This window comes from Lygodium microphyllum, chromosome 30 (assembly GCF_053477565.2).
Source record: "Lygodium microphyllum isolate KBCC chromosome 30, Lygodium_microphyllum_v1.1.10, whole genome shotgun sequence".
Taxonomy (NCBI): domain Eukaryota; kingdom Viridiplantae; phylum Streptophyta; class Polypodiopsida; order Schizaeales; family Lygodiaceae; genus Lygodium; species Lygodium microphyllum.
Genome location: NC_141164.1, coordinates 31,810,204 through 31,954,382, shown reverse-complemented (window position 1 = coordinate 31,954,382; position 144,179 = coordinate 31,810,204). Strand labels below are relative to the sequence as shown.

At 40.2% G+C, this 144,179-nt stretch overlaps 1 protein-coding gene across 2 annotated transcripts; it reads right to left on the bottom strand.

The window, feature by feature from the left end:
- Positions 1–36,537: 36,537 nt before the first annotated feature.
- Positions 36,538–110,083, bottom strand: LOC148009684 (uncharacterized). 2 transcript variants are annotated; one of them, XM_087672980.1, is made up of 9 exons: positions 109,827–110,083; positions 109,098–109,180; positions 101,939–102,085; positions 46,978–47,076; positions 46,794–46,892; positions 37,977–38,075; positions 37,794–37,892; positions 37,453–37,702; positions 36,538–37,353 (listed from the first exon to the last, which is right to left on the bottom strand). In XM_087672980.1, the coding sequence occupies exons 1-8, from the start codon at positions 109,969–109,971 to the stop codon at positions 37,586–37,588; spliced, it is 888 nt and encodes a 295-aa protein (XP_087529106.1). In that variant the 5' UTR covers positions 109,972–110,083; the 3' UTR covers positions 36,538–37,353; positions 37,453–37,585. The 2 variants fall into 2 exon arrangements, with proteins under 2 accessions (XP_087529106.1, XP_087529107.1); XM_087672981.1 differs by lacking the exon at positions 101,939–102,085 and having other exon boundaries at positions 109,827–110,074.
- Positions 110,084–144,179: the final 34,096 nt, after the last annotated feature.

Here is a 144,179-nt window from a genome sequence, read left to right as displayed (position 1 = left end):
CCCCATGTAACAAACCCATCTTAACATCCATTTGGTACAAGTTTAGATCCATCTACACAAGCAAGGCCAATACGAAGTGAGGGATTGTCATCTTAACCACAAGAGAGAATATCTCGTCAAAGTCAACTCCTTTTCATGTTTAAAACCCTTGGTAACCAAATGTACCTTGTATGCTAGCTTAAGGCAACTAGGGTGCTCTTCAACTTGTACACCCACTTACATGGCAATGCATGTTTACCATTTGAAAATGAGACAAAATCTTTTTTTTTTAAAATTAGTGAGACAAACTCAAATTGTATGGCTCTCTCCCAAGAGTAACCCCTCACAAATCACATTGTGGGGGAACAAACTTAAGCTACTACACCAAACAAACATAATACAAGAGGAAGCTTACTCAAGAACATAAGAAGAGACATGGAGACCAAAACATTGTCTTGCTAGTTTTTCTTCATTCTTCCTCTCATAATATAATGTACACAAAGTATAGATAAAATACAACATAAAGGAAAGTGGCCTAGTAACTCAAATAGTTTATAACTGACTATATTAATCGATTGGCGCTATAACTATGCTAGCTAGGGGTAGGTGCAACAAACCAAATATAATAAGTGATAAGTCAATGATCATGTGAGGATAATAATAACCATTGACATGCTAAGTGTAGACGTGCAAACCTATCTAACCAGGTAGTCCATCTCATCAATGTCTGCATGTGTTGAGCTAACCATCTCAACATAACCTCTGTGCATAGCCTCCTCATAAGTGAGGGGCTTACTAATAGAATTTGTCATCGTAACATAATGCATAGAGGAATCAAAATAATTAAGAGGCTGTGAGGCTCTAATAGAGCATCTCAAAGCTAGCTATGGGGCCTGTATTATCTGTCTACTCCATCGAACATCATGATCTTGTATAATGGGTGGTTCTTGGGTCACTATATCATTGGTAGAGGATCACTCAATGGACCTCAACCACCTACTTGTCTCATATACAGCTTATTCTCATGAAACACAACATCATGGCTATGAATCGCCTTCCGAGCTTGCGGATCCCAAAGGTTATAGCTAAACTAACATGCATCTCCATATTCTTAAAAGATGTGTTTCATAGACTTTGGATTCAACTTGTTGCATTTATCTTTGGGAATATCCTAGAAAACCTTACGTCCAAAGACTTGCAAGTGGCTCTAAGACTTGGTTGCTCTTTCTCGGTTTATGTATATATATTAAATTGCATTGATCGTCATGAAAGTGAATGAAAGCTAGTGCATATGCCCTTGCCGAGCTAAGGGTCTTTCTTCATGATGGAAAATCTTACAACTTACATGTGCATTACACCCAGCTCTCAAAATAATATCACAAATAGTTGTATGACTATGGACATTGATAGAAAATTATTCTATTAACGCCACTTGATTTGCACTTCTCTTTACTTTTTCTACATTTGCACATCTTTGTTTATTTTCTTTGTTGTTCTAATGCCTTCTATCTTACAATTAACATAATTGAAAATCACATCATTACTACGAATAATCTTTCTACCCTTTATATCCCAAAGATGATAACCCATCTCACCACTTTGTCCAATATCTAAAAAAGATACACTTAGTGGATTTTGGTTCTAACTTGTTGTACTTTTTCTTTGGCACATCCACATAAGCTTTACAATCAAACACTCTTAAGTGATTATAAAAGGGCTTCAAATCCCCATGTAAGAATGCAGTCTTGACATCCATCTGATACATGTCCAAGTCAAGCTGCGCGCGCAACTAAGGCTAAAACCAAGTGTAGGGTGGTCATCTTGACCATAGGAGAAAAGACTTCATCAAAGTCAACTCCACGCTCTTGCTTAAAACCCTTAGCAACAAGTCTTGCCTTATAAGCCGGCTTGGGGTTCCCAGGTGTACTTTTCAGCTTGTACACCCATTTGCATGGCAAAGCCTTCTTGCCGTTAGGCAATGTAACCAAATCCCAAGTCATATTCTTATGCAAGGAGTCCATCTCAGACTGCATAGCTCTCTCCCAGGAGTGACTGTCACCCCTGCGCATAGCTTCATTATATGTGAGAGGCTCTCTCGTGCATCTGTAAGCAATACATAATGCATTGAGGGCTCAAATCGATCAGGTGGACGTCTAGCTCTAATAGACCAATGCAGGCTTTGCTGCATGTCTACCATCCTGTCCAACACCTTCGCCATGTGTACCAATTGTTGCTGCAAGTTGTCCAACTACATGTGCAGGAGTACGTGGCTCCTCCTGGAATATAACGTTGCATATCACTACCACCTTCTTAAGCTGCCTATGCATCTTGTCTTCATGGAAGACTACATCATGGCTATGGATGACTTTCCATGTCTACGGATCCTAGAGGCGGTAACCCATCTCGCCTGCATTTGCATAGCTAAGAAAAATGCATTTGACACTCTTAGGATCCAACTTACTATGCTTGTCCTTGGGCACATGGCAGAATGCCTCACATCCAAGGATACGTAGATGAGCATAAGACGGAGGTTTCCCTGTCCATACCTCCTCTACAACTAGGAAATCCAAAGCACTGGAAGGTGATCTATTTATGACAGGCACAGTTGTACGGACTGCCTCAGTCCAAAATCTCTGTGGTAGACATGCATGGCTAAGCATATTGTGTATATGCTCCTAGATGGTTCTATTCATCTGCTCAACCAAACCATTCTGGGGCAGGGTATAGGGGGCGGTCAACTAACGCTTAATACCCCTCTCGTCACGTAGTTGCTCAAAGGCACGTGATACATATTCTCCCCCATTGTCAGTCCTAAGGCATTTCAGCCTATGCCTAGTCCGGTTCTCAACCAATGCAAGTCATCTTTGAAACACAACCAAGACATCTGACTTAAACTTAATGGGATAAACCTAGACTTTACACAAAAAATCGTCAATAAACATCACAAAATAGTTTGCACCACCTATAGATTGATAGGGCATGGGCCCATAGACATCCAAATGTACCAATGCTAGGGGCTCACTCATGCGTGTCCTACCAGACTTCTTATGTGTATTCCTAGTTTGTCTGCCATAAAGACAATGCTCATATGAATCAAAACATGCATAGTCAAGGGGCGGTAAGTACTGCAAACTAGAAAGCATTTTCATTCCCTTCAAAGACATATGGCCCAAACACGCATGCCAAAGAGATACATGTGGGATGGAATTGACTGACAAAACATGGTCAATAGAGGACCCATCAACTATAAGAGGATAGAGGCTACCAGCCTTTGCACCTATAGCAAGCACAAGTATGCCACAGGGTGATCTTCCAAGTAGAATCCCCAAATGAAACATGAAATCTAGCATCATCAAGCTACCTTGTAGACATAAGACTACATGTAAGCACAGGTACAAGACATACATCCTGTAGTAACAGAAAAGTACTGCCAGTAGAGAACTGCAGCCGTACATCCCCAATGCCAACAATAACAAGTGACCTATTATCACCCAAGCAAACTAAACCAGAGATAATGTGGTAGGAATGGAACCACTCATGGTAGGGTGTAACATGAAATGAAGCACCAGAATCCAAAAGCCAACACTCTACATACATAGAGTGAACCCCAGTCAACGACGTAGCATCACAAGAACTAGCTGCAAGTATGTACTCCCCATCCAAGTCATCAGTCTGTATGACATTTATCTCCTCGATTTTCACACTGGATTTTGTAGGCATAATGTTGCGATCAGAGGACTTTTCCTGTACTTTGTCTTTTCCCTTCTCTTTGCGCTTCTCATTGCGCAAGTCATGACACTATAGGCATATATGACTTTCTTGCCAAAATGATGACATGTCACATTAGCATTTCTTCCACGAGACTTGCTGCACGACTTAGACCTAGACTTTTGTGAGTCTTTGCCACGGCCATTCCCACGGTCATTCTTTCCATTACCATCTCTGCCTCTAACAATCAAAGCATGTGACACATGAGAGGCATCCAAGTTCTTACAGTTAATCTCTTCTTGAAGAGCACTCTCTACATTAGGCAAGTTCAAAATAGTAGCAGGAGCACATAAGGTAGTGTGGAATACATCCCATAACTCACTCAGATTTCAGCCAATACATCTGACTTGCTTGACTTTTCTTTCCATAGAGGTTCTTAATTTTATCCCAAAGTTGCCAAGCACTCTGTGCTTCCTCAACCACATTGTAATGTATCTATTTAGTGAGAGACAAGATGAGGGTGGACTTGCATAACTCATCAAGCTCATCCCATTCGTCATCAGTCATAGTTTCAGGCTACTCACCATGCATCCTTAGTGGCTTTATCTAAGATTTATGCACCAATACCAGTCAAATTTGGCTCTTCCAGTAGGCATAATTCATACCATCAAGCTTAGTGATGGTGAAGATATCACTCTCAGTGGAAGAAGATGCCATACTGCAGTCCAAAATGGTGCAGACAGTTCAAAACTGCTTGTTGTTTTCTGTTGTAACAGCCAAAATACCACCAAAACTAAGGCAAAATGACCACAGATTGATAGCTAATGATGATGCCCACCAAGTATCATCAAAAGTACATAAATTTAGGACGATTCAACATGAAAAATTCATGTCAATCCAAGCATAATTGCTTGCTGTAATAAATTACAGCGAGGTACAATGAGAGTAAACTATAGGCAAAATGAATGCACTAAGTCAACCACTGACTATCAAAGCATAACCGGTATCAAGTGGGCATACATAAGCAAGTGACAGTCATACAAACATCGAGCAAACACCTAGGTATGCCAAATGAATCCGTTAGTAAGCCGGTACACCCTCTATGCAACAGGGCAAAGTGCACACAACATTCTCAAGAGCTGACACAAAGAGGTGTATGCTCAGGGAGTGCAAAGCTGAAATCAGCCCAAGTACATCTGTGACGACCATGGCATATCAACCATGTAACATCCAAGTTAAGATCCTAGTCTCAAGTATCCAAATGATCAAATAGCATGAATCGCGTGCTTAATGTTTATCAAGCATCCAAAGACGTTCCCAATGGCACAAAGTCTGTAAGTATCAAGCAAAGAAGCTCAACAATGGCATATGAGAACACTAGTGCCAAGATCAAGCATCAATAAGACCTGATGAGCATATAGGCCATGTAGCATCCATACATAGCATCCATAGAGATCAAGTACATCCAAATTGTAACTCTGACAAGTCAAGAAATAGCCAAAGTACGCTTTGGGCAATCAAATGTCAAGCCAAGGCAAGGCTCAATAGCATCCAACTCTAAACAACGTAATGGACATGTAGTGGTGGCATAGGCCAAGCATGTCAAGACCAATTAGACATAAGCAAAGTACATGCCATAAGTACATCAAAGATGGAGATCCAAATGCTATGCAAAGTGAGCTCAAGCTCAACCAATGATCCAAAGTGATATCAAGCTCAAAGTCGATACCCGATGATCAATATATCAAAGTATATCTCCAAAGCATGTCCCGATTCCAAGAGGCTAGGAAAACATGAAGTAACAGACTTCAGCCCACAGTTGTATAGCAGTGATTTACAATTCAAAATTGAGATTTTTCAGTCCAAAGGCATGGCAAAATGCTAGCATTACATCCACCAACTAGTAGGCATCAATGGCCTAGTATACGGGCATCAAGTGAAGTGTAAATGAGCTCCCAATCTTCATGAAGAGATCTGTGATAGACATAAACAATAGGTCTGTTGTATACACAGTCAAACTGGAGCTGAATATCAGTGCCCCAAAGCCTTTACAAGGCTCAAAGCATGTCAAGTATCAATGCAAGCAGTGCCACAATGCCCAAGAGACCAAGCTTGATTATCAGCAAGAGTAGGGGAGCTGTCCAGGGGCAGTAGGAAACATGCGCAAATCACATTGATTTGCTGATGGGTTCTATTGCTCCTGTTGTTAATCCCAAGTCAAGAAGGCCGAAGAATGAATGAAAAAGTAGGAAGAGGATGGAAAAAGAGCAAATGCACGTAGGCGGCCTCTAAAGCTAAGCTGGGGCCAAAGGTATAATTTTAAATGAAATGCACCTTAAAAAACTCCAAAAGCTCGTGTAAAAGAGTGCCAGGCTCCTTCCTGTGCCAATTGTAAAGTATTAAACGGGTGTAGGCTAGAGGCATAAGGCTAGAAGGGGGAAATAGACAAAGGACCTTGCCACAATGGCCGGTCATGTAAAAGAAAGGGATGGGTGCCCATGGGAATTTAGGGTTTTGTATATAAAGTTCAAAAAGTGAATGGAAGCTTATTCTTTGGTGCATGGCTAACAAGAGCTGTTCTCTTCTTCTCCTCTCCTTGCTTGTGTGTGCTCATGGGAATTTAGGGTTTTGTATATAAAGTTCAAAAAGTGAATGGAAGCTCATTCTTTGGTGCATGGCTAACAAGAGCTCTTCTCTTCTTCTCTTCTTCTCCTCTCCTTGCTTGTGTGTGCTCTTGAGAGAGGGAGTGTGAGAGGGTAAGTGTGTGGGAGTGAGGGATCAAGAGGGTGAAGCTCTTCACCATCTCCTTTTCTCTTCTTCTCCTCTCCTCTTCTCTTCTCTTCTCTTCTCTTGTGCGCGCGGCTATAGTGGATGGAGCTTGGAGATGGAGGAGGCTTGAGAATGCTTGAGCTAGTATCTAGAATCGTGGAGCTCCATCTCCTTTTCTCTTCTTCTCCTCTCCTCTCCTCTCCTCTCCTCTCCTCTCCTCTTCTCTTCTCTTCTCTTCTCTTCTCTTGCGCGCGCGGCTATAGTGGATGGAGCTTGGAGATGGAGGAGGCTTGAGAATGCTTGAGCTAGTATCTAGAATCGTGGAGCTACCGGTGTGTGTGAGAGAGAAAGCAACTTATATCGACATCAAGGTAAGCTCACTACACTCGTAGAATTGATGGCATGTCAGCTAGGTGAGAGATAGCCATTAGAGCTCGCTTGGAATGTTTGAAACAATAAGCAGTCAGTGGGTCTTGGCGGTTGAGCAAAAGCTCCTACATATTGGTTCCATTGCCAGAACCAATGGATTCAAGCTTGAGTGCTTGCGCGTCTCATATCGAGCATCGAAGTAAGGGATTCATCCCCAAAATAGAGCTTGAGATAGATAGGAATGTCGGGTGTGTTGATCTTCAAAACAAGTAAGTATTTTGGGTTAGTTAGTTTGTTTAATGATTGGAAGACATGGAGAAATCATTTCAGTTTGTTGCTTTTGATTCTTGTTGCATTTAGTGTAGGATAGGATTAGGAAATCAAATCGGAAAAGGGTAGGGTTTACTGTTGCAAAACATGGCAAAACAAGGCATAAATCATGCACAAAATGGAAAAAAGCTTGCTTGGGATGCTTAATGTCGGCAAGTGAGTGATTGGGAGCATCAAAACCTTACCTGGGAGGGGGTTTAAGAGCCAAGAGGCCAAGGGAGAGCTCATTTGCAACCATTGTAGTGAGAGAGAGAGAGAGAGAGAGAGAGAGAGAGAGAGAGAGAGAGAGAGAGAGAGAGAGAGAGAGAGAGAGAGAGAGAGATTCAATCTCGTCATCGAAGAGCCTACCGCTCACCTTAGGTATACCAATCACTTCCCTTAGTACCTTAGTTAGGATCTGGAAGTTCGTGCTTGAAGTGATTGCCTAAATCACAAGATTTGATCAACATCGTTGTCGCGCGGCATTCATCACGCCGCGTTCGGCCTGTCCGAGCAGCCGTTTTTGGGCCGAGTCCTAGGCTCGGCCCTTGGCTCTTGCCAATCGACCGGCTTGACCCAGAAACCCTAATCGGCCCTCGGCCCATAGTCAACTCGGCCGTCCGAGTGACGACACTCGGCCCCATTTACCAGTTCGGCCCTCGGCCCAAGACTCGACTCGGCCCTTACCCAAGACTTGATTCGGCCCATTCGAGTGACTGCACTTGGCCCTTGGCCCGCGAAAAGTTGTGTCCTCGGACCAGTGTGATTTGGCCTGTCCGAGTCACCCACTAGGCCCCTGCAATTCGGACCAGTTGGGCCGAGTATGTATTTGCCTCAACTTTTTAGAAATTTGACCTGACCTGACTAGAGCTCAGCAATACAAACTGTCGCAAGCCCTCCTGATGCTCAAAACTTGATTCTAGTGCACAGAATAGACAAAATCATAAGGAGCAGTCGCTTAACAGTTTGAGTAGGCTGTCATGAGACCTAGAACCTAGAGACCTAGAGGCAACCCGCTGAGCCATAAAACCCTGATTGGATCCAAAAATGGGCAAGGCAACATAACTGAAAAGCCCTAAATCTCGTCAAGACGTCCAGAGAATTGATCGACAAAGCCTATCAGGCCCAAAACGAAGCAAGGGTGCGTAAGATGCTTAGAGACTGTTTACCGCACTCACCTTGAATTTCCGCACTTAAAGTGCACTTAAGGAAAACTGAAAGCCTGATTGAGCACAAGTGCACTGGAAAGAACACACGCATTGAGTGAAGATGAATTGAGGACTGTATTTAATAAGTCAACTCACTCAGATAAGCCACTCAAGGAACCCACCAATAGGAGAGAACCCACAGACGGAGACACACGAAGTAGAACCAACCAAGCGGCGCCAATAAAGTGGATCTAACAAACCTACTCAACCTGATCGATAGCTTGGTGGAGCACGAGATTTCGACTATGGCAGAAGAAAGCTCAGACCGTAGGTCTAACGAGAAACTCGACTTAGGCGTCTTCCTAGAGGCTATTCAATAGCTAGTCAGCAGCTACGATGCACACGCCCGGTATGAGCACTGCGGTCGGATAGCAGATGCTATCATCGCAGACTTAAAAGAAGAGAGAAAGCTAGCCCACAAAGCATTGCAAAGCATAGTCGAATACAATAGAGACCAGCAGGCCAAGAGCCAGAGGTAAAGCATGGAGTTGCATGAGGTGCAGCTAAACCTAGCCGGTAGAAAGCAAATGGATCACGAGAGAGCCCTAGAAGGAGACCTAACACTGAGTGAGCTTCTCATGAAGTGGCTACTAGACAACATCGTAGCAGAGCAAAGTGCCACAACATTGGCGACACATCATTGCTGGCAGGATTAGGAGCAACCCAAGGCTTTAAGAGCCAATCCAAAATCCCAATAGTCGCAAAGCAGCTCGACAAGTACCAACCCCACGATGATCCATACGGCTTTGTTAGAGCAATTCGAGCAAGTCTGCGAAGCCAACGGCCTCAGCAAATTGACTCAATGCTCTCAAGCGTTTGGGCTCTGCTTAGGTGACAAGGGCAGGACTTTGTATACAAGCTTAGATGCCGCAGAGCGAGAAAATTTCAATGGCCTCAAGAATCTATTCATTAAGAGATTTGCTGAGCCTGGATACTCCGACAATCTGCTAGTACGACTGATGAATGTCAAGCAGAAAGAGAAGGAGGACATTCACGATTACGTAACCCACGTGAGGAGTCTCTTCAAGAGAATCCCTACAGGCAAACGATCGACTGAAAGAGCAGTTTCAACTATGTTCATCAGTGGAATTCGAAACGAAGAATTGTATAAGGCTTTGGTAGCCAACTCGAGCTTGTAGCGAATGGAGTCATCTGAATGCTTTAATGATAAGATGCATTGTAGGCAAATTCAATCAAGGGTAAGTATTGTATCCATTGCTTAGGTTTCCTATAGCAATAAGCTCTAAGTATGTCTTCAATGACTTGATTCACCCACTCAGTTTGACCATCAGTTTGGGGATGATAGGCTATGTTGAGACAAAGTTGGATACCAATGGCTTCAAACAAGCTCTTCCAGAAGTGAGAAGTGAAAAGAGAATCACGATCGCTAATAATGATCATTTAGGCAATCCATGCAACCTAAAGATCTCCTTCCAAAGATCCTTGTGATATATGAAGCATTGTAGTAGGTGTTGACTAGCATAAGATAAGAAACCTCAATCAACATATCCATAATCACTAGGATCAATTTACAACCTCCATGGATGGAGGGTAATCCAACTACAAAATCCACATTGATAATTTCTATTTCATTTGTGGGATATCATGGCTGGAGCTTTCCTAGCATCTTAACATGTTCATCTTTTATCCACTAGCAACTCGAACATTCAATGGCATATTTAAGTACATTTTCTTTGAGCTTTTCCTAGTGATAGATTTTTCTTATAGCATTGAGAGTCCTTGCATAGCCCGAGTACTGAAAATGGGGAATCATGGGCCTCTTAAAGTATCTTCCTCTTGATTTCTTGACTCAATGGTATGCATAGTCTTGTCTTAAAGTAGAAAAACCCTTCTTTTATAGAGAAGTTTAGATGTTTGATCTTGAGTTTAGGATTTATCTCCTTGGATAGAATCTCAAAATTTTATCATATGTTGATACTTTAGATCCTTAGTTGCTTCTTCTTTGGCCATTTCTGTTATCGAATTATTGGGCATTGACACCATAGTTGCTAGATATATTGATTTAAAGGGTTCCTCTAAGATGAGGGTAGTGAGAAATGTTTTGCAGCTCAGGGCATCCATAATGGTATTCTCATTACCCATTGATCTCAAAGTCATACTCCTACAAGACTTCTATCCATTCTTGTTGTCTTGTGTTTATATATGGTTGAGTGAAGATCCATTTGAGATTCTTGTGGTTAGTGACTAAAGTGAATTTGTTGCCCAATAAATAGCGTCTCCATAGTTTGAGAGCATGAATCACAACAAGTAGGTCCAAATTGGAGCCCCAATAGGAACATCAAAAAAATGGGGAAACTACTGTAAGAACATCTATCTTGTAACACCAACAAGCATGTTTTTCATACTTCAATCAACCACAAGAAGAAAAAGAACACCATAAATAACAAATCTTCAAACATAATTATAGAATGAATCTCCCATGGATTTATCACAACAAATCTTCAGTATATTCTTCAAAAAAACACAAAGTAGTGCTCAACTTTGAATGGAATTCATCACATAGTATTCATATTTTATCATCTTCATAGTCTTCATAGTCTTTCTCTCAATCTCTCTCATGTAGATACGATGTTTTTTAATAGAAATTGGCTATGTCTCATACAATATCTCTCTCATGAATTCTCTTTCTCAATAATATACGAGAATAACAACGAATAACTCTCAATCATCCTCTATTGGTTGTGGATACACCTCCCAAGAGATATGTTTGATATGAAGAGTCACCAGAGCCACTACAATGTCCTTTTAAGGCTCACTATTGTCACTGTCACTTCAGTTTTCACTTCAAGTCTTCAATTTCTACTTTCTTTGCTTCTTCAAGCTATTGAGAGCTTCCATTCTTATCTTTTCAAGATGGGAAAACATCCCCAAGCTAAACTTCCATCAAATAGAATACTCACAAAAGCATATAGAAGACAACAAAAGATCCATAGAAGCTTGACAAAAAGTTATCATGAAGTACAAAAAACCATTCAGCTCAAATTATAACCAATTCAATCCATTAAAAACCATCCAACACACTCTCAATCATTCCTCAAACCACTCATTTACAATCATAGCCTCTCAAACAGAAAGAAAACATATGAAAACAGAGGCAAAAATAGACCTATCAAAACCAAATAGACACACAATAGAACCTAACTAAATATCATAACTCAATCAAAAACCATCATAAGCCTCTAAAAAATATTCAACCTAACCCAAAACACTTTAAAACACTTCCAAAGCATCCAAAAACCAATCAATCATACCTCAAATAAATCAAAAATCACCCAAGCTCCCACAAAAAATAGCTTAAAACTCTATCATTTTAGCCCTCAACATAATATCCCCACACTTTGCTAAGGGAGGCATCCTTGTGACCTTGGAAAAGAGAGAATAAAAGCTCTAAAATAACCATCTTCAATCACGAGCTCTAGCTCAAACAAATCCATGTCCCGAACCAATCACATGCATTTGCAAAACAATTTTGATGAAAGGAAAACATTGTTATCTATCAACTCATCCTAAAAAAATAAAATCCATAACAAATTGGTAAAGGATATAAGATGTTTATTCTTCTTCCTTCCATCCAAGAAGAACCATTTATCAAGTACTAGCATCTTAATCAACTTCAACTTCGTCTTTAACTCCTCAGGGGGGCAAGGATAATTCACAAAGCATTGAACTCACATTCACAAGACAAGGTAGTCTAAATGGCAAATGCCCCCAAAAATGGAGAGCAAAAAGAAGAAGATTCTTTAATAATGATGATACATCACAAAAATAATATGCAAGTTTTTTCGGATGAAGATACTTCTTCTTGAATCGCATACTAAGCTTGAGGCGTTCTAGGGCTTTACTCTCATCCACAAAATGTAGATGTACATTTTGAAGAAATTGCAAACATTGCATTCTTTCTAGCAAGATGATAAACCTAGTCTTTGAGTATATTATAGAGATTGCTAATGCATGAAAGCTAAATATCGATAAAAGTGTGGTGCAAGTTGCACAAAAGTATCCTTTGAATGAGCTTGCACTCAAGCAAATTGAATATAAAAACTTGAACAAGTCAAAGGAGTCTCCCAAGTTCTTGGAATGAGAGTCCAATTAAACATTGGTCCTATCAAGGAATCATGCAATGTCCACTATTGTCGACAAAGTATATAATGGTCAAAACCAAGAGTATCCATAAAAAATTGAGGTGGAAAGTTATTAATATAATTAGTTGAGGGAGGAATGGAAATAAGAGTAGAACATTGGAGAGGTCGAAATGACAAGTCATAAAAGGAAGGTAGGTGAAGGGATAAGAATGCTAGAAATGGAGGGAAGGATAACAAAAATGATCGAAGTAAATCTGAAGAAAAAGTTGATAGAATAGGTGGAATAATAGGGAAAGGACTTGTAGGAGTAGGAGAAGTTGTGGGATCAGTAAAATGAAAGGCCATGTGATAAAAACACGAATATAAGGAGATAGGGCAAGGTGAAAGATAAGATGGCAATAGAATCATGATTAGTAGTAAGAAGGGAAATGTTAGAAGGAAGGTGATAGACAATGAGAGAATGAGAAATGAGTTCCTTACGATCATGTGGATAAATAGAGCAACAAAATTTAAAAATATGGAAAAACTCCTCTATGAATTAGGGATTATTAGTAATATATTTCAACACTTTGGCACGTAACTATTGAATATCAAACTTATAGAAAGTACTATGTCAATGGCATGGGTCCATGGCAGTATCATCCAAACGAGGATGCCAAGCATGGCCTCAACATTATAATGTGCATGGATGATAATTTTGTAAGCCATCTACGAGATCCAACTCCACAGAATGCACATACAAAACAGCTTGTAAAATCACATCCCCTACATAAAGGTTTACATCTTCGTCATCTAGAATCCATAAGTCCCCTTTTGAATGTACATAAAAGAGAGCAATCTTGCTACATGATCAAGCATGTCATCCACTACTCTATCAAAGATTGACTTTAGCAAATCACTTGACCAAGGGATATGCCACCCATCGTCTAAAGGCTCTAGATCCACATTACTCAAATAGATGCACAAGGAAAATTGTTGTTGATGGTACTTGAGCCAAGAAGGGGGCAGAGGGAAGACAATATCAATATAATGAGTGAAATCCTCTTGAACACAATTCATAGGTGTTGTAGGCACTTGACGTTAGTAGAGAAGGTGTCACACAACTTTGCTTACTACTGTAAATGTTTTAGCTCCTCCTTAGAAGGCACAACAAAAGAAATAATAGGAGCATGTAGGGGAACATAGAGGGTAGCTATTTTAGACTACAACTAATCAATAGTCTACTTTCAGGACTCCACAGTCTTGTGGGAATGTTTCAATTGACCCTCATGTACACCAAGCTTTGTGACTAAAGTAAGCATGTCTGCCAAAGCATCATCCTTTTCTTTAGTAATCGACACCTTACCTTCTAAGGTTGCAACTTTAGCTTCAAGCTCTTTAATAGTAGCTTTATGAGAATCCATCAGAGTAGTAGCTTCCTGAATTTGTTTACATATGTCACTCTAAGTATATCTTTTTGAAGCCAAATCTTGTAATGTCTTGCTCAATTGATTGGTCAAGGAATCTATGTTTTCTTGTAGAGTGGTACAGACACCTATATATATAGACTAGAGATAAAAAGTAATTCTTGTTTCCATTGTAGCTTGGATGTTAGACATTAGTTGTGAGAGCATAGGTCCACCTATCATTGTCTATAGTAGGGGAGATGGAATTTGGGAATCTAGTTGGCCTTCCCTTTGTGCTACAAATAAGTTTGTGTAGGAAAGGAATGAGGGAAGGGAACTACCAGACATAGTAGGTACAAGAATCTATGCTACAAGGGAAGGTACAAAAGCAGGACATGAAGGACCCTATGTAGGGGAGCTCTTTTTACAAACAAACTTGGTAGGAGGCTCATCATTGGAATATGAGATGTTTTTCATTAGAAGAGGAGAGGGAATTGAAGGGGGAGATTGCTGGGGAAGAGGGGTAGGATCAAGCACAAGAACACCACCTAAAGGAGGCACAAGTGTAATCACTTTCTGCAAGAAAGTCCCACACGAGATAGTGCTAAGTTGACCCTTCTATGAACACATTGGAAGTGCTATTCCATTTTGGTTAATATGAATGAGGCCCAATTAAGCTTAGCTCCCCAGAGGATCTTAACAGAAATAGTAAATAGCTCTTTAGACAAGCACTTGAGCATAGGCTTGCCAAACACAAATCAACCCTATAAGAATTGGCATAACTACTTCCATAGGGAAGAGGAAATGTGTGCCACTAATACCTCTAAATTGGTGATGACTTGTTTGGTGCCAATTGAGAAGAGTTCTCCTTTTGAAGGAGGGCAAGGATCACCTCACTTAATAATAGATGGTTACCACTAGGCACAAGGGAAGCAGCAAGGGTCAAGAATAAGGCCTCACTGATGTTGGTAGTGGATAAACAAAACTTGCAACCATATACCAAGCTTATATGTTTCTTGTAGGACTCCAAGAAGGAATAGCAAAGCTTGGCATCAATTAGAGGGAATTTTAAGGAAACAAAGGAATGAAGGCTAGCTCAACAAATACAATCAGCATCCAATAGGAGGGAGTAAATCGTGAACTAGTATAGTGGGACATGTTGAACCACTAATAGGGAGGTGCCATTCAGACTACACATGCAAAATCACACACACATAACCAAGAAAAAGAGATAGGAAATTCTTGCAAAAACAAAGACACATAACACTATTGAGGAAAAAAATTAGGGAAAAATACCAATACAGACAAGACTAAACTAGACATCCCCCAAGCAAACCACAACCTACATAAAAATTTTGACATAACCTACACACTCATGCCATCAAAAGCTTTGTGATATGCAAACATGCATGCACCTTGGTCCCCGTAGTCAAACACTCAAATCAAATATAGGCAAAATCACATCATATGCCTAACTCTAACTAGAGAGACAAATCAAAACAAACTCATAACAAAACCATCGACTGAATACCAGAATGGACAGCCCAACTGATAAGACCAATGTTGATTGAGAATACCATCCTTGTAAGTGCAAAGTGTCAATCTTAAGGTGCAATACAGTGGATGAGTGAAAACTACATGAATTCCTTTTGCATGTGAAAGTTAGTTTGCAGTTCATTATTAATTTACATGTTAATGCATAATGAGTCTGATTTTGCATCCCATCTTCACTCACACTAGACTGGACTTGGGGTCTCTACAAATGCAATTTCCTTTTCACATTTAGATTATCTATGGCATAGAGTGCATGCATGCATGATGGTCGAAGTTGATTTTAATTTAAGCTTAGAGTGCATGTGCTTGTGTAACAATGAGGGTTCCTTTTACTATTAGCAGTTGGTTCATTTTAATTACAACTTACAGAGTGCACTCTGTTAATTCCGTGGATGCAACAATCGAATTAATTTTATTTACAATTTAATTATGTGTTAGAATGCACATTAATGAAGGAAAAGAAATAAACCTAGCAGTGTGTGGGACATCCGCAAGGTCTGTTGGCAAAATGGTGACAGGGACACAACTCTACAACTCCCATGATGGCCAAAAATCAATGAAAGAAACAAACAGATAGGTGACTAGAAGCTATTCAACCTTCTATAAAATAATTAAATTTTTAAAAAACTCTTCTAAATCAGAATGGACAAAACAAAAAGTGATATAGACTCACATATGTATGAATTTATATAAGCGAGTTTTGATTTTGCTTTGTATTTTTGGTGAATTTTTTTGAGTTTGTTTTTATTTGTATGGGCTTTGTTAGTGTATTTGTGTGCTTTCTTTCATGTCTTAAATGGAAAAATAAAAAATATTTTGTTGTATTTTCTATTGGAATATTTTTCAAAAAAGATCAATTTTGAATTATTTTATTGTACTTTTTGAGCTTTTTATTTGGTTTTTTAGGGATTTCTCAAACTTTTATGTAAATTTTAGTTTTTAAATTTGGAGAAAAATGGACCGATGAGTAGTCTATTTTTTGGATTTTTTTCATGATTTTTTGGAATGGTTTTCTAAAGGTGTTTTACATTTCTAAATATTTTTATGTGTTTGAGGGTTTTTTTCCTTTTTATTTTGGTTCAAAACAAACGTGTTTTGGAAATTGGTGATTGTCGAGAAAAAAGGTGGGTACCTAGATGACTAGTTGTGAACAACACCTTCGACTCCATGGCACGATGGATGACAAGATGAAAAAGGGAGGGGAGGGGAGGGAGGGCAAGATAGGGGGGCAGAAGGAAAGAGGGAGAGGCGGATGAGTGGAGAAGGAAGGGGAAGAAGGGTGGCGAGTTGGGTGGCAAAGGAACCACGAGAGGAGGCAACGAAAGGGACGTGAACTGGACACAGTGATAGCACCAGTGGGCATGGCGGGCGAGCAGAGCAGTAGCTTCAAACACTTGGGGTGGCCTGTGGTGGTGCGCAGTTCCCCAATGATAGTAACATAGGGCTCAATAGTAGTGGTGGTTACGGAGACAAGAGGAGGGAGGGGGAGGAGAGAAAAATAAATTAATGTTGTTGTTTTTCTCATTTGTAAAAAAATTTAAAAAGAGAAAGAAAAAATAGGAAGAGAAGAAGATGGCGGAAAGGGGAGAGAGAAAATAATTAATAAATAAATAAGTGGCTGGGCATCCCCCCGCATCTCATACATGCACGTTGGGCAAGATTTAAAAATTTGCATTGAAGGAGCCAAAATGGAGCACAGGAACATGGACAAGTAGATGCAACATGTTGTAGACACGATAGCACATGACACGAGGTGAAAAATGGATGTGCACACATGCACAAGGAAATGTTGAAACACACAAAAGTAAAAAATAATAATTTTAAAAAATACATATATTAAATTAAGATATAGAAAAAAGAAAAAGTGGCAGGGCAATAATGGGAATAGGCTCAATGACTCAAACGAGATATTTGGTATCAAAAAGGGATGTTCACATGAAAAAAGATCAAAAAAGGTATCCAACAATGCATTCCCACTTATGATTTTACCGAATCAAGTGAAGACAACCTAAAAGGCCTATACACTAATAGACACTGGCCCTTGACATCCCCACACTTAAGACGTAACATACACACATGTACACGAGTAGGATTAGAAACACTTGGCCCGTTTAGCAGGTGATCGATGTAGACAATCGTTGTGGTGCAAGGTGTTGTAGTCGACTGGAGGACGAGAGGAGGAGGAGATAGTGGAGAAGAGGAGAAGAAGAAGGAAATATAGGATGAGATGGTAAGAAGTGAGCAATAGAGAGGGAGAGAGGTAAAGATAGGATAAGGAGAGAGAGAGAGAGAGAGAGAGAGAGAGAGAGAGAGAGAGAGAGAGAGAGAGAGAGAGAGAGAGAGAGAGAGAGAGAGAGAGAGAGAGAGAGAGAGAAAGAGAAAGAGGGATAGAGAGCGAGAGAGAGATGGATAGAAAGCGAGAAGAAAGATAGGAAGTGAGAGAGAGTTAAAAATAGAGAGAGAAAAAGAGAGGAATAGAGAGAGAAGGAAGATAGAGACTAAGAGAGATTAGAGATAAATACTATTGACGTTGGAAGCTCAAGATGACAGCATGAGGATGTCTTGTACCTAACTACTCCATCAAACCAAGTGGCATCTGGCCCACGATTTGCAAAGGATGCTTGGGTGTGCTGTGATTATGAGTGCTTTTTTGTTTCTTTCTTTTCTTTTCTTTTTCTCTTTTTTTTTTTGGTTTTTGTGGAAATATAATATGAATACAACCATTGCAATACGTTGAGGCTATCAGCCTTTCCTTTGGATTAAGAAATGTTGATATTCAAGGTTGTGAAGATGGATACTACACCCATGCTTGTGTTACTAGCCTCGTTGCGAGGGGGACAGTTGTTGAGATGAGGAGATACACATGAGATTTTCTAAGACCTCTTTATCATGCAATATCGGTACAATTGAGGTTTTAACTGCCATGAGCGAGGTGTAAAGTTTGACCTAGAAGGAGAGAGTGGCCAATGATTGTGCTTTGGGCCATGCAGCATAGGCGATCGACAAGGGTGATTTTCGCTTCCGGCAGTGAGGCTTCCGTACGAAGACCTGTATTGTCGTCCTACATCCACTTGACACTTCGTGAGAGTATATGCAAGTCACATGCATCATTTATAATGAATAGATGCAACACAAAAAGATATTACTTTATCTAAATCCTATGGTGTTGACTACGATGCATATAACTGACACTTGTTAAAGACGTGACATGTATTGGTACTAGGAAGGGAAGTTTGTACAATTGGGAAGCTTGCCCCTTTAACCATTTAATGACAAAAAGCTGCGGCAAGAGAGCATTTGGTAAGCATTCTATACAAAACAAGGGCTATTCTATTTGTATGAAGCAGGGTGAGTCTGGGTGATGAGGAGACGGGGGCGTTGCTGGTGAGGGGCTCCTATCAGGTCGGACAGGGGAGATATCGGCTAGGACCCCAATGTTTTGTAGTCCCTGGCTGCTGCCGTTTCAAGAATTCTTTTAAATAATTCATCAAATTCCCTCTTATTTTGAGCTTCCTTCTCTCTTCCTTTGAGCACCTAGTGCCCAAATGTCTGGTGAGGGCCTGTGCGGTTGGGGTTGCCACCCCTCGGGCATTCCCTTGAGCCTTCATCCTCTTGACCTGGGGAGTTTTTGGCCTGCATCCTGGGTGGTGTCGCTTGAGGCCTCGTTTTGGTGCATACCTCTTAAGGGTAGGCACATAGCGCTGTGGTGGAGGAGCTTGAGGCATGTGCTCCCTCCGACGATGGAGAGCTTCCTTGCAAGCCAGTTGCACTGTGTGCTCCATGACGGCTATTGTGGGGAACCTGCAAAAAGTGAACCAAGGGTTAGGCTCTGAGGCAGGATAGAATTATTCGCATGAAAGGGATTAAACAGTGGATTATCAAGTATATATGACGAGGAAGAAGGGGTGAGGTAAGGTATGCAGTAGTCGTTGTAGAGGGACGGCCCTCGTGATTATGTTAGTTGTGCCTTGACTGCGGGGCGTCTTCCAGCCAATAGCAAATCTTTTCTCACTCCTAGTTGCACAGACTAGTTGTGATGGAATGGGGCAGGGCTTGTCCTCTTGAAAGGATGGATTGGAAACAGGAAAAGCCTATAGAATGGGACGGTGCCCTATGTATACCCTCAGAGATGTTGGTTAGGGCTTCCCATGGCAGCCATGAGGACTACATGCCCTCCACTTGGAGGTGAGAGCGGTCCCACAACTTCTAGACGTGTGGTGAGAGGAGAACCCCAGGGGCTCAGCTTGTCAAACCCAAACTTTTCTCCCTGCACTTTACTATCATTGCTTGTGTGTGTTGGTACTATCTACGCACAGTCTTGAAACTCATTGTTTATTTACATACACGTTTATGAATCCATGTCACTTTGTGAGGATAAAAACCAATTGTAGAACTCATGATTGTACTGGAGTGTGGCACACGTATCCAGTACTCATGGCAGCCTACCTAATAACAACAAGTATTTTGCAACTTCGAGTAGCATGGTACCTTGTCCAAGTCTACTTGCAACATGTAGCTCCTCCTCATTGAGAACCTTATCAGCCAGAGAGTTCTCTTGGCTAGTTCTAGCTAAGTCCATATCTTGAATAGCAGTCAGCACTCGGAATGAAGTTGGCGCCACATAGGTTGGGTCTCTTTGAGACCGCCATTTGGCCGATCGCTCCTCTGAGACCTTGGCTCCTAGTTTGGCCATCGTAACACGGTTTTCAAACCAACATTCTTCAAATTTCCTTCGGCCCTTTGATTGTTGCTTAAGTTGCTCTATCTCTAAGAGATTTGGTTGGCAAAGCACTTCATTGAATGTCACACTTATGCGTAGTTCATCAGCCTCCTCATCAAAGATGAGTTGCATGTGTTCATGTAGGAGCTTGTCATAGTTCTCATTAAGATATTATTACTCTTCCCAGGATAGAGGAAATGGCAAGTATTCCTCAAGCTGCTCCTTAGGGAATGTACCCATGTCTACCAAGATGTAGACACGTGCGAATAGTTTGAGTTTAGCATCCAACTCAGTTAAGTATTATGTGGCACTTCTATGTTCTATGAAGACTTGCTTGGTAGCCATCTCCTGCAAGGTTCTAGGAGTTTCTCTAGGCGTAAGCATAGCTGGGAGGTTGGGTCTAGGTGAGCAAGTTCGGTCAATGCTAGGATTTCTTATGTTCTCGGGGTTTTCATGTTTCTCCTGAGGCTTTGTTGCTATTGTGTCATGGTTTCCCTTGGATGTGACTGGTGTAGTTCTGTCAACCTGTTGTGACAGTGTTGTATCTACTCTTGACTGGTCAATGTAATTTATGTTGTCAATGGACTGAGTGTTGCAAGCAACCGTTGATGGTAATGGCTACTTTGACTTATTAGAATACATGGATGTGTCTGAGGTCTCACCATTGTTAAGAGAGATGGCCATGGGTTCCTTAGTGAGTGGACTCGATGCTTTATTCCCAAGCCCTTTCGTGCTCTTGGTCTCCATCTTCTTGGTGTCCCTAACCACTTGTAACTTCTTTTTTTTGCCCCCTTTTTCTTGGTTAATGAAGGTGTATCCCTTAAAGACTTAGGACCTTGAACTAGGTCAGCCATTGATATGCTTGGTTGGGCCTCAGCTTTCTCTTTCTCTGGTGTGTCCTCATGGGACGTGGCTGCAACTTGCTGGACAACCTTGCTAGGTTGATTGGTCAAATGTGCCATCTCCTTGGCCACATTTTTGAGAGGTTTCTTCTCAATCCTAGGCTTTAGATGCTTTGACAATGCTAGAGGTGTCAAGTATGTTGATTGCGACACCTCTTCCATGGGTGAATTGCTAAGGACATGTTCTGCAAGAGACATCGCCACGACCAAAGGCTGTGACTGCTATGATTCCTGATTGGAAGTAGTACCGGCTAGTTCAGTGGACTTGCCACTATTGGTAGACTATGGTGTCAAGTCCCCAAGCAGATCAAACGTGGCCATGTCTTTTGTTGCCTTCTGCGCATTCACTTGTGCAGATCAAGCATCAATTGAGCTAGTCATAATGGATTGCACATGCATATCCTTAGGCTAAGAGTTAAGAGTGGTGTTATGTCCCACCTCTTGGATATGGGGAAGCTTAGATGGTGATAGAGATTGGGATTGAGCGTGCACTTGACGACTGCTGATGTGCTTCCTTTGCCCGGTTAGGGAAAGAGGGTGTAGGAGACTTGGGACTCCTAGGGGGACTTGGCACTGGCTAGAAGATTTGCTCATGGATGTTAGATGATTCTGTCATTTGCTTTGTTGACCAATCAACCTCACCATAAGCAATGTTGTGCTTATGATGCTCGCTATCCTCTTGGGAAATCAAAGGCTCCTTGGACACTAGTGACTTTCATGTATCCTCAACGATTACATCTGATATTCGCTTGTTAAGCACACTAGTTTGGGGGTCTATCCTTCGAGCAGTCTCGTTTGGTTTCTTGACTTCAATCGTCAAGGGCTCTGTCACTCCAATGTCTTTGACTCGCTGAACTTGTTCTTTTGTTTAGATTTCCTCCTCTGCTTCTTTGCTCCAGATACGTCCTGTTCTTTAGATGTGACAGAGATGATTTAGCAGGGGTTTTGGTACCCAAATCCATCGGTTACCTGCGTAATACCCTTGAGCATGTAGCAATGCTTTGGATATCCATCTCGGCGTTGTGTTGGCTCTCCATCGATACCTTCGTCTGTTCCACATACGCTTGTATCAACTCTTTCAACAAGTCCTTGCTCTCATTACTAGGCTTGCTTGGTATGGCAGAATGTTCCTTGTCTTTCCCTCGAGGTTTGATGAGGTCACCCTTATTAAAGGTTGTGATTATCCTCACACCCGGTAGTGTCAAGTATATCCTTTGTGCTACATAGTCGGCCTCACACTTTGTCGCCCTTTTGTATGGTCATCCTAGGACGGTTTCATTTCCACAATTAGCACTATTTGGAGGAACATGGAATAGGATAGGCAAGATTTGAGTCTCAATAGTTACAAGGATTTCGCACTTCCCTATAAGTGCTTGTGGGTATGTGTCGTAAGGATTAAGAGTTGCATCAGTTGGTGTGAGCTCTGGTTGGCCTAGTAGGGTCCATGCTTCATAGGTCAAGATATTAAAATCAACTCCTTCATCGATGAGAGCATCGACACTATGCTCTCTTTTTACAGTGAGTTTTGTCAAGATTGTGGGAGAGAAGGAAGGAGTCTCGCTTGAAGCTTTCTTGCTTGCACAATGGGGGAAGACACACAAGGGTGGAGGCTGAAAACAGTTTTCCTCTTCTTAGTTGTGTAAGCCAAAAGAACTCAAGTACAAAGAAATAGAAGAACCCTATGTATGGGTCTCAAACCAAACTCAACTAACTAAGGTGGCATACTAACTGAGCCACGAACTAGAGTAGATAAGGATAGCTATCATGTAGCTATTATTCATCGGCGGTGTACCAACCGCGTCTGCAACTGACAAGTCGGTGACATAAGTACTCAACGGTCACCCTGGCGTATCACGAGTGGAGCTCGATATCTCAACACTCCCCCTCGAGCTCAATCCCAATTCCTGCACACCAAGCAGGTCTCTGAACTTGCGCAGCTTCTCTGCGCCCAATGCCTTCGTGAATATGTCAGCTACCTGATCCTCTGTGCTGACATAAACTAGATCAATAAGACCTAGTAAAACCCTCTCTCGCACATAGTGATAATGCACCTCAATGTGCTTTGTTCTAGCATGATAGACTGGGTTATTTGCCAAATGTATACTACTCATGTTGTCACAATAAATGACAACTGGCCCATCTGTAGACTGATGCATATCATAAAGTAGCTTATGCAACCAAGCTACCTCACATGCAGCCATTGCTGCACCCCTGTACTCCGCCTCTGTGCTCGACAAGGCAACTGTAGGCTGTTTCTTGCTGCTCCAAGTGACTGCAGCACTCCCAAAAGAGAATACATATCCACTGGTAGATCGTCTATCAGAAATACTACCAGCCCAATCAGCATCAGTGTATCCATGCAACTGTATCTGAACCCCAGTCTCATAAAATAGTCCATACTGCAATGTGGACTTCACATACCTAAGTATGCGTCTAGCCGCATCCAAATGTGGTTTCCTTGGAGCCTGCATAAACTGACTTACCAATCCAACAGTATAGCTCAAATCTGGCCTGGTAATAGTCATATAAATCAAACTTCCTACTATGCGTCTGTACATAGTAGGGTCTTCTAGAAGCTCACCTGCATCTGTGCTCAACTTCACATTCTGCTCCAGAGGAACTGAAATAGGCTTACAGCCTGTCATCCCATATTTGGACACCATGTCCAATCCATACTGCCTCTGCAAGAGCTGTATCCCACTTGGTGATCTAATCACCTCAATGCCCAAGAAATAACGCAGCTCTCCCAAATCCTTCATCTCAAACTTCTGCTTCAATAGCATTTTCACATGAAGGATATCTTCATCACTGTCACCTGTCATAATCAAATCATCAACATAAATGACAAGTAGCATAATACCTTTCTCTGTTTTTCTCACATAAAGTGAGAAATCTGCCTTGGAAATCTGAAAGCCAATAGTGACAAGATACTGTCCTATCTTGTCAGACCATGCTCTAGGTGCTTGCTTCAAGCCATACAAGGCTTTCTTCAACCTACAAACAAACTCAAGATGAACAGCATGCACATAACCTGGTGGCTGCTCCATATAGACCTCTTCTTGCAAATCACCATGCAAGAAGGCATTCTTTACATCCATCTGATGTAAAGACCATCCCTTTGATGCAGCCATAGCAATGACTGCTCTTACTGTTGCCATCCTTGCAACTGGACTGAATGTTTCTTCATAGTCAATCCCATATGTTTGTGCATACCCCTTGACTACTAATCTTGCCTTGTATCTGTTCAGAGAACCATCTGCATTGTGCTTCACCTTATAAACCCACTTACAGCCAATTGCATTCTTACCTTTAGGCAAAGGTACTAACTCCCATGTAGCATTTGCTTCCAAGGTATCCATTTCTTCATCCATGGCTTTCTCCCATTTTTCTTTTCCCATGGCTTGCTCAAAAGATGTGGGTTCTGGTTCCTGTATCACTTTGACCATATATGCATAGTGAATGGCTGTAAATCCATCATATTTCAGCCTATCCACAGGATACCTAGCTCTCGTAGACCTGCGCAAAGTAGGTTCACTCCCAGGTGCTCTCAAAACATCCCTGGTCTTCCTTACTCCAGGTGTAACAATAGAAGGGATACCCAACTCATCATCAATGCTCTGTTCTGAGCCACTGGATTCACCATCCACATAAGAGTGACCTGCATTCACATCAAACATGGGCTGATCAACCTTCTCTTTTCCTTTTCGTGATACCTGCATACCACTATCTGCATTGCTTTGAGAAGATTCTCCTGATCTCAATCTGCCTGTCCATGGCGAACAATGTGAACCATTGCTAGAGGACGCTCCAGGTCCACTAATATTTTGTGACTGCTGCTGTGAATTCTGTGCAGCATTACCATTTTGTGCATCTACATCATCAATCACATTTACTGGTTTATACCAGCTACTCATCTCATCAAAAACAACATCTCTGCTCACTGTAAACTTACGAGTAGAAGGGTTATAGCATCTATACCCTTTTTGCTGCAGAGAGTAACCAATAAAGATGCACTTCTCAGCTTTTGGATCCAACTTGGATCTCAGCTCATCTGGCACATGTACATAGGCAATGCAACCAAAAATTTTCAAATGAGAAATATCTGGTTTCCTACCAGTATACCTCTCCTCTGGAGTCATTCCATGTATTGCTGCAGTGGGAGTCCTGTTCATTATGTAGACTGCTGTAGCAACTGCTTCAGCCCAATAAAAATCTGGCAAGTCTTTTTCATTGAGCATGGCACGAGATACCTCTCCAATATGCCTGTTTTTCCTTTCTGCAATTCCATTTTGTTGTGGGGTATAACTGCATGAATATTGCTGCTTTATGCCATGCTCCTGCAAGAACTTTGCAAACTCATTTGAGAGGTACTCTCCCCCTCCATCTGACCTTAGGTATTTTATTTGCAGACCTGTTTCTTTTTCAGCCATAGCTTTAAGGGTTTTGAAATGCCCAAAAACTTCACTTTTCTTTTTCATAAAATACACCCAAACTTTTCTGCTATAGTCATCAATAAAACTGACAAAATAATGACAGCCTCCAAGAGATGCAGCTTTAGTTGTCCACACATCAGAGTGAATTAATTTCAATGGCTTCTCACTCTCTTGAACATGTCTAGGAAATGGTTTCCTTGCCTGTTTTCCAAACTGACAGGCTTCACATACCTTATGCATTTCTGCAACCTTGAATTTTGGCAATCGTGCAACAATATTTTGGGCCTGCATTGATTTAAGTTGCTGTACATTAACATGACCAATGCGTTTATGCCAGATATCAATATCTGCAACTACACCGGTCCCATGTGCAAACATTGCTGCACTCAATTCAGACATGTCTGCATCCAATGTAAACATTCTACCCTTCTTCTTTCCTTTTGCTATCAAGCGACCTTTATTTTTCGTATCCTCAACAAAGCATCCATGAGGATTAAATCTGACCTGCAAGCCCTGCTCAACCATTTGACCAACAGAAACCAGATTCTTGGTGATATTCGGAACATGAAATACATCGGAGAGGTATTTCTTTTTCCCATCCTGCATAGACAAAGGTATTTTTCCAATCTGCACAATAGGATGTGCAGTATCATCACCAGTCTCCACAAATCCTGGTTTTTCCATTTTTCTTGCATCCTCCATCCATTCTGCATGACCTGTCATGTGGTTTGATGCACCTGAGTCAACATACCATACATCGTTGCTTTCTTCTGCACTTGTCATAGAATTGTTCATGTGCTGCACCATGAACAAATGCTCATTTCTGTCATCACCCTGTCTACTAGAAGATGCATAATTCCCTTGTTGCAGTTTTCCATTCATGATGTCATTCTGCTTTTTATAGCAGTCTTTAGCCATATGACCCATTTTACCACAGTAGTAGCATTCAACATTACTGTTTGCATTTTGGCCTCTTTGCCATCCACCACGACCTCTTTGGCTCCCCCTGCCTCTAGAGTTACCACGTCCTCCTCCATAGGACTGGTTTTCTTGAGTTTGCTGCATATTCTGATTTCTGCCACGGCCTCCAAATCGGCCTCCTCTACCTCTGCCTCTACCTCTTCCAGCATTTGAGTAGAAGACAGCTTCTTATGAAGTTCCTCCTGAAGAAGATGCACCACCATTTCTCTGTTCCTCAGAAATTAGAAGAGCAATCAACTCCTCAAAATCAGGAAATCTTTCACGAACTGAAATGGATGTCCGAAACTGTGCATAATCCTTTCCTAGACCATTCAAGGTCACGGAAACTAAATCATCATCTTCCACTGGCGACCCAATGGAAGCAAGTGCATCTGCAATCTTCTTCACCTTCATGTGGTAGTCGTTGATGCTCATACTTTCTCTTTGCACATTATGCAACTCTTGCTTGAGCTGCATTTTCCTGGCTTGCGTATTTGTGCTATACATTTTTGACAAAGTATCCCATGCCTCCTTTGGCGTACTTGCATCCTGAATATGCACAATCATAGAGTCTGAAATACTGATAGACAGCCAATACATAACTTTCATGGCTCTCTCATGCCATGTTTTAAATGCCTGCATTTGTTGTTGATTGGGAACATCAGGAAGAACTGGTTCTTCTTCATTTCCTGCAACAAATTCCCAATATCCTTTTCCCATAAGGAAATTCGTCATTCTAAACTTCCATGCCTGGAAGTTATTCTTGTCAAGCTTTTCAGTGACAATCTGTGAAAGAGAATCAGACGCCATTACAGAATACTGCAAGAAATTCTGTCACTGCAAAAAACACAGCTTCACCCTCACAAGGGCAAATCTGCAAAACTGGCGAAAGTGGTATTTGACCACACAGTCACTTCCTAGTGACGATTTTGCATAAACAGGAACCAAGGATGATTCTGAAACTCCCAATGTCTCTGCGCACAAGCATACGATGCAATTTCTACATTAACTTTTCACCGACCTGTAGAACAGTGGTCGCACAGCATAAAACTGAGCCTTTTCTTGAGTGCGCGCAGAAAACTTCCGTCTGCAAAACAGGCCCCGAAATGGCCTCAAATCAAAAAAACAAGGTCGCCGAGGGCTAAAGCCCTCGCCCGCAGCATATACTGCCCTCTTGCTTCACCGCGAAGGGCGTCTCAACCTGAGACAATGCACTTCTGCAATTTCCGGCTGTGCTACCTGCAGAGATCTGCTCCCAAAACAGAAAATGAAAGCAACACTGCTCCTCTTACCAGACCACCGCGAGCTTGGCTTGCTTTCTTGAGCTCCTTACCACGAACAAGGCTCTGATACCATGTCAAGATTGTGGGAGAGAAGGAAGGAGTCTCGCTTGAAGCTTTCTTGCTTGCACAATGGGGGAAGACACACAAGGGTGGAGGCTGAAAACAGTTTTCCTCTTCTTAGTTGTGTAAGCCAAAAGAACTCAAGTACAAAGAAATAGAAGAACCCTATGTATGGGTCTCAAACCAAACTCAACTAACTAAGGTGGCATACTAACTGAGCCACGAACTAGAGTAGATAAGGATAGCTATCATGTAGCTATTATTCATCGGCGGTGTACCAACCGCGTCTGCAACTGACAAGTCGGTGACATAAGTACTCAACGGTCACCCTGGCGTATCACGAGTGGAGCTCGATATCTCAACAAGTTTGACCCTAATATAAGCAAGTGGTACTATATCTTCATCTTCCGGGCCTTGGCTTATAAATTTAAGCCTTCTGATACATGCCTTTCAGTCCCCGACTGCACAACCTGATGTGGATTCTCCGTTGATGTCTTGGGTCATCTATGCAATGCCGTTCAAGGTGCATCTATCGTCAGGACGGTCATGTCTAGTCACCCTCCCAGTTGTAGCTTGACGTTGTTCTATTCTGCTTTGACTAGATGCAATCTAAATGCAACATAGGCATGCTTTTGTGGTGTGGCCTTTTTGCCCTTGTTGGCTAGATTGGCCCATTGAGGTTCTAGGGTCTCTGTTTGTCTTTGTTCAGGTATGGGCTCTTGGTTGTTGTTTTTCAAGTAAGAGTCTATGCTCATGCAGAGCCATTACTACACTAGGATCTAATCTAGAGGATATGTCATGGCGCACGTTTACTCTCTAGCCTATTTGGGGGAGGTGCGGAGGGGCCCCCCTCTACAAGGGTGCAAAGTTGGTCCAAATGGTGAATTTGGTTGGGTCGAATGTCAACTTGTCCGAGTGGGGTTGGGCTGAGTCGGCATGGCCGAGGGCCGAATATCAAGTTGTTCTGAATGGTCGATTCGGATGAGCTGAGCAGTGGGCGTCCAAGTGGTAGTGGACCGAGTGCTTGAATACACGAGGGTCAAGGGCCAATTCTGGGACTCCATCCAGAATCGCCGTCACTCAGATGGGGGCCAATCACGGCATGATTTTGGTCAACGCAACAATAAATTGTTCAAATCACATGATTTAGGTCATTGTATATCGCACATACCTCCAGATCAAAGCTATGGATAGAGGGGAAGAGTTCTATATATCTGGAATAGCAAATATACTCCAAAATGCAAATCGGCAAACAAATCAAACCCTCATGCCTTGTTATGATAGCAGAAACCCTATTGCTTATTTTCCTTTGTTTTTGTGTGTTTTTTCCTACCTTAATACATCCAAATCACAAAGCAAATGCCTGCACTACTCCAACTTACATTTCCAAATCCAAAAACCAAAAACTTACTTGCTAAGGAAATTGAATACCTCTTCAACTCCCTTGCTTCCTACCTATCTACCTCAAGTACCTGTTCGAGAAAAACCCTACTTCAATGCTCGATTCGAAGTACGCAAGCGCTCAAGGCTTGAATCTGTTGGTCCCGGCAACATAACCAAAATGTAGCGGCTATCAACCGCCAAGACCGATGGACCGTTTATTGTTTCAAGCATTCCAAGCCGAGCACTAACGGCTACCTCTCACATAGCCGACGCGCCATCCATCTCTACGGGTGTAGTGAATTTACCTCCATGCCTGATTGAGTTACCTCCTCTCCCAAGCACTCTAGTAGCTCCACGATCCAAGTGCAAGCTTCAAGCGAGCTCCATCCTCAAGCTCCAAGCTCCATTGCCGCAAGCAAGAGAAAAGAAGAGAAGAGAAGAGAAAAAGAGAGGAGAAGACGGAGAGCTAATCCACCCTGGTCCCTCACCCTCACACACTCACTCCCTCACACTCTTACACTCCCTCTCTCAAGCACAAGCTCAAGCAAGCAATAACAAGAAGAAGAAGAAGAGGAGGAGGAGAAAAGCCACTTTTGGTCATACACAAGAATGAGCTTCTCATTCACTTTTCAACTTTATATACAAAACCCTAAATTCCTTTTTGGGCGGTCATCCCCTTATCCCCCTTTTTTACATGGCCAGTTGTGGCCTAGGCCCTTTTTCCCATTGTCCTCCTATCTTCCTAGCTTCCTTCCTACCACCCATCTACCTTTACAAATCGCACGAGTGAGAGTGGCACTCTTAAAATAAATCATGGTGCACCTTGCACTTTTTTACAAAAAGTATAGACTCGTACTTTTTCTCGTGCGCCTTTTTTCTTGATTTTGGACTTTTCTGCACTTCTTGTGTTTCCAAATTCTTCTTGGCCGTCTTCGTCTTCTGTTTCACTTTTATCTTGGCCTTGTCTTCTGCTTTAGATGTTTCAGATTTTCCACCTTGTTCATTTGAGGGTTAATAGTTAGTGCACTGTGGTGTACATGAGCATGGCATACTAGTGCACTAGGTTAGTACATAGTGTATGTAGGTGTAGTGCACAAGGGTTAGTGCACAAGAGCGTTAAACTAGGGTGGAAACTTGAGGCTAGTGTATTGTGGAGTGCACTAGGATGCATCGTGCAATGCAAAGGACTAGTACAAGATGGTGCACACTAGATTGGATAGTGTACTATGGTGTGCATGTGTGCTAGGATGTATGTGTGTACATATACACTAGTGTAGTGCATTGTGCATGGGGATTAGTGTGTAGGGATGTGACAGTTACACACTGCAGCAAAAGATAAACTACAGTGTGTGCAATGGTGTAGTGTACAATGAGAGGCTAGTGAAAGATGGTGTACATGTGTACTATACACTCTTTGCATGTATGTACACATATACAAGTGCATTGTACAGTGTGCACTATACACTATGCACATGGTAGCGATCAAAAGGAGCTAATAATTAAAAGCACCACAATCAAACCAGAGAATATTTGACTCATTGATTATGGCCAAAGCAACCGAATGAATTAACTAGCCACCCTCCACCTTTTTGAATCTCCCCTCTCTTCTCCCTTGAGAACATGGTGGAAAACATAAGAGCTAGGGTGTCAAGTGGCCCCCTCCCTCTCTCTCTCTCTCTCTCTCTCTCTCTCTCTCTCTCTCTCTCTCTCTCTCTCTCTCTCTCTCTCTCTCTCTCTCTCTCTCTCTCTCTCTCTCTCTCTCTCTCTCTCTCTCTCTCTCTCTCTCTCAATGCATCACTCCACCTTCGATCAATAATGACATGCAATCAAACTTAATGCTCAAGAGAGGTATGCAATCGTGACAATTGTAGCTTCTCTCTAACTTATCACTCACCATGGCTCCTCCTCTCTTAGCATCTCTCTCTCTTGTGCAATAGCTCCATCTCTTCCTTGTGGCTTTATGAACTTCCCTCCCTTGTAATGTCTCAGTGGACAATGGTGATTAAAGAGAAGGCTAGTGGAGAGAAGGTGGTGGTAGAAGAAGGGGGTATTGTTGGAGATGAGAAAGAGAACTATGTTTTGGTTACAAGGGATGGATGACATTGTACAACCCACTAAGGTGGTGCTTTGCTAAAAATTATGTCCAACCCTGTGATCACAATTGGAATGTGACATAGGAGACCTAAAGGTGTCACTCTCCTTTGATCACCGAAATGTAAAATAACACTTGTAATCTCCTTTTTACCACCTAACCCAATTTTAAGGATTGTTTCTTTCGTCATTAATTTCACTGCTACTCCATCATCTAGCTAAACCCCAAATATCATATAATTCATCACTTCCATGCCTACAAATGAGCCCTTGGATCCAAGAATAAATCAAAAATCATTATAGGTTGGACACCTTTAATCATATTATCATCCTTTATATTTGGCAAGACAATCGTAGCTATACTCCTTTTCACCCTTCATCGTACTAGTCTACAATATAACTCTCTTACAAGTAGGTGTGATTTCTAGCAATCATTGCAAGTTAGTATACAATTGTAAACTTTTCAATTTGTCCCATCTATTAAAAGATTTCTCTTCATCCTTGTCATGATCTTTAGCTACTTGATGATCCTAAGGAAATGGAGCTACTCTCTCCTTAATCTTTAGAAAATTTAAAGGAATCAACAAAGTAGGGTGATCTTCTTAATTAGGTGACAAATGTCTCACTTATTTCTATACATGATGACCTTTTGAATGGTTCGGTAAGGGACTCTCCTGCTTTGAAGTCTCAATCTTGTCATTGTTAGGTTCATGCAGCCCCAGACCATATTCCTTCTCTAAAATAGTTGTTGGATTTGATTGGGAACGTGTGATTATAGCAATCATTACATCCGAGTTAAAGGTGACATGTTTTTCCTTGGTTGGTCTTATTTTCAAGTCCTTTACAATTTCTACTAAGTTTACAACCAAATTAGTAATGCCTTTACCCTTATCTTGGCTTTGTGAAGATGTATCTTCCCCTGAACAATCCTTTTCATAATGGCCTTCATGACCACACTTGGCACACAAAGGAACATAATCCTTTCCCTTCTACTCATTTGGGAAAAATCTAGTCACATGTCTAGGTTGCTTATATCTCTAACATACTACACTCGTTCATGCATTATGATTCCCTCTAAAATTAAGGTTTTTATATGGTGAGGGCCTCCTCTCATTTCCAAAATATCTTCCTTGTCCTTGATTCCTTGGCATTGAAGGTGTACCCTAACATACCTCTCAGTATAAATGGCCTATTATTAGGAGGTCCTATCGAATAAGTCACATTTTGATTGTCCATATAGTTATAATTTGTTTGCATTTGGACTGCTTGCTATCATAGACGAGTTTTCTTAACCCAACAATGATCTTTCACATGATTGTTTCTCAAACAATACCCACAAAAAAACTCCTCAATTAATCAAGAACCACTCTACTATGTGTGGGGCGTTTTGTTGCTAAAGGCCCATGGAAACATGACATTTCTTGCACCTTAGTGGTGTGGAATTCCTTTGACTAGATATTGACTTTGGTCCCATTGCACAAATAGGTTGGCTGACATTACAAACTCACTTCACATTGGTGTTTACCTTAGCTAAAATCTCTTTTTTCTTGTCTATCAAAGATTTGGCTATCAACTTAGCCACCTTAAACTCATCTACACTCTGTCCTATAGATGTAGTGATTGTTGATGATGAGGAATATATTGGGGTTACCAAATACAGATTTAATCTTGAGTATTTCATTGATGATGGTGCCACATTGGCACTTATCATATACGCAGCCTAAGGAGCCACTAGAGTTCCTACATATGGCATGCTAGCTACCATTGATAATAACATACTTGAGGGAACTAGTCCAGGATTAGTGTATAACCCCTTCCTCCTCAACTCCCCTAATTGAACGTCCTCCCAATATCATGCTCCTATCTTTGTGTCTACTAAATTTGCTAGCCACTTAAGACCTACATATCCCTCACAGTTCCTATAATCCCTCAATTAATTTCCGTTTTTGCATGTCTTCAAAAGGAAAATTTTGTCCCATCTTTCTACTTAGTGTCTCCATCTTTTCAATGTAATGTTCACAATTTCTCTTAGGTTTTGTGCTAGATAGTCAAACTCTAAACATAAACAATCCTTAAACACTTGTTGCCTAACCTTATTTAAGAATGCCTCTCTTAACACTAGATAAGTAGCCCCAGTGGCAATGGGAAGGCTCCCATACTACAAGGCTTATTCGTCCTTAAGAGTTATTGGAAATATGTGAAGTTTTTTATCATCATCAAAAAAATCTCATTTGCTATGCATGTCACTTCAAACCATTGGACATGCATATATTGGTCATCAGTGACCAAAATATTATGTGAAATCTGTAAGTCACACAAGTGCTCTCACAACCATATATAACACTCTTAGTTCTTCCTCTAAATCTTTGAAGATTGGAACCTACTCTTTTGGATCAACAAATAGTCTACTAAGAGCCCAATATTTTGTCTATATTGTTACCCTCTATTCCATGATTAGTGGAGGTTTTCTCTATCTAATATCCTATCATTTCAATGGAATCGTTATTAGAATCATCTTCAATATTTTGACCCTTTTCTTTTGTATCCTCTTCTTTTCTCTCACTTGTAGTTGACCCCTTATTCGAGCTACCCTTATTGGTACCACTCGTTCCCTCGAAGCTCCTTGCTTGCCTCTCCCAATCATAATCTAACTCAGTTCTAACAGAAGATGTCTCTCCAATCACTTTTTCATTTTCTAATGATAAATCCAACCCACCTTTCAAGGTATTTTGTAACTCAACATTTAATTTTTCTAACTCCTCCACTATCCTTTCAGTTCTCTTTTCCAATCTTCTTCTTACTCTCTCTCGTCCATGCAAGTTTCTAGCTTTTGCTCATTCATTTTCGTACTTGGCTTCTTCCTCTAGCTTGCGCATCCTTCATCAACCTTATTGTAGGAGCCCTTGTTTGTGTAGACTCAACTTCAGAAGAATGTTAGGTAGTTTCTTATCTTTAGTCCCCATAAGGTACATCATCATCCAATTTTTCTACTTAACCTAATACTTTAGCCACTTCCCTCACTTCCTTTGTGTCAAATATTAATTTCACACCTTAAGATACTCCCCCCCACAAGGACATGTGGGCCCAATCTATTCTCCTAAAGGACATGTATATGATTATCTATAAACCCAATCATAGTAGTCATTTACACTAACTATGTTGAGTTGAATTCCATCAACTAGTTTGAAGTGCAATGCTAGCCAAAATTCATTTTGCTTCATCTTAGAACATCCAATTCCAAGTGCACAGTTGTTCAACATTGACCCACAATTGGGTCCAAAGTATTTATGCCCGTCCACCAATTCAATGTCTCTAGCCTTAGTTACAAAATCCGCTAAATATCTTGGGGCAATTCAAGGAAAAAGCCAACACAATTGTTTAACTTTGTATGTATTATATTTCTAAATTCTCTCACCAAATCTTAAAGTACCTAAAGTCGTATGGGTAGGTCAAGTAGGTGTAGGATTCTAACCCTAAGCTCTTTAGCTTCTTCCCATGTCTCAGCAAGCAACAACTCTTCACATGTTACTCCTGCCATTCCTATGGTAGTTTAATATGTGTTCCTTTTCAAGGGTGTTATACTTTGGAAGTTTTTTAGTTTAGATAATCCAAAGATCTCATATATCTTTCCTTCATTTCTATTCCTTCTAATTGCTTCACCATTAACATTTTAATTTTAATTATATTTAAATTACTACAATAGCCTATACCACCCTCCCTTCTCCTTAATTAACATGCTTGCCTCTCCCAACAATGCACCAAAGATTATGGCCCCCTAAGAGATCCCCAAATAATTGGACAAAATGGCTATATGTAAAGCCATTGTGCTAATTAAGAATCAAAGATGCACTAAAAGAGTTTGTTTGGTCTCTAATTGATCATGAAAATGATAGCCTAATTACACATATGTAGTTTCAACACAAACTTAACTCAACATATCCATTTTAATTACTCAAAACTCTCTAGTTTCACATCTTAACTCTTCCATTTTGAACTAAAACCACCCATATTTTAAGTCTAATATTTTCAATATTTAATTCAGAGATAGTACTTAGCATAAAATATCTAATTTATTCTTAACATTTATTAATATCTTGATATAATCTCTAATATTCCCTAATTATCATTTCTACCCTCAATGTCATTTTATCAACAAAGTACTCTTTAAAAAACTCCATTTACTATGAAATTTTACCAATGTATTTTGATAAGAAAATAAACTAAAGCCTCTTTTTATACTTCTCATAAATTATTTCCCTATCTTGACTTTTTTTTATTTTTTCTAAAAAAATAGAAATATTCATAATAATTACTTAAACACATAAAACTACAAACCCTCTTAATCAAATATTCCTAATAGTGAATACAACTCACATACAAATTTTCACTATTAAAATTTTATTCATAGTATTTACTAATTATGCACTAAAAAAGCTTAAAATTTATCGTTTTAACCTTTTAATTTATTTATCTCTGTAATCAAAACTCCATAGTGATTAAAAATCACAAACAAGTCCCCCTAACCATGTTTTAGCTATGTTTTAACACATAATCATTAATATTTTCTAAATCTTTTGAAGTATCCTTAATTATAGTCAAAACTACTATTTTAAATACTAAAATGGCCATATTTTTCAACATATAATCATCTACGTTTATGATTTCATTTCTAGATTGATTTTGATGTATTTCAACTGTGTTTTAACTTACTTTTCATCATTTTGATTCATACAATACAACTATTAAGCTCAATTCTATTGATTTAATACCCAAAAATCAAAAGATCAATCTTTCTAACATCAACTACCATTTAAACTTAAGATTTCACTTTCATTTTAACTAAAAGAGAAAGAAAGTGAATCGTACGTCATATTTTATAATGTTGGTGTGGGTGCTTCTCTTGTTCTATGAGAATAAAAAACCTCAGTCCATTATGTTGTAATAACTTGTTTTAATTACGTTTGGATTAAAAACAACAATATCTATTGTAAGTGGAGTTATAGAGCTGCCCAATGGATTCCCCATACCAATAGGAGAAGATTGATTGCATTTCTCACTCCATACATACTACATGTTCATGTTCCATGGCGAAAACCTACCATTTTTGCAACAAAGAAAAAAAAAAGACTACCTCCAAAACCTTTTTATTCAAATGAGAGAGAAATAGACTCTAAGTAACCAAAAACAAAGTTCTAAGTAAATAACTAGTTAATTATTTATCCAATATTTTAATCTAATTAAAGACTAATTTATCAATGATTGATTAATCATAAGTAAACACTCACTTGGCAAAACTTAAGCATCTTAGTTGAATAATTAACTTGGCAAATTAAGTAATGATCATTTGAAAAGACTTAAGCATCTTAGATACAACTTGAAGATACAACTCACTTGAAAAGACTTAAGATACAACTTGAAACTTAAGCATCTTAGAAGTAATGACCACCAATACGTGCACTTGCACTTGTGTTATGTGCATAGTGTTTGAATGGCAATTGAAGGAGCACTTTCAGCTTGGCATAGCTAGTGGCTACTCCAAAGTCCACCATTTTCGACACCTTTTTTTTAATCCCAACTGTCCATCTAATAATTAGCTTTGCATCATTTCTTTCTTTATCCCAATTGTCCAGCTAATTGTCCATCTAATAATCAGCTTCACATCCACCTTATGGCATACTGCTCTTTGATTTGACTGACCATTGTAATTGAGTTCACATCCAACTACGGCATACTGTTTTTATCTCAAGATTCACTTCTTAAAGCCACTACCTTCATCAAATTTTTGCATTATTTTTTGGCTTGTTATCAAGTTTCTTCAAGGTGATTGCAAGTGGACAGCTCAAGTTGTCCATGACATGGACCACAAAATGGTAGCAATTGGGCTCTGTTCATTGAACAAAGTAGGGATAGCTATATTTTCCACAAATTTGTTCCTAGTGCATGTGGTTATTTAAGACTCCAAATACAGTTGCTCAACTTGTAAGAGTATAAAGCCCAAAAACTCCAATTCTGAGTCCAGACTCTCCACACCTAAGGTGGAAAATTTTGATATTTGAAGCTTTTATACAATGCGGATTTATCAAACAAATCAGTACGGTAGACCATAGCTCCACCTGGCCTATCTGTATTAACATGGTCTGAATAAACAAATACAAACACACCGAATTAATACTTGGAAGGATTGATATCAGAAACTTTCAAAATGTATATTCATCAAACACATGAATAATGTATACCTTTGCTTCTGCCTGCACCTTGCCAATCACATCAAGCTCTCTGTACTAACATGGGCTGAACAAACAAGTGCAAACACTCCAAATAGATATTTTGAAGGGTTTGTACTGAGAAACATCAATAAGAACACCCCCTTCATATCATGCCAGTCTTTACTTTGACTTTTGGATAGGCTTTTAAAGCTTTGGCAACCTCAACCGAGTTGAACGGTCCACCTAATGCAAAGCAAAGATCAAGAGGTGTCCATCCATCCTGCCAACAATTAAAAGAATCCAACTCAATCATTTGGCCCTCTGCCTACCCCAAAAGAGGAAAGGGAAGATAGAACTTTCAGACATGTCACCTTGTTTTTCAAATTCTTATCAGCACCCCTCACAAGTAAAAGTCTCACTATGTCAGCCCTTCCAGTCAGAACAGCAAGGTGCAATGGTGTCCACCCATACTGTAACATCACTATTGTTTTGTTAGCTAAAAGAAAAACATCTGCTCAGATAGAAAGGATTGAAAAGAATGTTAAATGTCTCACCTTGTCAGAAGAGTTCACTTCAACTCCACACTCAATGAACCACCTAACGATGTTCATGGATCCAGTTTGAACACCATAGTGCAGCAAAGTAGCACCTCCCTGCCAATGAAGAAGCCATGCAACATCCAGCAATCAACACTTCTTAATGTTCCAATCATATTATATCAACTGTAAGCATTCATAAAAGCTAAAACAGAAGTTTGGAGTGAATTTTAAATTGCAAGTTCATTATCACACAAGATACTGCCAGCTTGAGATTGAGCATCGCCTGACTATTCTTATCAATCTCAATAGTGCATTATAAAATAAAACCGCCAAAAACAGTCAAGGAACTGCTTTCTCTGTAAACAGATTAAAGAGCACGCTAAGGTGCTGCATGCTAGTATTGTGCTTTAACAGGGCACAAATTAATCTACTATATTGCTGCTTGTGAAGGGTGGATGCGCCTCAATGATAGCGGTCCTTCAAACACACCCACACAATCATTGGTCAAATGCAAGGTGCCAAAAGCACACCAGCAGGCAATGAACAATATCTACAAACCATGAATAGATCAACAGAATCATCAGTGCAAAGCAGTACGGCAGAAAATGGACACATTGTGAACTTTAGTTTGAACATCTAGTACCATGTAGGGAGTGTAATACTTCGCAGAAGGATGAAAGAGACAATGCATATAAATTGTACACACAAAAACACTTGTGGTAACAGGAATCTCTACCAGAATCCAAAAAGACAAGGTGGAGAGTAGCAGCATATACACTCTACAAGCCTCCCTCTCTTCACACCAAGAATCTACCAGTAAAACATTATGAATGTGGCCACACCCCCCCTTTTTAGATAAAGGGGAAGATGACCTACAAGAAGTAGGATGGCCTATGACACAAAAACCATGATTGAATCTCTACCAGAATCAAAAAGGACAAGGTGGAGAGTAGCAGCATACACACTCTACAAGCCCCCCTCCCTCCACACCAAGAATCTACCAGCACAACATTATGAATGTGGCTACATCCCCCCTTTTTAGATAAAGGACAAGATGACCTACAAGAAGTACGATGGCCTACAACACGGAAACTATGATAGAATAAGCCATACATTAGCTTTGGGCTCCTGTCATGAGGACATGTATTTTTGAAACCTCACTTTAACATATGGATTAATTTTTAATCACATGATGTTGTACATGTGAGGTGCAACTGGGGTTAGAGTAAATTTATGAGCCCGGGACCCAAGAAAATCACGAGATGTCAAAGGCAAAAGTTGCTGTAAGTTATGTTGCGTGGGTACTTGGTGGTATCTGGTGTCAATTGTTGGCCTAGGTCATTCATTTGGCCATAAGTGTTAGTTTGGTGAAACTAGAGATGTGGCGTTTAATGGTACCTAACGCCGATCTAATGGTCAAAGATGGCACAAAGAGACTCTGAAGTGAAAGATGCCTAGCCAATTTAATTATTGGCCAATCAGATTTTTTTTGGGCACTGAAATAGTTATTAGATTAATTTTTAGTAATTAAACGCTGAAAATTAATATTTAATGATGGATAATGTTGAAAAAACCGTTTGGGAAGACTGCCACTTAGCAAAGTTGCCCATAGAGGCTGGTAAAAGGCTGAAGAAGAGGAAAAACAAGAGGATCTTTTGCTGTAGCAAATGTGGGAGAGCTGTGAGCACCCATGGCCAGCCTACTTTCAGCCATTGCAACCAGCCACGAGTGAGTTTTGAGGAGGCGATTGTAGATTCAGACCCTCCACAGCTGGGCGATTGCATCCAAGTATAAGCTAACAACTGATTTGGATGTCTCAGCTATAAGCAACAGCATTTATGTTGAGTGCGCGGCTAGCGGAAGTGTGAAGTTTTGCAGCAGGGGAAGTGTGCAGGCGAGTGAGAGTGAGAGTGACAAAGAGAGTACGAGCTGATTTGGGTGTATCAACAATGTGTTGATACACAAAAAATAAAACGTATTTATACTTAGGGCCCTAAGGGTGCATTCACATGTACAACATAATAATACACGTATACAATACACGGAGGTGAATAAAGGACCTTTACATCTCAACAACCTCCCACTTAAAGGTCTGAAGTGAACCTTTAACCAACTCCCACTAGTCGTATGCAATGCTCATGCTAAGCCTTGCTTAAACTTTTAGTGAGAACATCTGTAGGGTTGTCCTATGTTTTGATCTTGCTCAATGTGATTAGACCATCTTCCAAAATCTATCTGATAAAGTGATACCGCACATCTATATGCTTTGTGTGTGAATGATACATGGCATTCTTAGCTAGATACACAGCACTCTGGCTATCACATCCCAACATAGGAGTACTCATAGACATGTTGAGATCCTCTGCAAGTCTGCTCAACCATATAGCTTCCTTAGAAGCTTCATAGTTGATATGTACTCAGCTTCAATAGTACCCAGTGCTACAATGTTCTCCAACCTGGAGCACCAAGAGACGGCCCCGCCAACAACTATAAAGACATGCCCACTAGTGGACCTGCGAGTGTCCAAGTCACCTGCCATGTCTGCATCACAACCACCCTGCAGACTAAGTGCAACTTGCCCATAGCAAATACACTTTCTTTGTGTACCCTTTAGATATCTAAGAATACGCTTGACAACCTCCCAATGTAGTTTGCCAGGATTTGACATAAACCTGCTAACAACTCCCACTGCATGAGCAATGTCTAGACGAGTAGTGACCATAGCATACATAAGAGAGCCACAAGCTAATGCATAAGAAACTCCCTTCATAGCATTGGCTTTCATGTCATCTTTTAGGCTGTTAGCTTTACTAAGCTTAAGATATGAAGGTAAGGGCATGCCAAGAGGCTTAGCTTCAGCTATGTTAAATCTGTCCAATACCTTTTCAATGTACTTCTCTTGAGATAAAAACAGTAATTTCTGTGTTCCATCCCTGCGAATCCTCATGCCCAATATAAGCTCTGCATTCCCCGAATCTTTCATGGAGAAAGCTGATTTCAGATGATCTTTGACAACATCCAAGCTAGTCTTTATTTTCCCAGCTAGTAACATATCATCCACATACAAAACAAGTATGATGGGATTGCCATCTGTATCCTTTTTCATGTACAAACAATGATCTGCATAGCTACGTGTAAACCCATGAGAGAACATAAAAGTGTCAAACTTTTTGTACCACTGTCGTGGTGCTTGCTTCAGCCCATACAAGCTGCGTTTTAGTTTACACACCAACTACTCTTTTCTAGGAACTACAAAGCTCTCAGGCTATTTCATGTAGATTTTCTCATCAATGTCACCATGCAAAAAAGTTGTTTTCACATCCATTTGGTACATCTCTAAATCCAATACAACAATGAGAGCAAAAAGCACACACAGAGGGGTCATCTTCACAATAGGTGAGAAGACCTCTTGGAAGTCAATCCCTTCCTTCTGTATATACCCTTTGGCAACCAGTCTTGCCTTGTACTTAGGTTTCCCATCAATTGTCTTTACTTTGTAAACCCATTTGTTTGGAAGAGGCTTTCTTCCTTTGGGCAACGACATAACTAGCTGATCATCAGTTTCAATCTGTGATACAACATCATGAGGCTCATCATTTGAAGTAATAGATGGCTGCAAATTCTGAAATTTGACCTTTTTCATATCTTCATCAAAGGCTACAACATTATGGCTGCAAACAATTTTCTTGGACTTTGGTAACCACACTCTATAGCCAAATTCACCCTCATCACCATAGCCCATGAAAATACCTTTGGTGGATTTCAGGTCAAGTTTACTCCTCAGCTTATCTCTAACATGCACAAAAGCATCACAACCGAATATCCGTAAATGGTCATATGAGGCCAATTTGCCAAATCAAACCTCCTCAAGGATGACATTATTCAAGGACCTGTTTGGAGAGCAGTGGCAAATGTGAACCGCAGTTTTAAGTGCCTCTCCCCAAAATTCATGAGGGAGATTAGCAATGGACAGTATGTACCACACTCTCTCACATAAAGTCCTATTGTATCTTTTAGTCACACCATTTGAAGAAGGGTTGTAAGGAGCTATAAGCTTCCTCTTGATTCCATGCAAGTCACAAAAATACTTAAAACTCAAAAGATGTGAACTCATACCCATTATCAATTCTCAAGCATTTTAGCTTTCTACCTACCTCAGTGGTCACAAATGCATGAAAAGTTTTAAAAATAGTAAACACTTCACTTTTCTTTTTCAACAGATAAACCCAAATCTTCCTTGAACAATCATCAATAAAATAGACAAAATATGCAGCACCACCCAACGATTTCACAAGCATACTACATACATCAGAATACACTAAGTCCAAGACATTGGACTTACAGGAGAGACCAGAGTAAAATGAATTTTTCATTTGCTTTCCAAACTGACAGTCATTACAAAAATCAAGATTCCATCAACCCTCTTCAAAGAGGTAAGGATGTCAAGACCTTTCTAGCTTATATGGCCTAATCTCTTGTGCCACAACTCCAAACAACAGCCAATTTCAGCAACTGCAAGAAACTTGCCATTTAAAGCTTTACAGTGTAGACAATACAAAGTGCCCTTCTTGGTTCCTTTTGCAATCAGCATGGAACCCTTTTTCAATTTCCACAAACCACCACCAAACAGTGTAGTGTAAACATGCAAGTCAAGTTGTCCAATAGATAGTAAACTCTTCTTCATGCCAAGCACATATCTGACATCTTTTGACACAATCTCTTGCCCATTATCCAAAGTCAAGTGTACAGTCCCTATCCCATCAATGCTGCAAGCATGGTTATTTCCAAGATATATGTTTCCATACCTGCCTGCATTGAGCATAGCAAAACACTCCAAGCAAGGAGTTACATGGAAAGAGGCACCAGAGTCTACAATCCAAGTCTGAGTGACACCATCATCAACTGACAAAAGTGCATCAATTACATCAGCCTTGGTAATTTGCATATCGTGCATGTGACATACAAGGGCATCATAATAGTACATCAGACTCTGCATCTGAGAGCTCCTCTATGACTACATTGGAGGCCACATTGGCCTTTTCCTTGCCTTTGGCTGCCTTAGTTGCATCTGTCTTATTCTCTTTCTTCTTTTTGTCTCCTGCATTCTTCTTTCTCTCTTGTTCCTTCTTGTAGTACCTCCAATCAAGCTTCTTGTGGCCCTTCCAACCACATTGATAGCAAGTAACACCACTCTTTTCCTTACCTTTGCTCTTGCTTCTGCTTCTTTATCCAGCATTTGCATTTTTCTTTTCAACTCTATCTCTAACTACGTATATATAAGCCAATCTGACCTAGTTGAGCAAAATTTCATCAATAGATGAAAAGCCCCAATTTTTCTTGTCAAGAAATTTTACTCAAATTAGCAAAATTCCAACAAATTCGACAAAATCCCCAATTTAACTGACATCAACATGTACAATGTCTCAAATTTCTGACACAAATGTCATTGTCAAGCTTAAACAACATCAAATCTAGGAAAATCCTCAAATTTCCGGGAGCATTTTGCACAGATTTGTGTTCTATGCTTACATTCACGAACACCTAGAATAGCAGAAAATAAGAAAGATTGAAAATTTCCTGATTTATAAAAAGGGGGAACGGGGGGGAGGGGAAAACCTTCCCGTCTGACGGACGTAAGTCTGTGCAGCCCCGCGTGATGCATGGCTAGAAACGGTCGCCCATTGGTCCCACTAGACCCCGCCTCGCGACGCGTGACGCCTATTAGTCTTCCGCTCGGCTACTCGCTAGCACCGCTAGTCTTCTGCACGACTTGTGCTGTAAAGATCGTTTTTCTTCAAGTCGACATGTGTTGGTCGCTTGCACACAACTTGTTCTGTCTCTCGCGTATCAAGTGTTGTTTGTAGACTACTGTCAATCCTACGACTTGACACTCTTGGAAAACGCAAACGTTGTAACCAACGCTCTGATACCAATTGTTGAGTGTGTGGCTAGCGGAAGCGTGAAGATTTGCAGCAAGAAAAGTATGCACCTAAGTGAGAGTGAGAGTGACAGAGAGAGTACGAGCTAATTTCGGTGTACCAACAATGTGTTGGTACACAAAGAATAAAATGTATTTATATTTAGGGTCCGTAAGGGTGCATTCACATGTACAACATAATAATACACGTGTACAATACACAGTGGTGAATAAAGAATCTTTACATCTCAACAATTTAATGTTGTCGTGGCACGACAACAACTGCAATTGACTGATTTTCAATCATTCTTCGTAACAAAACTCTGAATTTTCTCTCTCTACAACTTTCTCTCTCATCTCCCAACCATTTCACAGCCTTGCTCCGAAGATCTTAGCATTTGGATCCTTTGAGGCTAAGAAATTGCAATTTTTTCTACTGTAAACCCTAATTTCTGCTGTAAATTAGGGTTTAACAACAACCTCAGGAAGCGTACCAAAAATTAGAAGCTCCAACACTTGGATTTTTCAGGGCTAAACGTGAATTTCAGCTAAATTCCGGTGGAGGACTAGCCAACCATTGAATTTGGGGCATTTCCATCGTCTATGAAGGAGGTGAAGGCCAATTAAGTTCTCGAATCAAGGGGCAAATCAGATTGAAGACTTACTGGTCACTTTGAATAGCAAGGGGAGTTTGGATTATGAAGGGAATTGGGAGAATCCCATTGTAAATCTACTTCTTTTTCAATAAAGCTAAAGAAATACCAAAAGGGGTGCCAATTTTGGGGCCAATCAGGTGTGCATTGTCCAAGATTAGTAGGTAAATTTGTATTTTCAGATTTGCATTTATTGTTTGGATTTACCACCCATCCATGGAAGGAAGGCTGGTTTCAGCTCCTATGAGTCTATTAAATGGCAAAGTCTAACATGAGGATCTTAATGGAAAGAAAAACAACCTTGACCAAGTAGTACAAGCAGAAGGGAAACAAAACAAAGCATGAGTTCAAATCCTGAAGTTATGGTACATTGCTCATTAATGTGCATGTATGTGTGCTTGCATGAGAGAGAGACGCACACAAAGTCATATTAACATCTACTAAAGGCCAAATGACCTATGACCAAAATGGTGATTACAATTAATCCAAGATAAATAGACTCATATATGTGCATAGGAGCTCTTGGCTCTACTATTATCTTAAAATATTGCATAAACTTTGGAGGGATCTCAATACATTGCTCATTAATGTGCATGTATCATCTTTATCTTCTGGTGGTACCTGAAGCCGGCAGGCTGTGGACCAGCAGGCCATAGGCAGCACAATCTACATCTCTCTGTGAATCTATCCAAGGTAACTGCCCATGGCAGATCCAGAGGTCTAGCAGAGGTGTGCTCTAAAATATCCAATGTGGATGCAGCTCTGAAAAAGTCTATAAAAATGAACTCCCCTTCATCCGCAAGGTGCCTAGCTCAAGACTGCAAGAAGTGCTCTCGACATTGACATAGCTCCAAAACAAGAGTCCAAAGGCAACACTAATTTGGAAAGTCCATCACCCTAGATAGGGGTTCAAATCTCTCTCATAAAAAGTGATGGAAGCCCCAGTCAATCTCGTAGTACACTGGGTATCTATAGGTGCTCCTCGATCTCTGGCTCAAGCTGACAAATTTAACCCCCATAGGCGAGGGGATTTGCTCCAAAGCAATAAGTCGTACACAGTTGACCAGTCGAACATTGTACTAAATGAGAGAAATGAGTCCATGTACTTTGGGTGAATCACAAATAGAACATTGTACTACATGAGAGAAATGAGTCCATGTGCCATCAGGGGACAGATGGAGAAAATGCTCTCAATAGAAAGCCAAGGATCTACCAGGGAACGAGGGATCTCTCTGGACAAAACCATCAGGGGACAGATGGAGAAGATGCTCTCAATAGGAAGTAAGCACCAGTCAACAAGAAAAGACAAATTCACGAGTTACTGCAAAAGGCACTCTAAGACCTAGTTCCTCAGTTTTCTGCTTCTTGGTAACAAATCCAAAAAACAAAAGGTCTTCAAAACATCAGTGGAAAATAGAGTTCTCAAGAAGAGAGACAAATGCAACTTGCATCATTGACATATCAAGACAGACATAGTGAATCCTCTGTATTTGGAAAGGCATCTCAAGAGTACATATCATCATATCACACAGATCCTAGTAGCCAATATAAATTAGACTCATAAGTATTCAGCTCTGCCCTTGGAAATCTTTGCCGAAACTCACCTATTCTAAGAATATTTGCACCTCCTGTTTTACTGGTCCACATTCACATTAAGCCGTATCCTTCTTCTGGTCAATACTGATCTTGGGGGAAATCCTTGTTCCTACTTTTTCTCTGCCACCTTCGACTAGAACTCTTTCCTTTTTTGGGATAGATAACTTCCTTACCCTCTCCAGCCCTTGTTACGTAAGCAGCTCTTAAGCTTCTCAACACTACACCTAAATTATATACAAGCCCATCATGCAATTATTTTCAATATGCATGTTTTCTTTGACAGCTCATGGCACTTGTCCAAGCCTTGTTTTTCTAGTGTTCTCATTCATTCACTTGAGCACACCATCAACTTCGATCAAGTAATCCTCATTGCCTCACACTGCTCTTCACCATATTTACCCTGTTAAGTTTAGCTCATGTTTCCATCACTAATCCTCTGGTGTCCCTTTCACCATTATTTCAGTGGTGATTTCCTTCTGCTTTGTGAGACACTTTCATTGGCTCAATCTCTCTATTCAATATTCTATCGTATTGGAGGAAAAGAAGCTTACACATCAATCAACAACATCTATGACATTTGTAAGGTTTATTACAATCTTTTCAACTGAGAATCAGAATCCTCCATAAGTGACACGTCTCAAAAGGTATAAGGAGGTCATTACTTACCTTGTCACAAACAAACACATCAGCTTTTGCTTGAAGCAACTGGTTTACTGACATCTCCTTCTTGGCCATCACGGCCCTTTGAAGTGCACTATATCCATCCTACAATAGGGAATTTGATCAAGTAAGATTCATCACCTTCATAAGCAAGGGAAAACTTGGCACAAACACTTCCTGAGATGACGACCTTATCAAGTGTGTTCACATCAGCACCTGACTTAATAAGCCGCTCCACTATAAACGAGTCACCTGAAGTTGCTGCTGTATGCAGCAGTGGCCATTTTTCCTGCCCCAGTCCGAAAAACATTAACACATGCAAAGAAAATTATTAGTAGCTCACCTCCCATCCACCTCTCAAAAGCCCAATTAAGAGTAACTAGATGAACATGAACTGATGTTAGGCCTTAACATATCACCATAAAGTTCCAAAGTCTAAATGAAATCATCCATCAGTTACTTGATCTACACATGCACGCACACAGAGTTCTCAAATGGAGACCAAAGTAAGAATTCATGAAGTACAATTATATTAATGCACTTGATGACTTTGGTTGCTCAACAACCCTCTTCTTCAAAGTTAAAAGCACTTGCATGCAGCCTTCAAAGCATCATGATGCTCCTGTGTCTTAAAATTTCTACCATTCTGTTCATGTTACCTATTTGCTACAAATCTCGAATTCTTACCACCATCACTAGACTTGAATGGTTACTTGTCATTCTCTAGTTTGCAAATATTGTAGCCAACAACTTTGTCGTGTAACAATTATCAACCACAATAGCATTCCTAATTATTACAGCCCACAATAGTACTTTCCTATTGCCTCCTCCATGGGAACCTCTCTATAAGAACTAATAAGTAGCAAAGCCTCCCAAACTTGTGAGAAAAGCACCAGCTATGGAGAAGAGAGAAATGAGAGAGTGAGCAATAGACAATATGAGCTGGAAATGATAGTGTACTTGCTGAACTGAAAGTGATAGAATGAAAGTACAACCTAAAGGTCTAAGGTAGACCCTAAGCCCTAACTCAACCGAAGTCAACTAACTCTAGCACCAACTCTAAATGTGGTGACACAACTCAATAACTCAGTCGTATTCACACTGAAAATAAACTGACTAGAACATTGGGCACTGCCCATAGAATTGGCAAATTCTAACACCTCCCTATAGTGCCAATGTGATGGATCATGGAAGTACAGGAAGATCAATCACCAAGGATAGCAAATTTAAGACCTTTTGAAAAGCCTCAAACTTCTCATGAGGTAGTGCTTTGGTGAAAAATGTTAGCAACATTTTAATGTGTAGAAACATACATCAAACTGATCTCTCCTACATAGCATCTCTCTCTAACATAATGGTAATGTACCTCGATGTGTTTCGTGTGAGCATTAAGCACAAGATTCCGTACCACTGCAATAGCACTCTTACTATCAAAAAGAATGGGTGTAGGACCCTCCAATGAAATCTATAGATCAATTAACAATCTACGCAACCATACACATTCCATTGTTGCTGTGAAGGCTGCCCTATACTTAGCCTCACAAGACAAGGTAGTCATTGTAGGTTGTTTCTTACTTGGCCACGAAATGCATGAGCATCCCAGAAAGAAACAATGCCCACTAGTAGACTACCTAGTGTTTGAATCACCAGCCCAATCTAAATCATTGTAAGCCTATAAGTGCAAGTCTCCCCCCTTAGAAAATAATAAAGCATTTGACTAGGTACCTTGCAAATATCAAAAGATCCGCTTAACAGCTTACCAATGTACTATCTGTGTGCTATGCATAAACCTACTCACCTAGGATACTGCAAACTATATTTCAAGTTGTGTATTGCAAAGGTAAATAAGACAGCGTTGGCTGTAAATTGCAACATCAAACATCCCTTCACCATCATGCATGAACAGTTTTAGCTTGAGCTCCATAGGAGTGCATATAGGTTTGCAACCATTGACTAGGATGCCCTTAAGGCCAAGCCGGCTTAGTATTAGAAACTTCTCACCGAGTTCTCTACCACAAGGACTCCTAAATTCTTTGATGCCCAAGTCTCATTGTTTCTCAAGAACCGAGAAAATACTTCCATTTTGCACAATATGTGATCTCACAACCTACCATGCCCACCTTCTATAAACTTGAGTGTTAGCTACTGCATTACGCTCGGTTGTTCGATCAGTTTCATAGCCCTTCATCTTTAGAGGGGACCCTCACTACCACTTCTCAGAAAGGGCAACAAGGAAAAGGTAAATAAAACCAAAATCAAAATTCAAATCAAACTAAAAATCAAAAACAAAATCAAAACCAAGCTAGCGAGTCACAAGGAACCTCCCAGTCATCTCTTAAACCCAAGTGGCAAAATATACCTGAAAAGAATATGCATTGTCAATATTCTCAAAAGGCTGGCCATTTTGACGATGAGTGTCAATAAAAGACAAGAGGCACACAACCAAAATCAAAGAATCAAACCCTCGCCCCTCAGTCGAGCAATCCCCAACAAGGGAGGTAGGGTGGTGGCAACCAAAATCAAGGATAGTGGCATGGTCAAACCCACACTACCACTAGTTAGCCATCACAATCAACTTCGCTCTCAACACCATAGGGCTTGTCTAACTAGTTTGCTAAGGCTTATCTCATCTCTTTACAAACATCCAAGGATTCAAGTCTCATTCATATCTGCAAGCTATCTCCTGATGAGGTGACTCCAAAGGCCCACTCTTCATTATTTGAGCACTTCTTTTCTTGTTCAAATTGTGGACACTGGAGCTACATTATTAGGTTAGGATTCAACAATGTGCGCGCACTCATAGTGAACCAATGAACAACAAGAGAGAAAAGTGCTGGAAGGTCACATCCACTATGTGAGAATGAATGAAAGTACAATCCCTAAGGTACTAAGTACCACACCCACTGATGAGTATTCACACAATGAAAACACCCTTCTCCAACTAGAAGGGTAAAAGTGCCCATGAGATAAGGGAGCGTTCACACGAGAACATAGGAGGAACACGATAAGTGTAACAAACCCCCCTCGAGTGAATGATGTGAATGTAAACAAGGAATAGGCGGATCAATCGCCAAACGGTATCAAGACAAGAGCCTTGCAAAAGGCTTCGAATTTCTCTCTAGAGAAAGCTTTCGTAAACACATCTGCCAAGTTGTCTTGCGTAGGGATATAAACCAAGTTAATCTCCCTTGCATGGAGCCTCTCTCTAACATAATGATAATGCACCTCAACGAGTTTAGTACGAGCATGAAAAACTAGATTCCTCACAATTGCCATGGCACTCCGACTATCAATGTAGATAGGAGTGGGTGACTGTTGTCCCACACTAAGATCAACCAAAAGGCATATGAGCCATACATATTCCAATGTAGCTGTAAATGTTGCCTTCTATTCAACTTCATAGCTAGATATAGCCGCTATAGACTGCTTCTTACTCAGCCAAGAAATGCATGAATTACCAAGCATGAAACAATTGCCACTGGTGAACACCCTCGTGTCAAAACAACCAGCCCAATCACTGTCTATAAATGCATGCAAGCAAAGAGTAGCGCCTATATGATAGAAAAGGCCCAATGTTCGAGTGCCTTTGAGGTAACAAGAGACACATTTAACTGCTTGCCAATGTGTAGTACCAGGTCTGGGCATAAAGTGTGCCAACTAAGAGACCCCAAACTAAATATCCGGCCGTGTATTACACAAATACAATAAACAGCCAATAGCCTATTGATAAAGAGAAGCATCAAACGGTTCTCCCACATCCCTAAGTGTAACCTTGTGGCATGTCTCAATGAAAGTAGAGATAGGCTTGCATTCTTGCATCTAAAAACGCTCAAGAAGCTAGCCTAGCTAAGGAAGCATGTTGCCTCTAGCAAGAGAGTGAGGTCACAACAAAATGACGAGGGATATCGGTATCTAGCACAAGAAAAACTATCGTCTCCAAGTAGAAGGCTGTGTTTTCAGCAAAACACTGATGTGGAAAGGCCGCCTAGAAGTCTAGGTGGTCTTCTATGCAATAGATCAGCTCTATGTCTCACTTAGGCGATGATACCATGTGAGAGTCCGCAACGGAAAGGAAATACGAACACGGAGATAAAGGAGACAGAGAGAGACTATGAGAAATAAAGAAAGAAATCTGTACTAAACAAGGAACAAATGCTGAATATAGAAGAAAGACTAATCAATCCCTGCACAGTCCACAACATCAGTGAGGGCACGAGATTAGGCTCATGATGATGGCAACACTAGAGATGGAGGAAGATGATGAAGCTTGAAGTGTGCACCTGCCAATGAAAAATGAAGATGATCTGCCAAATACACCTAAATCTGGCCAACCTGCTATTTGGGCCCTAAAAATGGGCTGACCAGCATTTAATGCTAGAAAAATGTTAGATGTGCATGGAGAAATATTGGTAAATTTGAACAATGTCCGGCAAGTGAAGGCAGACTAAAGAATGAAAAAACTCCCCGAAAAATGCATACAAAAAGTTTACTTGAGGAGAAAATGCATAGAAAGGCGGTGAAATGGCTACTCTAGAATGAGCTACCTCCTTTGTCAAAACAAGTGACAAATATGTTAGAGCTCCTAAAGTCCTCGTCTAACTCAAACGTAGGCTCACAAGCAGGAGATACATTCTTGGTAGCTAATGCCCACTTGGAACCATTTAACCTATTGGATGTGTTGTAGATCAATCAGTAGTACTTGGATTTGCACTCCACACTCAGCCGTGCCTAGGAGCTAGAACCAACCCAAGACTAGAATCCTAATGATCCAGAAATCTAGAATCCGAGAGGTTAAAGCGACTTAAGCTACAGCTATAGCCGACTCAAAAATCTTGGATGTGCTCAAACAAGAGCGAGAATTTGAAGCTCAATTGCAAAAAGTCACGAGAGTCTCAAGGCATGACAATGATGACTGCTAACAAATAATGCTCCCAATCAGATTTTCTACGAGAGGCATATGCACACAGCATATCCTCCATGATTTGATTCGTCCATTTGATCTATCCATCGATTTCAGGATGTTTTGAGAATGACACCGACAATCGAGTTTCCAGTTTTTGAAAAACCATTTGCCAAAAATGACTAGTGACCTTAGGATCCCGATCACAGACCATTTCATTGGACAAATCATAAAGTTGATAAAGATGTTCAACAAAGAGACCAGCCAACTCATGCTTTTCACAATTATCTTTGTAGGAATGAATCGAGCCATTGTCATCAATCAGTCGACCACAACCCAAATTGCGTCATGACCTCAATTCATACAAGGCAATCCTACTATTAAATCCATAGAAATGCCACTCCACTTTCCATTAAGAATTTGTAAAGGATGCAACATCCCTACCTATCTGTGCCATATGCACATAGCATATCCTCCATGATTTGATTCATCCATTCGTTCTGCCCATCGGTTTCAAGATGTTCTGAGGACGACATGGACAATCGAGTTTCCAGTTTTTGGAAACCGTTTGCCACAAATGGCTAGTGACCTTAGGACCCTAGCCACTAACTATTTCATCGGGCAAATCGTAAAGCCAATAAAGTTGTTCAACAAATTGTATCATGACCTCGATTCATACAGGCCAATCCTACTACAAAATCCATAGAAATGCTACTCCACTTTCTATCAAGAATTTGTAAAGAAAGTGGATACTCCCATACATAAGACTCAACCAGAGTCTTAATATTCAGCCAATAAAAGTAGCATGTAACTAAGGGTAAAGTCCGATGTATGCCAAGGTACCCAACGCTCAGCGCATCATGACACTCATATAAAATTTTCTTGCAAATATCCTGATCATCAAGCACACACATTTTGCCTTGTGTAAAAAGTAATCCATTATGAATGGAATACTTTTCCGCTATCTTTCTCTCGTAGCCAACTATCCAGCATCCGAACCACCAAAGCTTCATAGGATACCAAGTCCCTTTTGAACTAGTCAGATTGTTTTGACAACGCCCTTTGAGAGAAAGATAAAAATCAATTGAGATTTCAAAGAAGGATAAGAAATTAACATTAGGAATTTGACTAAAGCATTAGCTCTTAGAAGAGCAAAACACGCAACAAAATAATGAAAGACACAAGATCGATAAAAGAGGCAATGCACAACATGTAACCGGGAATAGAAATCCACTATGACAAGAGTACAATGGTTGAGCACTAGCTCATACACTCCACAAGCTCCCTCTCTCCACACCAAGAATCTACAAGTACCTGAATAGATAATGGACTATGGCCACACTCCCTCCTTTTTTAGATAAAAATAAAGGACTTTTCCTACCACAAGATAGATTGGCCAATTACCAAATAAAGAATAAAGAGAGTGCCCATAAATTAGGCCGTAGGCGCTCGTAAACTTGTGATATGACCATTTCTAACACCCTCTATGAGAGCACAGATGAACAAGCAATGAACAAGAACATCCAAGATGCACCATGGATACTCCAATAACGTGCACTCTGCTAAGTACACCTCAATAAGAAAGCACCTTGAAGAATAAGTCCAAATGCCATAAGCCCTTTATAAAAGTAAAATAGTCGAGCTAGCCACCTTTCACCTCCTATAGCCAACAAGCTCCATGGATAGCTTGCCGTAACACCAAGATTCCTCCACTAGAGCATCAACATGCCCTTTGGGTTCCCTCATGCAAGACCACACAAACACATCATGTTACTTGTCCCAACATGAACTTGGTGCTAGATATACCAGTCCAAGGTTTGGATCACCAAAATATGTGAACTCGATGACATACATCAAATCCACCAATAACGAAAGAGCATCAGCATGCCCTCTCTCCACCCACTTACTTACCTCTTCTAGCTAGGAGCATGTGAAGGTGGGCAGTATCACTGGAGATGAGAGGCACTATCCATCCGAGCCATTGATATGCCTCGAGTGAACCAAGATGATGTAGACATGTATGCGGTCTCATGCCTCACCAAGCACAACCAAGGTATCCACCACACAAAGCGGTAACATGTCTTTCGTATCTTCCTTCGCTTCAAATGTAACACTATACCACACGTTTTCTTCTCTGCGACTTCATGTACATAACCGCCACTTTCCCACATCATGACGAAAGAAAAGATTCCTCCTAAGATTGAAGCAATCCAACACCTTCTTGGAAAAACGCTGGTAAGCATAGAACACTCAATCAAAGCTCCATAAGATATCTTAAGAATGATGAATCTCACGATCACAAGGAAACCAATAGGATCGTACAGAAGTGAAATAAGAACAGAAAGCACTTGGACAATTACCTCGGTTGGGAGAGAGTAGCTAAAGGAGTATGAATGCTTGCAAAGAACTTAGAGCTTTGAACAAGTCATCAAAACAAAACACAAAAGTTGTCAATGCATGTGAACACCCACAACAAGATATTCATCACCTAAATAGGACAAGAAAAACCTTTCCAAATTTTGCAATCAATACATAAACATAATCCATGATGACAATCAAAGAGTTTCATTATGCAGGTCAGAGATGTCAACGCCGCATTAGCAGCAACAAGCCGCCACATCAAATAGTTCAACACACAGGTTAGTAGTTCAAGAGACGTCATATATTGCACCTCGGCAACACATCAATGCACACACAATTGACACCAACACGAGTCTGCAAATGCAAGGTCAATGCTGTGAGTTTGCATGCAGGTACAGATAGGTCAACGCATCAAACGTAACGTCAACATAGGTGAGCATGGTCCTATGCGTCCAAGTCAACAACAACACACACATAGACCACATGAACCAGGCGCAAAGATCACAGAAGTAGTCACTCAATCACCAGCAATAAGTGGAAACTTAATCAATGGGCATAATACCAAACGCAAATCAAGATAATATATCACTTATCCAAAAAAACAATCAGTATGAACAATCTCATTCAATCAATCAAGCATCCGTCATACAACTTAAAAATTTGATACCATGTTAGGATAGCAAAACATGCAGCTAAATAGTGAAAAGATATAAGATCGATGAAAGAGACATTGCAAGATGTAACCAGGAGTAGAAATCCACTATGATAAGAGTACAACAATTGAGCATCAACTCACATATTCCACGAGCTCGCTCTCTCCACACCAAGAATCTGTAAGTACTTAAATGGATAATGGACTGTGGCTACACTCCCTCCTTTTGTAGACAAAAATTACTTGCCTTGTGGTCGGTCCGCGGAATAGGCCAATCAAGCACTACTCGAACCTTTTCCGGATCAATCCAAATGTCATCAATTGAGATAACATGACTGAGATATAACAACTCCATGCAAAAGAATTCACACTTGGATAGTTAAGCAAACAATTGCTCTCATCTTAAAAGAACGTAAGACGATGCACAAATGTTTTACATGCTTCTCCAATGACTTATTATAAATAAGAACAGCCTCAAGGAAAATAACTATCCACTTTCCAAGATACAAACAAAACAAGTTATTCATCATCTGCTAGAAAGTTACAAGAGTGTTGGTCAATCCAAAAGATAGGACCAAAAATTGATAATGTCCACATTGCATGCAAAACACAATTTTCTAGATATCCTTTGATGCTATCTATATTTGATGGTAGCCAAACCTAATATCACGCACCATAAAGCTAATCTATGAGGTCATCCATCCTAGGTAACAGATACTTATTCTTGATAGGCACCTTATTGAGACTTTTGCAATCAATATAAAAGTGCATTGTGTCATCCTTCTTTTCAACGAGAAGAACAAGCACGTCCCATGGGAATTTACTGTACTTAATAAAATCCTTAGCTAAATAGTCTTAAAGTTGCCTAGCTATCTCGTCTTCCTCCTTCGGGGTAAACCTATAAGGTTGCCGAGATACGTGATGCCTACCAGACAACGTCTCAATCCTATGGTCTAAGGTTCCACAAGACAATGGAAGTCCATTAGATAGCTCAAATGAAAAGACATCAACATACTCACGTAATATCAGATCCAAATACTCATTTACATTTGAATTCATATTTAGATTATTATTTTTAAAAAAAGAATTACATTGCGAATCAAATGATTGAGCTTTTTCAACAAAATAAATATAGATAGTAACACTTGAATTAGAGAAACATTTACTAAATTCCATTGTTGAAATGATCTATACATTATTCTCTATGATCTCGAAGGGTAAACAACTCTCAATTACATGGAAATGACCATCAAGCTCAAAAGAAAGTACATAATTTTTATAGTCGATCTATAAGGAGAAATATTTGTTGGGTGTAAAGGCCCTTCGCTACACTTCCCGTGTATATATTTTACTTGTACATGTGACCGCACTCTTCCGGGTGTAAATGTACCGTACCCTAAAACATAAATATATTCTTTCATTCTTTGTGTGTGCCACACTGGTACACACCCAACTCAAGTCTCTACTCTCTCTGCACTCTCTACTGCTGAACACACTCCATTCTCGCTGCGCACACCACTTGGGCATTTTCGCTTTCCTTCAAACTGGTATCAGAGCTTCGGCTAAGGTGTGCACGCTTCCCGGAGCCTGTGCGAGACATCGCCAGCGCTTTGCTCATGAGAAATCAGCAAGTCATCATCTTTGCTGGTCAGGCGAGAGCACGCGCGAAATAGGCGACAGTGCTGTAGGCTCGTTTTTGCTCAGTCTGTAACTAGATAGGTCAGGCGCAGCCATTCCAGGTCAGCACAGGTCAGGTCGTCATCTTTCCAGGTCACGTTCCGTTAAGGACAGTCAGGCGACAGTGTTCAGGTCACGTTTTACACAGGCGACAGCTGGACAGACAGTCACCGGGTCAGAAACAGGTCAGCGTGGACAAGCGACAGCCAAATCTGCTCAGCGACAATCAGGCGACAGCTGACGTGGTCAGCGTGGACAGGCGGCAGTTCGTTTCTGATCAGCGTGATCAGTCGACAAGTCACGATAGTCATTTTTGCAATTTTTTGTGACTTGTCACATTAAAACAGGCCCCAGTTCGCACGCGCAAGCACAGTTCTCAGATTTGTGCAGATTTGAGCTAGAAAATTTGGGGCTTTTCCAGATTTAGTGCTGTTCATGCATAATACAGACATCTCCGTCAAAATTGCAGACATTGTGTGCGTATAAATTGGGGATTTCGCCAAATTTGGTGAAATTTTGCTTGTTTGAGTAAAATTTCTCAACATTGGACCCATAAAATTTGGGCTTTTTGCTGTATTGGTGAAATTTTCCTCAGCTAAGTCAGATTGGTTGACATTCGTGCACACTTGGACCCGGAAAATTTGGGGCTTTTGCAAAATTTTGAAATTTTGCTGAATTTGCCCGTTTTATGCTCTCAGGAACAGGTATTAATGCAATTGGGGAAGATTTATTGCAGAAAATTTGGGCCTTTTCACATTAGTGATATATTTTGAGCCGATTTGTGCTTTGACAGTGGAATTACAGCAAATTCACTGCTAAGTGGGAGAAATTTGGACTTGGGATGTATCAAATGTTATGAAAAGGCAGCTTCTCTTGGTACATGTATTGCTGAATGCTCATTGTGCACATACAGCACTCGGGTTATTGCGTTTGGGCATTACGGTGATGTATTATTGAAGTGGGAGCTGTCTTGTATGCATATGTATCAGATTTGCTTTGTGTATATGCTGTAATCAGCCCTTTGGACTGAAATTACAGCAAAATATCTGCTTCTTGGGCACACTTTGAAGTGCAAGTTTGTGTATTTGCTGTTATATACAGCAACCTTGCTATTGGCTGATTGCATCCAGCATTCTATTGCAGAAATTTATTGCTGAAAAATGGCTGGAAGTGCATCCACTGCTGACACAAAGAATCTTTTTGAGATTCGCAAATTTGATGGCAATGGCTTTGATCTTTGGAAAGATCGTATGCAGGGTATCCTTTTTCTAAAGGATTGTGAAGATGCTTTGGTAGAACAAAAACCTGCTGCTTTGTCAGATGAAGATTGAGCTAAAATGAATAAAAAGGCCATTACTTACATCAAAATGGCAGTTACTGATGATATCTTGGTTGATATCAAGGGACTCAACAGTGCATATGCAGTTTGGGAGAAACTCAAGGCTACGTATGAGAATACTACTCCTATTAATCGGGTCCATCTCATGCGAAAGTTAGTTGTGACATTAAATGTGATATTTAATGTCACATTAAGGTCATAAATATGGAATGTGACATTAAAAGTGACATTTAATGTCACATTAAGGTAAATCTAGGGGAACATGCACGAGAATGACCGTCTGGGCTCTTGGGCGCCCGAACGGGGTTAAGGGGAGCCTAGAGAGTAAGAGAGTCCAGGAATAGTAGGACTCCAGGTAGTTGACGGCTGGCAAAGGAATCCGTGTAGAGGGCCAGCACTTATCTAGGCGTGGTTGGGAGGAGAAAAATCACTCGTGCTCAGAAGTTTCATGGTTTTCTCTCTGTCTTTACGAATCCATCTAACATTGGTATCAGGCGCCGTGAAAACGTGACGGGCCGTGAAGAAAAACAAAAGTGAGAAACGCCACATCACATAAGTGACATATTTCTTTTGGGAGAAAACGATTGGCGTAAGGCGAAAAGGAAAAAGGGATTCGTCTCTGGTCCGTCGACTGGCGTAAGGCGAAAAGGGAAAGGGGGATTCGTCTCTGGTCTGACCTGCCGGATGAACCAGCGTGAAACAAAAGATTCTGTTTCTGGTTAACAAAGGTGAGGCGTCAGTTGCATTAGTCGTGAGACATCAGCAGTGAGGCAAAACGTGATCTGATAGTGATCAACGGAGGCAAAATATAAAACGTGACACGACTGTTGTCACGATTGCTATGCGTGAGGCAACTGCTGTGAGACGGACGGAAAAATATCATACACGACTGAAGTCAGGAAATTGAATTTCTAGCATGATTACTTCACTGTTCTAATCCGGGAAGATACAATCTATTTCTTACTCTTCGAGTTTCTTTCCAAATCAACAGCCACTACCTGCCATTAAAAATCAGGGAAGAACTTTACTTTGTATGCAAATTTCTTATTTTTGCTTTCCAATTCCAGTGTATTAATGGCAGAAAAAGGGAAAGAAAGGGTAATGGAAAGTTCTAGTTCCGGGGATCAACCTATGGTAGATCCCCATGAACCAGACATACAAGAAGAACAATGGGAAGAATTTTTTGCTACGCGAGAGCAATTCGATGATCTTACTGCTGGTGTGCAAACTCAAGGGGTTCAAATGGAATTTTTAACCCAAACACTTACTGAAATAAAATCTCAATTAACTTTATTGTTGGAAAAAGATAAAAATAAGATGAAAACCTCGAATGTCCCATCTTCATCAAAAGATTTAGATGTGACTATGAGAGATCCTAAGGAACGCCAACCTTACCATAAATTGAGGGATAATCCAGTTCTAAAGGATATGAAACCACCTCAATTTTACGGGGAGGAAAAAGATAGGAATAAAGACACAATCTTTAATTTCCTCCAAAAATGGGAAGATTTACATAAATTAAAAAATACCCCACCACATCTCCAAGCACTGGAGGCTAGTTTAACTTTGGGGCCCAAAGCATATAAGTGGTGGCGAACTTTAAAGGAGGCGAATAAAATACCTGAAACTTGGGCTCAATTTGAATCCGTCTTTTTGAAAGAATTTCTTCCTGAAAATGAAATGGAAAGAAATTGGGAAGATTGGGATTATGTCAGACAAAAGGGAAGACCCATGCTGACATATTTGGAGGAATATCGTGAGATAATCCTCAAACTGGAAGGAATAGATGAATTCCAAAAAACAAGAGAATTCATTAGGGGACTCGATAAAGCCTGTAAAAAGGAAGTAAAACGGAGTTTACCCAAGACATTGGAAGAGGCAATTAAATTTGCATTAATTTATGAAGATAGTATGCGTCCAGGTACACTCACTAGTCTCACTGATACGGAGCCCAAGTCTAAGGAATTGAAAACCTCAAAATTTGTGAGCAAATTTAAAAGGAAAATGCCATTTTTAAAGGGTAAAAAACAACCTTTTGAAAAGAAACCATATATGAGGCCAAAGTTAAGTCCTGATGACTTTGATAAGGCCAAAAAAGAAAAGTTGTGTTTTAATTGCCTATCCCCTAACCATGCTGCTTGGAATTGCCCTCAAAAGAAAAAGGGGGAAGACAAAGGAAAGGATAAGGACAAGGGCAAGGGAAAAGAAAAACAAATCCATGTAGTGCAGACCTTAGAATTAAAGGGCCATGAAAAGTACAAATCTTTAGAGGTCTTGCACAGGGATGTACAACATAAGTGTTGTATGTCAACTTCTATGTGGCAGCCTACTTTTGGGCCACATGATTTACTTAGAGTACATGGATTGATAGCTGGAAAAAGGGTTAGAGTCATGATTGATGACTCTGCCACACATAATTTTATAAATTATGCACTTGTTAAAAAATTGAAACTTCCCCAACAAAACAGTGAGCATCAATATGTTGTTCGTATGATGCAAGGCCAAGACAATAAAATATGGGATACAATGGTATCCAATTTGGAAATTGAGATTCAAGGATATAAAGATAAGCTTGATTTCCAAATAATGAACATGGAAAGAGCTGATATTGCTCTAGGGAGGGAGTGGCTATGGGGATTGGAACCATCCTTAAAACGTAGCTATCACCATAATACACTGGAATTTGAAAGGGATGGTAAGACTTTTGTCATTCAAGGTGAATATGAAGTATCTGATAATCCTTTGTTGTGTTCTACTGAAATTCAGAAGCTGATAAAGAAGGAAGTTTGTGAGGTATATATGCTATGGTCTTTTCCTGTACAGAATACTTTTACTTTCTGTAATATAAAGCAACAATTTTCTTATGTTTGTGAGTTGAATGTTAATAATGAATTGAATAGTTTCTTAGATGATTTTAAAGATGTATTTCCTTCTGATTTACCAAGTGGCCTTCCACCAGATAGGGGTGATATAAATCACCCAATTGATATAAATAAGGATACAAACCCAATTTCAAAACCACCGTATAGGTTAAGTGAAACACAGCATCAAGAAGTTGAAAGACAAATTAAGGATTACCTGGATAAAGGGTTTATTCAACCTAGTAATTCACCTTGGGCTTCACCAATTTTATTGGTAAAGAAAAAAGATGGTTCTATGCGACTTTGTGTTGACTATAGAGCACTTAATAAAATAATGGTGAAGAATAAATTTCCTATGCCCAGAATGGAAGATCTTTTTGATCAATTGCAAGGGGCAAAATTCTTCACAAAGATAGATTTAAGATCAGGTTATCACCAAATAAGAATTAAGGCACAAGATGTTTCTAAGACGGCATTTCGTACTAGATATGGGCATTATGATTTTTTGGTGATGCCTTTTGGTCTCACTAATGCACCAACTACCTTTATGAAGCTGATGAATAGTGTTTTACGGCCCTATCTAGGACATTTTGTAGTAGTCTTTTTGGATGATATCTTGATCTTTAGTAAATCAAGAGAAGAACATTTGGAACACTTACAATTAGTATTCCAACTGTTAAGAACACATTCCCTTTATGCGAAGAAAACTAAATGTGAATTCTTTGCACAGGAGGTCAAATATCTGGGGCATATTATCTCGAAAGAGGGAATCAACATGGATCCAGAAAAAGTAAGGGCAATTATTGAATGGCCACCTCCAAGGAACCTGGAAGAGCTGCAGATCTTCCTAGGTTTATCTGGATTTTATCGTAGATTCATTCGAGATTATGCCAAAATAGCTGTTCCAATGACAGACCAACTTAAAGGGAAAGGGAAAAGTTTTAATTGGGGAACAAATCAAAATGAAAGTTTTCAAAAACTTAAGGTAGCTATTGCTACAGCTCCAGTATTATTAATAGTGGATCCCAATAAACCATTTGTGGTTGAAGCTGATGCCAGTGATAAGGCAACAGGCGCAGTCTTATTACAAGAAGGTCGACCAGTTGCTTTTGAAAGCAAGAAATTAGATTGTGCAAAACAGAATTATTCTGTTTATGAGAGGGAGTTGTATGCAATAGTACATGCAATGAAGAAATGGAGGCACTATTTGTATGGTGCCAAACTTTTAATTTTATCTGATCATGAAAGCATTAAATGGCTTAATGATCAACCAGATTTACACGGGCGTAAAGCCAGATGAGCCGAACTCCTCCAACAGTTCGACTATGAGATCAGATATAGAAAAGGAAAGTATAATATAGTAGCTGATGCACTCAGCAGAATGCCCATCATTAATGAATTGAGTTTTACTCAGTTCACTTCCAACTTACTTGAATCTTTAAAAGGGAAATGCCAGGTTGATCCGGCATATTCCAACATATGGGAAGCAATCAAAAATGGGGATCCAACTAAAAGTGCTTCTACTGAGGAAGGAATATCTGAGGATGTTCAACAAGGAAGTGAAGCATCAGGGGTTGCTCAAACTGAATTCAAGTGGAAGAATTTTACCATTGATAATGGTTATTTACTCTACAAGGGTAGGGTATGTGTTCCGAAAGATACAGAAATAAGGCGCCAGATACTCTTTGAGTGTCATGTTACCCCTAGTGCGGGACATCCAGGAGTTAATAAGACTTATAGTCTTATTAAAAGGCAGTTCTATTGGCCTGGAATGAATAAGGACGTCCTTGACTATGTGGTCAAATGTAATAAATGTCAGGTTAATAAAGCTGAAAAATTAAAAATGGGAGGACTTCTCCATCCATTAGAAATTCCTTCGGGAAAATGGGAGAGTATCTCCATGGACTTTATTGTTGCTCTACCTAGAACACAGAGGGGGCACGACTCTGTGTGGGTGATTGTGGATAGGTTAACCAAAATGGCTAGGTTCATTCCAACTTCAACTGATGTTAAAACACCAGAATTGGCTAGATTGTTCGTAGAGAACATATACCGATTGTATGGCCTTCCGGCAAATATAGTTTCTGATCGGGATAGAAAATTTGATAGCCATTTTTGGCGTGCGGTATTTAGGAAATTGGATACTAAACTTAGCATGAGTACGGCGGATCACCCGCAAACAGATGGGTAAACTGAAAGGGTTAACCAAATTCTTGAAGATATGCTTAGGGCATATGTAAGTAAAAGGCAACCTAATTGGGAAGAGTATTTACCGATAGCAGAGTTTGCATATAACAGTGCCAAGCACTCTTCCACTGGATATAGTCCATTTATGTTAATGTATGGGTTTCAGCCCAGAGCTCCTTTTGCAGTAGGATTGCATAAGGAAAAGGTTCAGGCAACTAATGATTTTTTGGAGGATATGAATAGTATGTTAAAATTTGCTCAAGAAAATATTAAAAAAGCTCAAAATCGAGCTAGAGCATATGCAGATCCTCACCGAAGAGACATCTTCTTTGAAGAAGGAGAATTGATCTATCTTAAGGTGCCTGAACAAACTAAAACTATGAAAAAGGGACACTGTCCAAAGCTTTCACCAAGGTATTGTGGTCCTTTTATAATACTTAAAAGGGTGGGAGAATTGGCTTACAAGCTCCAACTACCTGCTGGTAGTAAAATACATCCAGTTTTTCATGTAAGTAAATTAAGGAAAAAGCTGGGTGATTTGGATAATCTAATCTTAAATGATGATATTGAGGAGTTATTCTATGACCAATCTAATCCACATGAACCAGAAAAAATATTAAATGTTCGTAATAGGCGAACGAGGAATACTATTTATCAAGAATGTTTGGTTAAGTGGAAAGATTGTTCAGAGGAAAACTCAACATGGGAGCGAGTAAGTACTTTAAAGAAAAGGTTCCCCGATTTACAGTTAGACCTTCCAAGTATCGTTTTCGAGGACGAAACCGATTCTTAAGGGGAAGGAAATGTGACATTAAATGTGATATTTAATGTCACATTAAGGTCATAAATATGGAATGTGACATTAAAAGTGACATTTAATGTCACATTAAGGTAAATCTAGGGGAACATGCACGAGAATGACCGTCCGGGCTCTTGGGCGCCCGAACAGGATTAAGGGGAGCCTAGAGAGTAAGAGAGTCCAGGAATAGTAGGACTCCAGGTAGTTGACGGCTGGCAAAGGAATCCGTGTAGAGGGCCAGCACTTATCTAGGCATGGTTGGGAGGAGAAGAATCACTCGTGCTCAGAAGTTTCATGGTTTTCTCTCTGTCTTTACGAATCCATCTAACATTAGTCAACTTAAAGCTTGATGAGTCTAAGCCCGCCTCAACAGTGCATATGCAGTTTGAGAGAAACTCAAGGCTACGTATGAGAATACTACTCCTGTTAATCAGGTCCATCTCATGCGAAAGTTAGTCAACTTAAAGCTTGATGAGTCTAAGCCCGCCTCAAAGCATTTGGTTGCATTTACAGGTAATTTGAGTCAGTTACAGAATGCAGGCTTGCCGGCTTTTGATCCTAAGCTAAAGGCTATCTTCTTGCTCATAACTTCGCCAGATTCATGGGAAGCATTGGTTGTGTCATTTTGCAACAACCCCAACTTGACATTTGATGGTATACATGGTTCTATCCTCAATGAGGAGATTAGACGCAAGTCTAGTGGGAAAAACAATGGATCAGCCTATAATGTTAGAGGACGGACTGAAAAGAAGTCAAATGCTGCAAATAAGCATAAAAATCGCAGCAAAAGCAAAGAAAAACAGCAAGATGTCACTTGCTATCAATGTGGACGCAAAGGGCATAAAAAGCCCGATTGCATGTACTATAAGAAGGAGCAAGAACGTAAGAAACAGGCTAATGCAAAAGGCGAAAAGAATAAGAAGGATAGCAGCTAAACCCCTAAAGAAACAAAAAGGCAAATATGGTATCTAGTGTTGTCATTGAGGAGATAGAAGAAGATAAAGATGCTGATTTGCTGGTTGCATCTTCAGATCCACATGCTATGATAGTGGAAGACATGTATATCACTAAAAGGGATGTGATAAATGCCTTGTTATCTGCTCATGATGGTTTGTCACAATCGTGGATTGTTGAGAGTGGTGCCTCATTTCATGTAACTCCATCTCTGGAGTGTTTTTCTACTTATGCAGCAGGTAATCTTGGGAAAGTTTACCTAGGGAATAATCATGCATGTGATATTGAAGGAGTGGGCACCATACACCTGGCTCTTGAAAATGGCTAGGAATTGATTCTTCATGATGTTAGGTATGCACCTGGCATTAAGAAGAGCTTGTTTTTTGTTGGGTAGTTAGATAGCAAGGGTTACTACACTACCTTTGGTGGTGGATTGTGGAAAATACAGAAAGAATCTATGCTGGTCACTAGAGGTGGTAAAAGGAAACTTTGTATTATCTTCATTGCAAGGCACTTCCTGGAAAGTTTGTTGCAGTTGCAGAAGTACAGTCACACATGGAGCTATGGCATAAGCGTCTTGGACACATGAGCCAAAAGGGTTTGGATGCACTTTCTTCACTTGGAAGAGTTGATGTGAAAAACTCAAAGCTTGACTTTTGTGATGACTATGTCTTTGGAAAACATGTAAAGAGTTATACTCTCATGGAGCCTCTAGGAAGGCATGTATCTTGGATTTAGTCCATTCCGATGTATGTACCATGCCAATAAAAACTCATAGTGGTTTCCGTTATTTTGTGTCTTTTATTGATGACCACTCTAGAAAGCTATGGGTTTATTTGCTTAAGCAGAAAAGTGAGGCATTGGATGCTTTTAAAAGGTTTTATGCATTTTTTAGTACTCAAAGGGCTTAAAACTGAAATGCATAAGAACAGATAATGGGGGAGAGTACGTATCTAAACAATTTAATAGTTTTTGTGATGAAAATGGGATTAAACGAGAACTTACAGCCCCTTATAATCCATCATCTAATGGTGTGGCTGAGCGAATGAATCGCACTTTATGTGAGAAGATTCGGTGCATGCTGTCCACAGCTAATCTCCCGCAATTGTTTTGGGGAGAGGCACTTAAAACCGCAGTGCATATTTGCAACCGGTCTCCACATCATACACTTGATAGTGGCATCCTTGAAGAGGTTTGGTCTGGCAAACCTGCTTCATATGACCACTTAAGGGTCTTTGGCTGCGAATGCTATGTACATGTGCCTGTTGATAGCAGAACCAAACTTGACATGAAATCCCTCAGAGGCATTTTCATGGGTTATGGAGATGATGGTAAAATGGGTTATAGAGTTTGGGTTCCAAGCATGAAAAAGGTGCTACGCAGCCAAGATGTGGTATTTAATGAATCAAAGCTGCTGAAAAATGCCACATCTAGTGATGTAGACAAAAGGAAAGTGAAATTTCAGCATAATCAGCCACTTAAACAGCCATCAGCCACCACTGAAAATTCAGCTCCATTTGATGCTAGTTATGATAATCAGCGTGTCATTATTGAGCCAGATGCAAATGGGCAACAAAGGGATGCTGAAAATCAGTTTGGGCAACAAAATCAGCATGCTGAACATCAATTACAACAGCCTGAAAATTTATTACAGCAACCTGAAAATGCAGTTCAGCAGCCAAATAATGAGGTCATTGACATTCCTTTGGATGTAGATCCATTGCCTGATAACACAAATCATTGGGTGAGAAGGTCTACACGTGTCAGGAGACCCATAAAGAGGTTTGATCCCTCTTTGGACTGCATTTTACTCACATATGAGGGTGAGCCTCTTACATATAAAGAGGCATTGTCATGTGAGTTAAAGAAAAAGTGGAAGCAAGCTATGCAGGAAGAAATGAAGTCATTGTATCAGAATGATACTTGGGATTTGGTTTCATTGCCCAAAGATAGGAAAGCTATTCCTAACAAGTGGGTCTACAAAATCAAATGTGTGGATGGCAAACCCAAATACAAAGCCAGGCTTGTGGCTAAGGGTTATACTCAGAAAGAGAGGATTGACTTTGAGGAAGTTTTTTCACCTGTTGTCAAAATGACCACTCTTCGGGTATTGTTTGCTATTGTTGCATCTATGGATCTTGAACTTGATCAGATGGATATTAGAACTGCATTCCTGCATGGTGATTTAGAAGAAGAGCTGTATATGAAACAGCCAAAGGGCTTTGTTATGCCAGGAAAGGAGCATTTGGTGTGCAAGCTTAAGAGAAGCTTGTATGGTTTAAAACAGGCTCCTAGACAGCGGTATAAGAAGTTTGATGCCTTCATGCTCTCACATGGGTTTAAAAGAAGCAATGCAGATCACTGCTTATACACAAAGAAGGCTGATGATGGAAGCCTTATTATCCTTGTGCTTTATATGGATAATATGCTTATTGTTGGTAAGCATAAGAGCCAGATTAATGCATTGAAAAGACAGCTGAATTCAGCCTTTTCCATGAAGGACTTGGGTGCAACTGAACATATTTTGGGCATGCGTGTGACGAGAGATAGAGAGCAGAAACTCTTATTTCTCTCACAAGAAAAGTACATCAACAAAGTGCTTGATCATTTCTCTATGACAGATGCTAAGTCACTTGGTGTTCCATTACCACCATACCTTAAGCTTAACAAAGCTGATTGCCCAAAAGATGCTATGGCAGCCAACTCTATGAAGGGTGTTCCTTATGCTTCAGCTTGTGGATCACTCATGTATGCTATGGTTGCCACTAGACCTGACATTGCTCATGCAGTGGGAATTGTGAGCAAATTTATGTCGAACCCTGGCAAAGCACATTGGGAGGCTGTGAAATGCATCTTTCGATACCTTAAGGGCACACAAAGAAAATGTATTTGCTATGGAAAGGGTACATTAGATCTGCAAGGATATTGTGATACAGACATAGCAGGTGACTTGGATACTCGCAAGTCTACTAGTGGGTATATATTTACCTTGACTGGTGGGACAGTTTCTTGGTGCTCTAGATTGCAAAAGATAGTAGTACTTTCTACCACTGAGGCTGAATATATTTCAGCCACTGAAGCTTCGAAAGAAGCTGTTTGGCTTGGTCGCTTGGTCAAGGATTTTGGGCTGCCCACCAAAACACCTGTACTTGGATGTGATAGCCAGAGTGCTATATGTCTGGCTAGAAATGCCATGTTTCATGCACGTACTAAACATATTGATGTACGGTACCACTTTATCAGACAAGTTCTAGATGATGGTCTAGTCACACTGACTAAGATCAAAACACAAGATAACCCTGCAGATGCTCTCACAAAAAATCTTGCAAAGGCTCAGCATGAGCATTGCATTCGACTAGTGGGAGTTGGTTAAAGGTTTGCTCATGACCTTTAAGTGGGAGGTTGTTGGATGTAAAGGCCCTTCGCTACACTTCCCGTGTATATATTTTACTTGTACATGTGACCGCACTCTTGCGGGTGTAAATGTACCGTACCCTAAAACATAAATACATTCTTTCATTCTTTGTGTGTGCCACACTGGTACACACCCAACTCAAGTCTCTACTCTCTCTGCACTCTCTTGCTGAACACACTCCATTCTCGCTGCCAAATGCGTTATCACCTAATCCCAATGATCCATAGTACAGCCCTCCACGTATCAAACATAATAAATTTGGTCAACAAGTACTATGTGGAGCCGCAGTCTCTATACCAACCAAAAAGAAATAAAATTACAAGTAGAGTCATTATCGAATAAAATTGTAACTTAGCCATTTATACACCTCATGATCTTTAAAAGATCATATAGGCTAAAAACAACTTTATTAATAGAACTACCATTGCTACTACTAGCATCGACAAAATAATCTTCGAATAAAATTTCAGAAGATGTACTTAGAGCTTCAAGAGTATTAAAAGTAGATTTCAGCTTATTATTCTGAAGACAGTCCCGATCACCACAAAAGTGATCTGTCTAATGGCAAGCAAAGCAGCAATTCTTCAAGCGATCCTCGTTGCAAGTGACCTTGCACTTACTATCCTTCTTTTTATGCAACTCTAAAGACAGTTGACGAGTTGTTGCTAGGATAGATGACTTTTTTTACTTAAAAACAAAAGCAACTCGATGGAAACCCCCCCATTGACTAGCTATCCCTCCTCACAGCTAAAGTACTATCAAAATCCATTGCATATTTGCAGACATCCTCAAGAAAATAAAGTGAATTGCGTAGCACCTCGTTCTAGTAGTCCAACAACAATCGGAAAAGGTATTGCATGTAGAGTACTACTTGAGAATCGTCCAAGGCCTTTGTTTTATGCAACAAATCTTTAAACTCTTGTGACTATACATCCGAGCTCATCTTGCCATATCTAACTCAAATAATTTTCAAAAATTTTCAATCCAGTTATCGATCATGAAACATTTTCAAACTACGAATTGAAAATCAACCGAAGTCACTGACTCGTGGCGTAGCCCCACCCACCCAGCATACACCTTCCCTTGTAACATGATTTGTATTTGTCCAATGCGCTAAACATCATTAAATTGATACAAATTAAAATACGTCATCCATTTAGCTAGCCACGAATTGATGTTCATCTCATCACATTTCTCCTTCTCTCCTTTAAAGGGATCAGGTTGAAACTGAAGAGGTAACCTCCTCATAGCTGTGAGCACAAATGAAAAATGGAGTGTGTGTAGCTCGATCAGCCAGCCTTGCATTTCCTTTACTTTGGGCTTAAAGAATCGCCACAAACGACGAGTCTCCATCAAATTTGAAAGAAATAACAACTTTAGAATGCTGCCCGTACGTGTGTTCAAGTTTGGGAGAAGCCAAACAAACATCCTCAATGTGTTGAGGTTCAATGAAAACATACACATAAAAAAGAGATACCCCGTGAGAGGTCATGGTACCAATAAGAGAGGAGTATAGAGAAAAAAGAAAGTATTGAAGAATTAGAGAGATATGATAATTTAGAGATCAAAGAGTGCAAGAGAGGAAAGCAAAAGAAAGTAGAAATAGTCTCTGCATTTAATGCAGAATTGAATCTTTCTTTTTTCTTTTGGGCAAGTGAATGGTGGGCAACCTGTCTCTTTATAGATGTTGAAGGGTGTCCCAAAAATTAGGGTTTTGGGGGACCACTGAAACTCTCTCAAACCGCGCACCAATTTCGCATTTTTCATTAATTAAGTGTATTTTGAGGCTATTTAAATATGCTAATCAGCTGTGAAGCATGTTTTAGCCCAACAAGATGTCCTTCAAGGAATGCCTGCAAGAAAACAAAGAAGATGCTGCAACTAGGGTGTTCTCCACCTATACAGGGTCTAGCAACCTATTGATCAGAAGACTGATGGAGACGGGCAGTATCTGAGGTAGGAAGTGAGGAATTGATACTGGAAAAGTATGCCGACTGAAAGCACAGGCTATAAGCTCTGTAGATGATGATGTCAGGACCCAAAAGGGGTTCCTAGCCCAAAACAAAGATGGATCCAGTATACACAGAAATAGGGAAGTGTGTCCGCTAGATAAACAGGCCCAGCCTGTAAAAGGTACTATCCAACGTGCTGAGGCACCGCCCAGGTTAGGAAAAGACCTGCAGTAGGAAAACACAGCAAACACAAAGGATTGCCAGCATAAATGCAGATCTGTCAGCCTGGAATGGGATTGCCCTGTCTACAGGAGAAAGTGCCTGGTCTGGAAATGGAGAGCCCTGCACAAAAACACAGAACTGGCTTCCTGAAAACAAGCCGCCCAGGCTGCTCTGATGCCATCCGGCTCAAGGGGAGACTCCCAGCTGTCAAACATAGGGAGTACATGTGTTTGTCCACCTAGAAATGAGCTGCCTGCACCTAGAAATGACCTGCCAACAGTTCCAGCCTGTCAAAAAAGCCGCCCAGCAATATGAGAGGCAAAACGTAGATGTGCTGCCCCCAAAACTGGCAATGAGGATGATTGGAACTGCAAACAGAGTGCTCCTCTTCAAGATCTCCGGATCCAACGTGTAGCTTTGATACCATGTGAGAGTGCGCAATGGAAAGAGAAAAGTGAACACGGAGAGGAGGAGACAGAGAGAACACAATAGAGAGGTGATTGCAATGGCTGAAGGTATAAGGCTGCAACAGTCAGCCCCAACACGCAGCTCTACGCATCAATGTAGCGCCAGACGATAGCAGGGGGATGAGGGAATGAGGACGGCATTCTAATCACGAAGTATCAATGACACATAATGAGAATGGGAGGGCAAGACGCCTATATATAGGTGAAAAAGAGGCAAGATAGCAAGGGGATGAGGGAATGAGGAGGGCTGTCTGATCACGAAGTATCAATGACACAATGAGAATGGGAAGGCAAGACGCCTATATATAGGTGAAAAAGAGGCAAAATCCTAAATACGGTCAAACCCCTAAAAAATAGCCAAAAGTACCCAAAAAGACATGCACTAATATGCCCTCCATCTAAAGTGTCTATAACACATAAAATGACAGACAAAAACAATGTTAGAGCTCTTAGCATTCTCATCTGACTTTGGCTGAGGCTCAAAGGCAAGAGATGACCACACAAGACACACATGACTGCTAAAAGTTAAAGCATGCTTGGCTGATGAGAAAGATGAACCATGAGGTGTCAAATAAGAGGGGTAAGAAGGATAAGGAGGATAGGAAGGAGGAGGGGAGAAAGGAGGAAGAGGGGCAGGTGGGTAGGTAGAAATGGGTTGTGTCTGTCCATATGGTGCTGATGAAGGTGACAATTGAACATGTGGGTTTCCACGAGGTGTCGATGGAGGAGGCACTAGAACATGGTAGCCTTGTCAAATGTCGGTTGTGCATAGTAAAATGAACTAGTAGGTCCAGTGGGTAATGCCATGGAGGCAAATTGCAGAACCAGCTGTGAAGAAATACCCTAACACAAAAACTCAAACATAGTCATACGACAAAGCACAAATTGATAATAGCACTCAATTAGGGTTAGGGTTGTCAGGAGTGGATGCAATGATGGAAGCATGGGAAACTATTGTAATAGATTGTTGAACACAAGAGACAGAGGAAAAGAGAAACATTGCAAAAGAAAAGAACATATAAAAAAGGACTTAGAAGCAAATAGATGCTCAAAAATGGAATCCATATACCAAGATACGAGACAGTACAGATCCAACGTGAGTCACTCGTTGTCAAGGCACTATCACTTGCTCCCTCTCTCCCCAAAACTTGTAGGAGGTGAATGATGATAATGATTGAGGAGGAGCCCCAATATATAGGCCAAATCTAAGCCATAAATGATGTTAGGTCGACCAACAATAAATGTTGGTCGACCAGCAATGAATGCCCTAAACACCATGAAAATGACAAATATAAAATGCCCAAAATATCTAGAATGTGCCCAACCCTCTCTAGCATTCATGGACTCACACATGAGCTGACACATTCGCTAACACCCTCTCTTAAATCATGGGTAATCAGGTACAATATAATGATACAATGATAAGAACCCATCAAAATCCATAACAATAACCACCAAAAGAGAACCATGAATATCCAAGTACAGGGAGTGGCCAATCCACCACCAAGATGCCGCAAAAAGAATTTGATGTTAATGTCAATCATATTGCCTCCTAAAAATAGAGAAGAATCATAAAAACTCTCGATATTTGTCAGCAATGTCTGGTAGTAGCATACAAGACCATCCTATCTAAAATGCCTCTGAACATATGTGCCCATGGATTCCCTCCCTTTGGCTAGACCACCAAAGAGCCCCCTCATGTGAGCACAAGACTAGGAGCCAATCCTGTTCTTTGTCAAATAACTAGCTCATCATGAACCTGGATGTCAGTCCCAACTCCAAGATTTGAAAACACATCAAACTTCAGTCAACGTGTTAGGGAAATCCCTCTTTGGATCCCATGCACCTGTATACCTCTATAGATGAGGCACAACGGTCCCACCTCACCACACTCATACTCCCTCTCTGGCACTCGAAAGTTGTGGGTGATGGCTTGCACCACCTATAGTAGCTAGCTCGAAGGGAGGCCCCTGCAACCACCATTGGGGCCACATAGGTAGAGCCTAAACTTGAACCAAGCGATGAGAAAGACTCGCTGAGAGAGGGTCATCACCCTGCACCACCGTCCACTCTTGCTCCTATTGTAAAGTTACTAATGTCCTACAATCCCTCCATAGGTATCCCTTCTTCCCACAATAATAGCGTTGTGACTTCTTTTGCCAGATGGCACCCCTCTCTAAAAGTAGAACATCTGAAGCACCAAGAGATAGTAGCCTCACAGAAACCTCAACCTAAACGCAACAAGTCTTCAACATAACACTTGTAGATGCGTGAAGAATATATGCAAAGTATGCCAAAAATACAGACTCACAAGGATTGCCCCAAGTTCAAGGCAGTAACAAAAACACATAGAGAAAAAGCAACAATAACCAGAGTGTAGTGATGAGAACGCGACAACCGGATGCACATGAACCCTCTCTAAAGCTGAGTGGTGTATCACAAAACGAAAAGACAAACCAAAGACAACCAAAAAACAGCCTCAAACCTGTCGTCTAGCCCTGCACAAAAGCAAAAAAAAGTAAAATGTAGAGGCTAATCAGTAAAATGCAAAGCAGGACTTGCATTAAATGCAGTCCATCTACATAAGAACAGGTCGCCTCAGTCAACAGACACCAAAATGCTGGTGTGCAAGGGTCACTCACAGGTCCCCAGCCTTGAAACAGCCCCAGAAAACTGTAAATGCAGATGGCAAACTGCAAAATGCTGAGAAAAGAGCAGATGAACAGGTCGAAAATAAGTAAAGGATGGTCACCCAGGCTGTAAATCAGTCACATCGGTCAAAAACAGGTCCAATCAGCAACAAACAGTCAAAAACGCAGACCTGAAACAGTGTAAAACAGCAGCAATAACAGTGATCCTGCAATCTCATACCATGCTAGAAGTGAATGCAGTGATCGAAGCGTGGGAAACTGCAGTAATAGACTGCTGAACACGAGACTAAGGAAAAGAGAAACACTACAAAAGAAAAAAAACACTGCACGAAGAACTTAGAAGCAAATAGATCCTCGGGAAATGGAATCCATATGCCAAGATATCGACAATATAGATTTAACATGAGTCACTGGCTGTCAATGCACCAGCACCTGCTCCCTCTCCCCTCAAAACCTGTAGGAGGTGAATCATGATAATGACTGAGAAGGAGGAGCCCCAATATATAGGCCAAATCTAAGCCATAAATGATGTCAAGTTGGCCACAATAAATATTCCCTAAACACCATGAAAATGACAAATATAAAAAGCCTAAAACATCTAGAATGTGCCCAATGTTGGGTGTAAAGTCCCTTTGTCTCCGTGTATATAGTCATACGGGTGTGAACACACCCTTATCATAGCCTAACATATAAATACATTCTTTCATTCTCTGTGTACCATCACAATCTGTTACACCTATCTTTGCATTCACTCTCTCTAACTCTAAACTCTGCTGCTCGCGCATCTATCTCGCACTCCATTGCGCACTCTCTGTTAGGAATAAAGGGCCATCGTGCCTTTTATATGTGCACAGGTGTGAACACACCCTTAGCACATTTGTACTTTCATATATATATATCTATCTAAAAACCTAAAGAGGTACACTCGTCATTGTACCCAATAACGTCGTGCTCACTCTCCTCTCTACTCTGCACTCTCTTTCTGTCTCTTTGCTCTGAGAAAGCATTGCGTGTCTTGATCCTTGCACTCTCTGTCTTAACAAACTGGTATCAGAGCTCACGGGTCATGCACGCTTTCCGGAGTCATTAACAGTCGTCAAGCTGAGTGACAAACAAGCAGGAGCTTACAGTCGTCAAGCTGAGTGTCACAAGCGAGCAAGAGTTGTCGCAGGCGAGCAAAAGTTGCAAGTCACGGGCTGCAGACGTAACACGAGCAGGTGACGGCAGTCGTTGGGCGCGATAGGGCAGCATTGTGACTCAGGGACACGGCAGACTAGAGTCGATGGGCTGCAAGCGTCAGACTGGACAGACGGCGCACAACAGGCTAGTGATGATAGTCGATAGGCAATGGCTTGTAGGCGCTGACAAGTGTGTCGTGACCTGCACGGCGGGTCAACGGACCCCCCTCAAGTTATTTTCTCAAAAAAAATCAGTTTTTACCCCTTTCCTTTGCGGGTGTTCGTGCGTGTAAGCATAGTTCATGATTTTGGGCAGATTTGTGCCAAAAATTTTGGGATTTCTCCAAATTTGATGCGAGCAAGACACAACTGTGATATTTGTCTCAGAAATTGCAAGAATTTGTACCATTTTGCCTCCGACATTTGGGGCTTTTCATGCACATTGGACCCCATGCAATTTAGGGCTTTTGCTGTTTGGGTAAAATTTGTGCACCATTTGGTCATTTTATGTACATGGGGTTTAATTCCATGCAATTTGGACACCTAGCACTTGGAAAAATTTGGGGGTTTTGCTGAAATTGCTCTATTTTGGCAAAATCGGCCTATTCTATGCATGTCGGAAACAGTGCAGATGTATGGTTGATGCTTTGAGCACTAAAATTTTGGGGCTTTTGACCGTGTGTGTCAAATTTTGTGTCTGTGGGAGCATGTACAACAGAAATTGCAGCTAAAATTTGGGACTTCTCATGTAATGTGATATATTGTTCTTGGAACAGCTGTAATCAGTTGTGGAGTGCTGTAGCACAAGTTTTAGTGCTTTTGAAAATTTATTTGCAGGTCTGAAATTTCTGCTTTTACGTGGTCCTTTATTGCTGGTTGGTACTTGCTTGTACCTTGTGTTGAGAAACCCTTCACCCGCAGTTTGCGTTTTGCGTTTAGGGTTTGCAGCTACAAAAAGGGGCGCCATCCTAGACTAACTATGCCTATTTATAGACCACTCTCTCATTCATTCACCATAGCTGATTCATTCAGTCCGTCACCTCTTCTCTCCATCCTCTCCACTACCCTCACACCCCTTCAAGAGGACATTGCGGTTCGTGGTTCGTGGCTGTCTTCATCATCTTCCTTGTGCTACGGCACCCTTGTTCCCTTGTATCACATTCACTCCATGATTCAGAACTTTATCATTCCATTCATTAGAGTTTCTTCTCTCTTCTCTTCTCTTCTTCATGTTTGCCGAGTTCACTCTATGTTCCTCCCCACAAACCCTACTGTCTCATTCGTACGTCATCTTTTGACACCTTGGTCACTTGTGCGACAGTTTGGGCCTGCATTTGTTGAATTTTTTTGTCACATTTGGACTGAAAATAATGGCTGGCAGCAGTGACAGCGATCATCTCATGCACATTAAGAAGCTTAAAGGAGCACATAGCTTTGCAATCTGGCAAAAACAATGCTATAATATTCTATTGCAAAAGAAGCAGGCAAAGCCGATTAAGACCAAAGGGACAAAGCTCGCAGATATAGAACATGAAGACTGGGATGAGTTAAATGAGCTTGCATGCTCAACCATTGAGCTATCGATTTCTGATACCTTGCTATTTAACATTGAAGGTCTGTATTTTGCCTATGCTATTTGGACTCGATTGGAAGAACTATATGCACAGAAGAGTGCCGCAAGCAAAGTTTATTGGCTGAAAAAGCTTATGGATTTGCGTATGAAAGAGGGTACATCAATGTCTACTCACTTGAGTGAGTTTAACTCCATTTTCAGCCAGTTGGTTACCTTGAAGTTCATAATAGATGAGGAATTTAAGGCTACTTTCTTGCTTTGCACTCTGCCAGAGAGTTGGGATACATTTAGAACTGCTATGAGCAATTCTAAAGCGATCCTTCTGTATGCTGATGTAGAGAGTGCTCTACTCATGGAAGAAATGAATCAGCAGAACAAAGCATCCAGTAAGTCTTCCAGTGCTTTGCATACTAGGGGCAGATCATAGTAAAAAGGCAAATCTGATAGCAAGGGACGCAGTAAATCATGTGGTAAGGATGTTGAATGCCATCATTGTGGCAAGAAGGGTCACTTTAAACGCGACTGCTATAGATGGAAGAAAGAGAAAGGAAAGGGCAAGAAGACAAATGATAGCAAGGAAGAGAAGAAAGAGAGTCAATCTAAGAAGAGCAGTATCAAAATTAAAGAGGTGAATGTAATCACTCATTACAATGACAATGGGAATGACGTACTCTTTGTCTCTTCACACTTTAGTACACATGCTTTACTTGTAGATACGGATGATGACGTGCCTACTTGGATTTTGGATCAAGTGCTTCCTTTCACGTCACCCCTCATCGTGAGTGGTTTTCTGACTATACAGGGGGTCGACATGGTGTTATCCATCTTGGGGACAACTATGCATGTGACATTGTAGATATTGGCAGTGTGCAGTTGCAGTTTCAGCATGGTTCTGTCTTCACACTTCAGCATGTACGGCATGTACCTCAGCTCAAGAAGAGCTTGATTAGCACAGGGCAGCTAGATGACAATGATATTCATACCACCTTTGGTGATGGGAAATGCAAGATCTGTAAGGGATCTAGAGTGATTGCTAGAAGTTATAAAAGTGATACCTTGTATCCTCTCCATGTATCTAGTGTGTGTGACCATGTTGCTATTGTGACCGAGTAGCCAAGTGTTTCTTTGTGGCATGGCCGGTTGGGACACATGCGTCAAACAGGAATGAAAGTGCTTTCTCGTTTGGGTTACTTGCCTTGTCTTCGTTATGCCGATTTTGAGCATTGTGATCATTGTGTTTATGGTAAACATGCACAAATGTCTCATAAGAAGTCTCTTTCACTAGAATCTTCTCCTCTAAAGTCAGTACATTCCAATGTATGTCAGATGCTAGGGTTATCTTTAGGGAAAAAGAAATATTTTGTCACCTTTGTCAATGATGCTACACGAAACGTATCGGTTTACCCTATTCGTAGCAAGGATGAAATGCTTGACAAGTTCAAAAATTTGTTGACATTGATTGAGAATCAAACTGATAAGACACTTAAGTGTCTTTGCTCTGACAATGTTGGGAAATGTGTGTCCAAGACCTTTCGCCCATTTTGTGACAGCAAAGGGATAATGAGGGAGCTCACTGCCCCTCATAATCCACCCCAAAAAGGAGTTGCAAAGCGTATGAATCGGACCATACAAGATAAGGTCCGTACGATGCTATCTCATGCTACATTACCCTATGGTTTTTGGGCAAAGGCTATTATAACAGCCGTACACTTGATTAATCGATCACCCAGCAGGTCTTTTGGAGAGGGGGGGGCGCCGGGGAGAGGGAAGTTCCCCAAGAAGCATGGTCGGGCAAGCCACCTTCGTATGCACACTTGAAAGTGTTTGCCTGCAAAGCATTTCTGCACATATGTAAGGAAAAACGCAACAAACTTGAGCCAAAGTCTTGTAAATGTATTTTCCTAGGATATGGTGATGAAGATTAAATGGGGTATAGATTATGAGATCCCAAGAAAAGGAAAGTAGTACGCAGCAATGATGTTATCTTCCGAGAAGATCGCATGCATAAACAGCCCGAAAAGATTGACGAAGTCCGTAGGGTTGTATTCCGAGAAGAAATACCTTTTGGAGAGCAAAATGTGACCGCTCTACAACAGCAAATACCTGCTGTAAATGAACTTGCAAATGCAGAAAATAATGTTGGAAATGATCAGCCAGCTATTGCCCATAATGATGAGCCACTAGATATGCAGGAACAACCAGGACAGCAAGCTGTTAATGCTAATTTGCAGGCTGAAATGCCAGGACAGCAAGCTGAAAATGGAAATTTGCAAGCTCAATAGCCAGCAAACAATGATCATTGGATTAGGAGATAGTCTAGGGCTACTAGACAACCTAATAGATTCATTCCTGGTGCAAACAATGTGGCTGATTCTGTCATGTTGATAGACTGTGGTGAACCGTCTTGCTTCAAGGAAGCAATGGACAGACAAGACAGCAAGAAATGGTATAAAGCCATGTTGTTAGGGATGGAATCTCTTGAGAAAAATGGCACTCGGGACTTGGTGCAGTTGCCTAAAGGGCAAAAAACCCTTCCATGCAAATGGGTTTACAAGATGAAGGTCACTTCTGGTTCCTCGCCAAAGTACAAACCAAGATTGGTTGCGAAAGGGTACAAGCAAGAACATGGAGTTGATTTTGATGAGATCTTCTCTCCTATAGTCAAGATGACTACATTGAGAACTATTTTGGACTTGGTTGCAACTGAGGATATGGAGCTCATACAGATGGATGTAAAGGCTGCATTCTTACATGGTGATCTCCATGAAGATATATATATACAACAGCCTGAAGGGTTTATGGCACAAGGGAAAGAGAAGATGGTATATAAACTCAAAAGGAGTTTGTATGGGCTAAAACAGGCACCAAGAGAATGGTATCATAAGTTGGATACATTTATGCAATCTCAAGGTTTTCATAGAAGTCAAGTGGATCACTGCTTGTACACCAAGAAGACAATAGATGGCAGCCTAATTATCTTCGTTCTGTATGTTGATGACATGCTAATTGCTGGCAAGGATACTCATGCCTTGGACTTACTAAAGCAAAGTCTTCATGGCAGCTTTGGCACGAAGGATCTTAGTTATGCAAATCACATTCTTGGCATGAGAATACTCAGAGATAGGTCAAAAGGATTACTCTATCTATCTCAACAAGAGTATATCTCCAAGGTTTTGTAGCATTTCAATATGGAAGGGGGGAAAACAATTGGGGTTCCATTGCCTCCATATGTGAAACTCAGTGCAGAGGACAGCCCTACATCGGATGATGGGAAGGCTGAAATGGCCAAGATACCATCCATATGCTTCAGTTGTTGGCAGTTTGATGTATGCTATGGTTACTATACGTCCTAACATTGCCTTTGCAATGGGAGTGGTTAGCAGATACATGGCATACCCTAGTAAAAAGCATTGGGAAGCAGTGAAAGGTATTACAAGATACCTCAAAGGCACAAAGGATTCGTGCATCTGCTTTGGAAACCAGAAGGCATCTGTTGTTGGCTTTACTGATGCAGACTATACAGGTCATGCGGATTGCAGAAATTCCACTTCTGGGTATGTGTTTACCTTCACAGGAGGAGCAGTCTCTTGGATCTCCAGGCTACAAAAGTGTGTTGAATTGTCTACTACAAAGACAGAGTATGTGGCTGCCACTGAAGCATGCAAGGAGGCTTTATGGCTTTCACGTCTGGTGGGAGAGCTTGGCATTACAAAGTTACCTGTTCTCGATTGTGATAGTCAAAGTGCTATCATGCTAGCATGGAATTCCGTCTTTCATGCAAAGACGAAGCACATATAAGTGAAGTATCACTTCATTAAAGATGTACTTGACAGCAAGAGCATTGAGCTTGTCAAAGGACACACAGATGATAATCCTGCAAATCTTCTCACGAAGGGTCTTCCAGCAGAGCGGTTTGCTCATTGCTGACAAATGATGGAAGTTGGATAGATATATGTATTTCAGCTTTGTACATATCTAGATTTAGCTGATTCTTTTCTCCCCTTAAGGCACATTGCCTTTACGTGGGAGGTTGTTGGGAATAAAGGGCCATCGTGCCTTTATATGTACACGAGTGTGAACACATCCTTAGCACACTTGTACTTTCATATATATATATATATATATATATATATATATATATATATATATATATATATATATATATATATATATATATATATATATATATATATATATATATATATATATATATATATATCTAAAAACCTAAAGAGATACACTCGTCATTGTACCCAAGAACGTCGTGCTCACTCTCCTCTCTACTCTGCACTCTCTCTCTATCTCTCAATTGTGAGAAAGCATTGCGTGTCTCGATCCTCGCGCTCTCTATCTTAACAATCTTTCCCCTTCAAACTGGTATCAGAGCGCAGAGTACACGCTTTCCAAGATCAAAGGCAGCTCGTGAACAGCTCGAGACAGAAGGTCGGTCGACCACCAGTCAGGGTGACTGGCAACTACTGAGTGTGTGACCGTCGAGCAACAGATGCTGAGCATGTCAGGTGACAGGCAGACGCAGCAACGTGGACCAATCGAGTGTTCAGTTGTAGGCAGCACGTGTGGCTCGCAGGTCGAGCGAGTAGCTAGGCGACCAGGCGACGTGACGAGAGCAGACAGACGTGAGGTAAGCAATCGACAGGACTACTGAGTGACGGACACCAAGCGTAACTGACCAACGCATAGGAACTACATGCGACGAAGACCAAGGCGACGGGCATTGTGGTGCTCCAAGATAGCGCGCATGCGACAAGAGGCATGCGTAGCGTGCGACTGAAGGCGTGCGTGTCAAGCGGCTGGACGAGTGATAGGCCGTCAAGCGACGTGAGTGCATGGACAATGGGCAAGTCAATGGCCCAATATTTTTTGTTTAATCAGAAATTTTCAGTCTAATTTATTTCCCCTCTGACGGGGGATCGCCCGCGCAAGCAGAATGCTCAGATTTGTGCATATTTATGCCCAGAAATTTGGGGCTTTTCCAGATTTAGTGTTGTTCATGCATAATTGAGGCATCTGCGTCAGAAATTGCAAACATTGTGCGTGTTTTTATTGGGGATTTCACCAAATTTAGTGAAATATTGCTCATTTAAGTAAAATTTCTCAACATTAAACCCATAAAATTTGGGGCTTTTGCTGTGTTGGTGAATTTTTATTCAGCTGAGTCAAACTGGTTGACAGTCGTGCACACTTGGACCTTGAAATTTTGGGGCTTTTGCAAAATTTTAGGAACTTTTGCTAAATTTGCCCGTTTATGCTCTTGGGAACATGTATTAATGCGATTGGGGCAAATTTGATAGTGAAATTTTTGGGGCTTTGGCTGAAATCTGTGGATTTTGGCAAAGTTGATGCATGAAATGCACTTTGGGAATATTGCTGAAGCAATCTTGTTGCCATAAGCAAAGTGATTTAAGCATTTTTATCTCCCGCTTGTGCGATTTTGGAGAAATTGCAGAGATTTCTTGGTGTTTTATGTATCAAAAGTTCATACGAGCACATATGTATGCAGTACACATGTTGGGCAACTCCCATTGAGTTGATATACTGCTGATTATTCATGTTGCAGCAATCTTAGTGATCATTTGCAAATCTAGGATTGTTGCAGATGTATTTTTTGGTGATATTGCTGAAGTGGCCATTACCTGGCAGTGATGTATGCATTTAATGTATGCTGAAATTGCAATCATACTACTGAAAATCATTCGTTCTACTGATGTACATGTACTTGGACTGAATCTTGCTATTATTTGCTGAAAATTTGGGCTGAAGTCAGCTGAATATTCAGCTCATTTTTGTTGTCATAAATTGCAGCATTGAATTTCTGGTGTATTGCTGAAAAATGGCTGCAAATATTTCTAGCAGCAATGACACTAAATCCCTCTTTGAAATCAAGAGGTTTGATGGCACTGGCTTTGACTTGTGGAAGTATAGGATGCAAGGCATTTTGTTTCTCAAGGACTGTGAAGATGCTCTCTTGGAGACTAACCCTGCAACTATGACAGATGTGGATTGGGCTAGACTTAACAAGAAGGCCATTGCATACATTAAGATGGCAGTGTTTGATGATGTACTTAAATACATCAAGCATCTTGATACAAGTTATGCTATATGTAAAAAGCTTAAGGACACTTATGAAAATACAACTCCTCTAAATCGAGTGCATCTTATGCATAAACTTGTGAACATGGAGTTGAATGAGTCTAAGCCAACATCTGAGCATTTGAGTGCTTTCATAGGGGTTTTGAGTCAATTGCAGGACTCTGGTTTAGCAACTTTCAATGATAAATTGAAAGCTATTTTCTTATTGATGACTTTGCCTAACAGTTGGGAATCTTAGCAGCACGTGATATGCACATCACCAAAAAGGATGTAATCGATGCTTTACTTTCAGCTCATGATGGGCTATCACAATCATAGATAGTGGACAGCGGTGCCTCTTTTCATGTTACCCCCCTCTTTGGAGTCATTTTCTGAATACACTGCAGGTTGCCTAGGCAAGGTTTACTTGGGTAATAACTATGCATGTGAGATAGAGGGTGTTGGCACCATTCACTTGGCCCTTGAAAATGGCCAAGAGCTGATTTTGCAAGATATTAGATTTGTACCTGGCATAAAGAAAATTCCACTATCAGTTGGGCAGCTTGATGCTAGAGGGTATTTTACTACATTTGGTGGTGGATCTTGGAAGGTCCATAAGGGCTCTATGCTGATTGTTAAAGGTAGCAAAAAGGGGACTTTATATTACTTGCATTGTAAAGCATTACCTGGCAAGTTCTTGGCTGTGGCTGAAGTCCATTCACAGATGGAGCTTTGGCACAAAAGACTTGGTCATATGAGCCAAAAAGGCCTTCAGGTTCTCTCCTCTTTAGGGAGATTTGATGTAAAAGGCTCTGGTCTCGAATTTTGTAATGATTGCTTATATGAAAACATGTGAAGTCTCCTTATTACTCTGGTGTCGTTAAGAAGTCTAATGCTCTTGACTTAGTACACTCTGATGTGTGCACTATGCCTGTTAATTTGTATGGGGGTGCACGGTACTTTGTTACTTTCATTGATGATTTCAGTAGAAAGTCATGGGTGTATATACTTGAGATCAAAAAGGAAGTGATGGATGCTTTTAAAAAGTTTCATGCTTTTGTTACCACACAAAAAGGGCTTAAGTTAAAAGCCATAATAACAGATAATGGGGGTGAGTATGTCTCAAATGAATTTAACAAGTTTTGTGAGATGCACACTTTGTGAAAGATATAATCGCACACTTTGTGAGAGAGTCAGATGCATGATGTCCACAGCTAATCTCCTGCAGCAATTTTAGGGAGAGGCTCTTAAAATTGCAGTTCATGTATGCAATCACTCTCCCAATAATGCATTGGAAAATGGCATTCTTGAAGAGGTTTGGTCTAGCAAACCTGCTTCAAATGACCATTTGCACATCTTTGGTTGTGATGCCTTTGTGCATGTACATATAGAACAAAGGACCAAACTAGACACATGAAATCCATCAAGGGCATCTTCATGGAATATGGAGATGAGGGAGAGATGGGTTATAGATTTTGGCTCCCTCAGGGCAGGAAGATAGTACGCAGCCAAAACGTAGTATTTAATGAGGCAAAGTTGCTGAAAAATGCTACACATGGTGATCTTGACAAAAAGAAGGTCAAATTTCAGTATGAACAGCCAGCCATTCAGCAGCCATTAGCAAAAAGTTATGTCCCTTTTGATATTGAAAATGAGCAGCAACCTATTGTGCTACAGCTAGAAGATCATGGACAGCAAGTAGATGCACAATATGAAATAGGACAACAAGAAGAACATGCTGAAAACAGATTACAGCAGCAAGAAAATGCTGAAAATCAGCCACCTGGTGATGGTATGCACATTCCTCATGATGTAGGCCCACTGCCTGATAATATAGATCATTGGGTAAGAAGGTCTACACGTGTCAGAAGGTAGCCACAAAGGTTTCAGCCATCTTTGGATTGCATTTTGTTGACTGATGAGGGTGAGCCTCAGACATTTAAAGAGGCACAGTCATGTGAAAACAAGAGAAAGTGGGAGCTTGCTATGCAGGAAGAGATGAAGTCTCTATATGCAAATAACACGTGGGAGCTTGTACCTTTGCCCAAGGATAGGAAAGCTATTCCTAATAAATGGGTTTACAAAGTGAAATGTATTGATGCGAAGCCTAAGTACAAGTTGGTTGCTAAGGGCTATTCACAAAAGGAAGGCATAGACTTCCAAGAGGTCTTATCACCAGTGGTGAAGATGACTACACTCTGTGTTTTTTTTACTCTCACAACATCCTTGGATTTAGAGTTGGATCAAATGGATGTAAAGACTGCTTTTCTTCATGCATGAAGCAACCAAAAGGATTTGCTATTCTAAGAAAAGAGCATTTTATTTGTAAGCTAAAACGCAGCTTATAGGGGCTGAAACAAGCCCCTAGACAATGGTACAAAAAATTTGATACCTTTATGCTCAGCCATGGATTTAAACGCAGTCATGCAAATTACTCCTTATACACTAAAAAGGCTGATGATGGAAACCTTATTGTGCTGGTTTTATATGTGGATGACATGCTGATTGCAGGACAGCATAAGAGTACTTTGCATGCTCTTAAAAGGCAGCTGAGTTCAGCCTTCTCCATGAAAGATTTGGGGGCAGCTGAACACATTTTGGGCATACGCGTTAAAAGAGATAGAGGGCAGCATTTGTTGTTTCTCTCACAGGACAAGTACATCAGCAAAGTACTTGACAGGTTTAATATGGCTGATGCTAAGCCTCTTGGTGTGACTTTACCGCCCCATACAAAGCTTAGCAATCTTTGATGTATGCCATGGTTGCAACTCGCCCTGACATTGCTCATGCAGTGGGAGTTGTTAGTAGATTCATGTCTAACCTTGGCAAGCCACATTGGGAAGCAATGAAATGTATCTTTAGATACTTGAAAGGTACACAAGAAAAGTGTATATGCTATGGAAAGGGTACACTAGAGTTGCAGGGATTTTGTGATTCGGACATGGCAGGAGATCTTGACACTAGGAAGTCTACCAGTGGATATGTTTTTACTTTGGCTAGTGGGGCTATCTCTTGGTGTTCAAGATTGCAGAAAATTGTGGCACTGAGTACTACAGAAGCTGAATATATTTCAGCCACAGAAGCTTCAAAGGAAGATATTTGGCTTGGCCGTCTGGTCAAGGATTTTGGTCTTTCTTCACATACTCCAGTGCTTGATTGTGATAGCCAGAGTGCAGTATGTCTGGCTAAGAATGCCATGTTCCATGCACGTACCAAACACATAGATGTTCAGTACCACTTCATTCGACAGGTCTTGGATGATGGTCTTGTCACACTGACTAAGGTCAAAACCCAAGATAACCCTGCAGATGTTCTCACTAAGTATCTTGCAAAGGCTCAGCATGAGCATTGCATTCATTTAGTGGGAGTTGGTTAGCTTAAAGGTACCACTTCGGGCCTTTAAGTGGGAGGTTGTTGGATATAAAGTCCCTTCGTCTCCGTGTATATAGTCATACGGGTGTGAACACACCCTTATTGTACCCTAACATATAAATACATTCTTTCATTCTTTGTGTACCATCACAATCTGGTACACAAATCTCTGCATTCACTCTCTCTAACTCTAAACTCTACTGCTCGTGCATCTATCTTACACTCCATTGCGCACTCTCTCCCCTTCACCCAACCCTCTTTGGCATGCACACACATGAACGGACATATCCGCTAATGAGGGTAACAAAGAGACAATGAACACAATGAATAAGAAACAGAATGAATTTGAATAGAATACAGTGCTTATGCAACAAACACACTATGCAGTGAAGGAATATTGACCTCTAAACTCCCACGTCTGGAGGATCAAGAGAGAGTACAAAGTGGAGAGTGTGTTGTACTCTAATGGATCCTAAAATGTAGAAAGGCAGCCTCCCAAGGTATTTGACAGCAGCAAACGCAGTTGTGGGCAGCTAGATCAATGAAAGACAGAGGAGAGAGAAAACCAGCAAACATAGCCACATAAGGTGTCAAATAGTCAAGGTGGCACCACTCTCTTGAAATGCAACAAGGTAGACTCCCAAGGTGTTTGGAAATAGCAAACACAATTGTGGGCAGCTGGATTAGTGACAAACAGAGGAGAGAGAAAACCAACAAACACAGCCACATAAAGTGTCAAACAGTCAAGGTGGCATTAGTCCGAGTCAAAACACAGCTTCCAGGTTGTGGAAAGATGACAAGCGGCAACTACACAAGGTAAACACAGCTTGGGGATGTGACGTCAGCTGTAGGAGATTCCTCTTGATCAGCCAACGCAGCCTTCTCTTCATGTAGATTTCAACCAACAGTCTTCATCCACATGGTGGTTCGACCTTTGCAACGGCTACCACATCTTCCACAACTCCTCCAGTGCCTAGCATCTTCATCCACTGTTGCCGCCCACAAATTGGCACCCTCCCTCCAAGTGCATTCGGCATCCATCATCACCAGGTCCTCCTACTGCGGCATTCTATGGCCGCGTTTTACTGTGACATTCTACTACCACATTCTACTGTTGCATTCTATTGCAATGTTCTACTCTTGTGTTTTACAACCTCGCCACATCATCAAGCATCATCCTCAACAATCGCTTCAGTCTCCTCTCACACCAATGATCAGCATTTGGAGTTCCTCACCTTCCATCACTCGAATTGGTGGTCACATCACTTGGGCTACATCTCCGGTGGACATCACTCTTCAACACTCCATTGCTCTTCCCTTGGGCATTCTGTACACTCTTATATTCATTTACAAAATTCATTCACTTCACAGTTTCCTCTCCCAATCTTTGTCTCTGTGTTTTGAGTTTTGAGTTTTAAATTTGTATTTTTCATTTAGGGTTTGAGTCTTACTTGTCATTGTTTGAGTCTTTGTGTTTCAATCATGGTCGTACATACTGTGTTTTTTCAATGCAAACCCTAGCATATCATCACATAGTATCAAAGTCGGTGCTCTTCTAAAGAGAATACTACAGTGATTGTGGAGGCTAGTCTTTGTATGAGACTCACACGTAACTCGATTCTGACTCATGTCTCAGGCACCTTCTTTTGGAGATCCTATGATACTCTTTCTAGCTTCTTCATCATTGGAGGCTCTGACAAGGCATTATGGTACCAAGGAGAAGGTAGACACACACCATCACCTTTACCATCTTCTCCACGTTTTGGTCATCTTACAAAGGAAGAGTTTGAAGAGTACTTGCGCATCACGCATAGATCAATTTATACTCCTCCAACAAGTGCTACTACTCTGTCTGGACTGATTGGTGAGATTGGTCATCTCCTTAATCTTAGAGAAACCACGACATTCGGCATATCTAGCAATCCATCTCCTTCATCACAACTAGGCCCTATGTCACATTCATAAAACACTTTCGAGTCATATGAGCCCAAGCCCTCTTCTATTTCTCCTTTTGGTGTGCAAGATCCGGATAGTTTTCAGTATGTTAACTTTCATAGAGAAGGCTCTTGAAGTAGACAAACTTCATCAAGTATATCTTTACCATCTGTTTTATTTGAGCAAGTAAACCACACTTTTCAAGTTCCTTCCATCCCACCACTATCTTCTTCACATTCTGATCTACTCACATCTTAATTCCAAAACCTTGGATCACACTTCCCTTCCACTCATAGCACACTAGGGGTTGGATCTTCCATCTCAGCTCCTAGCACTTTCTCATTCCCCATCCCACCATCTGAAACCAGTCTTCCTTCCGTGGATGGGTGATAAATCCATGTTTACAACTTAATTACAACAACAAGCAATTAATGCAAATCTGAAAATACAAATTTACCTATTGATCTTGGACAATGCACACCCGATTGGCCCCAAAATTGATGCCCCTTTCGGTATTTCTCTAGCTTTATTGAAAAATAGGTTGATTTACAATGGGATTCTCGCAATCCCTTTCGGTATTCCAATTCCCCTTGCTGTTCAAAATCACCAGCAAGTTTTTAATCTGATTTGTCCCTTGATTCGGACAATCAATTGGCCTTCACCTGCTTTGATGGAGATGAAAAATGCCCCAAATTCAATTATTTGCTGGTCGCTCCACTTGAATAGGCTAAAAACAGCTTCAGCCCTATTGAATCCAAGTCTTGGAGCTTCCAATTTCTGTCACACTTCCCGAGGCTGCTGCTAAGCCCTACTTTCCGCTGCAGATTAGGGTTTACAGTAGAGAAATCTGAAATTTCTCAACCTCCAAGGGTCCAAATGCTAAGATCTTCGGAGCAAGGTTGTGAAATGGTGGGAGATGAGAGGGAAAGCTGTAACGAGAGAAAATGCAAAGTTTTGTCGTGAAGAATGACTGAAAATCAGTCAAATGCAGCTGCTGCCCTACCACAACAGCATGTAGATGCAAAGAAATGAAGAAAATCAGTCATTTACTGCTGCTGCCCTATCTCAACAGCTTGTAGATGCTGTCACCTACTGTTGATTGGTCTTCTTCTGCCCCTGGCTACCTCAAAAGGTCCTCCAATGGCTGCAAATCAGATCATCAGCCTCTCCTCCCTCTCTCTTGCGGGCTGAATTTATAAAAATGCTTCTCTCCAGCCTCTAAAGACGTTTTTCAAAAGGTCCTCAAAAGGCTGCAAATCAGATCAGCAGCCTCTCCTCCCTCTCTCTTGCAGGCCGAATTTATAAAAATGCTTCTCTCCAACCTCTAAAGACGTTTTTCAGTCTTGTATGGGCATTTTTGACAAGTGGCAACCTTCCCAAATGGTTTTTCGAGCATTTTTCATAATTAAATATTAACTTTCAATCTTTAAATACTGAAAATTAATCTAATAATTATTTCGGTGCCCTGAAAAATAATCTAACTGGCCAATAATTAAATTGGCTAGGCAACTTCCATTCCCGAGTGTCTCTGCTTTGACCATCAGATTAGCATTAGGTACCATTAAACACCATTTCTCTAGTGTCACCAATACTGACACTTATGGCCAAACGAATGACCTAGGTCAACAACTGACACCAGATACTACCAAGTACCTGTACAACATAACTTATCCCGTGATTTCTTCGGGTCCCGAGCTCGTAAATTTACTTTAGCCCAGTTGCACCTCACATATGCAACATTTACTTAATTATGTGATTAAAAATTAATCCACATGTTAAGTGAGGTTTCAAAAATACATGTCCTCATGACAAGCAAAGTACTACACTGGAATTTCCATAGGGCATCATAGTCAACACAACATTGCGCACTGTTGTTCAATCATTCCTATGCCCAATATATGCTGAAAATTACTAGCGAACATAACATAGCATAAGACTCACAAAGAATCTCAAAAACATTGCCTGATTATCATGTGACATGTCCATTTCTCATGAGCTCTACTCATCTGGCAAAACCAATCCATAGCATAGCATAACCAAGTATAAACCATGGCTAAAACATCAATGGCATCATAACATACGTTGATGTCCATGGAACTAGATATAAACCATTGAAAACTGAGTATAATCTGATCATAAACTGATCACTTGCTGATCTGAGAACTGACCACAAACTACTGCAAATGTAACGCCAAACTGATCACAAACTCATTGCAAAAACTGACCAGCAATCAGTGCAAAAACTGATGCACAACTGATCCAAAAAGTGACCATAAACGATTCTCAAGTTGATCAAAAACTGAGCTAAAACTTATCAGAATTTTTGTCTCAAAATTGAAGCAAAATTCATGCCAAATTAATCATAAGCTAATACAAAAGTATAGTTCCAGTGCCCGAGTGAAACTCATACTCATCTGCATACATCTCATAGTGACTACTACACTAAGTAGTAATCTCATGGCAAACATATTGTCAGTGCAGGACCTTGGATGCATGCTGAATACATCCAAGATCCACTACATACGAGAGTTGTCCATAACTCAAGTACGGGAAGTGCTACTTCCCCCTTGAGCATCAAGTAATACTCCGGACCCTTGTTCTACTAAATCTGACGCAAAGCCCGAATTAAAGTCAGCTCTAACTGAAAGGCATCTAACAATGGTGGCCACACAGTCAGCCTTTCTCTTTTTAGATTTGCACTGCATACTTACATACTCTGTGCATTGTAGTTAGCTTTGGTTTCCTTTATTTTCAGTTTTGCTTTTTTGGAGCATCTCACTACTCACCTCTATGCTTGTAGATTTTAATCTCTTTTGCAAGGTTTTGCATTTCAATGTAGGGCAAACAAGCAAGTTTGCCCCCGTCCTTCCTACACTAGAGACAAGAGCTGCACATCTTTCCTTTCATGATTCCATCTACTTGGAATTCTACTCTTCTACCAACATGGAGGCTTGCCCTCCTGCAGCAGATTGTGCATCATCTCTCTTGATACTATCATGGCAGTGCCTTCTATTCTTGCTCTTCTGGTAGGGATGCTTCATCACCTTCATCCACATGGTTCTCGGCACCACACAAAGACCAACATCCTCAAACTCTTCTTGCCTCCTTGACATCGACATCTAGGTTGAGAGGGGGTTCCTATCCTTCTTGGTATTCTACAAGTTTCGACACTCGTCTTTGATATCAACCTCCCCTCCCCTCCCCCCCCCAATTGTACTTTCTCCAATGCATCAAATGATTTCATCATCTGATTGTACTTTCTCTATGCATCACATGATTTCATCATCTTTGTACTAGGGCCCTTGGCCAAGTGAACAATTTTCCCACAAGGGATTCTATTCAAGTGGCACCTGCTACATGAGAATTCTTTAACATGTAGTATATTATGCATCCCATTGTGCAGAGCACCACTGGATGGATCCTAAGCTATTTCCACCGGCAAATTACGCCACCATCCTTCACATGATACTTCATCAGCTTTCCCTCACCATCAACATACTCAAGCGGATGGGTAAGCTTGTACTATTTTGCGATGTGTTGGGTGTATCATTCCTACTCCCGTCTTCTGGGTCACCATTACTTAATCAGTCAAAATCACCACCCATCAAATTAACTTTCCAACAAAAAAAAACAACAATAATAATAGTTCTATGTGGTTCCATCTGTCTTTGTAGGGCTTGGTAGGCCATTGGCAAGCACCCTTTGTTCGATGCCCTACCCTCCCTGAGATGGCTACTTGGACTCCGTTGGTAAAATAACCATCGCCTATATAGTCTTAGTAGACCACTAGTTAGCCAACGTGCAGCCTTTGTCCGATGCCCTGGCTACTTTGGGGTGGGACGCCTTGGGGTAAACATTGCCAGCCTTTCCTTTTCGATTTAGTTTTGCATCTAAGAGGGGGTATTGAGCTAAGAAATGCTTCACAGTTGATTAGCATCTTTAAATAGCCTCAAAACACGCTTAATCAATGAAAAATGTAAAATTAGTACATGGTTCAAGAGAGTTTCAGTGGTCAACCAAAAGCCTAATTTTTGGGGCATCCTTCAAAATCTATAAATAGACAAGCTGCCCACCATTCAAATTTCACCCTCACTCCTCTTGTGCAAATTTCACCCAACTGTCTTCATCCACGTCCACGTGGTGATTCAACCTTTGCGGCAGCTACCACACCTTCCACAACTCCTCCAATGCCTAGCATCTTCATCCACTACTACCACCCACTATTTGTCGCCCTCCCTCCAACTGCGTTCGACATCCCTATCACCACCAACCCCTCCTACTGCAGCATTCTACTACCACGTTATCATGCCACTATGCGGACACAATGTGAAAAACCCTCAAGTGAATCATCATCCGGCTTTCTTACTAAACTAGAGACTAAGTCAATGTCATATCAGTCATTAGTGTTGGTATCCATAGTATGGATGGTTCAAAATTACAAGATTTTTGGATAATTTCAGTCTATTTTTTATATTTTAGACATTATTTCTTGTAACTATCTTCAAAAGGTGTAGGAAACTTCTAGAACAGGGTGTCATGCAAAAAGCAAGTGGCTTTTTCAGCCAATTTTAGAGATCTCGTGCAAAAAGAATGACTCCCAAATTCGTGCAGCGCGCGATTGCAGTGTTCACGCAGCAAATAGCAATCCGAATGGAAAAAGGGGGGAAGGAGCAATCCAAGAGAGTTCTGACCAAGCATCCTAAGATTTTACCCCCCTTTCAGAACCAACAAAACTATCAAATTTGTTGTCCGAGCAACAGAGAAGAAGCCAGTGTTTGGTGCGAGTTTTGGGATATAGCAAGGTCAAACAGGACACAATGAAGGGGAGACTTATTGTAAACAGGTTTTCTTAATCAAGGATTGGTTTTGGGATACTTTGAGCTCTGATCTCTTGCATGTGTGTTGTTTCATCTCTCGTTGATCTCTACTCTATGTAATCTCTATCATCATCTCTACTCTCATACAAGAATCTACCTAATCTCTTACAATCGTTTATCCTCACTTAAGAATCTCTCTAACATCATATAGATCGATCTATCCCTTACTACTGTTATTGACTCCCACAACTAGAGACCTGGTGTCTTCCGGGCATGCGCGCTAATTACCTTGACAATGTTTTACTGCGGCGTTTTACTGTGGTGTTTTACTGTCAGTTCTATTGAGGCATTCTCCAGCTACATTTTGCAACCTCACTCACATCATCAAGCATCATCCTCAGCAATCGCCTCAATCTCTTCAGATTCTAGTGATCAATGTTTGGTGTTCCTTGCCTTCCATCACTCCAAATGGTGGTCACAGCACTTAGGATCCATCTCTGGTGGGCGTCACTCTCCAACACTCCATTGCTCTTTGCTTGGGCATCTTGTACACTCTTACATTTCTCAATGTTTGTCTGTGTTTAAGCTTTGAGTTTTGCATTTGCATTTTGCATTTAGGATTTGAGTTTTACTTGTCACTACCTAAGTCTTTGTGTTTCAATCATGGTTGTATATGATGTGTTTCCTCAATGCAAACCCTAGCATATCTTCACACATCTATGGCCGACATGTATGCTATGGGAGATCATGTGGTTCAAGACTGTTCAAACCAACCAACATTCTATTTCTCTTTCCCGTTATATTCTTCGAAGGTTTCCAGTCCGCAACCGGCATTGACGACATCTATTGAGCAGGTGTCTGTCCTACCCTCTCTACCCACATCTAACAAGCTAGATGGGATGAACTGCCCTCCATGGTCGTACTGTATGTAGTGTTTCCTGAACGACTATGACCTTTGGGATTTTATTACTGTTCCTATAACCCGAGCTATCGTGGATCCTCATGATGATGTGACCACGGATTCAACAACTTTATGGGATCCATTGAATGCTAGAGCCCGCTCTTTTCTTCTTTTGAGTTGTACACATTCTGTGTTTGTGCATGTTAGTTGTATCCGCACTGTTGCAAAGATATAAAGAGATTGGCATATCTCTTCCAAATCCAGTCATTCGGACATCGATTATCTCTTGAGTTGAAGCTATGACAACTTTTTGTCACAAATTCCCCTGTGATGAGGAATCACATTCACAAGATGGAGGAGATTTGCAATAAGCTTTCATTCCTCAATATGAACATTTCTTCGGAGGACCTAGCTATGACCCTTCTCTCACATCTTCCGTCATCGACATATAATGTGTTATACACCAATCTTCTCACTTCTCGTCACCAAGAGACTCTCACTTGGGATGAGCTAGTCCCATTAGTACTTGAGCAAGATATGCATCACCACAGAGAGATTCTTGCGGAGCTTGTTATCATGAGGACATGTATTTTTGAAACCTCACTTAACATATGGATTAATTTTTAATCACATGGTTAAGTAAATGTTTAACACGTGAGGTGTAACTAGGATTAGAGTAAATTTAATTTACGAGCCCAAACCCGAGAAAATCACGAAATGTCAAAGGAAAAAGTCGTTATAAGTTATGTTGCACACGTACTTGGTGGTATCTAGTGCTGGTTGTTGGCCTAGGTCATTCATTTGGCCATGAGTGTCTATGACACTAGAGAAGTGGCATTTGATGGTACGTAACACCAATCTGAAGGTCAAAATGATGCAAAGGCACTCAAGAATGGGAGTTGCCTAGCAATTTAATCATTGGTAAGTCAAATTATTTTTTTGAGCACTGAAATAATTATTAGATTAATTTTCAGTATTTTAAAATTCATATTTAATTATGGATAATGCTGGAAAAACCATTTAAAAAGGTTGCCACTACGTCTTTAGATATTGGAGAGAGGCATTTTAGTGCATTCAATCTACAACAAAGAGAGCGGAGATGTTACTGGTCTAATCTGCAGCCATTGGAGGACCTTCTAAGACAGCCAGGGGTAGGAGAAGACCGATCAACAGCAAGCCACAGCATCTACAAGCTGTTGAGACAAGGTAGCAGCAATAAATTATTGATTTTCTTCAATTCTTCATGAAGAAAGAGTGAATTTTCTCTCTCTTCAGCATTCTCTCACACCTCCCAGCCTTTCTATAACCTCGCTCTAAAGATAACACACCAAAGGTTGAGAAATTTCAGATTTCTCTGCTATAAGCCCTAATCTGCAAGAAATTGGGTTTAGCAGAAGCCTCAAGAAGCATGCCAGGAATTGGAAGCCCCAAGACTTGGATTCAACACGGCTGAGGTTGTTTTCAGTCAAATTCCAGTAAGGGACCAGCAAATCAATGAACTTGGGGCATTTTCCATCTCCATCAAAGCGGGTAAAAGCCAATTGACTACCCGAATCAAGGGGCAAATCAAATAGAAGACTTGCTGATCATTTTGGACAGCAAGGGGAGTTGGAATACCGAAAGGAATTGGGGGAATCCCATTGTACATCAACTTCTTCTTCAATTAAGTTTTTTTTTAAATACCGAAAGAGGCGCCAATTTTGGGGCCAACAAGGTGACCATTGTCCAAGATTGTGAATAATTTGCATTTCTCAGTTTTGTAATAAATATTGTTGTTGTAACTAAGTTGTAATTAAGGAATTACCACCCATCCACAGAAGGAAGGCTGGTTTCGCTCGTGCACATGGCCATGCTTATGCGGCTTTATCTATAGGTACAAGACATGCCAAGCAGAAGAAAGCGAAGAGTAAGAAGTTGGAGTTATCTTCGAACTCTAATAGAGCTTTTATGGAGAAGTATCAAGGATATCCCACGTGTCCTCATTATGGGAAGACCTCACACCCTAAGGAGAAGTGCTAGCGGCTATACCCTCACCTTTGTTTAGGAGCAAAGGATGAATCTATAGCAAAGCCTTCATCTACCTTCACTTCATCACCTGCTATTACCACCCAGTCCATGTTTCTACACATTTATCACATGGAGGAGCCCTTCTAGGACTGTCTCGTCTTTTGAGCAACCTTGGCTCATTGACGACAATGATGCCTTGAGTCATATGACTCCCCAAGGTGATTTGTTACAGAATCTCCATCTGTCACACGGTATCATCACTACTAGTGACATCTCTTCGATGCCATTTAGTGGTGTTAGCACCTTGTCTCTGTTGTCTAACCGTCCATTGAGCTCTGTTTCTGCAACCCTCCATGTTTGAGACTTGGGCTTCCCTCTCCTCTTAGTTTACGGCCTTCCTAGTCTCGAAATCCACAGTCTTCATTGAGCCAACCGTCTTTCTTGAGGATTCTTCTACAAGAGCCACCTTTGTGATAAGTTCGCACCCATTCTTGATTGTGCACCATTTATCCCACAAATTCCATCCCATCCCCCACCATCTCCTCTAGTGGTTCCCTTATACCTCCCCTCCATTTCAAAGGGAGACAATATTGATAATGCCGCTATGGATTTCATGGCTCTTTGTGTTTCAAAGGGGGCTTTCTAGGATCATGAGGAGTTTCTTTAGGGTTTCGAGTCTACTTTGGGCCTTTCCTTTATGCTACAACCTCTTTTCTTCGTCATGGAGTCACCATCCCCTGCCGCTTAGCCCTTGGTCCCTATTGTTTCTATGCAACTTATGGCCTCTCCCTAGTTCCTAGCTATCATCTCACAGTTCTACTAGAGGTTTGATTCACCCATCCTCGACTAGAGTTTTCAAGAGTGATTTGTTCAAAGCCTCTCTATTTCCCTTGCCCTCTGGTGGCCTCCCGTTTGATCAATTTTTATTTGGAGAGGGAATCTTGCTCCTTGGCTAGTATTCTTCATTGATGACTTCGTCGGCATTAGCACTCTTCCTACCACCCTCGGATCCACATCTCCTTTGGCCTTCTACCACTAGGATCTAAGAGGGTATTAGCAATCGTGTGTCTTGTATGGTCATCTCCTACCTATGAGCCTCAATCTAAGTCAAACAAAAACATTGGGAGCTCTAGCATTATTGTTGTCTATCATTTTATGTGTTTTAGATACTTTAGATGGAGGGCACATTAGTGCTTTTTTGGGGTGGCATTTTTTGTAATTTTTTTAGGGGTTTGACCATATTTAGAGTTTTGCCTCTTTTCCGTCTATATATAGGCGGCTTGCCCTCCCACTCTCATTATCAATTATTGATCCTTCATGATCAGCCAACCCTCCTCATTCTCTCGTCCCCCTGCAATCATCTAGTGCCCACACTGAAACATAGAGTTGTGTATTGGGGCTGACTATTGAAGCCTTATACCTTCCGTCATTGCAGTCACATTGTTCCTTCTCTCTCCTGCATTCTCTCTTCATCTCCTCTTCGTGTTCACTTTCCTCTTTCCGTTGTGCACTCTCACATTAACTAACAAGACTCATTTTACGGATCTAATTATACCACTTGGTTGAATATGATAAGATATGTTCTCAACTCATAGAACTTGTGGGACATTGTCCAAGGGGTGGAACCCCAACCTAATCCCCGACTTGTTCCAAAAGATGTGGTCCACTTATGGAAGGCTAGAAATGCCTCCGCCATAGTCAAGTTCATGCAAGTTCTTCTTCTTGAATTTCACTCACAGCTACAATACTTTGACCTAGCATCAAAACGATGGGCATGCCACACACTTGACTACCCACTATGTGGCTCAGGAAAGGGCCTGTCATATAAACCTCAACCATGAGCTTCAAAATTTCAAAATCACTTGCCAAGATGACCTTAAGATCAAGTATGCTAAATATCATGGATTTCTTGTTAAATTCTCTACCACAGGGGCTCCTAAGTCCTCTGATAACTAGGTCACATTGTTCACAAAAAAGCTACCTAGAAAACACTTTCATTTTGTGCAGCAAGGGATCGCACAACCCACTATGCCCATGTTCTATAAATTTGAGTGTCAACTACTGCATTATGCTTGGTTATTCGATCAACTTCATAGTATGTACTCCATAGGCAAGATTCTTGTTGCTTCTTCTCAGAAGGAGTAGCAAGGGAAAGGCAAGAAACCTCAAAATTCCACCCAAAACTCAAATCAAAATCAAAATCAAGCAAGTCACAAGGAAACTCCCATTCATCCCTAAAACTTGGGTGGCAAAATGTACCAAAGAAAAATAGGTTTTGTCAACATTGTCAAATAACAAGCCATTTTGATAACGAGTATCGATCAAAGGCAAGAGGCACACAGCCAAAACCCAAGCATCAAAACCCCACCCCTCAATTGGGTAACCCCTTGCAGGGAAGGCAGGGTGGTAGCATCCAAAATCAAGGACAATAGTGAGACCAGATCCACACTGCCACCAATTAGCCATCATAGTCAACATCATTCTCGACTCTAAAGGGCATGTCTGACTCGTTTGTTGAGGCCCACCTAGTTTCTTTAGCGCCATCTAAGGATACGAGCCTCACACATATCTACGAGTTATCTAATGACAAGGTGACTACAAAGACCCCACTCTTCTCAACCTAGCACCTCTTCCCTACTTGGATTGTAGATAGTGGAGCAATACATCACATGACCCCCATCTAGGACATTTTTCTTACCCAAGCCCCCGCAACTAGACATGTCCGGGTTGGGAATAACTCCTTGGTCAAGTTTCAGGCCAATAGTTGCATCAATTTTGGTACTGACCAAGGTCCAAATCTTGCTAGGCTAGACAATGTGTACTATGTTCCCCAACTTGGGGTGAACCTTTTATCCATTCAACAACTTTGTCAATTGGTGCAAGCAGTTTTCTTCACAACAACCAAAGTCAAGATCCTATGACTCTCAGACTAGTTTAGTGATTGCACCTAGCAAAGTACAACCTAGTAACCTTTTCATGATAACTCGATTTCTTTCCCATCCAACAACTAAGGGCTCAAAGTTTCACCACTTCCAAGCTTTAGCCAACACATGGAAGCCTACAAACAATGAGTATTCGTGGCATTATCTCTTGGGACATCTTAGGTAGGAGTCTCTTTATGAGTAGTTGCGCTCTCATATGGTTAAGGGCCTTCCATGCCTAAAAATATCCAAAGATGTTGACAAAGCATGTCAACTAGGGAAACAACATCGCACTCCATTCCCTTAGTAGACTACACATAGAGCTAAGGTGCCCCTAAGATTGATCCATGTTGATCTTCATGGACCGACATCATTTCCACCTTGAATGGCATACTATACTTCTTTTTTATAGTGGATGATTTCTCAAGATACATATAGGTGTATTTTCTAAAGCACAAATCTAATGCATTCACCTGCTTCTCAACATGGGTGCATCCGGTGCATAACTAGACATGTCGTCATGTAGAATGTATGAAGAGTGACAGTGGTGGTGAGTTTACCCCCCCTACAAGTTCACTGAGTTTCTACAAGAACATGGCATTTCTAGCCAACTCAACTCTACCAACTCCCCTTCTCAAATGGAGTCGTAGAGCATAGAAACCAAACTTTGATGAACATCGCACACTCTATGTTATTCACACCAAAGCTCCTTGAGCGCCTTTGGGTCAAGATTGTTAACACTGCCATGTGAATCTTGAACAAGTGCCCAATTGCGGCAGTCTTTCAAAAGACCCTATACGAGGCACTTTTTTACTCTAGACCTAAAGTCTCCCACTTTCAAGACTTTCAATGTCATGCATACATACATACTCTTGACGATAAGATAGGAAAGCTTACTCCCTAAGTTGATCTCCTATTTATTGTCAGATATTCCTCCAAGGCAAAAGCCTATCGTTTGTTTGGTCCCAAGACGAACAAGGTGATTGTTTGGAGAGATGTTATTGTTGATGAGAGGGATATTGTGCAGTCTTCCATACCGAACTCTAAGCCCATTCCTCAACATACTCCATCGGAGATAATACCTTTTGAGTTGAATGTGCTATTTTCTCTTGATCCACCTACAAATTCTTCCATTTCCAAGGGCCCCCAACCCGGGAGGCCCATTACCTTCTTGGTACTAGCAAAAAACGCATCCTTCCACCAGATTACACTCTAAAAGGCCCTAGAAGATATACCTGGCTTGCACCTCAAGTTTCATTTACATTTGACTTTACAACATATTATATAGCGCATTCTGAGCCACAAAGTTGACAAGATGCCCTTCAGAATCCCCAGTGGTATGAGGCCGCGGAAAAGGAGCTTGAGAGTATTGACCGAAATCAAACTTGGACCTTGGTGGATCATTGGAGTCACAAGAAAGTCATCAAAGCCACAAGTGGATTTTTGGGACCAAATTAAAAGCTAATGGAACTTTGGACGAATGCAAGGCTCATCTTGTAGTGCAAGGCTATAGACAGAAGCAAGGCATCGATTACGAAGAGACCTTTGCATCCACTGCACAATTAACATCATTCCGCTTGTTACTCGCACCAACTACTCACCACGATTGGCCGCTTTATCAGATGGATATCAAAGTGTCTTTCTAAATGGTTACTTGAAGGAGGAAGTCGATGTGACACAATCTCTTGGATTTCCTTTTGTGGACCGTAAAGACAAGTCTTTCATTTTAAAAAAGCTCTTCATGGACTAAAGCAAGCACTGCGATCTTGGTTCCATGGGATAGATGAGTTCCTTCAAACTCATGGATACCACTCTCCTCCTTGTGCCTTGAACCTATATATAAAATCTACTTCAAAGGGAGTTGGCTACAATTTATAGTATGTCAATGATTTACTCATCATCGGCTCAAATTCTGCTACCATAGCATATATATATAAGGGCCCAGCTTAGTTTCATGTTCGAGATGATTGACCTTGATATGTAGTTAAGGCTTTACATGAAAATAAAGAGAATGCACGGCGTTCCAATTTGCACTAACTTCCTCAGCTGAAATTCCTAAACTTCAATTTTTCATACCCATTATCCAACAGCATAGCATTCAACATCTTCTAAAATTATTTTTGAGCATTCTTATCTTTCAACCTTGAACTCAAAAGTGGTGATTGTTAGCAACTCTAGAGAAAGAGATCATAAACATGAGCTCCCATTGTTGACCATCCTAACATATAATGTACATGGTCAAAGTGGATCCACATATCTTGTAAATTACGTTGTCCTACTTTTTGGGGATGATGGTAGTTCGATTTGGGAATAGTTTTTTCTATCACAACCAAAGTGCGCCCTTCAATTAGTGGAATAATATTGTATTGAATAAAACACGGCTTGTGGCCACACCTCTTGATCCCACTGTCCACCTATCTAAGGATTCCCTAAGTGGACCTTCAATGAGCATACCTATAGGTCAATTATAGGAAAACTTCTGTGGTTGATTCACACCATAGTTACCAGGAGTTTCGGAAACGGCGAAACAAAAACGCATTTTGGAGTCGTGAAACAAAGTTTCGGCCCCAATCCAAAACAACGAAATGGTAAAACAAGAATCCAAAACATATATAAGTGTAAAAATAAAAATATATTTAGTCACAAATATAACTAAAAATATATGATGGAGTAACACCACTTATTAGTTGAACCTCTATATCAAAACACCTAAATTCCTCAATAATATGCCATTAGAACTTAGAAAATAATCAAGAGTTCACAAGTTTAAAGCATACATGAATCATAATTCAATTTAAGACAATAAATTGTAACTTGTCATAAATAGCAAACTGAAGATTGAAGGCTCAAAAGTGAATAGTCATAGACTCATATTATGTCATATAGACTCAAAAAAGTGAGTACTCATGAGTTATAACTCAGTTAGCAGTGCATAAAAAAGAAATACAACTATGATGTGTGATGTATGGTGTATCACAGTATCTCATGAGTCATGAGTTATCCAAATGCCACTAAAACATAAACATGAATCTACATAATCAACTAATAGCAAGTCTGCAAAGTACAAGTCTATAAATCATCATATCATGATTTGTCATCTAATGACTCATGAGAGTCACTCAACATCATCCAAAGCCATCTCTGTCTCGGCCTCCTCAAGGCTACTAGCAAAAGCACTAGTACTGCTACTAGAGGAAGAGGAGGCATCTATCATCATCATTAGCCACTAGAGCTATAGAGGTAGAAGCAACTTCATGTCGAAGTCAAGATCCTCTTGCTCTATCTAAGACAGTGTCCGATCCGCAAGTACAGATATCTTCTCATATAGCATATTGTAGATACCTATCTTCTCTGGAATGGTAGAAATGTCCCTCACCTTCTCTATGTCAATCTTATCTATATTTACCTACTTTGGCTCAAGTGTGTAACTCAAATTCTCAATCAAGCACAAGTTACAATGGCGAAAAACCAATATTTCAAGCTAAGCAATCTTCAACTTATCTCTTTTGGTATGAAACAATGCCCACATGCTCCAATTTCTCTCAACAGGACCACTACCACATGCTTCAATTTCTCTCAACAGGACCACTACCACAATCCTACAAGAGAGCACAGATAACCATCCTTTTCTACCAAATTCCATTAAAAGAATAAGAAGAAATTCAACACACTTATTTATGTTACAACTTACATGTATCATTGTATGATGTATCATGCAACATGTTTACTGTTTAAACTTGTTACGTTACTCACCAATGTTGAAGCACAATTTCCATACTTCTCCCACCAAGACATAGACTAGAGTTGTGTCTCACGTAACGCTACTGTGGGGCGTACAAATGAGAGAGTGTGATTACCAAACTTGAGGAGATTATCCTCAAGTCACGTAATGATGAAAACATCTCCATCATTCCACTTACTAATATAATCTTGCAACTCCTCTTCAATCTCCTCACTTGCATGTTGATCCTCGCTACGCCAAAGAGAATGCAAGCAATGTGCAATAGCATGGATTGGTTTGTGAAACCAATCCCATCTCCTATTCTACACTGCACGAATGTCCTGCACTATATAACATGTATAAAAGTTAACTTGTTACCCATATAGCAATATAAATTATAAATCATAATAGATCATAGACTCATACGTATGATTAAAAAGGTGAAATTAGAAAGAATGGTCAATGATCCACTTACTTATCTCAAGACAAGAAGATGTTTTTGTCAAGCGCCTCTCTAATCTGATTCATGTACTCGTACAAAAGGCCTAGAGTACTAACCTCCATATCAATGATCCTCGAGATTGTGTAAATGGGAGTCAAAGATTTTACCAATGCAACTGCATCCTCCCAATAGGCCTCATCCATGACATTTTTGATAGATGTCAAAGCCCTAGTGAACTCTAACAAGTCTCTCCACAATAATAAACATGTAAGCGAAGCAATTGGCTAATGGCTTCAAAAGATCCAAATCATTGTTTGCCCTAAAAATGGCATGCACTCTAGGCCTCTTTGTTTCAAACTTTACCGTGCTTCTACTGTCAGAGTGCAGCGATGCAGAAGCGTAGAACAAAGACTCAGAGAGACTGAACACAGAGAGAAGAGAGAGAGAGAAAAGGAGACAGTGTAAACGCAGAAAATCTGCAGTGTAGTATGTTGTATAAGAGTGCAAAAATATACACGGGGGCAAAGGAAATATCTGCATGTGTCTCCGACTTGATGACCTCGATATCCGTCAGCCCGAGCACAGTCTGTCTCAGCCAACAAATCTCAAGATCAGAAGCTGAATAATGAATAAGAGTGTGTGCCATCAACTGGCTATATATAGCCAAAAAATAGGAAATACCAGCACCAGGTCGGCTGCATTTAATACAGCTGGCTGCAGTAAAATAATCAGAAAAACAGTCCCAACTGTGCAGAAATGCCGTCCGACTATACCAGTGCCACGTGGCACCTATCTGCATTGCTGACGTGGCATCTTGCCGTACTGCTGATGTGGCACCTGCTCTGTCCATACGACTCTGCACACTACTGTCCAGGAACTGACTCTCTTTAACACCCCCTCTCAGAGCCTAGACGAGTCAAAAGACTAAGGGATCTGGAATGTTTCAAAGAAGAGCCTAGGGAAGAGCCTTTGTAAACAAATCTGCAAGATTATCCACCGTCTTGTAGTACTCCACATCAATGGTCCCATCCAGAAAGCTTCTCCCAAATGAAGTGATACTGGATCTCAATGTGCTTCTTCCGGGCATGGAATACAGGATTCCGCACCAAGGCAATGCAACTCTCATTGTCGCACCGCAGAAGAGTAGGACGAGTCCGGGGACAGCCAAGCTCCTCCAACAATCTCCGAAGCCACATAACCTCACATGTGGTGGAAGACGCAGCCCGATACTCCACCTCAGTAGAAGAAAGGACTATCGTGGGCTGCTTCTTGCTACTCCAAGAGATAACACTTGTACCCAAGGTAAAACAGTAGCCTGTAGTAGACCACCGGTGGTCCACATCACCAACCCAATCCGAGTCGCTCCAACATGCAAGAACAAGATCTAAAGCATCTGTACTTGCTAGATAAGAAATCCCTAAGTCAGAGGTCCCTCTCAAATACCGAAGAATCCTCAAGGCAACCTGCCAATGCACCTGTTTGGGTTCAGTCATGAGCCCGGCCAAAAGGCCCACAGCAAAACAAGATCAACACAAGTGTTGAGAAGCCAAATCAAGGATCCAATCAACTAACGGTAGCGAGAAGCATCCGTCAAGGGAGAATCTGTGTGAAGTGGCCTTCCAGTTCAGATCCATAGAAGTAGTAATGGTCCGACAAGTCTCCATCTCGAAAGTCACCAAAAGCTCCTGTACATATCTCTACTAAGAGATAAAAATCCCCCTCTGAGACTAATAAATCTCGTGACCCAAGAATAAATGAAGGAGCCCCAAATCCGTCATCTCGAATGTCTGATGTAAAGTTGTCTTGGTCTCTCGGATCTTCTGTGCATAATCCCCTATCAGAATCAAATCACCAACATACAACACAAACAACACACGACCAACCTCGGAAGTGTGCACATAAAGCTGCGGATGGCCTTGGAGCGCCGATATCCCAACTTCAACTGAAGAAACGAGTCAATCTTCTCGCTCCATGCACACAGAGCCTACTTGAGGCCATACAAGGCCTTCTTCAATCTGTAAACTTTCCCATCCGAGGCTCCAAAGCCAGGAGGCTGCTCAACATAGATCTCCTCCTGCAAGTCACCATTCAGAAAGGCCGACTTCACATCCAACTGATAGACAAGCCATATCCTATGGCCAACCAAGGCAAGAACAACTCGAATAGTCGCCATACGAGCAGTGAGGGCAAAAGTATCATGGAAATCAATGCCTGGGCGCTAAGCAAAACCTTTAGCAACAAGGCAAGCCTTGTGCTTGTCCAAAGAACCATCGCTAAGGTACTTGGTCTTAAAGATCCACTTGATGCCAATCACCTTCTTATGAGAGGGACGAGGCACAAGAGACCAAGTGCCATTCCTCTCAATAGCCTCCAGCTCGGCTTCCATTGCCTTCCGCCAAGGGTCAGACTGCAAAGCCTCCTTCACTGAGTGGGCTCACAATCCTGCATAACACGAGTCATCAAAAAATAGTTAGGGCAAACAAGCTCTGAAGAATGTGCCCGAGTCCTCCATGACCTCTGAGGTCCATCCTACGGTGCTCGGTCCTCAGGGATCCCCTCGATTCCTGAATCTCGGAGGGTGTCATGGGTCCAACGAGGAGGAGGCCATACCTCTCCTCGTCGCTCTCTATCTGCTGAAGACTTGAGAGCATGCACCGGTGGAAGCTCCTCAAGGGTGGCCGGTGGAAGCGAAGACTCTGAATCAGAAGAAGAAGCTCCATCAAGAGGCTCTGGCTCCAAAGGAACTGTCTTGGGAGCCCAACTCTCCCTTGGATCTCCAAGGACCAAGTGCTCCTCCCCCCCTCTGTGGCCGGAACTTCCACGAACCACACATCTTGGCTCGTGTAGACATCCTGCTTGACGGGATCAAACATACAATAACCTTGGGACTGGGAGCTGTAGCCAACAAAAATCTGTCGTCGGGCAGCTGCCTCAAACTTGTCACGCTGCGACTTCGGGATGTGCACATAAGCATCACACCCAAAGATCCTGAAATAAGAGACATCAGGCTTAGTCCCAAAGTAAGCCTCAAAAGGTGTCATTCTATCAATGGCCAAAGTGGGAGATCAATTGAGGATGTGAACTGCACTAGCCACTGCCTCGGCCCACAAAAACTAAGGTGTCTATCGGTGCTCCATCATGGTGCGCCCCATCTCAATTGCACTTCGGTTCTTGCGCTCCAAAATGCCATTCTCTTGGAGAGTGTTGGTGTTAGCAAACTCCTGGTAAATGCCCCTATCTGCACAAAAACGAGCAAACTCATTAGACATAAATTCACCTCCCTTGTGTCTGAACGCAAGGTCTTTAGTCGACTGCCGGCCAGAACAGTTCTCCTCAAAGAGAAGCCAATCCTTGAAGTGAGAGAAAGCCTCCGACTTCAAAGTCAAGAAATAGACCCAAGTCATCTTGTTGTAGTCATCTACGATCAACATGAAGTACAAGCTCCCCTTCACGGACTCGATCCTCATCAAGCCACAAAGATCCATAGATACAAGCTCCATAGGTGAAGTAAACCGCCTCAAAGCTTTGTTGGGAATCGCATCTCGATGCAATTTCCCACGAATGCAAGAGACACATGGCTGATGGCTCACTACTATATCTCGTAAACCTCGGACACACGATCCTCGCGACGCCTTCCGAAGATACTCATAGTTCAAGTGGCCAAACCGAGCATGCCAAAGCTCGGACTGTGTCTGAGAGGTAAGAAGAAGAGAGGTAAGAGCTGTGGAAGACTTCAACTTGTAGATGCCATCCTCCTCATACCCTGCAGAGAGAACCTTCCTCGATCCACGATCAAGGACTCGAACAGTATCACTGTCAAACTCCACCAAGAGGCCAAGAGCACAAATCTTATGGACCGAAAGCAAACGATACCCCAAGCCTGGCACATGCAACACCTCGGAAGTGTGGGTACCACCACATCCATTTGGAATAAGCTGCATCTCACCTTGCGTAGCAAAAGACACAGAAGAGCTGTCTCCAATGAGAATCTACCCATGCGAAGATCGCAAATGGGCAACACTATCGAAAGGAGTCATGTGCCGTGAGGCACCATTGTCCACAATCCACTCTCAAGCCTAGGGAGCTGTCATCGCAGCATCAGAAGTCTTCAATGTAGAGTCCTCAATGACTGCTAAGTGTAGAAAAGCAGCTGATGAGGGTGCAACCACCGCTCCAGAATCCTTCGTGTCCTTCTTCTTGGTGTCCTTCTTGTCTTTGTCGAGGCAATCCTTCTTCCAATGACCGGTCTTACCACAAATATGGCAAGTCGATACTTTCTCCTTGTCCTTCTTGGATTTGTTGTCCTCCTTCTTCTTCTTTTGGTCCTTCCCCTTCTTCTGAGAGGCTTGACCAACCAATGCCTCCAATTTGGAAGCATTTTGTCCCTTCAACTGTTCCTCTTGGTCCAAAACCATAGGAACCAACTTTTCCCACCGAAGAGTCGACTTCCGCCTTGAAGCAATAAGGGCGGAATAAAAAGTACCGAATCGTGACAGCAACTAGGACAATAAAGTAATCACCATGTCTTCGGAGGAAATAGGCTTCCCCGCATTTTGAACCTGCATCTGAAGCTGCCGAAGCTTGTTGATGTGTTCCCAAAGCGAAGAAGACTTATTCACGGACAAGGTCCGCATTTGCACCTCCAAAGAAACCCTCTTCAAACAGGGTCATCCGATTGTACATTTGGTCGAGCTCCAGTCATTAATTATTGTATATGATTGTCTCATGTTTGGTATATAGATTCCATTTCCCAAACACATCTTTGAGTTCTCCTTTGTAATGTTCTTGTGTTTTATCTTTCCTTTCTCTTCTATCTTATGTTCAGCAGTTTATTATAGCATTCTTTCATGCTTCCATTGCTACATCCACTTTTAACACAGATTACTTAATAGGACAAAAACTAATTGAAACCCTTACTTAAAGCTAAATCCATTTAAAAACAATTAAAAAGAGCTCCCAAAAAACACACATGCATACACCCACAAACAAGTCTATCGTGATTCTGTTTGCCATTGCAAGCCTTGGTAGGCCACTGGCTAGTTGATGTGCACCCTTTGTCCAATGCCTTGGCCTCTCCGAGGTGATCACTTGGGCTCCCTTGGTAAAATAACCATTACCTCTATAGTCTTGCTAAGCCACTAGGTAGCCATTGTGCACCCTTAGTTGTAGGCTATGGCTACTTTGGGGTGGGATACATTGGGGTAAAAGAAAGGATAAATATGGGCTAGGATATTGAGTTTAAATTACAATAGCCTCTTTAAAACAACCCCAAAACATGCTTAATTAATGAATTAAACCTTTTTATTAAAAAGAAATGCATTCCTAAAGAGTGTTTGTGTCCCATAAGCACAAACCCTATTTGGGAGAACCCAAACCTTCTATAAATAGACAGGCTATCCTTTGCTTAACCCTATCTCATTTTTGCAAGTTTGCAGGTGCCATATCTTTGTTGTCCACACCCCACTTGCAAAGGAGAGCTCAACTAGAGCTGTCCACCATTGCTGTCTACCAACTAGCACCTGCTACTCAGCCTTCCACTGCTGTTATTGACTGTTTCCAGCCCTCTTCTCGCTACTATCCAGCCACGTGACTGCAATTCACACCTATTCTAGATGCTGCCTGCTGTCTACCAGCCCTAGAGTGCTGCGTTTGCAGTTGTCCAGCCAGGCAACTGCAATTCACACCTATTCCAGATGCTGCCTGCTGTCTACCAGCCCTAGAGTGCTGCATTTGCAGCTGTACAGCCTGCATTTTGCCCAAACAGCTGCCACTTGTCAGCTGACATCATCATACAGCCTACATTTCAGCCTGATTGGGGCCGTTGTGCCTGATTTGACCTTCTATAGCTGTGTTTTGCTGATCTGGAGCCATCACCAAACTGCCACATCACCTATTCTGCGATTTGCTGATCTGCACCTTCCTCTACTTGTCTAACACTAATCCGGCATCATACTATTGTGTTTGCTGCTATCAAACACCTTTGGAGGCTGGTTGCTGTGTTTTAGGATCCCTCAGAGTACGACACTCTCTCCAACTCCAATATCCATTCATTATCATTCACTGTGTTCATTGTCTCTGAGTTACCCTAACCCTAGCTGTCTTTCTTTATCAAACTATGTGTTTGTTGTATGATTGTGTTGTGTTTCTTGTGTTAGATCATTTACATGGTTACATCTTCTCCTTGGGCAGGGCTCCCATCATTTGGTCAAGTCATAAACAAGAGACTAGTTACTAGGAAACATGCTGCCTACATATAGGAAACGTTAAAAATGTAACGGCATTTTTGAATAGATTGAAGATTTGTCCTTGAAGATTACAATCAGCCTGATTTTGCATAGCAAATCAAATCATCCTTTTTTTCCTATTAAAAGATGGTTTGTAGAGACATGGATTTGAAGTTTGAAGTGTGTTTATCTTCTCTGCTCGAGAATGTCTGTACACATCCTACAAGATCCAAATAGTGCCACACGTAAAGAAAGGTTCAAATAACTACTCAAGGTTGTCTCCCTAGCCTAGCTAGGGGAGAGTATGTTATAGATTGTATGAACACAAGCCCAAAAAGTTGCATACATCTTGCAAAGTTTCTAAATAAGGCTAGCTAACTATTTGGACATTGATAGCAATCTTGAAAGTGCATAGGATTTCAAAAGCTTTTGCATGAGATGTTGGCTACATACTCACAAGAGGGCAAAAGTTTGTAAGAAGAGAGACCTTAAACTAGTGAAAATTGCAAGAAATAAAACCATATCATTGCTTGTATATACAATACAAAATGTGCTACCAAGTGAACATCGGACTGTTTATAATTTCAACATAACATGTCTTCCATCACATCCAACAACACAAGTTTTCAATCAAACAATAAGAGTTCAATTGTAGCAATAGTCCAAGCATTTATTATATATAGCACACTTACAGAGGAAACTTTTTCCAAATCAGGTCTTCCCTTGTTTAGTGCCGATTTCTCCTCCGCACTAAAGAGTGATGGACCTTTCCAGCCTTCCTATACCAGAAAAGATATTAATACTACATGCATTCAACTTCGTTTCTCTACTTTTGCCGAGCAAATAGATCCATCTAAGACACTTCAAGTTATTCATGTCTATTGAGAACACACGTCTTTGTATCTTTAGAGAATTGTGAAGTCCGTTAAAAAGTTTGATGCTCATTTAAGGGTGTTAAAGGCTGGGCGGTCTTGCTTTGCACTATGTTATGAATGTCAATTCGTGAGTCCACTATGATATTCTCTATTTGTTCGTCAATTAAGTGGTGTTCCACTTTAACATGTTATTCTTGTCAGTTTGCTTGGCAATAAGTTCGAGACAAGAGCTTCTAGTTAGTGTTCTAGCTCTCATTTGGTTGCATGAAGTGGTCCAAACTTTGTGAACAGATGTGATTAAACATTTAGGTCAAGAGAAGGAAAAAAAGACATGGTCTGGTTATGGAGAACAATGAAACCTCCATGCACTGGATGGAGATACTGTTCAAGGCCCCCGCCTTGCAGAAACCATTCAGTCAACAAAAAATAGATGTCCATTATTGGTCCGACCTTCATCAATGGCTTTGAAGAAGCCGAACAAGTAAAAGGAAAACAGAAGAAACTTACAGAAGCACTGTGATGTTAGGAAAGGAGCATCGATGGTACCTGAATTCTGAGCGGCGGCTCTGTATTCCAGATTCCTGCCAACCTTCTCGAGTGGCGGGATGGCTATGTCCACATGAGGAATTCGTGGCAGAGCTCGCGAGCACTGGCATGCCAAACCGTAACGAGGTACGAGAGAAACGTCCATGGCATCTGCCGTGATTGTCAGAAAATTTACACAGAAAGAGATCAATAAGGGACAATTTTATCTCAAATTTGGGACTAAGATTTAGAACGTTTGAAGACTTTCTAGTCCATAGAACTTAGTATTTTAAACTCTAGAAGAGAGAGATTTAAATGGTTACCACATATTAACATGTTTAGGATAGAAGACAGTGATCGAGCTCCAAGAAAGGAAAAGGCGAGAAACTCATTGTTTCACCACCCCAACTAGCCATTAGGGCAGAATTTGGTGACACGCGGTGGCAGAAGAGCCAATTCCCACCATGTGTCAATAGCAACATGCAACATCTCCCTCTAATGTAGGACTGGCCGGGCATTCACTACCTTCTAGCAATAAGATGAAGCATCATGTATGAACTTCAATGGGGACTCCATGCTCAGCCCCATCAAATCTTTTGCAAACCCCACAATGCTAACTATAGCCTCTATTGTGCCTCTTTACACTATGCCTTACACGAGCCTGCATCATCGCCCGAATGGGTTCAACTTCCCAATACATGCCAATGGATTTGGTAACCCTCATCTAGATCCTTTGAGACAAGGATGGATCCACGAGGGACAATTGAGGACTAGCCTCATCATGGTTCTCAACGAGAGCTCCTATGATAATCTTTCCCAACCATCCAAGGTAATCCTCTTTATCTAAATAACATTGCACCCCCTCAATGGACTTCTAGCATGCTTACCTTAGGCACCTAGCAATTGGGGTTTCTCATCCCCGCCTAGCAAAAGCATCGGCCAAGGGTTCCATAATGATGGCCTGCATGGAGGCCCTACGTAGCAAGCAACAGAGATTGGTACAAGCTCTCCCCAAAGAACCCATGATCTACAAGAGGAGGGAACCAGAACATGAACCCAAATAGGGAGAGCTCTAGTAAACCAAGACAAGGAGTGAGCATGAGACATCAAGCAATCAAAAAGTGACACCCTTTAATGAGGGAGAAGGTATGTGCTTGGTGCGCAGATCGGATGTTGTACGCTCGCGTAGTGAATGCCGGAAGGTCCCCAAGAACAAAAGAACTCTACTTTTTGCACAAAACTCAAGGTAAAAAGCATGCACGACATGAACAAGAGACCAATTGGGTGCAATCTCCCCCCATGCCTTGTGTGAGCGCTCCACAAAGCATGTATTTTTTTGTATTAATCATCTTCAAGCTCAAATAATAGCCCAAATTACAAAATAGCAAGCTTTTAGCTTTTGAATTTGCTTTAGCACAAAATAAGAATAAAGCTAATGGGCAGTGCCCAAAGAGTCAGGCATACCCAATACAATGTCCAAGTACAAATAACATAATCGTGCGCCCATGCGCATACAAAATAATAAACAAATATCCAACGCCTCAATAAATAGGCACAACAAAATATAGGCGCCATGCCTAAGGTATGCGCCCATCAAAATATAAATGATAAATCGAATACTCGCTATCCTCCAATGCTTTCCTCCGCCACTACTGCTATCTCTACACATCAACTGAATCATTCACAATCGTTAGTAAAATAATACAATTAAACCGACAAAAGTGAATACTTAGCAGTCTTCAGCTACATAAATAAATCCTAACCTTAATTTATTACGAGTGTGCACTCTAAACTCATAAACGTTTATTAATTTAATATGCATTTTGCGGAATCACCGGCTATGGAATCACCCATGTACACACTAAATTAATGAAATGCCCGAAAAGGATAAGCGTCCCCATCAACTTCTCGCACAAAGAATCCACTTTGTGTATGAGCCCCGGTCATCAACGTTTACGGAATCCACCGTAAAACCTCACGGAATCCACCATGAAATATGCCTCCTGGCATCATACCCCCGGGGTGGGATAGCAATTGACCTCAATTGCTATTAGCTCAATGTGGAGCTAGTAGAGTGGGGAAAGCATTTAAGTCTCTAGCGTGCATCCATTGGGCTTCTTCTACAGGATGGTTCTTAAATTTGACTAGATACCTAGAATATCTTCGTCCGGTTCTAGTGGTCATAAAATCAGTATCTATGATAGCTTCAGGTTCAAGTATTTCAGTCTCTTCCTCTAACAAATGTGGGTTTTCATAAACAGGGTGTACAGGTAGTTGGCCTCTAAAGGGTCGTAGTAAACTAATGTGAAATGTGTTGTGAATTTTCCAGTGAGGTGGTAATTCTAACTTGAATGCATTGTCATTAATTTTGTGAATGATCTTAAATGGTCCATAGAATCTAGGGGCTAATTTTACAACTGGGTGTCTATCTACACTTTGTAATCTACGTTTTTCTATTCTCAACCAAACATAGTCATCAACTTTAAAATTCATTGCTTTTCTTTTCTTATTGGCTTGTTTGGTATATGATTGCTGGGCTTTGGCAATCATGTCTTTAACTTCATCAAAAATAGTAGCGTGCATAGTAGCAATATCATCAGCACTCTGAATTCTATTTGATAAAGATGCAACAAATGTAGACAATCTATAACCATAAATCACTTCAAAGGGTGCTTTCTTTGTAGATGTGTGTGGTGTATTGTTATATGCAAATTGCAATAAATGCAAATGTGTATCCCATGTCTGTAGTTTAGAAATAGTGTAAGCACGTAAAAGATCAAGTATAGTTCTATTAGTGGCTTCTATTTGTCCATTAGTTTCATGATGAAATGCAAATGAGAAATCAATTTTGGTTCCTAGGTTAGCAAACAAAGTAATCCAAAAGTTGTTACAAAATCTAGAATCATGATCAGAAATAATAACTTTTGGTAATCCATGGTTAGTAAAAACAGTTTTCAAAAACAATTGTGTTACCTGTGATGTTGTTAAAGTTTTCTTACATGGAATGAAATATACTTGTTTACTAAACCTATCTACTACTGTCCAAATCATATCATGGTTAGATTTAGTATTAGGTAAACCAGTAATAAAATCTATAGAAATTTGTTCCCATGGTCTCGATGGAATAGATAAAGGCATAAGTAATCCATACTGTTTACCATGATGTCTCTTAACTCTTTGACAAATCAAACATTCAGAAACGAAGTTAGATACATTAGTGTCCATATGCGGCCAATAAAAATCTTCAGTTAATGTACGTAAAGTAGATATGATACCTCTATGACCTTGATATGGAGGACAATGAATCTCATTCAAAACAAAATATCTGAATGGGACTGTAACACATAATCTCTTTTCATAAAACATGAATCCATCATTATAAGACAGTGAATCAATAGGAATCAAGTTATTTTGAACTAATTTATTCCAATCAGCATGAAAAGTAATGTCCTGATGATAAGTATCTTTCATAGAAATTAAAGAATCAAATGATATAACAGAAATATTATGAATGGCAGGTCTTCTACTTAATGCATCGACCACTACATTTTCTTTACCGGGTTGATATTGAATGATAGGATGAAAACTCTGGATAAAGGCTGCCCATTTGATATGTCGGTCAGATATTTGAGGTTGGCTAAGTAAATGTCTAATACTTTGTTGATCGATCTTAATCATAAATTCAGAGCCCATTAAGTAGTGTTTCCATTGTCTTAAGGCTTGTACTACAGCTAATAATTATTTATCATATGTGGAATATTTAAGTTCGGAGGGTTTCAGTTTACAACTAGAATAGGCTATGGGATGATTGTCCTGCATAAGTACGGCTCCTATTCCAGATCCGCTAGCATCAGTCACTACTAAAAAGAATGGTCTATTAAAATCAGGCAATTGTAATACAGGAGCATGGGTTAATGCATGTTTCAATAAGTCAAAGGATTTCTGTTGATTATCGGACCAATGATAAACGATACCTTTCTTCAGAAGTTTAGTTAGAGGCAAAGCAAGTAATGAAAAATTACGCACAAACTTCATATAGAAACTAGCAAGACCTAGGAATGATCGTAACTCATGCACATTTTTAGGTATAGGCCAATTCAATATTGCTTCTATTTTCTTAGGGTCAACCTTAATACCATTAGATGATACGATATGACCTAAATACTCAATTTATGTTTTAAAGAACTCACTCTTTTTCGGATTGGCATACAGTTGATTATCTTTTAATAACTGAAAAACCAAGGACAAATGTTCATAAAGTTCTTTCTCATTTTGACTAAACACCAAAATATCATCAAAGAAGACAATAACACAATACTGATATTTCAAAAATATACGATTCATCATTCTACTAAATGTAGCAGGTGCATTAGTCAATCCAAAAGGCATCACTAAAAATTCATAATGACCAAATTGTGTCCCAAATGCAGTCTTAAATATGTCAGACTTATCTAATCTCACCTGATGATAACCAGATTTAAGGTCTATTTTACTAAATATGGCAAAACCTTGCAGTTTATCCATAAGGTCATCGACTCTAGGAATTGGATATATATTATTTACTGTGATCTTATTTAAAGCACGATAGTCAATGCACATACAATAAGTATTATTTTTCTTCTTTACTAACAAAACAGGTGCACCAAATGGAGAACTACTAGGTCTAATCAATCCTCTATTTAGTAATTCCTCAACTTGATTCTGAATTTCTTTTTGCTCTATCTGGTTATGCCTATATGGTGCTTTACAAGGTGGTTGTGTACCAGGAATCAAATCTATTTTATGGTCTTTTGGACGTGAAGGAGGTAAACCATGTGGTAGATCTTCTGCAAAATAATCTTTAAAGTGTGCAAGAAATTCTTTATGCCTAGGGTGCATATAATTTTCTTTAACTTGCAGCTCATTCACCCAAATGAGATAAGATTTACTACTTTTGTGTAATGCACGTTTAGCTTGAGTATGAGAAAGCAGTGGAAAAGCATTAGGTGCATGCAAACCATATAATGTAATATGTTTTCCTTGGAATTGAATATTAATTAAATGTGTGGAATAATCTATATCAGGGTTATGCTGATGACGCCAAGGCATACCTAAGATAATATCACTTGATTGTAATGGTACAACTAGAAAATTCCTTCTTTCAGTGTATTCACCAATTTGAATTTCTAAATCATGCACTTCTTGTGTTCCATTATACCTAGTGCCTAAGAATGCTGCTTTAATGCAATAATGCGTAGGTATAGTCTGTAATTTCAATTCTTTCACTAGCTTTGCAGAAATAAAATCATGAGTACTACCATCATCATGCAAAATAATATTTTCTTTTCCATGCACTAAACATTTCATTGTCAATAAAGAATGTGGAGTTGGCATGCCTAATAAAGTATCCGAAGGAGTGGTAATCTTGTCTTCATCTTCCGTGAAATCAGGCATTTCTTCATGTTCGTCATCTTCCATTGCTCCAAGGTAGTTGATATGGACAGGTGGCTTCTTCGAATGGCAATTTGCTGCCAGATGTCCAGGTTGGTGGCATTTATAACACACTATAGGTTTGGCTTTGGTTATATTGTTTGCAATGGCAGGAAGTCTAGGGATATTAAGATTTGGCTGTGGAACTGGCTTGGGGTTTTGGTTGGTATTGGATGGTAAAGCAAGTGGTTTTGCCCAAGATTTACGGAAAGATGATGAAGGAAAATGACCTTGATTAAATCTTCTAAAATTTGAGTTGAATTGCTTAGATCCATAGTTACCATTGGCTTGGAATTGCTGTGGACGCTTGTCTCTTCCTCGAAGCTTGTCTTTAGTGTCATGAGCTAATGAAATTGCGTCTTCAAGAGTTGCAGGCTTGAACATATTAATTTCAGTGTAGTAATGCCCAAGTAGTCCAGACATATACTTGCGCTTATGTGTCGCTTCAGGTACGTCTTCAAGCATACGTAACTGGAGTAATGCATTCCAAAAGTGCTCGGTGTACTGAGGAATAGGCTCACGATCTCGTTGCTGAAGAAGGTCCCATTGCTTTATGGCTTTTTCATGGAATTGTGGAGGAAGGAAATTCTGCATAAACTTCTTCTTGAAATTCTCCCAGGTAGTGGGACAATCTATACTCTTACGAACCACGGTCCACCAAAGAGATGCTCTATCCACTAAATTATTAGTGACATACTTGATTTTATCTTTTTCTGCATATGTTTCCTCATGAAAGTAGTCATCAAACTGACTGATGAATGCAAGAATAATTTTTCCCTCTCGAGTGCCATTGAAAGTACAGAATTTGAAATTTCTTTTACTTATCTTTGTTTCCTTGCGGATGGATTGAGCTTCGAGAGTCACGTCGATGGTATGTCGGATAAGGTTTTCAGATTGAGGTTCCTCTTTGTCGGTAGCCGATCTTTGTAAATTAGCCAATTGAACTTGCAATGCTTGCCTAGCTCGTTGTTCTTCATCCAACTGCATCATAATTAAGTCCAGCTTTTGCTCCATCGTAGGTTCAGGTAGATCTCCTTCAGCCATTAAATCATCCATATGTGGTTCCGTCATTTTGCAAAACTCAAAAGACCTCACACTCTCAAAATCAAATTAGCGGGATGAGCGTAGCTCAAGATCGGGTGTACAAGGCTTATATATTTTTCTGTGTCGCTTTCACAATCTTTGTCTTTGGCTATTGCGGGATTTGTAATCTTTGAAAAAATCTGTGTTTTATCCTTCTGCATGTGCTGAAAATGGTTCAACAAACCTGCGTATGTGAACAATGCCTTCCAATGAACAACTTTGCAGTTCGGAGTTTCTGCGCAGGAATAGCCCTTCTATGAGTTTTGAACAAAAGTCAGTTTTGACTTCAGATGACTTGTCTGACTTGCAGAGTTGCAGACTTATGTGACTTGCAGAGTTCCAGGACTTGGTTGATTTAGCAGACTTGCAGAGTAAGTAACTTTGTAGACTTGCAGAATTGATGAGACTTGTGTGATTGGAGCTTAAGTGATTAAGCTTTAGGCTTGTAGGAATCAAAAACGGCGAATTTTAGGGGGGGGGCGTTTTTTTAGCCCGGCGGAAATTTCGGAGACCTCCTCTGATACGTCGAGTTGAAATTTAGAAGCTTTTAAGCTTCTCTAAGCTTTGTAAGCTTTAGTTTTTAAGCTTTTAAGTCTATGGAAATTGAAACTTATCTCTGTAACTCCACGACTTGTATGTGAGGATGTAGGAGTGGTCCTCCGCTGCTGCAGGCCGGTCCTTCGTGATCTGAAGATGGAAACAGAGGTTCTTGATCGCAGGAATCCACCTGTATCGACCGTTCACGACGAGATTGACCGTAGAGCTCGATCGTTCCAGGAGCTCCGCCTTCACACAAGATGGGTAGCAATTGGAAGCTCTTGATCTTAGCTTCGCTCTGATACCACTGGTGCGCAAATCGGATGCTGTACGCTTGCGTACTGAATGCCGGAAGGTCCCAAGAACAAAAGAACTCTACTTTTTGCACAAAACTCAAGGTAAAAAGCATGCACGACATGAACAAGAGACCAATTGGGTGCAATCTCCCCCCATGCCTTGTGTGAGCGCTCCACAAAGCATGTATTTTTTTGTATTAATCATCTTCAAGCTCAAATAATAGCCCAAATTACAAAATAGCAAGCTTTTAGCTTTTGAGTTTGCTTTAGCACAAAATAAGAATAAAGCTAATGGGCAGTGCCCAAAGAGTCAGGCATACCCAATACAATGTCCAAGTACAAATAACATAATCGTGCGCCCATGCGCATACAAAATAATAAACAAATATCCAACGCCTCAATAAATAGGCGCCACAAAATATAGGCGCCATGCCTAAGGTATGCGCCCATCAAAATATAAATGATAAATCGAATACTCGCTATCCTCCAATGCTTTCCTCCACCACTGCTGCTATCTCTACACATCAACTGAAGCATTCACGATCGTTAGTAAAATAATACAATTAAACCGAAAAAAGTGAATACCTAGCAGTCTTCAGCTACATAAATAAATCAACTGGTTAGAAATCAATTCTAACCTTAATTTATTACGAGTGCGCACTCTAAACTCATAAACGTTTATTAATTTAATATGCATTTTGCGGAATCACCCGCTATGGAATCACCCATGTACACACTAAATTAATGAAACGCCCGAAAAGGATAGGCGTCCCCATCAACTTCTCGCACAAAGAATCCACTTTGTGTATGAGCCCCGGTCATCAACGTTTACGTAATCCACCGTAAAACCTCACGGAATCCACCATGAAATATGCCTCCTGGCATCAGTGCTCCGTCACTTTCTCAAATGAAATTGTTGACAAGGTTTTTTCTAAATACCATTACAAAGCCCTAATTGGGCTCTGTCATGGTGCTAGACTCCCCACCACTGAGGTCGTTAGGGGTTGAATCAGAGACAACTAGTGCCTCGGCATCAAGGTAAAAGATTCTTGTCACCCACCTAATAACTATTTCAGCTTCATGTTTGAGACCAAGCAAGTGGTTGTGAATGCCCTATCATATGGACAAAGGATGTTGTGCAACTCCCCCTTGACCCTATTCAATTGGCATTTGCAATTTGATCCCCATGGCCCAAAACCCACCAATGTCCCACTGTGGGTAGAATTTCCTAATCTCCTCAAGCCACTCTATCATGTGCTAAATTCCATTATAGCCCCTCCAGTGAAGGTTCTAGGCCAAAGACCTACATCTAACATCGATCCATGGTGGCATCCCATGATACTTGTTGAAAAAGACATTAACAACAAACTTAAAGAAAATATTCCAATCAAGAATTCAAAGGGTTAGCCTATTGGGGCTCAACCAGTAGTCTACAAAAGCCTCCCCGACGCATGCTTTAAATGCATGAAGCAAGGACATTTAATCATGGACTATCCTGAATGGGGAAATATTGAGGAAAAAGAGGAAAATAAAGCCACCACCTCTCAAGTGGATGAACAACATTTTAAGAAGGTCTAGCACAAGAAGCATAAACTTGTTGAGGTAAGGGCAAAAATGAGAAAATAAAAGACACCACACAAAGGTATAATAGCAACAGGTATGCAACCTTGCTTATTAATTTTGGATAATGATTCTATAGATTATAAAAAAAAATCCAAAAGCCCATCGAGATAGTAGGCTCAAATAATTCTGATGATGAATTTGTTTATGGTACCCAACTCTTTCAAGCCACTCAAAATGCAAGACAATTCATTCGAGAAGGAGATTAATAATTATGATATGGGAAAATTACTAGAGGATGAAGGAAATGGGATGGAGGATTTCTATAAATCTCAAGCAAAAGAAGAAATGTTACTAGCAAGTTCCACACAGCAATCCAAGGCTAGCATGTCTAGTAAGACCTGTTCTATCCCCCCCCCCCCCCCCCCCCCCCCCCAATCAGCCCCACTAACTCGACTAAAGGAGACAATAGCCCAATAGCCAATGGCAATGGGTATAGAGGTAAGATCAACAATTCTACGTCCAATAAGAAATAACGATGAGTAAACTAAAGATTTATCTTACAACTCCAAGGGGTTAATAGACCCCTCCTCATTGGTTATATCAAGAGAGGCTAAATCCTAATTTTATTTATATTCAATAGGTTCCTCATTGGTTATATCAAGAGAGGCTAAATCCTAATTTTATTTATATTCAATAGGTTAAAACTTCTAGGACCAATTTGTCATAGATTTAAAATCTATTTCTAGAGAGTTTGAGTGGGTGCCTAGAGACCATGAAGGGGGAATTGGGGGACTACTAGAGGGATCAATAAGAGAGTTTCCCATTTGGTGAAGAAAGTAGTTAAGGACCGAGAGCATAATTTGATAGCAACCTACTTAAATATGGAGTAGAAAATAGGAATTGTCTCAGTTTATGCCTTCAGCACCTACAACAACAAAGCAAGGTTTTTGAACTCTTTGAAGAAAAAAATATTCCCAATTATCCTCACAAGTGATTTCAATATGGTAGAAACCCTATCTAGTAGATTAGATGCGATGGGAAACACTGTAGGAAAATTTGACAAGGATTCTTAGGAAATCCTCAAAGGCTTTCATGGCTTAATTGATGTCAACTCACATTTGGGCTTCACATGGTCAAATAATCAAAAGGCCCCATACCTTAGGAAGGCCAAGCTAGACATGTGCTACATCTCTTTAGGTCGTTGTACATGAACTATTATCAAAAGGTACTCCAATCCTTGCAACCCTCTCCCAAGACTCGATCTCTTCACCTAGGGCAAGGTGGTTTCATGCGGATCCCACCCTTCTTAATTTTAGGCACATATGGTATGATATAAAGTAGATTTGGGACTCTCACTTCCCTACTGCAAGTAACCCAACTTGGGCCATAGCCATCAAGAAACCGTAACATTTTCTTAGGAAAGCTAAACATACTCTAATTAAAGTGAGACAAGAGTGCACAGCCAAAACCTATCATTAAATCATAACATTAGAAAACAAAATTGAAAAAGGGAAAATTCTCCTTTAATCTCAACTGCTAGCTACTAAAACCAAGCCTAGAAAGGAGAAATTGATAGAGGTTCTAAATCAATTAAAAAAACCTAGCAACGGCCTTTTAACACTTTTACGATATTTTTAGTGAGCCAAGGTAACTATTGACCTCCAAATAGCTGCTAAAGCCCAAGTATCTAGATGTCGTATGTTCCAACTGAATTTACCCCCTACTAGATAATGATCTCACCCCCTTAGAGCTTGCTTACACAATAGACTCACTAGCTAAAGGTAAGTCCTTGGGTCTTGATGGCCTCCCAAATGAATTTGGTCAATAATACAAATAACTCCTTCTGGAACACCTAGGTTTAGTTTGGAAAGAATAAGTATAGTATGGTGTTGTTCCTTCCATGATCAATGAGGGAGTAGTGAGTTCAATGCATAAACAAGATAATAAGAAACTATTGGGGAATTGGAGACCTATCACTTGTCTTACTTTAGCATACAAAATATTTCCTAAATCACTAGCTAGAAGGCTTACATTCCATCTTAATAAATGGGCGAGAAAGGAACAAAAAGGGATGCTATCAATATCTTTGAGAGGGACTCAACTATGTACAAAGAAATAACTAGGATTTTCCTTAAAATAGGCTTCGATGCTATCATAAGTATTTGAGAGGGTCTCAACTATGTACAAAGAAATAACTAGGATTTTCCTTAAAATAGGCTTTGATGCTATCATAAGTCTTTGAGAGGGTCTCAACTATGTACAAAGAAATAACTAGGATTTTCCTTAAAATAGACTTCGACAAAGCCTATGACCAATTGGAATGGGACTTCATATTGCAATCTCAGAGAAAGCCTATTAAGCAAGGATGTCCTTTGGCCCCTCTTCCGTTTGATAGTGCTACTGATGGGCCAGGGTGGCTCATTTAAGACCAAGTCTAGAGAGGGAAGATTAGTGGTATACACCTCCCTAACAACAAGGACACGATTCTCAATCTTTTTGTGGACGATACTAATGCAACCCTCAATAATGACTTGGAGTCCATAGCTACCTTTTCAAAAATTTTAGAGACCTTTTGGTGGGCTATAGATCTACAATCCATCACATCAAATTTGGCATGAAGACATTGATTAGGGACCCATAAGAATGGATTCTAACTGCAAGTCGTTAAATTATCCCTGAAGGTAAAGTGTTTAGATAGATGGGCATTCCCATGGGTTTCAAGATAACCCTAAAACAAAGTTGGAATTTGTTTTTCATTTTCGAAGGCTCGTATCTCCAAAACGGTGAGGAATTTGACCAAGCTCATGAGAGGATAAAATATTTTCCTCGATGCCCTCTTCAAACTCTATGAGAGAAATGTTAGCCAAATTCTATTCCAGTTGATCACAAATCAAGCTCAAAGATAGGACATATCCCTACGTTAGAAAGATTTTGACCAAAATTTTTCAAAACACTCAAAATGACCTAAAAACCATTTCTAAACATTATTTACACACGTCATAAACAATTTCACTATGGCTTTATTAGGGTATATCACATTCTCCCATTCTCCTAAAAACTTTGTCCTTAAAGTTGTAAATAAGGATATTCTTGTTTGCAAAACATCTAAATGAACACAAATTGCATCCTCAATAGGATATGTATCCCATTTTACCAACACTTCTACAATATCTCTACCTCTAATATATCTAACTTTGTGATCTAATACCAACTCTGGTTCTACTTTTAGTGTCCCATCTTCTTATAGACTAGACTTGTCTTGCAAAACATGATGAGAGCTAGCAACATACTTTTTCGATAAACTTAGATGAAAAACAAGATAAACCTTGACATGAGATGACAATCCAAGCTCATATGCAAGTGACCCAATCTTAGAATTTTGAGTGTGTTAGATATGCTTAATGTCCCAGCCTTGTAAGATGGCACCAATGATCCATGGTGCTCTGAGTTGTAAGGCCCCTGTTATGATGAGAAGCCATGTGTAAGCACAGACATTGGGTGGGCCTTGACTAGTATGTTAGATGAGGTTTATGTGATTGGATGACAAAAAGGTAACCTTCGTGGATCTGGCCTTTGGGTTATATAGAGTAGCTATGTCAATAGCAACTCGAGGCACAATGCTTCAAGTTGTGGGGTGTGGGAGTTATTAGGGACTCCTATTTTGGGATCTGGAGGCCGCAAAAGGCGGCCCCTAGTTGGGGGGACTTAGGGGGGCTAGCAGCCTCCCTGATAGGGATCTAGGAATAATGCCATCGGCCTGACAATAAAGTAAATATTCCTTGGCCAATTGGGGAAGGTTCATAATATGATCAGACATGCCGACCAGATTATCCTCTTGGGCTATCAAAGGAAGTTCCCTCTAAAGCCATCGTCAATCTATCTTTCATCTAGTCAAAAGTTCTTCCAACTACCCTTAAGCTTTTCGTCACCGCTTCACAATGCAAGTGTCAGAGAGTGAACTAGGGAGAGAGAAAGAGGAGAGAGAAGACTCCATAAGAGAGAGAAAGACTGCAGGAAGAGAGAGAATAAGAGTGACGAGGAGAGAGAAATACTAGATTTGGAGAGAGAAAGATAGGAAAGAGGGAGAAGCCATAAAAGTTGTGAGCAAGATGGGAGAGAAGGACAATAATTGTATTAATGTATCAAAAAGATATGAAAATTTACATGTCCTCTCCTTTTATACCAATGTCAGTGTGACATGGCATAATATCAATATTATTTACACTAAGTCCTTATTCCCAGCTTTTACAATCCATCCCTTCCCAAAAGTTTTTGTCCTAAAAAACAAACCTGAAAGACTAGAAAAGGATGGATAGAATAGAGTACTACTCTGTTCTTACAGCTTTATAATTGGAAAAATGAATGAAGTACAACAAACCATATGGACTAAAATTGAAGAACGAGAGTAGGCCTCAGCTATATACATGATCTGGAGTACTTCAAAAGTATATGGAGCCATAAAGTCTTCAACAAATAATCTCAAAATAAAGTAGACAACTTGTTGTGTAAAAAGACCTTACTGGACCAAATATGCCATAACTTCTAGTAGAAGTGTCCAAATGAGACATACCATATATTAAAACGAAGCTCTTGAAGAGTACTTTAAGCCCATGTAGATAGCTTAATTCTGAAAATTAGGCACGATAAAAATTGTTCTAAAATAGCGTGCTGTTCTGATCATGTCTACATCATCACTAGCTCCATAATCAATAGGCTTTAGCCACCAATGTATCCCTTAAGAAAGGAAACTCATCCAATATAGAATCAAGCCTCAAGAAGCTTCCTCAGGTGGTAAACCTCTCCATTTGATTAGATATTCCAGGATAGAACGAGATCGAAGCTTCTTCTCACACTGACCTATAACAGCCTCTGGGATATACTGAATAAGACCTTCTTCATCAATAGGTGGTAGCTCATCAACTATATCCACTGGATCACCATAAAAGGGCTTAAGCTGACATTGTGAATCTTTGTGGAAGAGGGAAGCTCTAATCTGTATGCCAAGTCTCCAATTCGCTTAAGGATCCGGTAAGGGCTATAAAACCTGTGGGCAAGCTTATTACTAAATCCATCTTTTAATGTAGAGTACTTGGACTTGGGCACCTTCAATAAGACTAACTCTCCTTCTTGGAACTCTAAAGGCCGCCTCTTCTCATCAGCATACATCTTCATTTGGTCTTGAGCTTTCCTAAGATTCATCTTGCATTGCTGAATAAGGGTCTGTATTCTTTCTAACTCTTCCTTCCCATTAGGATTGATCCTTTCATTAAAGATGATTGTGGGTAAGGGCACCTTGTAACCATACAAAGCCTCAAAGGGTGAAACTCCAATACTAGTGTGGGTAGAGTTGTTATAAGCAAAATCAGCAAAGTGTAACCAAGAATCCCATGAAGTTTGGACATCATAGCAGAAATGGCGAAGATAAGTCTCCAACCATTTATTGACTCTTTCTGTCTGTCCATCAGTTTGTGGATGATAGGCCATAGATGGAGCCAATTTAGTGCCCATAGATATAAATACTGCCTGCTAGAAGTTAGTCATAAACTTTGAGTCTCTATCATGAACAATCACCTGCAATAATCCATGTAGTCTAAAAATCTACTCCATAAACTGACTGGCCACTTGAGAAGCAGTAAATTGAATCTTAGTTGGAATAAAATGGGCTGCCTTGGTGAGTTTGTCTACCACTACATATATACCATTCCATCCCTTCTTGGTAGTAGGCAAGCCAATAATGAAATCCATAGTAATATGAGTCTATTTACCTGTAGGAATAGATAATGGCTGTAACAAACCTCTTGGCTTATGGGTGTTGTCCTTATTCTGCTGACAAGGCATACACTTCATAACAAAGTCCTTGACATCTTTCCACAGTCCTTTCCAATAAAAACTTTTACTGATCCTGTCATAGGTCTTGAAAACTCCTAAATGTCCAGCTAGAGGTGAAGAATGTAGCTCCTCCATAATTTTCTATGTAAAAGAAGAGGCAGAAGGAATAACAATCTTGCCTTTCAACCAAAAAATGCAGTTTTTGAACTGATAATGCGAGTTTTCTTCCATAAGACATTGTTGTAATTTTTGAAAAATATGGCTGAATTCTTCATCTAGAAGATAAGCTTTCTGTAATTCTTCAATCCAATCATTATGCAATTCTGTCGTAGTTGAAACTTTGCAATCCCACATACGAGAAAGAGAATCAGCCACTATATTGCCTTTGCTCCTTGTATGAGTGATGTCAAAATCATAATTCTGTAATGTAGCTACCCAATGACGTTGCTTAGGCGTAAGATTGGACTGACTAAGGAAACGCTTAAGTACCCTGTGATCACTGTGTACTCTGAATTGGCTACCATACAAGTAATGGTGCCACTTCTTAATTGCATGCAAGATAGACAACATCTCCTAATCATAAACATTCATGGCCATTTCTTTATCTGTAACCTTACAGCTCTCAAAGGCAATCACTCCATGCTCCTGTAGCAAAACAGCCCCAATGCCACGGCCACTAGCATCACACTGTATAGTAAATTCTTTGGAAAAGTCCGGGCATACTAAGATAGCAGCAGAGGTAAGGAGTCCCTTTAACTGGTTGAAGCTGCTATCTGCAACAAGAGCACCCCAAAAGAAAGCCTCCTTCTTCAACCTATTAGTCAAAGGAGCTGCAATGGCCGCATCATTCTTAATGAATCGGTGATAGAATGAAGATAAACCAAGGAATCCTCTAAGAGAGATAGTAGTAGTAGGTGTTGGCCAATCTTTTATACATTGCACCTTATTGGGATCATTTTGTATTCCTTTTTCACTAACAATATGTCCCAAGTATTCCACTTCAGTCTGCATGAAAGAATACTTCTTCTCCTTAGCAAAAACCTTGTGATGTCTCAATACATCAAAAACCCTCCTCATATGTGCCAAGTGATCCTGTAAAGTCTTACTGTAGATCAGAATGTCATCAAAGAACACCAAGAAGAACTGAAAGACGAAAGGCTGTAAAATCTTATTTATCAGGATTTGGAAGGTAGCTGGAGCATTTGTAAGCCCAAATGGCATCACTAAGAAATGATAGAGCCCACGATCAGTCCTAAAAGCAATCTTGACTTCATCACCCTCTCGCATGCTAATTTGATGATACCCTGACCTCAAATCAATCTTCGTAAAGAATCGAGCCCCCTTGAGCTCATCAAGCAAATCATCAATCTTGGGTATCGGATACCTGTTCTTCACTGTGATCTTATTAAGATCCCTGTAGTCAATGCACATTCTGAAAGATCCATCTTTCTTTTTGACTAACAGAACTGGAGATGCATAAGGTGAAGAACTTGGTTCAATGAATCCCATCTCAAGAAGTTCCTTGATTTGCTTGGCTACTTCCTCTTGTTCACACTTTGATAATCTCTAAGGTGGATTATTGATTGTCTTTGAGTTGGGCTCCAAATCAATGGGGTGATTACTGCTCTCTTGGGAGGCAATGAAGTAGGTACCTCAAACAAATCCTTATACTCCTCAAGAATAGCTATCAAGGCTGGATGGTTTGCTGATTTATTGGGCTGATCTTGCATCTCTTTATTCAAATGCAAAACAAATATTTGTGAGCACCTCTTGTACTCCCTTTTGAGTTGTTGAATAATAATAAGCTGAAAATCTGATCTACTAGGAATTCCCTGTAAATAGATAAGATGTCCATCGAAGATAAACTCCATGTACAACTGTGAGAAATCCATAGTGATCCTGCCTAATGTCATCAACCAATCACAACCGAGTACAATGTCTATAAGCCCCATTTCCAAAGTGATCAGGTTTACTTTTGCTTCAAAATTTTCAGCCAGTTGTAAAGAAACCTGTGGGCATATCTATGTGCTAATTTCCTCTTCACCATTGGCCACTTGAACTTTAATGGGCTGTTGTAAATCTGCGGGAATACGATTCAATTTGTCCTTGATGGACTTATTCACAAAACTATGAGTACTGCCACTGTCTATCAGAATGAACACTGGCTTTCCACAAATGTTTCCCTTCATACGGAGTGTATTAGGGCTTTTAGATCCTGTCCAAGCATCCATGGAAATAGAACAATTAGTGGCAACAAGCGGCTCATTACAAGTCCCACTTGGATCAAAGGAACACTTCCGCCTGGATCATAGAAATACTCTTGCCCAACTTCTTCCTCAAGATCTTCATTTTCAGCATTAAGTGCAATTGCATTAGTTTCATCCACCTCATCTTCAAAATCCTCAAAGACTAACATACTCTGAAGCTTGGATTTGACATTTTTGTATACACACTTTGAGGCATGATCAGGTGTATACTTTTTCCCATGCTTGAAACATAAGCCTTTCTCCTTTCTTTCTTTGTAAAGATCCATAGGAATAGACTTAGGATTCATGTTGGCTAAAATGGAATTAGGCTTGATGTCCTCTTGTTTGAAGTCAACTCTAGGACTGTTTGCTGTCCTAAAATTACTTTGAGGTCTAGAAGCATTGAATGGAGGATAAGTTGGTACCTGTAAGTTGCCATTTGGCACATGATTGCTGCCATAAGTGCTACCAACTTGCCCCTGTTTAAAAACAGTCCTTGGCTATCCAAAACCAGGCTGAAATGAAGATTATTTTCTATATTTTCTTCCATAGCGCTTCACAAGCTCAATAGCCTTAAAGAGGGAAGTAGGGTTTTGTGCTATGACATCAGCTGATAAAGATGGCTCTAAACCATACATATACTTGTGGAGCTTAGCCTCATCACTGATACTTTCTACATACATGGTTAGGTTGAGAAATTGGTTAGTGTACTCTCTTACACTTAGGCCTCTTTGTTCCAAACCATACCATCTCCGTGCCAATTTCTCTTTTTCAAGAGGAGAGACAAATACGTCAGCCATAAGTGCCTTGAAAGCTTCCCAATTCTCTACAAGTATGTTTTCTTTTTTAATATACCTCCACCAAGTATGGGCAAATCCCTCCAAATGCAAGGAAGCAAAATGAATCTTCATGTCATCAGTTTTAGAGAATATGTCAAAGTAGGATTCCATCTTAGAGGCTCACTCCTCTAAATCAGATGGTGAAGATGACTAACCATTAAATTTAGCTAGAACAATCTTGTCCTTTAGCTCTCTTTCATAGAATGGTTGCTGTCCCAAAATAGGTTGATCATGAATACCATGTATGGAACCCCCACATTGAGACAGAAATCTCCCAACAGGTGGCTGAGAACCACTATGCAATCTTTCTGTTGGTAGAGAACCCCTAAGAATTTGAGTATTCAGCCCAAAAGCTTGAGAATTAGCTCCATTCAAACTGCCCAAATAGTCATCATGCCTTTGTGAAGCCTCACCTACTTCATATTGGCTATTTGGGATGCCTCTTCTTCCAATAATCCCATGACCATGACCATATTGGTTAGATGGCTGAAATTTGAGAATTAGATTCCACCAACTTATCAATAGAAGCCTTTGTTTGAGTCCTTGAATCCACTAACTTCTCAATGGAAGACTTCATTTGATCAGTAGACAAAACCATTTGCTCCATTCTTGATAATATGGCCTCGTGACATTCCCTATGTCTTTGTTCATGGATGCACAAGGTATTATTGAGTATACTAACTTCCCCTTGTTATTCAGGCTCTTCAGGGCTCTCTTGAGGTGCATTATCCAACATGGAATCCCTAATTTGCTAAGCATAATCTTCCTGGACCTTATTTTTACCCTTATGTCCTGCCATAATAGTGAAGTCTTGCAGTATCCCCTATCAGAAAAATGGCTATAACCTTTGCTAGGGAACTCCGATTTTAAATTTTTTTAGTCCAAATCGAACCCAAGAATGCCCTCTTTGAGATGAGCTATAGTATGCTATAATAGATTTAGGACAGAAAATTCTGTAACTCGATTTCTGAGTCTGAGCTGTTTAGGCTTGCACCTTGTCTAAACCTATAAGTGCCCTGTTTTGACCCTGTAAGGCAATATAGTAACCCCAAATGGTTACCAAACCCTATAGAAGGCTGAATAGGACTTGTGGGTACCCTGTAGTACCTGCACTTGTACTTCAGTAATGAAGGGTGTACCTGTAACAACTTGTAAATGCCCTGTGGAGCCCTGTAAAATCCTTGTTTTACCCTGTTTTGAACTTGAAGATACTTGAGCCTTTGGAAAGTCTTCAATCTTCAATTCTCCACTCGTTGTACATATTTGAGAGATAAAACGGCATGATAGGTGCCCTACACGGGCTCCGAATCATCGGGAGGTGGGCAAAGTTCCATTCGGGTCGGTTGGTTGCACTCCTTTGGGATCTTTGATAATGAGGGAGGGTCACCTCTCTTTTGTCCCACTATCTCCCCCGGCATCCACCTTTTTCCTCGGTGGGGATATCAACATGGCAGAAACTTGCTAATCTAATCAATCAGCATGAAATGCATTTCTGAAATATTCATTCAGTCCCTTTCATGAGATACAATTGAATGAAATCTTGAAAGTTTGGATAGGGAAAGGGCCTTACCAATGCAATTCAGTGACTCACTGATTGCTAGTACTTACCCCTTTACAATATTTCAACTTGGGTAAAAGAATTCAACCAAAACAAGTCAAAGTTATGCATCAAACTTGGCAAATAATATCTATGATAGAGTAATGATTGAATCAAGAATGAAATTCAATGGAATAGACTGAGATTAATGAGGAATAACACTAATCTCTGATCTATTGATCAATTTAGAGAATTAATTGATCAATAATCTCCCATCAACAAGTGAAAAAGTATTAGCAAGTGGATTATTGAGAGATTTCAGAGATTAGTAAAAGAAATACCTCAATTAAGCTTGAAGAAGATGATAGATGTCAGCTCCAATCCCATTGATAGAAGAATTCTTCAAATTCCACCATAAATCCATCATAAAGCTTGAAATATCCATAGAATCAGTCTATACAAGCTCCAATATGATTAAATCCGTGAAGAATCAATGCCCCTGGCTTGCTTGAACACTTGAATACCAAAGATTCAAGCCTCTTGAAGAAAATCCCCAAAATAATCCTTCCATTTGAGCTCCAATGTCCTCCACGAGCTAAAATCTCCACAATGTCTTCAATGTTGGCTAAAATGGAATTAGGCTTGATGTCCTCTTGTTTGAAGTCAACTCTAGGACTGTTTGCTGTCCTAAAATTACTTTGAGGTCTAGAAGCATTGAATGGAGGATAAGTTGGTACCTGTAAGTTGCCATTTGGCACATGATTGCTGCCATAAGTGCTACCAACTTGCCCCTGTTTAAAAACAGTCCTTGGCTATCCAAAACCAGGCTGAAATGAAGATTATTTTCTATATTTTCTTCCATAGCGCTTCACAAGCTCAATAGCCTTAAAGAGGGAAGTAGGGTTTTGTGCTATGACATCAGCTGATAAAGATGGCTCTAAACCATACATATACTTGTGGAGCTTAGCCTCATCACTGATACTTTCTACATACATGGTTAGGTTGAGAAATTGGTTAGTGTACTCTCTTACACTTAGGCCTCTTTGTTCCAAACCATACCATCTCCGTGCCAATTTCTCTTTTTCAAGAGGAGAGACAAATACGTCAGCCATAAGTGCCTTGAAAGCTTCCCAATTCTCTACAAGTATGTTTTCTTTTTTAATATACCTCCACCAAGTATGGGCAAATCCCTCCAAATGCAAGGAAGCAAAATGAATCTTCATGTCATCAGTTTTAGAGAATATGTCAAAGTAGGATTCCATCTTAGAGGCTCACTCCTCTAAATCAGATGGTGAAGATGACTAACCATTAAATTTAGCTAGAACAATCTTGTCCTTTAGCTCTCTTTCATAGAATGGTTGCTGTCCCAAAATAGGTTGATCATGAATACCATGTATGGAACCCCCACATTGAGACAGAAATCTCCCAACAGGTGGCTGAGAACCACTATGCAATCTTTCTGTTGGTAGAGAACCCCTAAGAATTTGAGTATTCAGCCCAAAAGCTTGAGAATTAGCTCCATTCAAACTGCCCAAATAGTCATCATGCCTTTGTGAAGCCTCACCTACTTCATATTGGCTATTTGGGATGCCTCTTCTTCCAATAATCCCATGACCATGACCATATTGGTTAGATGGCTGAAATTTGAGAATTAGATTCCACCAACTTATCAATAGAAGCCTTTGTTTGAGTCCTTGAATCCACTAACTTCTCAATGGAAGACTTCATTTGATCAGTAGACAAAACCATTTGCTCCATTCTTGATAATATGGCCTCGTGACATTCCCTATGTCTTTGTTCATGGATGCACAAGGTATTATTGAGTATACTAACTTCCCCTTGTTATTCAGGCTCTTCAGGGCTCTCTTGAGGTGCATTATCCAACATGGAATCCCTAATTTGCTAAGCATAATCTTCCTGGACCTTATTTTTACCCTTATGTCCTGCCATAATAGTGAAGTCTTGCAGTATCCCCTATCAGAAAAATGGCTATAACCTTTGCTAGGGAACTCCGATTTTAAATTTTTTTAGTCCAAATCGAACCCAAGAATGCCCTCTTTGAGATGAGCTATAGTATGCTATAATAGATTTAGGACAGAAAATTCTGTAACTCGATTTCTGAGTCTGAGCTGTTTAGGCTTGCACCTTGTCTAAACCTATAAGTGCCCTGTTTTGACCCTGTAAGGCAATATAGTAACCCCAAATGGTTACCAAACCCTATAGAAGGCTGAATAGGACTTGTGGGTACCCTGTAGTACCTGCACTTGTACTTCAGTAATGAAGGGTGTACCTGTAACAACTTGTAAATGCCCTGTGGAGCCCTGTAAAATCCTTGTTTTACCCTGTTTTGAACTTGAAGATACTTGAGCCTTTGGAAAGTCTTCAATCTTCAATTCTCCACTCGTTGTACATATTTGAGAGATAAAACGGCATGATAGGTGCCCTACACGGGCTCCGAATCATCGGGAGGTGGGCAAAGTTCCATTCGGGTCGGTTGGTTGCACTCCTTTGGGATCTTTGATAATGAGGGAGGGTCACCTCTCTTTTGTCCCACTATCTCCCCCGGCATCCACCTTTTTCCTCGGTGGGGATATCAACATGGCAGAAACTTGCTAATCTAATCAATCAGCATGAAATGCATTTCTGAAATATTCATTCAGTCCCTTTCATGAGATACAATTGAATGAAATCTTGAAAGTTTGGATAGGGAAAGGGCCTTACCAATGCAATTCAGTGACTCACTGATTGCTAGTACTTACCCCTTTACAATATTTCAACTTGGGTAAAAGAATTCAACCAAAACAAGTCAAAGTTATGCATCAAACTTGGCAAATAATATCTATGATAGAGTAATGATTGAATCAAGAATGAAATTCAATGGAATAGACTGAGATTAATGAGGAATAACACTAATCTCTGATCTATTGATCAATTTAGAGAATTAATTGATCAATAATCTCCCATCAACAAGTGAAAAAGTATTAGCAAGTGGATTATTGAGAGATTTCAGAGATTAGTAAAAGAAATACCTCAATTAAGCTTGAAGAAGATGATAGATGTCAGCTCCAATCCCATTGATAGAAGAATTCTTCAAATTCCACCATAAATCCATCATAAAGCTTGAAATATCCATAGAATCAGTCTATACAAGCTCCAATATGATTAAATCCGTGAAGAATCAATGCCCCTGGCTTGCTTGAACACTTGAATACCAAAGATTCAAGCCTCTTGAAGAAAATCCCCAAAATAATCCTTCCATTTGAGCTCCAATGTCCTCCACGAGCTAAAATCTCCACAATGTCTTCAATCTTGAAGTCTATTCGACTTGTTCATAGTACTAGAGAAGCCTTGGAGGTCGGAGAAGTCCAAAATTTGAAGAAATTTGAGCTTCCAGGTCTGTGGCTATGGCTGCCCTGTTGTGTTTTAGGGTTTTGAACAAAGGAGATGAAGATTAGAGTTCTCCTCCAATTGGAAGTTGTTGAAATAGAGCCTAATGAAGTGCTTCAAAGTAAATAATCAATCTGTGGAAGATCTGGAGCAGATCAGGAAGAGGTTGAGAGTAGGAAAATTAGCGCAATTTTCGGCGTAAATTTCGGGTTGAATGCTGCTCCATCTCTGCACCAACTACCTGACCAAGATACTCTTCTTGAAGCTCAAGTGATAAGGAATCATTGCCCCATGGTTTGGCTGTGAGGAATGATCAGTAGAGAGAGAGCTTGGAAGATTTCTTGGCAGCCACCATTGAAGCTTCAGCCAAAAGCTTGAAAGAGAGAGAAGAGAAGCTCCCTTTTGAAAAGTAACTGGAGTTTAACCTCTAACTAAGCATGGTTAACCTTCCTTTACCCTTGTTACCTCCAGTTTTGCATGAAATTTGATGACAAAGCCATCCTCCGCCATATCTAACCTTGGATATCTCCAGATGTAGTCTCTTACTAACTGTAGATGAACTACAATACTCCACTAATCACTGTCTTGTACAATACTTGTCTGAAATTGATTTTGATGGAGGAAAATAGGACTGAAAATAGAAGAAAAAGAACGGATCAAAGACCAATGCTCTGATACCACTTGTTAGAGAGTGAACTGGGGAGAGAGAAAGAGGAGAGAGAAGACTACAGAAGAGAGAGAAAGACTGCAAGAAGAGAGAGAATAAGAGTGACGAGGAGAGAGAAAGACTAGATTTGGAGAGAGAAAGACAGGAAAGAGGGAGAAGCCATAGAAGCTATGAGCTATCAAAAAGATATGAAAAATTAAATGTCCTCTCCTTTTATACCAATGTCAGTGTGACATGGCATAATATCAATATTATTTACACTAAGTCGTTATTCCGAGCTTCTTACAGCAAGTGCATGGATAGACAAAGCCATCTTTGTATTAGTTCCTTTGAAATTAAAGCAATCTCTATTCTTCTCATATTTATTGTGTGTTCTCTACTCCTTGCTCAAATTTTTCCATTGTGCCGTGTAATTTCTATAGAGTGGTCCTATAAAACGTAGAGATAACATTCTATCTTTTCCAAGAAGCAAGTTAGTTCGACAAGGCTTAACTCTCAACAATAAAACCATATCACTTTTGTTAAACCCTAATGCTCTCTTTTTCTTGTCATAATATTTCTTTTGCATTTGTTGTGCCTATTTAATGTGTTGCTTTAGTCTTCTTATTTCCTCATCCATTGTTTTAAGCATTTATTTTGAAATTTGTACTTTATTTGAAGCATTAAAAAATTGAACAAGAGTCACACAATTATAACCATATATTGCTTCAAACGGAGTCGTTTTAATTGATGCACGATATATAGTATGCACATTTAATTAAGGTCAAATATTCAATCCAATTGTTTGGTTTTTCATTCGCACATATCATAAGCACGTCCTCTCGAACCTAGTTTACTCTGCCTACCTCTCCATCAGTCTCTGCAAATAAAATGCAATACTCGTTCTTTGTTCAATTCCAATGGCCTTAAATGTGGCTTGCCAAAAGTTGTAGACATAAATTTTGAATCTTTGTTAGAAACAATATTTTTGGGCATACCATGCAAACATAATATTTTTTTCACAAATCATTTGGCTACATTTAAAGTGGTGCTAGTCTTTTTCATTGAAAAGAAATGAGCCATTTTTGTGAGCCTATCCACTACCACAAAGATAGTGTCTTATCCTCCCCTAGCAACATGCAACTTTGTGATATAAATCCATAGATACGAATTTTCACTTTTGATTGGGTGTATCCAATGGTTGCATTTCACTAAGCATGCATTTTTGTTGAATTTTTACTTGTTGCACTCTAAACATTTCCTCACATATGTTCTAATGTCCATCTTCATCCCTGGCCAAAAAATGAGTTATTGACTTTGTTATAAGTCTTTAAAAATCCAAGATGAGTAGAGAAAGGCACATTATGGCATTCCTTAAGAAATTATTTTTTGAATTTTTAAGTACTAAGAATTCACAAATGATTCAAATAATAAAGATTCCCCTTAAGCATATGAAATTTCCCATCATATATTTTTTCAAAGTTTTCATTTAGGAACAATAATTATTAGAATACATGGGATAATCCTATATTTCAAGTCGCATATCATCAATCAAGTCAATTCGTATAATAGATAGACTATTACACATAGATATATGACTTAAAGCATAAGAAACTTTGTTTTCCTTTCTAAATACATGTTTGATATCAAAGTCATATTCACACAGGGGGTCACTCATGGACATATGTATGTATCATGGACATAGATATATGACTTAAAGCATAAGAAACTTTGTTTTCCTTTCTAAATACATGTTTGATATCAAAGTTATATTCACACAGGGGGTCACTCATGGACATATGTATGTATCATGTGGATCCAAAATAAGAGATTCTTAAAATACTATTGGGATGGGGTTCATTCATGGACATATGTATGCATCATGTGGGTCCAAAATAAGAGATTTTGAAAATACTATTTTTATATGTTTTTCACATACAAAAGGATGTAAATAAAGGGCTTATTTATAGATTGAATAAAAAAGGTTGTGCTTTATTCAAGGAAAATTCATAGATAAGGATATTTATGCATGAGCATTGAATGCACATGATATAGAGGATATACATATAGTAAACCCCTTCAGTATTCACATAACAATTCCAACCATCTCTTTTGTCGATTATTTAACAATGGCTAAGTGAAAATAGATTTTAGGCTTTGATGATCAATTCTTAGCTAAAATTTCACTCCAAGTAACAAATGCCTTTTATGGTTTAGAGCATGAACTACAGTAACAAGTTCTAGGTCATGTATAGGATAGTTTAGCTCATGCCTCCTTGATTTCCAAGATTCATAAGCTTGTAACATGATTCCATAATCATGATAAATCATATAGCCAATCGAACTAAATAAAGATGTGTCTAGAGAAAATAGAGAAGAAGAGAAATCTATAAAATATTTGATCAAGTTTATAGAGTAAAAGCAATGGAATGTCACAACATGCACTCCAATGTGGAGATGTTAAGAAGAAACTAGAAAGGTGGATAAGGCTCTAATAGGGCATAGCTTCTAGATGTGTGGTCCTAAATCATATCACGATACCCACTTGTGTATACTTCCTGGCTTGCTAATCACTATATAGAGACTTCCTAAGGGGAGGAGATCCCAACAAATATAAAATCCCTAAAGTCTCTTGGAAAACTTACACATTTCCAAAAAAACAAAGTGGACTTGGCATTATTGATCTTAGCGGCTTGGTGTAATTTACCCACCTTGCACCTTAGATATTATGTAAGATTTAGTGACTAAAGTAATCAAAGATATTTCATATTTATTACACATCAATAACTTCAAGAGTAATAATGTTTGGGAGTGTCAAAGGCCTTGGATTTATTGATTTTTTTGAGATATTGATAGGGATTTTTGATGGAAAATGAGGCATTGATGTTTTGTTGTGAGGTAGAGACCGACAAAGTTTGTGTATCCAAATTGGGTCTAGATGTTGTTGTTCATGGAGAGGTGTCTGATTCATCAGAGTGTAGGATTTTATGAAAATAATAATTTGAGAACATGAGAAGTAATTATATTGTCCTTAATTTATTACAGTAATATGCATTCAAATTGCTTGGGAAAACTTAGTCCAAGTCATTCCCAAGAGCGCTTAATTGAGAAAGTGATAGTCATATAACTTTCCATGAGGAAGGGATTTCCTAGATTAAGGGGAGAAAAGCGATGGATTAATTGAAAATGGGTTGGTAGAGCAAATCCAAGTGTTTGGATTGAGAGGGTTGTGGATAACTAAATTATTGACTTTCATGGCACGATGCCTTGAGTATCTAAGACAATATATTTTTACGACCTCAACAATGTTTAGATATAACCGTAACTAAACTCCAATAGAAAAAATCACTTCTCAAGCAACATAAAAGCTCTAGACTTCAATGGTAAGGGTACCAAAGTTGAGGTAGATGTGAAAGTTTGGATTGATAGTATGGATGATTGTTTCTCAATTGCTAGAGTTAGTGAAGCAAGTAGATCTATGGTAGCACATTTACACCCTATTGGTAAAGTCGAATTGTGGTGCAAACAGTGATGCCTTGATAATGTGATGTCAGAAGGGTCAAGAACTTGTAATGAGATAAAAATTGTAGCAAGAGGAAGATATTCTCCACCATCTTTTGAAACCTCGAAGATGAATGAATTCTTTGGCCTTCAACAACTTGGCCTAACCCTATAGCAATATTACTCAAAGTTTGTTACCCTTCAAAAGTATACTCCACAAATGTGTGTTGCCCAATAGATTGCAAGCTTTTGCCAAGGCTTGAATTTTTCTCTTGACCATTGCCTTGAATTGATGAGGCCAACTACTTTACAAAATGCCCTAATGCAAGCTAAGCCCTTGGTTAAAGACATTAGTAAAGATCATGGGAACACTTGCATTCCAAGAGGGAATGCAAATGGTGCAAGGTCTACCTCACAACATGGCAATGTTTGCTTGGTAACATAAACTTAAGGGAATCACTAATGTTGCATTTGTGATGATAAAGTGAGTCACTTCAAGGCAGAATGCCCAAAAAGAGAGTGCTACAACTACAGTGAGCTCGGTCACTTCAAGTTTAAATGTCTAAACCCTATAATTGGGAAGACCTTCACAAAGAATAAGTGCAAAAAATTTGAGACCTAACTGTATTATTAATAATTGATCAATTGTATTACCACATTGATATGTATTGGGATATTATATTTTTAGTTATGCTAAAGATAAAGTTACAAGTATAGTGAATACTTTTGAGAATGTATCCCTAGTTTTTGTCGAGATGAGGACATCTCGTTTTTCAAGGGGAGTGGATGTAATGTGCACGCCTTAATATCTTAGATATTATGTAGTATTTAGTGATTAAAGTAATTAAAGATGTTTCATCTTTATTGCACATTAATAACTTCAAGAGGAATAACATTTGGGAGTGTTGAAGGCCTTTATTGATTTTTTTTTGATATATTGGTAGGGATTTCTGATGGAAAACCATGAAGTTGAACGTTGACATTTTTAAAGTTTCTTAAAAGTGTAAAATGAAGTGATACAATTGTAGAGCTCATCACTCGATTACAATAGTTCAAACATGTTCAAATTTTAAGTTTTGGATCAAAAGTTATGGCCATTTTAAGTTCTATCTACTTTGCAAGAATTTTTAGACATGAGCTATGTGCTACTATAAAAGAGCCACATTTTTACTTTTTTTAGAATCTTGAATTTGTAAAAATATGGATACTCTCAAATTTAAGTAAAATCCCTCAAAAAACACTCAGATTAAGATAGCCTTTGCATTTGGTCATCGATGATGCAAGTGCTAAAAGCAACCCCCCTTCCCAACTATTATATAAAGGGGAGGATGGTACCATATACACACGTCTCTTAGAGGCGGCACCACTTAGTGGGTGTAGGTGAAGCTAGAGGGAATATCTCTCTCTTAGCTTTCTCCCTCTCTTCTGCAACTGTGTGGGAGCTTTGCTGGAATTCGCCAAGTTTCTTTCCTCTCCTCCACACATATGTGGAAGCTCTACGGAAATCCACAGAGCTTCTCCCCTTTTCTCCGAACATGCATTAAAACTCTACCAAAATCAACCAAGCTTCTCCTCTCTTTTTTGCACATGCACGGAAGCTTTGCTAAAAGCCATTGAGCTTCACTCCTCTTTTCCATATGTGCGTAGAAGCTTTGCCAAAATCCACCAAGCTTCTCCACACATGTGCAGAAACTCTGCCAAAATTTATTGAGCTTTTCCTCTCTTCTGCGTCGCATAGAAGCTTTGTCAAAATCCACCAAGCTTTTTCTCTTCTCTAAAACCACGTAGAATATCTACTGAAATCCACCTAGAAATTTTCTCCTTTCCCACAATTGTGCGGAAGCTCTTTAAATTTACTCTAAACAATGGCCCCTAAGAGACATTGTGAAGAAAAGATATTGTTCAAAAAGACACCTCTCAATAACTCAAGAAAAACACTCAAATGAAGAACATAGAAGATGTCATTAAGGATGTAGACCATGTCATACTGAGTTATGATAATCGAATTTGAATTGTTTATTTTATATTTTCTTTTTAAAAATTAAATGCATTTCTTTAGTTAAATTACTTTATTGGTTGGAAAAGTTTGTATCACTTGCTTTGGTATGTTTGCTTTATGATTTTTCTTATGAATTGATAAGAAGATTTAATAGGATATACGTCTGTTGGATCCATGGGACCAACAAAGCCATCAGTAGTAGTTAGACCCAGCCCCTAGGTCTAATGGGAATTTTCTAGTGATTGAGATAAATTTGGAAGAGCATTGTTTGGTATCCAAGGTTTAGAGCTACGTGGTAAATAAGGCCAAGTATGTTGTTTGCTACATCACCTTAGGTGGAGGAGCTTAGAGGGGCTTTGAGTCAGTAAATTCATTGGTGGCCTATGATAGGATTGTAGGGCTTTGTGATCCCCATTGCCTGAGGGATGGATTGTCTCAAATACTAGTCAGAGGTGGAATGACCTTGAGAGGTCAAGAGTCCTTGTGGGGAATTAAGACAGCTTCACAGAAGTCGAGATCCTTGTGGGGATCATAATAAATGAATTGAACCCTAAATAAAAGGAACTACTTTTCTTATTGATTGTTTATGTCTTGTGCCTAAATTATGTGTAATGAACCTTGTGTAATAGGATAATAAAAGGAATTTATTTTTATATGTTCTCATAGTGTGCTAGTATGCTTTGCTAGTTAGATAACTTTAAAAAACTTGTCGAGGAAAGTGGGAGACCTCAGTCTTGACGACTAAGAGTCTATGGTTGGGTGGACCTAATCAGTCATATATCTTTGCTAAACAGTAGATAGAGTTGCTAGAATATGACCCCCAAATGGGTAGGATGGTTAATCGACTTGAGACCCTTTTAGGGGACTAGAGTATGATTGAGTACAGGTCCTAATGGCCATGGAAGTCTAAAAGACAACTCCACTCTCTTTGAACCAAGTGCAGTGTTAGCCCACCCTCACCTTTGATTGATTACAAAGTAACCCTTCTTACGTGGGCATTAGACTATTGTTTAGGGGACCTTCGTAGTTTAGGAACCCTCAAGTCGATCCTTTAGGTTGAGGCCTTCACATTTTATAGTGAGGTAGACTTGGAGACTCCATGGCCCCTCAAACAAGGCATAGGCTCACATCCCAAGGCATCCTTTATAGCATCGAGGAAGAAGAGGAAGAAAAGTCTGTGTCTCTTAAAAAATTTGAGATAGATGAAGATTACAAGCTCTGAATAGAAACAAGAGAAGCCATATGGAATGAGATATGGAGTACACCCAGTCCCCTCATAGAGTGGATGGTGGCCTTTGTCCCCTCATAATATGGTTGTCTCTTCTCCATCTCCCAAACTCATTCAACTATCAAATCAAACTCTCTAAAATGTATCTCAATATAGTATATAGGCTTTAGATAATCCAAAAGGATGCTACTCTTTTTAGGAGTATTTTGAGTAGTTTAGATGATGGGTTGGACAATACCCATTATGTTGTTAAAATATCTTATCTTTCAATATAATTTAATGCGTTATTTTTAAAAAAGGATTTAGTATGTTTGTGAAGCTAGATAGGTTAGCATGGTATTTGCCAATTTCCACATTTAGCCAAAGTTAACCAAAGGCCTCTCAAATTTTGCCAAAATTCACCATGTAGCTCTACAAAAATTATGTGATACATCATATTTTGCAAGCTCTCATGAGAATAAATGTGTTTCATAAATGTGAGATGATTGTATGATGAGTTTTATGGTATCATACACAAATGAGATATAAAAGCTTATAATTATAGAGACAATTTGAGCTTGTCTAATGTTGTTGTTTAAGATGTGCGAAGGTATGTCCTTGTATTTTTTGAAATAATCCTAAAATTCCCCTGCATTTTGGCCAAACTTGCCAAAATGCCCCTCAAATGTTGCCCAAATTCTCAATATACGCTCATAATTCCTCAAACTTTGTATGATATATAATATCTTACAAGTCTTTATGAGTGTTGCATAAATAGTTGATGATAGTATGATGATTTTTTATGATGCTATACACGTTTTGAGAGAAAGGGGGGAGGGGAGGGGGTTTCGGTCCATTTTGTTATACTGACTAATTGTCAAGTTGTTGTTCCTAGTAATGCATAATCACTATGTGATTGCCTTTTATCTATTGATGCCACATTATTATGCATATATTTCTAAGATATGATCCTATTGTTTCATGGTTCTATTTGATTCAATTATGTGTTAAACCTAATTTTCAGGGTAAATTTTGTCATGAACAATAATTTAGACATGATGTTGACACTATTTCAATGAAATCGAACAACAATCTAAACTTTGCACTAATAATGGTCACATGAATTTGATTGCATGTTGACATTGTCAAGAGTAAAGTAGGCCAAGTGACAAGCATAGCTCACCCCCTTTTGTTTTTGTGAGTGATCATGTGATAACATGACTGGTTCACTTTCTACTAACAAAAAATATGAAACAAGAGACCATGCAAGGTGTAATTCACATCATCTAGTCTCAACCAAGCTAGCTAGTAAAATAGAAACGGATTAGATTTTATAAGAACCCTCTTTTTATGTGTAGAAATTACATGGCATAGTGGACAAAAGTTGAGCAAGGAGTAGAAACACACAACAAATATGAGAAGAACAGAAACTGCTTTAACTTCAAACAAACCAATAGAAAGATGGCTTTGCCTACCCACATGCTTCCAATGTGAAGCTTAGACAATGATCTAGACAAATGATAGGTGAAGAGCTTAAGGGTAGCTGGAAGAACTCTGACTATGTGAAATATAGATTGACAATTGCTTTGGAGGGATCTTCCTTTTATAACCCAGGAAGGTAGTCTAGTCCAACCTATTCGACCATATTTTAAACCTTCCCTAGTCATCAAGGGAATAAGGGAATATTCCTTTTACCATCGAGCAACCCCACACTTGTCATACGATAGTTCTACTTTTTGTGGGCCATTTTCACATTTAACAAGTCACGGAAAATCTTGTGTTTTTCATTCTATGATTCCAAGAAGCAACATGCTAGTGGTGCATAACACCAATGGGGCTCTTACATTCCATGATACATTACATACACACCATGATGTTACCACCCTCTCATTTTCACCACTTTCTAAATTATTATATAGATAGTGATTCTCATAATGTCAAATTTGATTAAATCCCAATGCATAGTCAATAGAAAATAGGTGTAGCATGCCATGTTCCAAAACAAAAACCTAAATGTATTTTGTAAGAAATCTCATTGTCTTAGCCCCCTTTTATTAGCTATTAAATTTCATGGAAATACCCTCCATAAGAGTGATGCAAAACTATTAGTGCACCTAGTAACCACAACCCAACCCAAATCTATCCTATAATTAACTTAGATTTATAAAAGCTTTGTCACTACCAAAATTGTCTCTTCCAATATGATACTTGTTTATATTGTTTCTACTGCACTTGCAACTTCCAAAATACCATTATGATGTCTTTCAATTCCATGCACAATGTTCAAAAGCCCTTTGCAAACAATATGCGACACATCATATAAGCCCATAATGATATTTAGTTCCATCCAACTTGTTCTCAACAACAAACATACTGAATACATCATTGTTGCTAGCCATGGCCATTGACTAGATTTGATGCAAAGTTGTCTATATAGAGAAAATAATGCACAAAACCAAATGTGCTATGTAGCACAATGTAAATGAGACTCTAAGAACTCTTACATATAGAATTGATTGATATCAAAACTTTTCACAAAAGTACAAAATAACCTATGTAATACTGGTAGTAGTGCAAATGGAGGCCAAAATAAGCTTGAACAAAAAATCAGATGTATGATACTGAACCCTTATAAGTAATCCCTAGCATTTATCAACTAGTGAACGCTCAACAAATTTCATTCTAATCTAATGAAATAAAGTAGATGGTGTTGATGAACTTATCTAAGAGGTAAAAGCCCACTCTAATATCTAATTATTGGATTTAGGGTTGTAGGAATGTAAGTACATAGCTTGAAAAGAAGAAGCTTGAGAGAGCACAACTCAAAGTGTATTGAGAGGTATCGATAATATGCCTCTTCCTTCTCATTTGAGAATGGGTCGAGGTGTTTTCCCCTCCCCTAACAAGTTCACTTTCTTCACTTTAGCTAGTCCTTCTATAGGTTTACTTGATTCACCTTCCTTTTTAGCCCCTAGAATCATTGCTAATTTGTCCCTGTTCCTATATTTGGTGAATATTATTGGAAGATTTGGGTTTTTTGTTGTTCTTTCACCTTAGAGTCTTTGTCTTGTGAGTACTTTATCTTTTCACAATGCAAGCAAACTATAAGTTCCTTTTTATCCTTTGACTCTTAATAAGATGAGGGATTTTAGGGTCACTATCTCTACTTACCTTTGATGCCAAGCTTGATTCCAATAATTTACAATAAAAAAATTTAAGCTCAAGAGTTTTATTTTCCTATTGACTCCTACTTAGAAAGATTGAAAAGATTTGTAGGGCTGGTTTTGGCCTATTGATGGTCTAAGATGTCTAGGGACTCAAGAAACTATATATGTGTTTCCACTTCCACAACTCAGCCTTGGACTAGCAATCGAGATGCATCAATTAGCACCAGATCAAACAAAACTTGTTCCCTCCTAGCCCACTCTTGAATAGTGAAGATAACTACTACTTGACCTTAGCACATTAGATACAAGGTACATGTTACTTATGGCCCTCAGAGTTGCATAATGTTGACAAATGCATTCAAAATGCAAAAAAGGCACCTCAAGGGAAAGAGATTAATTTATCCTTCTTGGACTACATCTTGAGGTTTGAACTCACTAACTCTTGGATGTTAGGCATGGACTATACTGTATTTGTGAACTCCTAGCTTGTAACAATTGAGCTTGTCTTGCATGAAAATGCCTTAAGAGATTTGCCTTGAGGTAAATGGGTTGATATTTTTACACCAATAATATTTTCTTGCAACTTAAAGCATGACTTGAACCTCAAAACTCATAAGCCTAAACTTGCATGTCTTACAAATATCTTAGAGCTAAAGATTACACATTGGCCTTACATCAACTTGTAATTTCTTTGACCCTTAAGACCCATTCTACTTGAGGTAAGGAGGTAGAAGTTTTAAATTGGGCCAAATTTTTGTTGTTGCTTAGTGCACTATGTGAGCCTTGAACACCCTACTCTAGCTTGGGTGCCTTGGCACATAGCCTAGACTTACTTGGATGCTTATCCTTGCAAAAAGGTGGAGACTTCTTAATCTATCCAAATTAGGACTTTGTAATTTAGGCTACCTACTTTGTTAGATCTAGACAAGTCATTACATATTATTTCATGTGCTCTTAATTGCTCAATCAAATCATTCACCGTCTCTCACTTCGTGAGCTTCCAAGCCATGGCATTTCTCAAACCTTGCCTAGTTGGAGAAGCTACTCTCCTTTTGAGCTAGATAATCA

What these genes read in the sequence shown, in the direction of transcription:
- LOC148009684 (XM_087672980.1), bottom strand. Translation starts at nt 109,971, where the DNA reads ATGGACGTTTCTCTCGTACCTCGTTACGGTTTGGCATGCCAGTGCTCG. An exon ending in AAGTGAACTCTTCTGACAAG is followed by an intron (nt 37,893 to 37,976) that starts GTGAGACATTTA and finishes GTGATGTTACAG; the next exon opens with TATGGGTGGACACCATTGCA. An exon ending in ATAAGAATTTGAAAAACAAG is followed by an intron (nt 37,703 to 37,793) that starts GTGACATGTCTG and finishes AATTGTTGGCAG; the next exon opens with GATGGATGGACACCTCTTGA.